This window comes from Erinaceus europaeus, chromosome 4 (genome assembly GCF_950295315.1).
Source record: "Erinaceus europaeus chromosome 4, mEriEur2.1, whole genome shotgun sequence".
Classification (NCBI taxonomy): Eukaryota; Metazoa; Chordata; class Mammalia; order Eulipotyphla; family Erinaceidae; genus Erinaceus; species Erinaceus europaeus.
Window position 1 is genome coordinate 99642367 of NC_080165.1, and position 144179 is coordinate 99786545.

A 144179-nucleotide genomic window follows, 5' to 3' on the forward strand; every position below is an offset into this window, starting at 1 on the left:
ATCTGTTGATGGACATTTAGGCTGCTTCTACTCTTTGGTTATTGTGAATAATGCAGCTATTAACATTGGGTTGCATGTGACCCTTCTAAATAGTTCTTGAGTGTCCACCAGATAAATGCCTAAGAGTGGTATTGCTGGCTCATAAGGCAATTCAATTTTTATTTGTTTAAAGAATTTCCATACAGTCTTCCAAAGGGGCTGTACCAGGCTGCATCCCCACCAGCAATTTAGCAAAGTTCACTTTTCTCCACAATCTCTCCAATATCTGTCATTTCCTGGTTTGTTGATGTAAGCCATTCTCTCAGGTGTAAGGTATAATAACCCTCCTAAACTGCTGGTGGGAATGTAAACTGATTCAATCCCTATGGAGATCAGTCTGGAAAACTCTCAGAAGGCTAGAAATAAACCTATCCTGTGACCCACACTTCCTCTCCTGGAGATATATCCTAAGGAACCAAACACACCCATCCAAAATGTGTGTGTATATACCTATGTTGATAGCACAATTTGTAGTAGCTAAAACTTAGAAACAACTTAGGTGCCCAGCAACAGATGGGCTGAGGAAGTTGTGGTCTGTATACACAGTGGAATTCTACTTAGCTTTAAGAATTATGAATTCTGGGACTATGGTGCCAGAGTTGAGAATAGGACTATAAAGCTGGATCAAGGCAGAGAGTAGTTCCCAAATGTGGGAAAAGTATATAAATATTGTTAACTGTAAACCCCACTGATCTGACCTAGGGCCCATGTCTATTCATGCTTAGTACACGAGCCTGTGTGACACTTGTATCACTGTCAGTCTGAACTCAGAGTCCATGGTCATAGCTAGGAACACTCTAGGCTACACTCATTTCAAGACCAGTCTTCCAAGAGTGGCAGTGTATACTGACTCAGCCTCCCTTCAGAGAGTAGAACTTCTACCATTGTTCTACATTGAAGGCAAGGTCCTATTCCCAATTCTGACACCATTTTCCCAGACAATACTTTCAGCCTACCTGCATGTTAATTGTCAGGCTCAGGCAAAAATTAGTAAAGCCATGGGCCCCTTGGGATATGCCTAAAATAGGCTTCTGAGCTTCTTCCAATATGAAGACCCCAAATCTCATCTCTTAACTTTGGGTTCCTGATTATTAACAATTTATTCTTCTTTATATCTTCATGCTTTTCAGCCACTAAGTTGCAGATGCTAGCCTGACGCAAAGCTGACTTCCCTGGGCAGACAACCTCACCAATGTGCCCTGGAACCCCATCTTCCCAGAGCCGTGTCCCATTAAGGAAAGACAGAAACAGACTGGGCATAAGGATCAACCTTCCAACATTCATGTCCAGCAGAGAAGCAATTAGAGAAGCCATACTTTCTACCTTCTATACCCCATAGAGATCTTTGGTCCATACTTCCAGAGGAATAAAAAATAGGGAACCTTCTAATGGAGGAGATGGGATATAGAACTTTGTTGGTGGGAATTGTATAGAATTGTACCCCTCTTATCCCACAATCTTGTTGATCATTATTAAATCATTAATTTTTTTAAAAAAGAAAAAGATGATATATTTACCTTCTTTGCCTCAACATAGGCAGAGTTTGAAGGAATCATGTTAAGTAAGATAAGCCAAAAAGATTAAGATGGGAGTATATCACTCATGGGCAGAAGTTGAGAAAGAAGAAAAAAATTAGTAAAGCCATGGGCCCCCTTGGGATATGCCTAAAATAGGCTTCTGAGCTTCTTCCAATATGAAGACCCCAAATCTTATCTCTTAACTTTGGGTTCCTGATTATTAACAATTAATTCTTCTTTATATCTTCAGAAGTTGGGAAAGAAGAAACACAAAGAAGTTGAGAAAGAAGAAACACAAAGCAGAACTTGGACTAGGTTTGGTGTACTGAACCAAAGTAAAGGACACTGGGGGGTGGTGACAGTGTTCATGTCCTGGTGCACTTTGACGGACCACTACAGCAGAAGAGCATCAGGAAGGATCAGGGAACTCTGAGGCGACCACCTGGTGGGTCAGGAATTGGCGCAAGGGAGAACAGAATACACCACACTCTGTTGGAGGGTGAATCTGAACTCTTTAAAAGAACTAATTAAAGTTTTACAAGTAGAATCTATTCTCTCAAAAGCCAATTATTTGATAACAATTTTTGTAGTCTTTCTAAATAGGGGAGTTATCTCAACTATATCAGAAGTAACAAGTCACTGTGAAAGCGAAAGTAACTCATGAGTAAGATCTAAAGAATCTCTTAACAAGTTTCAAAGTGAAAAGGTTTTAACCAGAACATTTTTTGGTGCATTCAGACATAAAACTCTCTTAAAAACTTAACTCAATTTTGTGGTTTTGCCTAGACTCATAGCTCCTGCTCTGTACCGTACATGTAGCACTTTTTTCTTTTAGTTAATTTGTTTTTCCCTTGACATTTGTATTATCAGCTGGCTTATCAGTGACTTTATTGTTTGTCCTGCAAATTCTTTTGGCTCAGATTTTTGGAGCATGAGTCTTATGAGTGCACACCTATGTTTTTGTGGGGGGTGCCATCTTCCAGTCTTAGGGGATTTATCATGCATAGGGGCTGCTTCTGGAAAGTTACCAGGTTCCCAAGCTAGCTCAATCATCAGCCCTTTGCGGCGTCCTAGCCCATTCCCAGGAATGCAGCTTCCTTGAAGTCTGTCATCCTCATGGCCGTGGCAGTTGACCTTGTCAAGCTCCACAGGGGATCAAGGAATGGGGCGCCGCAGTGCACAATGGTGGAGAAGGACCTAGGCTTCAGGGTAAGATGGTTTTGAAGAAAACTGAGAAATTTTATGCATATGCCAACAACTGTATTTACTCTAAACCATAAAAACCACACGTACCAGTAATTTTAATTACTATAAACCATTAATTCCCCCCCCCAATAAAATAAAATGGAAAAATAAGAAAAAAAGGAAAAGAAACATGGCACTCTTTCACAGAGTAGACATTTCAATTCAGTGTAAAGGAAACCTGCTGAGTGTCTACAGCGCAGTTACCTGACATTGGATGGGAGGAGGATATGGAGGACACAAAGGCCCCAAGAACCTGTGTGGTCTCCCCTGTGATGTCATGCGGACATACAGTCATAACAGCTCACAGAATGAAAGAACTGGCCTGTCCTGGACAGTTTTCTCACATATAATGCATGGAGTTATGAACAACAAATGGTCAGAATGATCCCCAGGAACCTGGACTTTAAATTTTTTTCTGAAAGTCTACTGAGTAGATAGTGTCATAACTCCTATTTCCAAAATCAGATCATAGCCACTGCCTCAATAAGATTCAGAGTCACCCTCCCCTCTACAGCCAATCTTGTAATATAGAAGTTCCACCATAAGGGTTAGCTGACAGGTACTTTTAATAGAAAACATCACTGAAATAAACAATATGGAAAATTTTCCCAGGTGGAAATTCATGAGACTGTAGAACAAAAATTCAGCTTGAAAAATGTTCTCCCAAGGGGCTGGGCAGTGGTGCACCTGCTTGAGTATACACATTACCATGCATAAGGACTTGGGTTCAAGCCCCAGCTCCCCACCTGCAGGGGGGACACTTCACAAGTGGTAAAGCAGGTCTCTCTCTCGTTCTCTTTCTCTCTCTCTCTCTTTATTTCTCTCAATCTCTCCTCCTATATTAAGTTCTCTCTCCTATGAAACAAAAGGAGGGAAAAATGAAAGAGAAAGAGAAAGAGTGAGAGGTAAAGTAGCCACTAGGAGCAGTGGATTTGCTGGCACTGAGCCCCAGTAATAACCCTGGTGACAATAAAAAAAATGGAAAAAAGAAGAAATAAAGAATGAGAGGAAGAAAGGGAAGAAATAAGAGAAAGGAAATGAAAGAAAAGAAAAATATTCTCCCCAGAGGGGGAAATCACAAGTGGTAGAGCATTACTGCAGGTATTTCTCTCTTTCTATCTTCACCCCCCCAAAAAAAAAAAAAAAAAAAACTAGCCTTCAGGTATCGTAGAACTTTACAGGCACCAAGTCACAGTGATAATCCTGGGGACAGATGGCAAATAAAAAAAGTCTTCCCAGAGAGAAGGGCCAGAGGTCTCAGCTGAGAGAAGGTGACAATCCTGGGCAAAGCAAGTGGGAGCTGAGTTAGTGGAACCAGGTTTATGTTTGATACCTCAGACCTGGGTCATGAAATGGACTAGAACTGCCAGCAGTTTATTTTCTGGAATAAACATGATGTCTCTTGAGTTAAACAGACTACTAGGCAATGGGATTGCTCTAAAAATCACCAGAATATTTTCTCTTTGTTCAATTCATCAGCTTTAGAAAACACTAGGAGAGTGTTGAACATTAGGCTCTAACATGACCCAGAAAAAGAACACATGGTTTAATGTCATTTTCCTTTAAAAATAATAAGTAATAAATAGTAAAAATAATAAGATAAAATAAACTTCTTATTCCTACTTCACTACATAAACTCATCTGACATTTTGGAAAGAACTCACCACATCAACAAGCTTCCCCCTATTAAAAAGAGCACTTGAGAAGAGAAGCTGTCCTGCATTTCACACCAGTTTACCACACACACAAACACAGGAAGCACTCTGCACCAGAACCACCCCCAGTGCACGCAGAGATCTCATTTCCTGGCCTGACCTCCATCTTCTCTATGATGACTCCAGGGCAAGGCACTCAGGAGCCTCCACTGTCTTTGTTGGTTTCCAAGACTTGGTTCCCATCACCTCCAGAAACCTTGACTAGTCTCTGACCATAAACATTTCCTCTCAAGAACCACAAATCCCCTGATTATAACCCAAAGCTACAAAGAGAAATCACAGAGGGCACCACACCGCCTAAGGACAAAGAGTGAACCCAGTAGACAAGACTGGGCAAGAAATACAAGGTCTCAACACTACCCTGTGGGAGCCTCTCATCCAACAGAGGAAATTGGTTCCCATTAGAAAAGAGAGGAGTCAGTATGGACTGTGGTAATTGAAACATTCTTACTGATACATTAAAGAAGAAAAGTAGTAATTACTTCAGTGGGGTAAGAAATGATCCCGAGAGTCACAGTGACTTCCCAAAGAGACTCCAGGTGCCCATGGTCCCTTCATAATTAGCTTTATTTTCAAGACACTCTCAGAAAACAAAACTAAGTCCTACTAAATTTTAAAAACATTGTGAAATGAAGCCTTTTTGGTAAGAAAAATACATTTTATTTATTCAATCCATCTGAGAAGTTAAATCAATACTCAGAACAGGGACTTAGTCATTGGAAATGGGTGAAGAATTAATTTTCAGAGCTTGGACATAAGGGTTCAAGGTGGCATTAGGTTGACCCAAAGACAATAGAATAGAACTTATTAGGGAGTCGGGCGGTAGCGCGGTGGGTTAAGCGCAGGTGATGCAAAGTGCAAGGACTGACATAAGGATCCCAGTTCAAGCCCCCAGCTCCCCACCTGCAGAGGAGTCACTTCACAGGCAGTGAAGCAGGTCTGCAGGTGTCTATCTTTCTCTCCCACTCTCTGTCTTCCCCTCCTCTCTCCATTTCTCTCTGTCATATCCAACAATGACAACAATAATAATGACTACAACAAGAATACAACTAGGGCAGCAAAAGGGAATAAATAAATAAATATTTTTTTTAAAAAAAGAACTTATTATAGTCTACTGTGGCCAGAATTCTCCTAAAGAGTGGCAGTGGGTGCAAAGACCCACGCAAGGATTCTGGTTTGAGCCACTGGTTCTCAACCTACAGGGGGATTGGTCTGTGTCTATCTTTCTCTTCCCCTCTAAATCTCCCCCTCCCCTCTCAATTCCTCTCTGTCCTATCCAATAAAATGGGGAAAATGTGGCCACCAGGGGCACTGGATTCATAGTGCAGGCACCGAGCCTTGGCAATAACCCTGGAAACAAACAAACAGACAAACAAACAAAAGAGTGGTAGTGGTAGTGGTTGGTAGTGGTAATGGTAGTGGAAGGGCTGGGTGGTGGAGCACCTGATGGAACACACGTTACCATACACAAAGGCCTGGGTTCAATCCCCTCATCCTTAACGACAGGGGGGAAGCTTCACAAGTGGTGAAGCAGTGCTGCCAGTGTGTGTGTCTTTCTCCCTCTATCTCTCTTTTTACTCTCAATTTCTCTTTGTCTCTATACAAAATCAATTAATCAATATTATTTTTAAAAGAGTGGTAGTAGAAGTACAGGTGAAGCTGAGGAGGTCTCAAGTAGAATGGAAAATAGGTTGCAGAAATTAGGTGTCAGCCAGATTCTGATAAACATGAACAGAAGCTGTGTACAGAAGGTGAAAAGTGTTGCTATTTACCACTAATAGTCACAAAAAAAAAAATAATACCAATTGTGTTTCACTTTGAATAGCCCTCCACTGAAAGACTCTGATGGTTTATAGGCAAATAATTTTTCCTGCTGTTGTTGTTGTTGCTGTTCTTTACTTGCGTCTTTGTTTTTTACCACTAGGGATATCACTGAGGTTCAGTTTCTGCACAATGACTCCACTGTTCCCAGTATCCATTCTTTTCTTCTTTCCTATTTTTCATTGAGGTAAGAGACAGAGACAAAGTGATAAGAGAGGGAAGAGGAGGAGAGAGAGAGAGAGACAGACAGACAGACAGAGAGACTGGGGCAGAGAGAAGAGACACTGTTCCACCTCTCATGAAGTTTTCTCCTTGCAGGTGAAGGCCGGGAGTCTGAACCTGGGTCCTTGATCATGGTAATGTGTGTGCTCTACTGGGTGAGCTCCTGGGAAGTATTTTAAACCTAAAGATACTCACTAACACTAGTGAGTATCTTTAGGTTTAAAATATCTTTAGGTTTAAAATATCTTTTTCCTATAAAAATCTTTTTCCTCCTTACAGACAAGCATCAGGAATCAGTATCACTTGAATAATCATGAAGGAGATATTTGAAAATAGAAGTATTTGGGTTTACTTAAAAATGTTAGTAGAATCACACAAAATATTGCTGCAATTAAAGGAGAGAATGAGAGCTGTTGACATTTCAGTGTATTTTTTTCAAAACTTTCTAGATTTTATTTTGTGAATACACCATTGAGCTATAGACTAGAGATTTCTTTAACAACGTTGTGGTAATAGTGGTTCATAAGTTTAAGTTTCAGGTTTACAGTGCTATAGCTCAACATCTGTATATACTTTATAATGATCACCACCAAAAGTCTAGGTTACATAGACCACAGCAGAACTCACAATGTTTTCTCACTTCACTCAGCACTCAGCGTCCTTCCAAGCTCTGGTAACCACCAATCAGTTCTTTGCATCTAAGAGTTTGTTTTCACAGAACTGTTTCTTTCAATTTTACAAATTATTTTGTTAAGGGAATACCAGTTGAGAAATTTCTAAAGACTTTAGTTCAGGATATCATTCATAATATATAAATCCTTTTTACTTTGGAAATGAACTGTGGGGAATTGCTTGATTATGCAAATAGATAAAAAATAATCACCTACTATCTATAAAGAAAACAACTGGGATGGCTTGAATTGACTTGAACAAGTAGGTTCCAATGACTGAACATCAATGTATATTTTTAAATAAGTCTATCTATGTCAGAGATCTTTGAGGAATGGTGATTCCTGAGAAGAAACTTAGAACTAGAATGTGGTTCAGGAGATGGTGTAGCAGGTAGAATATCTGGCTTGTGAGCACTACATCCCAAGTTCTACTCCCAGCATACCATGTGGCAGAGTGAAGTTCTGGTTCATTCTCTCTCTTCCTCTCCCCCTTCCTCTCTTTCTCCCCCTCCTGCTTTCTTTCCCTTTCCCTTTCCCTCTTCTTTCCCTCTCTCTCTCCCCCTGTCTTTCTCCTCCTCTTCTTCACCCACTCCTTCTCCCTCTCATTCTCTCTCTTTTCTCTCTCAATAAGAAAAGTTTTTTCTTGGGTAGCATGCAAAGGCCAGGATTAAAGCTTCCAGTCCCCACCTGCAGGGAGGAAGCTTCACAGGTGGTGAAGCTGGGCTGCAGGTATCTCCTCTTTCTCTCCCCCTCTGCCTCTCCCTCCTGTCTCAACTCTTTGCCCTATCAAAAAGAAAATAAGTAAGAAAGAAATAGAGAGGAAGAGAGAGAGAAAAGAAGAAAATTCCTTACAAGCTTCCCCATACATGAAAATATACATATAAACACACACAAACTAACGTATAGGTTTAAATAACAAAGATCTGGGAAAAAACAAATGTAAATCTATCACTATTGTAGTGTGATTTTAGAAATGAAAGAAAGTAAAAGAGAAAAAATAGAGATGATAGTTTTTGTGCTTCAATCTAACTCATAAAAAAATATGAGTTCTCAGTACATTGTGTGACTATGTTAAGGCCTTCCAACTGAGCACCCTGAAGAGTTTCTGTGAAGAACAATAAAGAAGTAACTATAAGTTTTGTAGTGTGAACACTTGTTTTTTTCTGAAGGTAGGCAGAGAGCTCTCCTTTGGCCAGAATAGGCAACTAAATTGCATTACCTCTCATCAGTCTCTCATCATTCCTGCCTCCTTCACTGCTCTCAAGGGCTGGGGATGAGAAACTGAGATCCCCATTCCCACAATCCCTCACTGGCATCTGGACTAGGTAGCACCTGTGACAACTGCTCCTATAAGTAGGAGATACCATTTTGCAGGGGCCTTTGCAATAATGCTGAAAATTACAAGTATTGGCTATAGCATCGTGACATTTAGTGGTGGCTTCTTGGGTTTCTTGAAACTTCCTGATGACAATTTTTTAAGCACATAATTTCCTGCAGTAAACCGCTTCCTTCATTAAATACCTAGAGGTTTTCTACTGGTGTCTGATTTTAGTGCTCCAGACCACCTTCAACTCATTTAACCCTGGGATATTTGGAAGAGTAATAGGGCTTAGAGTTTCATTCTCTCATTGCAGATAGTGGAATATGAAGAATGAAATGCTGCAAAACATTTTTTGGACAATGTAATGGAATGAAATATTGAAGGACATTTGTTGGACAAGTAGAAGAAAAGAGAAACAAGAAATTACACTTATATATCACTTAGATAATCAAAAACTTAAAATTTTTTTTGCTAGAAGCAGAGAAAGAAAGAAAAAGACCACAGCCCCCCACATCTATGGACATCTAATTTTTTATAAAAGGGCACAAATTATTAAATAGAAGGAGGCTCTCTTCAATAAATGGTGATAGGAAAACTGGGTTGAAACATGCAGAAGAATAAAACTGAACCACCTCATCTTACCAGAAACAAAATTCAACTCCAAATAGGTCAAAGATCTGGATGTTAGAAGAGAAACTATCAAATATTTAGAGAAAACATTGGTGGAACACTTTACCACCTAAACATCAAAGACATCATTGATGATACAAATCTAATTGCAAGAAAGACTAAAACAAAAACAAATCAATGGGACTACATCAAATTGAAGAACTTCTGCACAGCAAAAGAAACCATCACTCTAACAAAGAGACCCCTCACAGAATGGGAGAAAAACTTCACTTCACATGCTGTGCATCAAACAAGAGACTAATCACCAAAATATACAAAGAGCTCAGCAAACTTAGCACCAAAAAAAGCAAATGACCCCATCCAAAAATGGGCAGAGGATATGAAAAGAATATTCCCTACAGAAGAGATCCAAAAGGCTAACAAATACATGAAAATTTTTTCCAGGTCACTGATTGTCAGAAAAAATGCAAATAAAGACAACACTGAGATACCACCTCACCCCTGTGAGAATGGCATGCATCAAAAATGACAGCAGCAAAAAATTCTGGAGAGGTTGTGAGGACAAAGGAACCCTTCTGCACTGCTGGTGGGAATGTAAATTGGTCCAGTCTCTGTGGAGAGCAGTCTGGAGAACTCTCACGAGGGTAGACATAGACCTTCCATATGACCCAGTAATTCCTCTCCTAGAGATATTCCCCAAGGACTCCATAACATCCAACCAAAAAGGTATGTGCACACCTATGTTCATAGCAGCACAATTCATAAAAGCTAAAACCTGAAAGCAGCCCAGGTACCCAACAATGGATGAGTGGCTGAGAAAACTGTTGTATATATACACAATGGAATACTACGTACGCAGCTATTAAGAACAATGAACCCACCTTCTCTGACCCATGTTGGATGGAGATAGAAGGAATTATGTAAGTGAGCTAAGTCAGAAAGACAAAGACAAGTATGGGATGATCCCACTCATAAACAGAAGTTGAGAGAGAAGAACAGAAATGGAAACTCAAAGCAGGATCTGACTGAGTTTGGAGTAGGGCACCAAAGTAAAAATGTCTGGGCAGAGAATGAGGGTGGATGCTCAGATTTACTGGGGGGGGGGGGCAGGCAATGGGATGGGACACAGTCTTTTGGTGGTGGGAATTTTGTTGATGTACACTCCCATTAACTTTTAGTCATATAAATCTCTAATTAAAATGAGAGGGGAAAATTGAATGTCTCAAACTTTTTAATGCACAGACCATAGGCTGAGTCTTTGAAATGTTGACTCTCTTAAAAAGTTTAGACCAGGAAAGCAGAAGCAACCGAAGGCTTTACTTTAATATATATTAATATATATATTTAAATATATATTATATACATTTATATATATATATAACATTAAAGGGCAAATTATGGTCAGATCGTGTATTACACAGCAAATACTAACAATGGGATTTTCAAAGTCAACCCAATTGTCAAATAATATGACTATAGCAATAACTATCTATTGCCTTGTTAAGCTCTAAGACAGCAGGAACTTACCACTTCCTCTATAGAGCCTATATTTCCCCCAGTCCTGTAACCCCTAGGGTGGGGCTCACTTTTCAGCATGCTTCCATCAATTCATACCAACTGATATTGCATCTTCTGATTCCAACCTATTCAATGCAATGAGTACCACCTCAGCATGCTTCACTTCAGACTGTGTCCAGAGACGTCAGGCATGGAATGTCAGCCCTTCAGCCTCATTATTTGGGTGAGACCTTTCCTTTCTCATAGGAATTTGTAATTCCATTTTGGGTGGTCCACTTCCTAACAAAACCTCAAAACCTAGATATAGACCAGTTCCCATAAGATAGGGCAGCTGAACACATGTATCTGAAAATTAGGGCAAAATATATACCTTAAAGCAATAGTGCACAATAGTTTGAAGTGAGTCAATAAATGAAGCAAGCAATAGAAAGACCTAAAAAGACACCATAAGGATCCTAATGAAATAGTTTGTACTTAGACCTAGATACCCTCCTCACTTACTTCCTATTACACTTCCCTCAGTCACTCCAAGGCTAACCTTCTCAAAGTAAGTACTGTGAAAGCTGAATAAGGGCAAGAGACTGGCATACTTTAATGATGACTCTTAAGTCACTATCAGGCCACCCCATCAGCTGGGACCCTAGTTGGGGAGTCCTGGGATTCCCACACAGACATAATGAGCCTAGACCTCTAATAGATCCCTCTCCCCATTGTCACTGGTCATCTCCATCAGAAACAACATAATGGACCCCTTTAGGGCCCCCCATCGGACCTTGCCCTCAATGTGGATCAACAATGGTAGAGAATGTTCCATCCTCAGAAGGGGGGTTGGATAACATACTCTATCTACCACCTGAAGAAGATGAGTCCTGAAGTTGGTGCAACTTGAAATGTTCCTACTCATGACCACAGAATCCAAGTTCAGACCTATAGAGATGTAGAGGTTACATAGGCTCATATGCCAAATATGGGCCCCAGATCAAATCAGTGGGGCTTACAGACAACACCTTTCTCATATTTGGGAGCTACTCTCTTCCCTAATCCAGATTTCTGGTCCTTTTTCCAGCCATGACATCAACTCCTCAGACAATAACTTGGGTCCACCTGCTACCAGATGTCAGGCTCAGGTAAAAACTAATATTAAAGTCATGGACCCTGTGGAATATTCCTAAAATATACCTACAGGCTACTTCCAAAACAGAGACCCCAACTATTCATCTGCATATTCCAGCCTTTAGGTTCATGATTAATCAACAGTTAGTATGGCTTTATATGGTAACTCTTTTTCAGTCACCAGGTTCCAGATGCTACTATGATGCCAACCTGACTTCCCTGGGTAGACAAACCCACCAATGTGTCCTAGAGCCCCACCTCCCCAGAGCCCTGCCCCACTAAGGAAAGAAAGAGACAGGCTGTGCATATGGATTGACCTGTCAATGCCCATGTTCAGCAGGGAAGCAATAATAGAAGCCAGACCTTCTACCTTCTGCACCCCACAATGACCCTGGGTCCATACTCCCACAGGGTTAAAGAATAGGAAAGCTATTAGGGGAGGGGAGGGTATACGGAGTTTTGTTGGTGGCAATTATACCCCTCTTATCTTATCAGTGTTTCCATTTTATTAATAAATAATTTTTTAAAAAAAGAAAGAAAAGAAAAAGGCCACAACACCAAAGCTTCCTCCAGTGAAACGGAGGCCAGATTTGAACCTGGGCTGCACACATGCCAAAGCAGTATCCAAATGAGCTATTTTACTGACCCTATAATCAGAAATAGGAAGGGCAGGCACAATCCAAAAGCTGAAGAAAACAACAATTAAAAAAAAAAACTTATACAACCATAATATTTTTAAAAATCAACTAAATTAAATGAATAACACATAAAGTAAAATAAAATGGGAAATAGAAAAATGAGGGGTCCAGACAGCAGCACACCCAGTTGAGCACACACATGCAGAAGAAGCTCATTTCAAGACCCCAGTCCCCATTTGAAGGGGAGAAGCTTCACAAATAGTGAAGCAGGTCTGCGGGTGTCTCTCTTTCTCTCTCTCCCTACCAAGTAAAATAGAAAGAAAATGGGTGAAGGGGATGATAAAACGTCCTCCAGGAGCATCAGCACTGAGCCCCAGGAACCCACCAAATCACTGGTGAGTGCAAAGTGAGGCTTATGGACAGAGATGAGTCTGGGGAGGGATTAAGTGGCTGGTAACAGTGTGACAGTTTACCAGTTGAGGAACCACCTCCAGTCTGATTCACCAACAAAAAGACTGCTGAAGGGAAGAGAGGACTCCCCTAAGATTCACCAAATGCGAATGTGAGTCTCAACTGCTACTGTCCTCAGAGGCTGGATCAGCAGGGGGGAGGCCTGTACTAACACCAGGGAACAGAGAACTAAAAAGTAAACTCAGAAGATCTACACCTTGGTGGCCTATCGGTGAGGCTGTGTGGTAGGAGCCTTTCCATGTTGTTCTCCTGATGAGAACATAGTGAATAGTTGCCTCAGAACCTGCAGGCTATAAACAGGACTTGTTTAGAAACTCACAAGGACCAGCATTGCTGCCCAGTTTGGCAGAGAAGCTGAATTGAGCTGGGAGCTTTGGATCCTTGGGGTGTGAGAGTCTTTTTTGGATAACCATTGTATTATCTCTACCCACCCTGCTTTATCTCCTGGTCAGGAGTGAAGGATTAAGCTAATAAGCCTACTTATAGTTTAAAAGCCCTCAGGTTACCATAGCCTAAAGGGAAGAAAAAGAACTAAAGAGGCTTTTAAAGCCACTGTGCTCCAAGTCAGGGATTAATATAATATTGAAACAATGGCCAGTTTCCACAACTGTCAAATCTTTAAGTACCTTACTTAGACACAAGTCAATCCAGGCAAGAGTGATCAGCAACTTGAAAAGTACTGATAGAGGGATCTTATAACATACTATATAGAATGGTTAAACCAACAAGAAGAAATATAAAGAAAAGAACCAAGAGTCCAGCTAAAAGCCCAGCAAATATTGAAAAACAAAATAGTGAGGTAAACATCCAAACACTAGTTAAGGAAACAATCACAGGAGTGAGTAAAGAGTTTGAAATGATTGTCATCAGAAATACAGAAACAACAAATCAGAACCTGGAAGAAAACACTAATTATCTCAAGGTTATTAGAGAGCTGAAAGATGAAATAGCTGAGTGAAGCACACAACTAAATGAACAAGCTAAAACAGTATCAGAAAAAAGTAAACAACTAGATAACCTCCAGAAAACAGTAGAGGGGAGAGAGAATAGAATAAATGAGGCAGAAGACAGAATTAGCAAGATCGAGTACAAATTAGAGACAACTAAAAAAAAAGTAAGAGATCTCAAAAAGAGAATAAGAGATACTGAAAACAACAACAGAGACCTATGGGATGACTTTAAAAGAAATAATATACACATTATTGGCTTACCAGAGGAAGAAAGAGAGGGAGGGGAAGAAAGCATTCTTCAGGACATAATAGCTGAGAACTTCTCTAGTCTAGACAACATAAAAGACATAAAGATTCAAGAAGCCAAGAGGGTATCAAACAGAATTAACCAAGACTTAAAGACACAAAGACAGATCATATTAAGAACAGAAAGTAATAAGGATAAAGAAAGCATACTGAAGGCTGCAAGAGAAAAACAAAGAGTCACCTACAGAGGAAAACCAATAAGATTAGCAGCAGATTTCTCGACACAAACACTACAGGCCAGAAGAGAATGGCAAGATATATATATTGAGTGCTCAGTGGGAAAGGCTTTCCACCAAGACTACTGTATCCTGCTAGGCTTTCATTCAGACAAGAGGAAGACATAAAAACCTTCTCAGACAAGCAACAGTTGAAAGAATCAACTATCACCAAGCATGCTCTGAAAGAAGCTCTGAAAGGTCTCCTATAAACAGACCACCATAAACATTCCATGTATCAGAACACTCTAAAATTCTACAAGAATGGTGTTAAAATATCTTCAATCTTTGATATCAATAAATGTCAATGTCCTAAATTCACCTATTAAAAGACACAGAGTAGGAGGATGGATCAGAAAACACAGCCATCAAAAGAAGTAACATTCGTATAACTGGCCTCCTGGAGAAAGAAAGATAGGAAGGGGAAGTAAATATTCTAGAGGAAATTGTAGAAGAACTCTTCCCAGACCTGAACAACAGAAAGGACATTAAGATTCAAGAGGCCCAGAGAGTCCCAAACAGAATCAACCCAGACCTGAAGACACCAAGACACATCATAGTTACAGTGAAAAGAAGTAAGGATAAAGAAAGGATCCTAAAGGCTGCAAAAGGAAAACAAAAAGTCGCATACAGGGGAAAACCCAGAAACTATCATCAGATTTCTCCACTCAAACTCTAAAAGCCAGAAGAGAATGGCAAGATATCTATTGAGCTCTGAATGAAAAATGGCTTCAACCAAGGATAATATATCCTGCTAAACTTTCATTCAAACTAGATGGAGGGATCAAAACCTTATCAATCAGACAACAGTTAAAGGAGGCAGCCATCACCAAGTCTGCCCTGAAAGACGTTCTAAAAGACCTCTTATAAACAAGAACATCACTATCACACTTACAATATATAGGAGCAAATAAAAAAATTGTTGAATAATGGCACTACAACACATTAAATTCATAATATCAATAATAGTCAATAGCTTAAACTCACCTATCAAAAGGCACAGAATAGGAGGATGGATCAGAAAACATAACCCAACCATATGCTGTGTGCAAAAATCCCATCTGACCCAACAAGATAAACACAGACATAAAGTGAAAGGATAAAAAACTATCATACAGGCAAATGGACCACACAAAAAAGCAGTAACAGCCATTCTCATCTCTGACATAATAAACTTTAATTAAAGTAATAAAAGATAGGCAAGGCCATTGCATAATGATTACAGGATCAATGAGCCAAGAAGACTTAACAATTATTACCATCTATGCATCCAATGAGGGACCATCTAAATACATCAAACACCTACTCAAAGAACTTCAAAAATACATCAATAGTAATACAATAATAGTGGGAGAATTTAATACCGCACTCTCACAATTAGACAGATCAACAAAGCAGAGAATCAACAAAGAAACAAGAGAATTAAATGAAGAGATGGACAGACTAGACCTCCTGGACATTCTCAGAGTTCTTCACCCCCAAAAACTGGAATACACATTCTTTTGAAATCCACACAGCACATCCTGAAGAATAGACCAAATGTTAGGCCACAAAGACAGCATCAACAAATTCAAGAGCATTGAAATCATCCCAAATATCTTGTCAGACCATAGTGGAATAAAGCTAACATTTAAAAACAAACAGAAAATTACTCAAAGACACAGAATTTGGAAACTAAACAACATAATGCTTAAGAACCACTGGGTCATAGAGACACTCAAGCAAGAAATTCAAATGTTCTGGAAACAATGAAAATGAAGACACAAGCTATCAAAATATATGGGACACAGCTAGAGCAGAATTGATAGGGAAACTCATGGCCATACAATTACATATTAAAGAAGAAGAAAAAGCTCAAATAAACTATCTTACTACACAACTTAAGAACTTAGAGGAAGAGGAACAAAGGAACCAGAAGAGGAACTAGAGCAACCAGAAGGACAGAAATCACTAAAATTAGAGCAGAAATAAACAACATCGAAAATAAGAGAAACATACAAAAGATAACTGAAGCCAAATGTTGGTTCTTTGAAAAATTAAACAAGATTGACAAACCCCTAGTCAGGCTCACTAAAAAAAAAGGGAGAAAACTCAAATTAATAGAATTGTAAACAATAGAGGAGATAGCACAACTGACACCACAGAAATCCAGAAAAATCATGTGAAACTTCTATGAAGAACTATATGCCACCAAGCTAGAGAATCTGAAGAAATGGAAGAATTCCTAGAAACATATGCCCTTCCAAAACCAAGAAGAACTACAAAACCTAAATACACCAATCACAGACAAAGAAATAGAAACAGTTATTAATAATCTCCCCAACAACAAAAGTCTGGGAGCAGATGGCTTCACAAATGAATTCTACAAAACCTTCAGGAAACAGTTAATACCCATAGTTCTAAAGCTTTTCCACAAGATCAAAGAAACAGGAACACACCCTTCCACCTTCTATGAAGCCAACATCACCCTAATACCAAAAGCAGAAAGAGACACCAAAAACTACAAACCAATATCTCTAATGAACATAGAAGCCAAAATTATGAACAAGATCCTGGCCAACCAGATACAGCAGTATATCAAAAATATTGTTCATCATGACCAAGTGGGATTTGTACCAGGAATGCAAGGCTAGTTCAACATAACTAAGTCAATCAATGTCATTCACCAAATCAATAAAAGGAAAACCAAACACCACAAGATTATCTCAATAGATGCAGAGAAAGCCTTTGACAAAATCCATCACCCATTCATGCTCAAAACACTACAAAAAATGGGAGTAGATGAGAAATTCCTCAAGATAGTGGAGTCCATATACAGCAAACCTACAACCAACATCATACTCAATGGACAGAAGCTGAAAGCATTCCCCCTCAGATCGGGGACTAGACAGAGATGTCCACTATCATCATTACTCTTCAACATAATATTGGAAACTCTTGCCATAGAAATCAGGCAAGAGAAAGAAATCAAAGGAATACATATTGGAAGGGAAGAAAGAAGTCAAGCTCTCACTATTTGCAGATGATATGATAGTAGACATAGAATAACCTAAAGAATCCAGCAGAAAACTACTGTAAGTTAGTAGGCAATATAGCAAGGTGTCAGGCTACCAAATCAATGTACAAAAATCAGTGCCATTTCTTTATGCAAACACTAAATCTGCAGAAGAAGACATCCATAAATCACTCCCATTCACTCAGCAAAATCAATAAAATACCTAGGAATAAAGCTGACCAAAGAAGTGAAAGACCTGTATACTGAAAACTATGAGTCACTATTCAAGGAAATAGGAACTGATTCCAAGAAATGGAAAGACATCCCATGCTCATGGATTGGAAGAATAAATATCATCAAAATGAATATTCTCCCCAGAGACATATACAAATTTAATGCAGTACCCATGAAAGTTCCATGAAGCTTCTTTAAGAGAATAGAACAAAAATTACAGTCGTTTATCTGGAACCAGAAAACACCTAGAACTACCAAAATCATATTGAGGAAAAGAAACAGAAATGGAGCCACCACACTCCCAGATCTCAAACTATATTATAAGGCCATCATCATCATCATCATCAAAACAGCCTGGTACTGGAACAAAAATATGCACACAGACCAGTGGAACAGAATCGAAAGCCCAGAACTAAACCCCCACATCTATAGACATCCAATCTCAGATTAGGGGGCCGAAGTATTAAATGGAGTAAGGAAGCTCTCTTCAATAAATAGTGCTGGGAAAGCTGGGTTGAAACATGCAGAAGAATGTAATTGAACCATCTTATCTTACCAGAAACAAACATCACTCCAAATGGATCAAGGACATGGATGTTAGACCAGAAACTATCAAATATTTAGAGGAAAACATTGGTGGAACACTTTCCCACCTAAAATTCAAGGACATATTTGATGAAACAAACCCAATTGCAAGGAAGACTAAAGCAGAAACAATCCAATGGAACTATATCAAATTGAAAAGCTTCTGCACAGCCAAAGAAACTATCACACAAACAAAGAGACCCCTCACAGAACTGAAGAAGATCTTCACATGCCATACATCAGACAAGAGACTAATCACTAAAATATACAAAGAGCTCAGCAAACTTAGCAACAAAAAAGCAAATGACCCCATCCAAAATGGGTAGAGGATATGAACAAGACATTCACTACAGAAGAGATCCAAAAGGCTAACAAACATATGAAAAACTGAGGTCTCTGATTGTCAGAGAAATGCAAGTAAAGACAGCATTGAGATACCATTTCACTCCTGTGAGGATGGCATACATCAAAAAGGACAGCAGCAACAAATGCTGGAGAGCCGGTGGGGACAGAGAAACCCTTCTGCACTCCTGGTGGGAATATAAATTGGTCCAGCCTCTCTGGAGAGCAGTATGGAGAACTCTCACAAGGGTAGACATGGACCTTCCATATGACCCAGTAATTCTTCTCCTGGGGATATACCCCAAGGACTCCATAACACCCAACCAAAAGATGTGTTTACTCCTATGTTCATAGCAACACAATTCATAATAGCTAAAACCTGGAAGCAATCATGGTGCTCAAAAACAGATAAGTAGCTGAGAAAGCTGTGGTATATATACACAATGGAATACTATGCAGCTATTAAGAACAATGAACCCACCTTCTCTAACCCATCTTGGACAGAGCTAGAAGGAATTCTGTTAAGTGAACTAAGTCAGAAAGAAAAAGATGAGTATGGGATGATCCCACCCATCAACAGAAGTTGGATGCATTGAATCGACCTTCTCGTGGTGCATCTCGTGAGTACCCATTCATTGGGGAAACTGACGATCCTTCCTAGCCGACTGAATCCACATGGATCCCAATCACTATCAAAGCCAGCAACAAGCAGCTCCTGACAGCTTTCAAGCTGTTGGTCCTGCTCTTCGAGTCCTCCAACTTAATGTTGAGGGGCTGTCCTTTGCCAAACGCGTTCTTATTGGTCAATTGGCGATACAGCATCAGGCAGATGTTATCTGCCTACAAGAAACACATACAGCAGTCGATGAAGCTGCTCGATTCACCATCAGTGGATTTGATTTAATATGCTATAATCTCCATCCTAAACACGACCGAGCCATCTACACCAAATCGTGTCTTGTGGATGTTTACCATACGGCCTCTTCGACCTTCTACAACTCCATTACTATTGGAACTATCCAGCTCGTCAACGTATATAAGCCTCCCAGTGCCTCATGGGATAATGAGGTCCTGCCTAGCCCGAATCACCCAGCCGTTTACGTTGGAGACTTTAATAGTCATCACCAAGACTAGGGATATTCCTCCACTCGTGCTGATGGCTCTATCTTAGCCGACTGGGCTTCAGCGAATGACCTCTCCCTATTATACGATCCCAAACAGCCAGGCTCTTTTCACAGTGCTAGATGGAATAAAGGCTCTTCATCCGACCTGTGCTGGATTAGCACAGTCAACAGCAAAGCCTTTCCCGCTAAGAGACAAGTTCTCAAGATCTTCCCGCACAGTCATCACCTCCCAGCTATCATCCACATTGGTCTCCAACTCCCACTGATTCTGTGCTCGGAGAAACTAAGATGGAACTTTCGGAAAGCAAACTGGCGTCTGTTCAGTGATCTTACCAACAAATCTATTCCTGCAATTCCAATTAACTCTATCCCCTCTGAAGATTCCTACAGGCACTTCTGCCAAGCCATCTTCAAAGCAGCTTCCCAAGCCATTCCTCGTGGGAGACGTGCTAACTATACGCCTTGTCTTGATGCTGAATGCCAGCAACTACTAAAGCAGTATGATGAGTCGGGCGACCCAGATGTGGCTGACCATCTCATTGCCTCCCTGGATGCAGCACGCCAAGCCCGCTGGCAACAACTCATGGAAAGTCTGAACTTCACCCACTCAAGTAGGAAGGCCTGGAAGCTTCTTCACAGTCTGGGTTCCGGTAGCCAACCCCCTCCCGTCTCCCATCCTCCCGTATCTCCAAACTCAGTGGCCAGTCACCTAACTCAAGTTGGACATGCTAAGATCGACCCAGTCTGGAAAAGAGAAATTTCCCATGAGTGGTCATCCCACTTCCGGTTATCTTGTCCATCTCCAAAACTCTCTCCCTTTACACTGTCTGAACTGGAAGACTCTTTGAAGAGGGTTAAACCGGAAACAGCTGCTGACTATGATAACATCACCCCAGAACTCATTCTTAACCTGGGCCTCGCGGCAAAGAAGTGGCTCGCTTCATTCCTGTCCCACATCTTGGAATCTGAGTCTATGCCCAAAGTTTGGCGTTGTGCGAAGGTAATAGCGGTTTTGAAACCAAAGAAAGACCCAACACTGGCCGCCAGCTATAGACCAATTTCTCTCCTCTCCGTGTGTTACAGACTCCTTGAGAGGCTGCTTCTGTCACGTATTTCTCCTCTTACAGAGAAATTCCTATCACCCGCCCAAGCTGGTTTCCGCCCAGGAAGATCTACCTGCGAACAAGCCCTGGCCCTCTCAACTTACATTGAAAATGGATTCCAGAAGAATTTAAAGACGGGTGCTGTCTTTGTTGATCTCACAGCAGCCTATGACACGGTCTGGCACCGTGGTCTTCTAGTCAAGATCTCAAGATGCCTGCCTCCATGGGTGGCCAACACTATATCATTTCTTCTCCAAAACAGAAGATTCCAGGTGCATCTGGGTGACAAGTCTAGCAGATGGATGGAGACTTGTCTCAAGTGGTCTCCCCCAGGGCTCTGTTCTGGCTCCTACGCTATTTAATATTTACATCAATGACCTCCCAGAAACTTCTTCAAGGAAGTTCATCTATGCCGATGACATCTGCTGTGCAACCCAGGCATCCAAGTTCGACATCCTCGAGCAAACACTCACGAAAGACATGTCTCTGATATCTGATTACTGTAAAAAATGGCGACTAATCCCTAGCACTGCAAAAACGGTATCATCTGTTTTCCATCTACACCATGCCTAGGCCTCGCGTGAGTTTAATGTGCAGCTTGGCAATACGAGAATCCAGCATGAAGCCCAGCCAGTCTATCTTGGCGTTACTCTCGATCGCACTCTGTCATTTCACGAACATCTCATAAATACTGCAGCAAAGGTGGGTGCGAGGAATAACATCATTGCAAGTCTGGCCAGCTCCTCATGGGGCGCGAGCGCTTCCACACTACGATCATCATCTCTGGCATTATGCTATTCCACTGCAGAATACTGTGCCCCAGTATGGTTCTGTAGCCCCCATGTCCACCTGGTCGATTCCAAATTATATTCCTCCATGAGGATCATTTCTGGAACCATCCGTTCCACCCCGGTTCCATGGCTGCCAGTTCTTAGCAACATCGCCCCGCCAGATATTCGTCAGGATGTGGCATCATCTAAGTTCATTTCCCACGTCTATGCTTGACCGGACCTGCCAATATACGCGGATATCTTCGCCCACCCTGTCCAATGCTTGACGTCTCGTCACCCAATCTGGTCCCCTATGCCTACACTGAACTTCTCTGTTCCAGACTCTTGGAAACAGAGTTGGCAGTCAGCTGAGGTAAAGAACAAACACCTCATCACAGACCCCTGCAAGCGTCAACCCGGCTTTGACCTAGCACGTTATGATTGGGCCCTCCTCAATTGCTATCGAACAGGCCATGGCCGGTGCGCCGCTATGTTCCATCGCTGGGGAGCCAGAGATGACCCAAACTGCCCCTGCAGCTACAGACAGACTATGACCCACATAGTCAACGACTGCCACCTCTCCAGATTCAAAGGAGGTCTCGAAACTTTACATCAGGCTCAACCTGATGCTGTTGACTGGCTACGAAAGAAAGGCAAATGCTAGAAGAAGAAGAAGAACAGAAGTTGAGAAAAAACAACAGAAAAAGAAACTAAAAGAGGATCTGACTCAATGTAGAGTAGGGCACCTGTGGTGAGGGGGAGGATGGACATTCAGGTTCCCAGGGGGATGGGTGGTTGGGAGGAGACACAGTGTTTTGGTGGTGGGAATGGTGTCTATGTACACTCCCATTAATTTGTAGTCATATAAATCACTACTCAATTAATATGAGAGGGGAAAATTGATTGTATGTCTTGAACTTTTTGAATCACAGACTGAGTCTTTTTAATACATTGGCTGAGTCTCTGATTTATTGACTCTCTCAAAAGCCTAGACCAGGAAGAACTAAAGCCACCAGTGGCACAGCTATATACAAGATGTTGGGTATTGTACAGCAAATCCTAACAAAGGGACTTTTCAAAGTTAACCCAATTACCAATTAATGTGATGATAACAATAACTATCCATTGTCTTCTTGAACCCTAAGACAGCAGAAACCTCACATTTCCACTATAGAGCCTATATTTCTCCCAGTCCTGGAACCTTATGGTGGGGCACACTTTCATGCCTGCTTCTCTCAATTCATACCAAGTAATATTGCATCTGCCAAGTCCAACCTAATCAACGCAAGGAGTGCCACCTCAGCATGCTTCACTTCAGACTGTGTCCGGAGACTTCAGGTGTGGAACAACAACCCTTCAGCTTCATTACTTGGGTGAGACCTTTCCTTTAATAGTATTCTCTGATTCCATTCCAGGTGGTTCACTTCCTAAGAAATTCCCAACACCTAGATATAGACTAGGTCCCATGAGATAGAGCATATGTTCACATGTATCCATAAACTAGGGCAAAATATATATCTGAAAGCAAAAGTACACAATAGTCTGCAGTGAGTATCCCCCCCAACACTTCATCTGCACTATTTCAGCCTTTAGGTCCATAATTGTTCAACAATTTGTTTGGCTTTGTATGTTAACTCTCTTTTCAGTCACCAGGTTCCAGATGCAAGCATGATGCTGACCAGACTTCCCTGGACAGACAACCCCACCAGTGTGTCCTGGAGCTCCACTTCCCCAGAGACCCACCCTACTAGGGAAAGAGAGAGGCAGGCTGGGAGTATGGACTGACCAGTCAATGCCCATGTTCATCAGGGAAGCAATTACAGAATCCAGACCATCCACCTTCTGCAACCCACAATGACCTTGGGTCCATACTCCCAGAGGGATAAAGAATAGATAAGCTATCTGGGGGAGGGGATGGGATATAGAGATCTAGTGATGGTCATTGTGTGGAGTTGTACCCCTCCTATCCTACAGTTTTGTTAATGTCTCCTTTTTAAAAGAAAGAAAGAAAGAAAACACAACCCAACAATATGCTGTCAACAGGAAACCCACCTAACTCAACAAGACAAACACAGACTCAAAAAAGGATGGAAAACTATCATACAAACCAATGGCCCACAAAAAAGGGTAGGAACAGCCATTCTCATATCTGACACTATAGACTTTAAAATCAATAAAACTAAAAAAGGTAGGGAGGCACACTACTTAATGATCAGTGGATGAGCCAATCAAGAGGAGTTAACAATTATTAACATTTATGTACCTAATGAGAAGCCATCTAAATATATCAAACATCTATGGAAACAGTGACAACCATATATTAACAGTAACACAGTCACAGTAGGGGACTTCAACACCCCTCTCTCTTACCTTGACAGATTATCCAGACAGAAAAATCAATAAAAGACATGAGGGACCTAAATGAGGAGATAGATAAACTAGAACTACTGGACATTTTCAGAGCTTTCACCCCAAGAAACTGAAATACACATTTTACTCAAGCCCACATAGGTCATTCTCAAGAAGAGACCAAATGTTAGGCCACAAAGACAGCATCAGCCAATTCAAGAGCATTGAAATCATCCCAAGCATCTTCTCAGACCACAGTGGAATTAAATTAACATTAACAATCAGCATAACATTAGTAATAGTCTCCAAATCTGGAAATGCACAGTAAACTACTTAACAACTACTGGGTCAAAGAGGAAATAAAAGAAGAAAGCAAAATGTTTTGAAAGTTCATTGAAAGTGAAGACACAAGATATGAAAAATATTTGGGACACAGCTAAGGCAGTACTGAGAGGGAAGTTCATAGCCATATAAGCACACATTAGGAAACAAGAAAGAGCACAAATAAACAACCAGATTGTACATTTTAAAGACCTAGAAGAAGAAGAAAAAAGGAACCCTAAAGCAACCAGAAGGACAGAAATTACTAAAGTTAGGGCAGAAATAAATAACATTGAAAATAAGAAGACCATACAAAAGATCAACAAAAGTAAAGGTTGGTTCTTCAAAAGAGTGAACAAAATCAACAAACCTTTAGCCAGACTCACAAAACAAAAAAGCGAGAACTCAAATCGATCATAAATGAAAGAGGAGATATCAATCACAACAGACACCAGAGAAATTCAACATATTATGTGAGGCTTTTATGAACAACTCTATGCCACCAAGCTAGAGAACCTGGAAGAAATGGACAATTTCCTAGATGCCTACTAACTTCCAAAATTAAATAAAGAATAACTAGATAATATAAACAGGCTCATCACAGGTAATGAAATTGAAACAGTTATTAAAAACCTTCCCAAGAATAAAAGTCCCGGGCCAGATGGTTTTACAAATGTATTCTACAAAACCTTCAAAGAAGAGCTAATACCTCTACTTTTAAAGGTCTTCCAGAAGATGGAAGACACTGGAATACTCCCTTCCAGCTTCTATGAAGCCAACATCACTTTGATGCCAAAAGCAGACAAGACACAACAAAAAAAGAAAACTACAGACCAATATCTCTGATGAACATAGATGCCAAAATATTGAACAAAATTCTAGCCAACCAGATATAGCAGTACATTAAGAAATCTGTTCATCATGACCAAGTGGGGTTTGTCCCAAGGATGCAAGGTTGGTTTAATATATGTAAATCAATCCACATGATCCATGACATCAACAAAAGCAAGACCAAAAACCACATGGTCATATCAATAAATGCAGAGAAAGCCATTGACAAAATAGAACATCACTTCATGATCAAAACACTACAAAAAAAAATGGGAATAGATGGAAAATTCCTGAAGATAGTGGAGTCTATTTACAGGAAACCTACAGCCAACATCATACACAATCATGAAAAACTGGAAGTATTTCCCTTCAGATCAGGTACTATAAAGGGCTGCCCACTATCACCATTAGTATTCAACATGGTGTTGAAAGTTCTTGCCATAGCAATCAGGAAGGAACAAGGAATTAAATGGATACATATTGGGAGAGAAGAAGTCAAACTCTCCATATTTATAGATGACATAATAGTATACATTTAAAAAAAACTAAGGAATCCAGCAAGAAGCTTTTGGAAATCATCAGGCAATACAGTAAGGTGTCAGGCTACAAAATTAACAATCAAAAGTCAGTGGCATTCCTCTATGCAAACACTAAGTTAGAAGAAGATTAAATCCAGAAATCAAATAAATCTAGTAATAAACTTAACCAAAGAAGAGAAAGACTTGTATACTGAAAATTATGAGTCACACCTCAAGGAAATTTAAAAAGACACAAAGAAGTGGAAAGATATCCCATGTTCATGGGTTGGAAGAATTAACACCATTAAAATGAATATACTACCCAGAGCTATATGCAAAATAATTGCTATCCCCATCAAAATCCCAAACAGAATTTTTAGGAGAATAGCACAAATGCTACAAATGCTACCAGAAGAGACCTAGAATTGCCAAAACAACTTGAGAAGAAAGAACAGAACTGGAGGCATCACACTCCCAGATCTCAAATTGTATTATAGGGCCATTGTCATCAAAACTGCTTGGTCCCGGAACATGAATAGACATACTGACTAGTGGAATAGAACTGAGAGCCCAGAAGTAAGCCCCCACACCTATGGACATCTAATCTTTGACAAAGGTGCCCAGACTATTAAATGGGGGAAAGCAGAGTCTCTTCAACAAATGGTTTTGGGAAAAATGGGTTGAAACACTCAAAAGAATGAAACTGAGCCACTAAATTCCACCAAATAAAAAAGTAAATTCCAAGTGGATCAAAGACTTGGATGTTTGACCAGAAACTATCAGATACGTAGAGGAAAATATTGGCAGAACTCTTTTCCACATAAGTTTTAAACACATCTTCAATAAAACAAATCCAATTACAGAGAAGACTAAGGCAAGTATAAACCTATAGGACTACATCAAATTTAAAAGCTTCTGCATAGCAAAAGAAACCACTACCCACACCAAGAGACCCCTCACAGAATGGGAGAAGATCTTTACATGCCATACATCAGACAAGAGGCTAATAACCAGAATATATAAAGAGCTTGCCAAACTCAACAACAAGAAAATAAATAACCCCACCCAAAACTGGGGAGAGGACATGGACAGAATATTCACCACAGAAGAGATCCAAAAGGCCCAGAAACACATGAAAAATGCTCCAAGTCTTTGATTGTCAGAGAAATGCAAATAAAGACAACAATGAGATACCACTTCACTCCTGTGAGAATGTCATACATCAGAAAAGGTAACAGCAGTAAATGCTGGAGAGGGTGTGGAGTCAAAGGAACCCTCCTGCACTACTGGTGGGAATGTCAATTGGTCCAACCTCTTTGGAGAACAGTCTGGAAAATGCTCAGAAGGCTAGAAGTGGACCAACCCCATGATCCTGCAATTCCTCTCCTGGGGATATATCCTAAGGAACCCAACACACCCATCCAAAAAGATCTGTGTACACATATGTTCTTAGCAGCACAATTTGTAATAGCCAAAACCTGGAAGCAACCCAGGTGTCCAACAACAGATGAGTGACTGAGCAAGTTGTGGTATATACACAATTGAATACTACTCACCATTTTCAGCCTATCTTGATGGAACTTGAAAAAGTCAAGTTAAGTGAAATAAGTCAGAAACAGAAGGATGAATATGGGATGATCTCACTCTCAGGCAGAAGTTGAAAAACAAGATCAGAAGAGAAAACACAAGTAGAACCTGAACTGGAATTGGTGTATTGCACCAAAGTAAAAGACCCTGGGGTGGGTGGGGGCGAAGAATACAGGTTCAAGAAGGATGATAGAGGACTTAGTGGGGGTTGTATTATATATGGCAAACTGAGAAATGTTATGCATGTACAAACTTATGTATTTACTGTTAAATGTAAAACATTAATTCCCCCAAGAAATTTTTTTTAAGTAAAAATGATTTCAACAGTTTATTATCACAATTTTTAATTATTTCACATGGAAAGAAACTTTTCCGGACTGTTTTAATTTCCTAGTCAATGCAACCCAGCCCAGACAGCTCTCCTATCTTTTCTCTTCCCTTTCTTCCCTTATTATTCTTCCTTTTCCTCTTCTTCCCTTTTCTCATTCTCTTCCTTTTCCTTCTCCTCCTTCTGTTTTTCTCTCCCCCCTGTTCCTTATATACATCTCTAACTTATCAGGACAAAATATCACACTTGTCGAAGCGGGAACCAAGATGACAGCTTGGAGGCAGATGCTGGCATGAGCTGAATAGAGTAGGATACTGGGCCGTCAGCAGGACGTGAATAAGGGCTCATAAGTGTGACACCAAGGAGGTGACTATAGCTTGACTTGGGTTAGAAAACAGAGAAAAAAGAAAGGAAATTTCTGAAGTGCACCCCTTCCCCCACCCCATAACCAGACCCCAGAGGCTGGAGAGCTGCTACTAGCAGGCTCCTTGCTGAGCTTTTTTCTGTACCAAGATTCCTGGTTCACCAGGGGTGTGATTCCAATCCTTTTCTTTCTGACTCCTTCCTCTCTTTTTTTTTTTCTTTCTAAGTAGCTCAAGCTCAATTTGAGCGACAAAATATCTGACCAATCAGAGACTCACCTCTGCCTGGGAAAGACTACTTGGAGGTATTTTTTGTTTGCTTGCTTGTTTGCTTGCTTGCTTTTTTTTTTAACAATTGGCTGTCTTTGCTCAGGCTGCCTGAGAAAATCAGGAGATGTCCAAGCTTCAAACTGACTGTTAGGGGTTTTCACTCTGTTCTATTTTATTATTACTATTATATATGTGTGTGACCCTTCCCCCCCCCTTCAGGTTGACCACAATTAAATGTTAGTGCATTTTCCATTGCTAGGTGACTGGGTGTCATATCCATTCTGAGAGGAATTTGTTTGAATCTACCTTCTCTATCCACTCTCTCCTTCTCCTTCCTCCTAGCTAATTAAAAAAAAAAACAAAACTCTTTCCTTTCACTGCTCTTTTTTTTCTTTTTTTCTCATTCTTGTCTTCTTTTTTTCCTTCCTCCTTCTTCTGCTTTCTGAATTCACTGATACTCCATTGTGAATTATTTTGGGGAAGAAATCTGACACAGAGTGGACTCTGTGTGTGTGTGTGTGTGTGTGTCTCTTCTCTACTTCCATTTCTTCTCTTGCTACCACTAGATTTAAACTGAACAGTAGATTTGCATAATTGTCTATTCTTGCTTTCCATTTTTTCCTTTCTCTTTCTTTTTCATCTGGATTTTGTTGTTATTTTTTCTTGTACTGGAGGTGTTGTTTCGCTAACTGATATTGGGTTAAACTGCATCAATCCTTGCTTCAATTACTATTGTAATTTCCAAGGCTGGTGACTGCATTTGTCATAGAGGTAATTATTATAGGTGTAGCCTGTACTCAAAAAACAACAACTGAAAAACAACAGATCATAAAATTTTTTAAAAATCAGTAAGAGTGGTTAAACCAAGAGCAAAAAAAAACTGCTACTACAATGAATGAAGACAGGAGCCCAGAAGAAACTACAAATCAGTCAGAAATAACCATAGATAAGAAAATTTTACAAGCAATAGTAAGCCTAATAATCACAGAAATGAAAACAACTATGGAGGAAAGGGATAGCTGAATTAGGGAAACAACAGATGAGACCCTCAAGGAAAATACTAGCTGCCTTGAGGTAACTAGAGAACTGAAAGTTGAAATAGCTGAACTAAAGGGTCAGTAAGCAGAGCAAGCTAATACTATAACTGAACTGAAGAAAGAAGCTGAGGGAAGGGAAAGCCGACTAATAGAAGCAGAAAACAGAATTCGCCAGACAGAAGATGAGCTACAGAAAACTAAGAAAGAGGTAAAAGAGCTCAAAAAGAGATTGAAAGATACTGAAAACAACAACAGAGACATATGGGATGATCACAAAAGAACTAACATTCGTATAATTGGTCTGCCAGAAGAAGAAAGAGAGGAAGGGGAAAACCCAGAAACTATCAGCAGACTTCTCCACTCAAACTCTAAAAGCCAGAAGAGAATGGCAAGATATCTATTGAGCCCTGAATGAAAAATGGTTTCAACCAAGGATAATATATCCTGCTAGACTTTCATTTAAATTAGATGGAGGGATCAAAGCCTTCTTAGACAGACAACAGTTAAAAGAGGCAGCCATCATCAAGTCTGCCCTGAAAGAGGTTCTAAAAGACCTCTTATAAACAGGAACATCACTATTATACTTGCCATATATCAGAGCAAATTAAAAAAATGTTGAATAATGGCATTATAATACATTAAATCCATAATATCAATAAATGTCAATGGCTTAAACTCACCCATCAAAAGGCACAAAGTGGGAGGATAGAATTGACAACATAACCCAACCATATGCTACTTGCAAGAATCCCATCTGACCCAACGAGATAAACACAAACTTAAAGTGAAAGGATGAAAAACTATTATACAGGCTAATGGACCACAAAAAAGGGCAGGAACAGCCATTCTCATCTCTGACACAATAGACTTTAAATTGAATAAAGTAATAAAAGATAGGCAAGTTCATGACATAATGATTAGATGATCATATATAATAGAGCAATATACAAATTTAACACAGTACCCATGAAAGTTTCACCAAGCTTCTATAAGAAAATATAACAAAAACTACAGTCATTTATCTGGAACCAGAAAACACCTAGAATTGGCAAAAACATCTAGAGGAAAAGAAACAGAAATGAAGACATCACACTCCCAGACCTCAAACTATATTATAAGGCCATCACCATCAAAACAGCCTGGTACTGGAACAAAAATAGGCAAACAGATCAGTGGAACAGAATTGAAAGCCCAGAACTAAACCCCCACACCTATGAACATCTAATATTTGATAAGGGGCCAGAGTATTAAATGGAGGAAGGAGGGTCTCTTCAATAAATGGTGCAGATAAAAGTGGGTTGAAATATGCAGAAGAATAAAATTGAACCACTTTATCTCACCAGAAACAAACATCACTCCAAATGGATCAAGGACATGGATGTTAGACCAGAAACTATCAAATATTTAGAGGAAAACATTGGTGGAACACTTTCCCACCTAAACCTCAAGGATATCTTTGATGAAACAAACCCAATTGCAAGGAAGACTAAAGCAGAAACAAACCAATGGGACTACATCAAATTGAAAAGCTTCTGCACAGCCATAGAAATTATCACACAAACAAAGAGACCCCTCACAGAATGGAAGAAGGTCTTCACATGCCAAACATCAGACAAGAGACTAATCACTAAAATATACAAAGAGCTCAGCAAACATAGCAACAAAAAGCAAATGACCCCATCCAAAAATTGGCAGAGGATATGAACAAGACATTCACTTCAGAGGAGATCCAAAAAGCTAACAAATATATGAAAAATTGCTCCAGGTCGCTGATTGTCAGAGAAATGCAAATAAAGACATCGCTGAGATACCACCTCACTCCTCTGAGAATGGCATACATCAAAAAAGACAGCAACAACAAATGCTGGAGAGCCTCTGGGAACAGAGGAACACTTCTGCACTCCTGTTGGGAATGTATATTGCTCCAGCCAATTTGGAAAGCAGTCTAGAGAACTCTCACAAAGCTAGACATGGACCTTCCATATGGCCCAGTAATTCCTCTCCTGGGGATATACCCCAAGGATTTCATAATGCCCAAACAAAAAAATATGTGTACACCTACATTCATAGCAGCACAATCATAATAGCTAAAACCTGGAAGCAATCCTGGTGCTCAACAACAGATAAGTAGCTGAGAAATCTGTGGTATATATACACAGTGGAATACTATGCAGCTATTAAGAACAATGAACCCACCTTCTCTGACCCATCTTGGATGAAGCTAGAAGGAATTATGTTAAAAGCAAGATAAGTCAGAAAGCTAAAGATGAATATGCAATGATCTCACTCATCAACAGAAGTTGAGAAAGAAGAACAGGAAGGGAAATGAAAAGCAGGATTTGACTAAATTTGGAGTAGGGCAACAAAATAAGAACACTGGCGTGAGGGTGAGGGAGGACATTAAGCTTCCTGGGGGGACAGGTGGGTGGGAGTTGTTGGGTGGGATGGGACACAGTCTTTTGGTGGTGGGGATGGTGTTTATGTACACTCCTATTAATTTGTAGTCATGTAAATCACTAATTAATATGAGAGGGGGGAAATTGATTGTATGTCTCGAACTTTTTGAATCACAGACTGAGTCTTTTTAATACATTGGATAAGACTTTGATATGTTGACTCTCTCAAAAGCCTAGACCAGGAAGAACAGAAGCAACCGGTGGCATAGCTATATACAAGATGTTGGGCATTATACAGCAAATCCTAACAAAGGGACTTTTCAAAGTTAACCCAATTACCAATTAATGTAATGATAACAATAACTATCCATTGTCTTCTTGAACCCTAAGACAGTAGGAACCTCACATTTCCACTATAGAGCCTATATTTCTCCCAGTCCTGGAACCTTAGGGAGGGTTGCACTTTCCTGCATGCTTCTCTCAATTCATACCAAATAATATTGCATCTGCCAAGTCCAACCTAATCAACGCAAGGAGTGCCACCTCAGCATGCTTCACTTCAGACTGTGTCCGGAGACTTCAGGTGTGGAACAACAACCCTTCAGCTTCATTACTTGAGTGAGACCTTTCCTTTAATAGTATTCTCTGATTCCATTCCAGGTGGTTCACTTCCTAAGAAAGTCCCATGAGATAGAGCACATGTTCACACATATCCATAAACTAGGGCAAATATATATACCTGAAACCAAAAGTACACAATTGTCTGCAGTGAGTACCTGCTGGCACTCAAGTGGAGAGGATCCAGCCAGGGATCCACTTCTCCCTCATCGGCTCTCTGGGACCACGTGATACAGAAAGGAGGATTCAGGGAGTACTCTGGTACAAATACTCATTTATTTGGAGATGGGCACAGGTTTATATAGAGAGTTAAACAAAGAACATTTTTCAAATATGTCAGAAATTACAGGTTTCTTAAAGGTCAGCTTGCCCCTATGGTAGGGGGCTGGAATAACAAGAATTATTGAGATACATAAAGGTCAAGACAATTAGTCTCCATGATGCAGGCAGTTTAATTATTCAAAGGCATTTGAGAGAAGCATAGGGGTTAAACCAGTAAGGTGAGGTAGAGAAAAGAAAAACAAAAATTGATGTAAATCATTGATATCAAAGGGCACAAGGAAATAGAATTTGGGGGCTTTTCACTGTCTGATGTTAGGGGTGTATGATAGAGTGTGTTCTCCTTTATGATCAAAAGGTAAAGTGGATGTGTGAACTTTGAGTGAACCCTAAAGCAGGCAACCATTTGGCCTGCTGCTAGCAGGGAGAAACTAAGTGTGAGAGGCCTGGAGGCTTTCTGTGAGGTTGGGATACTAACAAGTAAAAACTCAGTCTGGGAGACTTTTCCCTCTTGGCTCATCTCTAAGGAGAGAGGCTAACAAGTGGGGTGTCTTTCCAGACCTCCATCCAAGGATATGATAGCTTCCCTAAGCTCTACCAAGTTTTCACAACAACCCTCCAACACTTCATCTGCACTATTCCAGCCTTTAGGTTCATGATTGGTCAACAATTTGTTTGGCTTTGTATGTTAACTCTCTTTTTAGTCACCAGGTTCCAGATGCCAGCATGATGCCAACCAGACTTCCCTGGACAGACAACCCCACCAATGTGTCCTGGTGCTCCGCTTCCCCAGAGACCCACCCTACTAGGGAAAGAGAGAGCAGGCTGGGAGTATGGACTGACCAGTCAATGCCCATGTTCAGCAGGGAAGCAATTACAGAAGCCACACCTTCCACCTTCTGCAACCCACAATGATCTTGGGTCTACAGTGCCAGACAGACAAGGAATGGGAAAGCTATCAGGGAAAGGGATGGGATATGGAGATCTGGTGGTGGGAATTGTATGGAGTTGTACCCTTCCTATCTTATGGTTTTGTTAATGTCTCCTTTTTTAAATAAATAAATTTTAAAAATATCACACTTGCTTGAGAGATGGAAATAGAAGAGAGTGAACAGAATGGTATAATGAGAATTGTATGTGAGAACAATATAGAAAAAAAAAACCTTGCCTATGGGTAAAAAATAAAAAATTAGTTTCACTTCATACTTAGGTTGAAAAATAACATCTCCTTTTATATCTAGATCCATAAAATCACATTAAGATGGGAGAAACCACTTTAAGGTAGGAAAGGATGTTTGTGACACGTAAATAAGGAAGCAGTATGATCTAAACAGAAAGTTTTGATTATGCAGATGAGTTTGCAGTGTGATCATCTTGAGCGGAGAGAGGAAGCACTCAGTCAAGGTCCACGTAGTTTTATCTGGACCCTATGGTTTAGTCAATGCTTTCTTTTTATAAATAAAAAATTAAATTAAAAAAAAAGAATCACTTCCTGTGTTTCCTTAGGAGAATAGAGTAACTCAAGTAATTTTCCTAAAGTTTCACTGAAGTTGGAAATTCATGTGAAGTGTGTATTGACTAAATCAACTGAATGTAAGTTGTACATTGAATTTATAAATCTTGGCAACAGAAGAGTACACTCAACCATGGTGGTTGCATATGTGGTTGAGTACATGTTCCAATGTATAAAGGTCCAAGTTCAAGTCCCTGCTCCCTACCTGCATGGGGGAAGATTCACAATGATGAGCAGTGCTGCCAGTATCTCTCTCCCTATCTTCTTCCCTCTCAGTTTCTGTCTCTGTACAATTAAAATAATAACTAAAATATCTTTTAAATGCTGGTGGCATGGAATTTTTGAGTCTCAAAATATTTATTCTTTCTTATTCCAGTGCAAACACAGATAGCAGTGGTCCAGAAGCCCTCTCCTCCTGTCTGAGATACAATGTCACAGGGATATCTTATAGATCATCCACCTTCACATTGATGGTCCAGCAGTGCAGATCCCAACCTTGAGGTCGCTGGGCTTTCTTGCCACACTCAAAAAGAATGAGGGAGTCTTTCCTCATTCCTTATTCCTTCCTTCCTAAAACTTCTCTCCCTGGTGACTCAGGACACAGCCTGAAACAAGATCAATTATACTTGTGACCCCAAAACAGCACCAATCACTTTACAGAATAGGAACAATTACAGAGTTGCAAGATATACATGTTTCTATGCAAGAAAACTGAGTGGGTACACACATTACCATGCCCAAGCGCCCTAGTTCAAGCCTCTGTCCCTACTTGCAGGAGGGACATTTCTCTAGTGGTAGAATAGCACTCCAATTATCTCCTTTTCTTTCTTTCTTTCTTTCTTTCTTTCTTTCTTTCTTTCTTTCTTTCTTTCTCTCTTCCTTCCTTTCTTTCTCTCTCCCTCTCACTCTCCCTTTCTTTTTAAAATTTTTTTTATCTTTATTTATTTATTGGATAGAGATCATCAGAAATGGAGATGGAAAGGGTAGATATAGAGGAAGAGAGACAGAGAGACACCTGCAGCCCTGCTTCACCACCCGTTAAGCTTTCCCCCTGCAGGTGAGGACCAGGGGCTCAAACCCTGGTCCTTGTGCATTGTAACAAGTGCACACAACTAGGTGTACCACCACCCAACCCCCCCTTCCTTTATACCTCTTTCTATCAAAAAGAAAAAAGGCCAACAAAAGCAGTGGGGTGGATCAGACACCAAACCTCATCGACAACCCTGGTAGCAAAACAAAAAAGCTTCTATGCACCAAATGCATCATTTAAATACTGAAAAGAGCCCTGTCAGGACAAGAGTGACTTATTTAGCTCTAGATACATAGGCTGAGATGAACTTGTCCTGAGAGATTATTTCTCAAGATGAGTATACTAGAAATGCAAGGGAGTAGAGCACTGTTCCAAAATGTTCATTCTTCAGGGACAGACCAACATTTGCTTTGGAAGTTTACTCTGATTACCAAAAATACATACTCAGATGACCTCAACCTCTGTAATCATTTTTATCAAATAGGAGAGTTCTCCTATGAGTCACAAAGGTCAAGGAACCTACAACTTTCACCTTACACAACAAAAAGCATGAAATATTGTGATTAATCTTTTTTCTCATTCAACTCTAATGCTTTAATTTATTTTTTTAACTTTTATGTATAAAAAGGAAACACTGAAAAAAAAAACATAGGATAAGAGGGGTACAACTCCACATAATTGTCACCATGCTTTAATTTCTAATGGTTGGTTCTATGCATCTAGAGGTAAATCTGGAATAATTCTCTCTCCATCTAATTAAAGAAGTTATTTGTCTGCATGGAAAGTTAACCCAGTAGACCAGGGACAACTGTCACAATAAAACAGGAAATGCACCAAAATGTTTATTTTTCATCATCTCACCATACTCTCCACATACAGAAATGTACAGAAAACACTTGATAAAGTAACTTATACTCAATTTGAAAAATATAGAAAATGACCCAACACTGTACTTCATGTACATGACTGAGAATTAAAGGAGGAGGAGGAGAAACACAGAAGCCAAGATCTACCTCATCTCTGGGAAGATACAAAAAAAAAAAAAAGTGACAAATGCTTTGGCATAGACAACTCTGTATGAGAAAGATAGAAGCCCACTCAGATCCTGAGTCTTCTGAAAGGATCAGCTTTCTTGACCATTTACAGAAGGTCCTAGATAACACAGCCATGACTCTACTGCTCTCAGTGGTGGCTGTAAAAGGAAATATTTCAGATGAAGTGACTGTTTGGCCCTTTGAAACTATCACTTAGGTTATTGTTATTCTGACCTTGAATCCTAAGAACAAACAAGAGTCTCAATAACAGTAGTAGAACAGGGACGTGAATCATGACATGGGGAAGCAGAGATATTTGTACTAGTAGTGAGTGTTATAGTAACTTCATGTGAAATTTGGGGTGATTCACTTAACTTTTCTAACTATGATAATTATATATTCTCATTATAAATTATATATTTTAATTCATATAATCACAGTGTTGGAAATATTATTGTTTGTATAATTAAAATCACCATATATTTTAATTTATCTAACTCAGCAGCACAATACTCTTTCAGGACCAGGCATTTCAATTCTGTGTAAAGGGAAATCTGGGGAGTCAGGTGGTAGCGCAGCGGGTTAAATGCAGGTGGTGCAAAATGCAAGGACTGGCGTTAAGTATCCTGGTTGAAGCCCCCGGCTCCCCACCTTCAGGGGAGTCCCTTCATGGGTGGTGAGGCAGGTCTGGAGGTGTCTCTCTCTCTCTCCCCCTCTCTGTCTTCCTCTCCTCTCTCCATTTCTCTCTGTCCTATCCAACAACAATGACATCACTAACAATAATAATAGCTACAATAATAAAACAACAAAGGCAACAAAAGGGAATAAATAAATAAATATTTTTAAAAAAGGGAAATCTGGTCAGAAGATCTGGAGCATATATTCATGAAAAGGAAGTGATGTTTTAGATACAGAGAACCCATGAATCCAATGTCTTCCCTTCCTATGATGTCACAAGGGAGTGACAGAACAGTCCAAAGAGAGTAGGGAATGACTGTACCTGAAGGGATAAGTCACTTCACATACACAATCTTCAGGAGTTATGACTTAACAGATGATCATAATTCTCCCCAAATACATGAATTTTTCATTCCCTTAGATATTTATATTATGGCTTCAACTCTACCAAGTCCTTTGGGCTAATAATCAAAATATACAACGATCTCACAAAACTTAAGAAAAAAAATCTCTTAAAAAATAAGGAAAGATGGGGTCAAGTGGTGACACACCTGGAGTGAATATGGAGGATACCTGTTACAATGCACAAATACTTGGGTTCAAGCCCTCAGTCAGTGCACCCCCACACACAAACATACACACCACCACATCTGCAGGGAAAGAAACTTCATGAATGGTGAAGCAGTGTGGAAGATCCCTTTCTCTCTCTCTCTCTCTCTCTCCCTCTCCCTCTCTCTTTCCCTATATCCTCTTCTTTATCAATTTCACTCTATCTCTGTCCAATAAACAAAAGAACAAATCTCATTCATGAAAAAATTAGAAAAGGATCGTAGGACTTTCACCAAAGAGGATATTCAGAGGGCCAACAAGCATATTAAGGGAAAAAAAAAAAAAAAAAAAAAACCTCAAAGTCTTATCAGAGAAATGCAAATCAAGAGAACAATGAGATAATACCTCATATATGTGAAAATACCATACATTAATAGGGACAGAAGCAGTAGTTCTGGTAAAGGGAGGATTTCCATATTGTTGGTGGGAATATAAATTGGTCTATTTTCTATATAAAACAGTCTGGAGATTCCTTAAATATGGACCTACCATAAAATCTGGAAATTCCTTTCCTAGGGATCTACCCAAAGCACACAAAAACACATACTTGAAGATAAGCACGCTGATGTTCATAGCAGCATTATTTATAAAAGCTATATTTTTGAAATTAATCAAATGTCCAACAGATGAGAGGCTAAGGAAATTGTGGTATAGTACACCATGGGACACTAGTTGGCTGATAAATCTTTTGCAACTAGAAGGAATGATGTTAAGTGAAATAAATAAGCTAGAAGGAGAAAGATGAATATTGGATAATATCACTCATGAATGAAACTTTGCAAATGGAAAACACAGGTGAAAGTTTAATAAAAGGTATTCTACTGCAAGGACTCTACAAGAAGGAGGTGAATGGCAAGAGGCACCTAGAAAGGAGTTGAGAAGCCAGTGTCCTACAGTAGATGGCACGTTGGTAGAGGGTGTGATGTGCTGACAACTGACACAAGGTGCTAAGAAACTATACCCCTTAGAGTTGAGCAGTAGTGCAGTAGGTTAAGTGCACATGGCGCAAAGAGCAAGGATTGTCTATCCTGGTTCCAGCCCCTGCAAGGCAGTCGTTTCACAAGCGGTGAAGCAGGTCTACAGGTGTGCATCTTTCTTTCCCCCTCTCTGTCTTCCCCTCCTCTCTCCATTTCTCTCTGTCCTATCCAACAACAATGACATCAATAACAACAACAATAATAACTACAACAACAATGAAAAAAACAAGGGCAACAAAAGGGAAAATAAATAAATATAAAAATTTTAAAAAGAAACTATACACGTGTAGTCATTTCCACCAATAATGTGATTTTTCCTTTTTAATAGTAACTTAATATTGACTTACATAATTATTATGTAATAAGGGTATAGCTCCATTCCATTACTGTGATTTTTTAAAAAGCCCTTTGCACTTGTCCTTGTCACAAAGACAACTTTTTAACAAGTGCCTGGAGAAGAGTCACCTTGTTTTTCATTGTCTAGTATAAAAACTGAGTCACTTGAGAGAGAAGAGAACCCTGACAGGACAAGAAGTATCCCAAGCACACATGAGAAAAGAGAAATTATTCCACCTACAGAAGGTCTGCATAATAAACTTGTGTTAATTATGAAGCTTAAAAGTTAATGGCCAAATTTCTGCTTGAGAAAGTTAATTCCTAAAGACTATCAGGTCTGACACCAGTCATGACTAAGGGGACTGTTTTACTGATATTAGAATCGAGTATATCAGTCTCAGCTATCTAGCAAAAAGACAACGGAAGTGACTAACCTGCCAGTTCATGTCAGTGTGAACCCAGATGTGAGGGGCAAGAAATACTTACCAGGCATTACCAGATGGTTCATCTTTACCTCGTTGCTTCCTTTATCCTTGTGCACAGCATTACGTAGTGAATACCTGCATCTGAGTAAGACTAAAACAAAACAAACTGGATGAGAGAGAAACATCTAGAAACCCCCTCAGACATCCTCAGTGTTCACCAGAACTACCTCAAACCTTAGACCTTAACCCTATCCCTACCCCTACTCCTACCCCTACCCTTATCCCTGTCCCTATCCTTATCCTTAGACATCATGTCTAAGCTTAGATGCAGTGCCACCTGCCTCATACAATCACTATAAGTATACAAGGGGAGACATCTTAGTATAGTCCTGCCTCTGTCCCCCACCTACTTCTATCACATATAGTTAGGTGATGATTTGAAAGTTCTCATATTCTTGGGTCAATGAAACCTTGGGGAAAAGACACTATTTTCATATTCCCCACATTAGATACCTTCTCCTCCCTCTCTACACACATCACCTCGTTATATTCCCCCAGTGCCCTAGGGCTCACCATGGCACTTACATTTCTTTATATGTTGGTCTAGCTCAAGTAAAAGGGGAGAGAACATGACAAAAAGGAAAAATACAAAAAGCATCACAAGCACTGCATAGAGCCAAGGTACTCCATGTGGGAATAAAGTGATTCCTGATTTAACCTGCGCCATTGAGATACTAGAGAAGACATGGAATTCTATGCCACAACATTCTCATCTCCTAGGTAACCAGGGTGATGAAGTCACCACCTGAGTAACAATAAGGATGAAGACCTGAGTGGTGATTGGTTGAGCATCCTCCAATAGATAGTGACCAGTAATGTCAAGACTCTCACCTCTACCATAGCTCCACTGAGCCAAAAATGTCAAATTTCCAGACTAGACCAGCAAGAAGGTAGTAGTTCAAAGCACAGATACGCAGAATAGAAATTTTGCTACATAGAAGACATATCTGATCACAAAGGTAAGAAACTCCCTAAAACTTCATGGATCTGAAGTTAGCCTTATTTATCAGTGATATCCAGGGTTGAAGACCCAACAAAGGCTAGATTTTCCCTAAGTTGAAAGCTTCCACTCTTTCTCTGGAAGCTATGGAATACCCTTTCTATGTTTATTGATGTCAAGTATGTGTGCTACATGCTTACAGTGGGGAGAGTTTTATTTTCCAAGATAGGTATTAAATTGTCTTCTAAACCAAATATAGCATCAGGTAGCAGAACTACTCTGAATAGCTATTATTATTGTTGCTGTCATTATTTTATTATTTTACTGGGAGGTTAATGGTTTACTTTACAGTTGTTGGGACATGAATACAATTTTTTTTTACTTTTACATTATCTTACTTATTGAGCAGAGACAGCAGAAATCAAGAGGGGGGAGGTGGAAAGGAAGAGAGACAGAGAGACTCCTACAGCCCTGCTTCACCACTAGCAAAGCTTTCCCTCTACAGGTGGGGGCCAAGGGCTCAAACCCAGATCCTTACATATTGTAGCACGTGTACTCAACCAGATGCACCACCGCCTGGTCCCACAGTTTTCTACCTTTCCATGATAGGTATCTGCAAAACACTCTCACCCCCAACTTAAGTCCTTTTCAATCATCATGCACCAGGACCTCAAAGCTCCTATCCCAAGTCCCCCATAGTTCTTCTTATCCTACTACACAAAGCCATTTAACATTTTTCTAAGAACTTAGGTCAGCCAGCTCCCCCACCAGACTCCCCCACTGGCCCCAGTCAAAAGCAGGGCTGAGGAGATAATGGTTATGCAAACGAACCTTCATGCCTCAGGTTCAATCCCCAGCCAAAGATGAGCAGTGCTTTGGTAAATAAATAAATAAATAGGAATTATGTTAAGTGAGCTAAGTCAGAAAGACAAAGACAAGTATGGGATGATCCCACTCATAGACAGAAGTTGATAAAGAAGAACAGAAAAAGAAACTCAAAGCAGGATCTGACTGAGTTTGGAGTAGGGCACCAAAGTAAAAATGTCTGGGTGGAGGGTGAGGGTGGATGCTCAGCTTTACTGGGAGGGGGGGTTGGGGGGGGATGGGACACAGTCTTTTGGTGATGGGAATGGCATTGATGTACAATCCTATTAACTTGTAGTTATATAAATCACTATTTAATTAAAATGAGAGGGGAAAATTGATTGAATGTCGCAAACTTTTTAATGCACAGACCAAAGGCTGAGTCTTTGAAATGTTGACTCTCTTAAAAGCTTAGACCAGGAAAGCAGAAGCAACCAGTGGCACAGCTATATATCAGTAATGTCAAAGGACATAAATTATGGTGATGTTTTGTATGCTACAAAAATCCTAAAAAAGGAATATTTCAAAGTTAACGCAATTGCCAAATAATGTGATTATAGCAATAACTATCTATTGCCTTCTTAAACCCTAAGACAGCAGGAACCTCCCACTTCCTCTATAGAGTCTATATTTCCCCCAATCCTGAAAACTCTAGCATGGGGCTCACTTTCCTGCATGCTTCTCTCAATTCATACCAAATGATATTGCATCCAGATCCCAACCTAATCAACGCAATGAGTACCAGCTCAGCATGCTTCATTTCAGACTGTCCAGAGACATCAGGTGTGGAATGTCAACCCTTCAGCTTCATTACTCCAGTGAGACCTTTCCTTTCATAGGAATTTCTAATTCCATTTCAGGTGGTCCACTTCCTAACAAAGTCTTAAAACCTAGATATATACCAGGTCCCATGAGATAGAGCATATGTTCACATGTATCCATAAATTAGAGCAAAATATATACCTGAAAGCAAAAGTGCACAATAGTCTGTAATTAGTGAGTATAAACTTCAAAATGAAATAGTTTCTACTTAGACTTAGATACCCTCCTCACCTACTTCCTATTACAGTTCTTTCACTCACTCCAAAGCTAACCTTATCAAAGTAAGGACTACAAAAGCTGAATAAGGGCAAGAGACTGGCATACTTTAATGATGACTCTTTAGTCACTATCAGGCTACCCCATCAGCTGGGGCTCTAGTTGGGGAGTTCTGAGATTTCCAAACAGACTTCATGGGCCTAGATCTCAAATAAGTCCCTCTCTCCATGGTTACTGGTCATCTCTATCAGGAAAACACAATAGACCCCTTTGTGGGCCCCCATAGGACTTTACCCTCAATGTGGATCAACAACAGAAGAGAATGTTCCATCCTCTGAAGGGAGGCTGAACAACATACTTTATGCTACTCCTGAGGAAGATGGGTCCTGATATTGGGGCAGCTTGGAATATTCCTACTCATGACCACAGAATGTGAACTCAGATCTACAGGGATGCAGAGGTCACATAGGCTCCTAAGCTGAATATGGGCCCCAGATCAGATCAAATTGATGGGGTTTACAGTCAACAATATTTATATACCTTTCCCATATTTGGGAGATACTCTCTTCCCTGGTCCAGCTTTCTGGTCCTTTTTCCAGCATGACATCATCTCCCCAGACTATAACTTGGATCCACCTGCATATCAAGTTTCAGGCTCAGGGTGGGGGGGAGAGGAAAAAAAAAACTAGTATAGCCACAGACCCTTTGGATTTTTTTTTTTATTTAAGAAAGGAGACATTAACAAAACCATAGAATAAGAGGGGTACAATTCTGCACAATTCCCATAACCCGATCTCCACATCCCACCCCCTCCCCTCATAGCCTTCCCATTCTCTATCTCTCTGGGAGTATGGATCCAGAGACCCTTTGGATTTTAATTAAAATAGGCCTACTAGCTATCTACAAAACAGATACACAACCCCCCCCCCCAACTCTTCATCTGCACTATTCTATCCTTTAGGTTCATGATTAGTCAACAATTTGTTTGGCTTTATATGTTAACTCTCTTTTCAGCCATCAGGCTCCAGATGCTAATATGATACCAACCTGACTTCCCTGAACAGACAACCCCACTAATGTGTCCTGGAGCCCAGCTTCCCCAGAACCCAGCCCCACTAGGGAAAGAGGTAGGCAGGCTGGGAGTATGTATTGATCTGCCAGTGCCCATGTTCAGCAGGGAAGCAGTTACAGAAGCCAGACCTTCCACCTTCTGCACCCCATAATGAGACTGAGTTCATACTCCCAGAGGGTTAAAGAATGGAAAAGCTATCATTGGAGGGGATGGGATACAGAGTTCTGGTGGTGGGAATTGTGTGGAATTTTACCCCTCTTATCCTATGGTTTTGTCAGTGTTTCCTCTTTATTTAATTTTTGGAAGTTCGTAGGTATCTAGGAAATCATCCATTTCTTCCAGGTTCTCTAGCTTGGTGACATAGAGTTGTTCATAGAAGCCTCACATGATATGTTGAATTTCTGTGGTGTATATTGTGATATCTCCTCTTTCATTTACAATCTGATTTATTTGAGTCTTCTCCCTTTTTTGTTTTGTGAGTCTCTCCCTTTTTTTGTTTTGTGAATCTGGCTAAAGGTTTGTTGATTTTGTTCACTCTTTCAAAGAACCAACATTTATTTTCATTGATCTTTTGTATGCTTTTCTTATTTTAAATGTTATTTATTTCTGCCCTAACTTTAGTTATTTCTGTCCTTCTGCTTGCTTTAGGATTCCTTTGTTCTTCTTCCAGGTCTGTAAGATGTGCAATCAAGTAGTACTTCCTTTTTATAAATAAAATAATAAATAAAATAAGCTGGATTGAGCTGCCAATGCCCATGTTCAGCAGGGAAGCAATTACAGAAGCCAGACCTCCCACCTTCTGCACGCTACAATGATCCTGGGTCCATACTCCTAGAAGGATAAAGAATATGGAAGCAATCAAGGGAGGGGATTGGATATGGGGTTCTGGATGTGGGAATTGTGTGGAAAGGTACCCCTCTTATTCTATAGTCTTGTAAACATTCCCTTCTTATAAATAAAATTTTTTTAAAAGAACTGTTTCACTGACTCAATTTGAATCATAGACTCAATGAACAACTTAAACTACCACCACAGAATGTCGTGCTGATAAACCATGTAGTGAAGTGAACTGGGGGAGATGCAGCATCGAAACTTCCTTTCAAAATGAGAGTCCACACATTCATCTTCCTTTTTGCTGCTCTTGGCCTCTGCCCAGCTCTTGGCCTTTTTGCTGCTCTTGGCAACTGCCCAGCTCACTGCTTCCCACTCACCAGTTGATCCCAAGCTGCAGTCTACCCCAGACCTGGTCTTGCTCTGATGCAGGCAATCCTCGGATACTTATTTCCTTTTTACTTCTATTGTCTCTCCAGAATTGACTTGAGGAACTTGTCCCTCCTAAGTAAAATTTGGTTGGAATTGAGTACCATGACACAAACAAGAACAAATTTCCCCATGACAGAGAAAGTAGTGCAACTATTTGCCATATATAAGACACTATCAACTAATACAACAAATTCAAGTTGCTAATAATAATTATCCCCTTTATCTCTATGGCTGATCAATGGTGAAGCTAGAGGTTTAGGAAATTCTATAGATCCTGCAGATCTTCCAGAACTATCTGGAATATATAGCACGTACCACAATTTTCTGATAAGTATAAATCAGCAAAACCTCTTACATTTCAGTTAATCAGATATGAACTACTAAAGGAGCAGAATTTTTCTGTTCATCTAGCTCACTTGTAGTCATAACTATGGTGGTAAATAACAGGAAGGAAGTTTTCTACATCAAAGAAATGAGCAGTTGCCCTTGCGCTAAGGAACAGGAGGAGGGCTATGGGTAATAGTGAAAGTTAGCTCTCTATGTGTATCTTTTAATATTGGAAGCTAGTCAGAACTCAAATATTACCATCAGTAAGTCTGCTAGGTAGATAGTTGTGGTGTGAGTGCCTACCACCAGGCTGTTCTGTGGATGTGCTAAAACTCCAGTCATTTTTCTGTACGGAAGTTCCAGTACACCACAGCAGAGTAAAGCACAAGGTTTAACGAAGCTCATAAAAAGCAAAGGTGGGAACAGTACAATGGACTCCAGTGGAAGGAAGAGGCATTTTGGTGGAGGGGGCACACATTAACACATATTTGGGGGAGATATAAAATTATACCCCGAGAATATACAGCCTTGTAAAATGGCATTTATTTTTCTTTTTTCTCTTAATTTTTAAAAGATTTTTGTTTTTTAATTATTTTTTCTTTATTGGGGGATTGATGGTTTACAGTCAACAGTAAAATATAGTAGTTTGTACATGTATAACATTTCTCAGTTTTCCACATAACAGTTCAACCCACTCTAGGTACTCCTCTACTATTATGTTCCAGGACCTGAACCCTCCCCACCCACCCCCCAGTCTTTTACTTTTATTTTTTATTTGTTATTAGTAGTTTGTTACAAGATTGTAAAATTATAATTTATACTTACATACCACACCCACCACCAAAGTTATGTGTCCCCATCCCCACACCTCCCAAAGATAATCACCATAGTTTTCATAAGTCTTATAGTTTACTTTTTTTGTCTGAATTTCTTTTGGAAAGTTCATGTAAATTATATCTCTATATTCTACAAAAAAAACTATTGAATAATGGCTTTGCAATACCTTAAATCCATAATGTCAATGGCTTAAACTCACCCACTAAAATACAGAGTAGGAGGATGGATTAGAAAACACAACCTAACCATACGCTGACTGCAGGAATCCCACCTGACCCAACAAGACAAACACAGACTTAAAGTGAAAGGATGGAAAACTATCATAAAAGCTAATGGACCACAAAAAAGGGCAGAAACAGCTACTCTCATCTCTGGTACAATAGACTTTAAAATAAATAAAATAATAAAAGATAGGCATGGACAGTACATATTGCTCAGAGGGTAAATTAACCAATAAGATTTAACAATTATTGACATATATTAACCTAATGAGGGCCCAACTAAATCAGAAACTTACTGAAAGTGCTACAAAAATACATCAATAGTAACACAGTAATAGTAGGAGACTTCAACACCCCACTCTCACACTTAGATTAGTTAAGCAGAGAATCAACAAAGAAACAAAAGAATTAATTGAAGAAATGGATAGACTAGACCTCCTGGACACTTTCAGAGTTCACCCCCAAGAAACTGGAATACACATTCTTTTGGAATGCACACAACATGTCCTCAAGGATAGACCACATGTTAGGCGAAAAAGTATCAACAAATACAAGAGCATTGAAATCATTCCAAGCATCTTCTTCCCCTTTTTAAAAACATTTTATTTGTATATTTTGGATATAGACAGAGGGAAGTTGAGAGAGGAAAGGGAGATAGAAAGAAAGACAACTGCAGCCCTGCTTCACCACTCATGAAGATTCCCACCTGCAGGTGGGAATTGGAGGCTTAAACTTGGGTCCTTGTTCACTGTAATATGTGCACTCAACCGCATGTGACACCACCAGGCCCCCACAATTTTATCTTTTCCAAGGACAACCTCCTTTTCTATTGAGTTTTGAACTATAGTTTCTCTATTTTGTCATCAACTCAGCATTTAAGCTGAGTCCAAGGTGAGGCCCTTTGGGATTTAACTAAAATATGCCTACTAGCTATCTACAAAATGGAGGGCCCCCCAACTCTTCATCTGCACTATTCCAGCATTTAGGTCCATGATTGGTCAACAATTTGTTTGGCATTGTATGTTAACTTTCTTTTCAACCATCAGGTTCCAGATGCTAGCATGATGCCAACCAGACTTCCCTGGACAGACAACCCCACCAATGTGTCCTGGAGCTCTGCTTCCCCAGAGCTCTGCCCCACTAGGGAAAGACAAAGACAGGCTGGAAGTATGGATCAACCTGTCAACACCCATGTTCAGCAGGGATGCAATTACAGAAGCCAGACCTTCCACCTTCTGTATCCCACAATGACCTTGGGTCCATACTCCCAGAGGGTTAAAGAATAGGAAAGCCATCAGGGGAGGGGATGGAATACAGAGTTCTGGTGGCAGGAATTGTGTGAAGTTGTACCCCTCTTATCCTATCGTTTAGTCAGTGTTTCCTTTTTATAAATAAAAAATTAAATAAAAAATATTTATCATGTGACTTTTCTGTACTCTTGGCCTCAATCTAGAGGGTTAGTCATGTCTTCAAAATAAATGCTGAAAAAGAGTAGTCTTACAGACAGAGTATAACTCCTCAGAACAGAATTATTTTCCCACATGCCCTGTAACAATACTTCTGGGATGCCAGTTGAAAAGGCTGTTTCCATCCACCATGGTTACAATACTGAGGGTGCTAGAATGTCCCAACTCCTAATGAACCATCATTATCCTTGACCTTGTTCCAAAAACCAATACCACTCTACCCCACTAAGAGAAGATTAGTTTCTGATCTCTCTCTATAACCAGAGGAAGTAAGAACAGGGAAGTGAAAATTGATTTTACCAACTAAAATTTTACCAGACTCTGGAATAAGTTGAATTGATTTATGTTTGAAAAGACCACTGAAGCATAAACTATAGGAAAGCACCTTCATTTTATTTAGCCATGTAGCACACTTTGTGGACCTCAGCCATCAATTCAACCATGAAAAGACAGAACTAAGTTTGGAAATAAATTGAGGTTATAGAATGTTCACTCGATTACGAAGTAAACACAAAAACATTGTTTCCAGTGACCTTTGTAATTTTCTATTCCAAGTGTGCAACTGGTAAGCTTTTAGGCTTATTTATTTATTTATGTAGAGGAGTGAGAGACAGATAGAAACTATAGCACCAAAACTCCCTTCAATGCAGTGCTGTAGGGGGTTGAACCTGGGACATGCACAAGGCAAAGTGCACTATCCAAGTGAGCTACTTCACCCTTAGATTTTTTTTTGTAAGAGTTCTGGGACCTGCTGGAGAGCTTGTGGGGTCAAAGGAACCCTCCTGCACTGCTGGTGGGAATGTCAATTGGTCCAACCTCTGTGGAGAACAGTCTGGAGAATGCTCAGAAGGCTAGCAGTGGACCTATCCTATAATCTTGGAATTCCTCTCCTGGGGATATATGCTAAGGAACCCAACACACCCATCCATAAATATTTGTGTACACATATGTTCTTAGCAGCACAATTTGTAATGGCCAAAACCTGGAAGCAACCCAGGTGTCCAACAACAGATGAGTGGCTGAGTAGGTTATGGTATATATACACAATGGAATACTACTCAGCTGTAAAAAATGGTGGCTTCACCATTTTCAGCCAATCTTGGATGGAACTTGAAAAATTCATGATAAGTGAAATAAGTCAGAAACAGAAGGATGAATATGGGATGGTCTCACTTTCAGGCAGAAGATGAAAAACAAGATCAGAAAAGAAAACACAAGTAGAACCTGAACTGGAATTGGCATATTGCACCAAAATAAAAGCCTCTGGGGTGGGTGGGTGGGGAGAATACAGATCCAAGAAGTATGACAGAGGATCTAGTGGGGGTTGTATTGTTATATGGAAAACTGGGAAATGTTATGCATGTACAAACTACTGAATTTACTGTTGAATGTAAAACATTAATTCTCCAATAAAGAAATTTAAAAAAAGAAAGTTCTGGGATCTAGAAGTAATGCAACTAGTAAAGCATACATGTTATAATGTACAAAGACTCAGGTTCAAGCCCCTAAATCCAGCCTGCAAGGAGGAAGCTTCACGAGTGGCACCACAGGTATCTCTCTATCTCTCTCCCCCTCTCCTCTCAACTTCTCTGTCTCTATCCAGTAAATAAATAAGTTCTACCACACCAGCATCTGCATGCCCGAGATCAAAAATCAAATCTACAGGGAGTAGGATCAAAACTATATGAGGATGTCATTAATATATTCAAATGTCTTACTGAAATGTCATCTGAGGAGGAGAGAAACCTCAGCTTGGGAGTTGGATTCAGTATCCCTCTGTGTAATAACCAGAGATCACTGAACACTCCCACAGGATTTCACCCAGGAGAGGGAAAAAAAGTATATATATATATATATATATATATATATATATATATATATATATTTGGATCGACGGTGGCCAGGGTATAAATACTATAAATAAAGTTTAAATTTTGTGTTTAAGTATCTAGCTATTTATAAGGATACATAGGCCATCAGAACACAAAGCTGGTCTCAAAGGATCAATGTATTACAGGACACATTCTAGAAAAATATGAAGTTGTAAAAACAGCATTTCCTCAATAGAAATCAACTTAAATATTAAAAGAGGGTGAGTCGGGCTATAGTGCAGCGGATTAAGCACACATGGTGCAAAGCACAAGGACCAGCGTAAGTATCAGAGTTCGAGCCCCCAGCTCCCCACCTGCAGGGGAGTCGCTTCACAAGCAGTGAAGCAGGTTTCCAGGTGTCTTTCTTTCTCTCCCCTCTCTGTCTTCCCCTCCTCTCTGTTTCTCCCTATCCTATCCAAAAAAAATGACAGCAATAACAACAATAATAACAACAACAATGACGATAAACAAGGGCAACAAAAGGAAAAAAAAAAGAAGAAAGTGAGAAAGACACCTGCAGACCTCCTTTCCCCCTGAAAATAGAACTTTAAGCAAAATTGTATAATTAAAAATGACCAGGTATTTATTTCTGGATCATCCACATAAAAATGGAATGTTAAGACAGCATTATTTTATCTGGATGTAGACAGTACTGTTTTCTCAGCCTCTAATCTGGACCAAAATGTGGGAAATTTTTGAATACAGACATCTATTTCTTCTTCAAATCACATTCCACTTTCTCCAAATTCAGCATCCTCACTTCCCAGCTCATCTTCTTCACTCAGGAGTTTCTTCTTTCCTGGATCTTTGCTTGAAGAATGTGAGAACCAACCTGCAAGAGCAAATTCAGGCCCTGGTTACAATTAGGACCCAGAGACTTAGCAAAGTGCTGGATAGGCATCAATTTCATAAGAAATGTGGTAGCATTTCTTGGGGGTCCAAGGTTGAAAATTTCTAAGCAATATAAGACAGATCAAAAAGGGTAGTGTGTGGAGCTAGCTGAGCACACAAGTTACCATATGTCATGTTCAAGCACCCACTCCTCACCTGCAGAGGTGGGAGCTTCACATGCAGTGAAGCAAGTGCTGATGTCTCTCTGTGTCTCTCCTCTGTCTTCTTCTCCCCTGCCAATTTATCTCTGTCCTATCAGATAAAAAAGAAAAAATGGCCTCTGGGAGTGGTGGATTCATTGTTCAGGTACCAAGAGCAGCAATAATATTGGTAACTATAAAATAAGTAATTAAATAAATAAGTACTTGAGATGACCATCATAGATAGACTATTGACATCAGATCATTGTCTAGGATTTATATGTAATAAGACTGTTAGCAGGCTAAACAACTCCATGAAGTGCTATTTCTCAGTCTATTCAAACACCAGGGCCATAAAATGGAGAAATAAATTATAACCACCCAACTCATCCCAATAAGACAGGGTGCAATCACAAGAATGTGGTGACTGGAAGATAACTCCACTAATTCCCATCTGTTGCACAAAGTCACTTAGGACCAAGTCCTGACTTGACACATTTCCATAAGGATAACCTCAACCTTTTCTAAGCACCCACAAATGGTTTTTTTTGGATAATAATTCAACAGGTTTTTTTTAACTTTTAATTTATAAAAAGGAAACATTGACAAAAACCATAGGATAAGAGGGGTACAGCTTCACACAATTCCCACCACCAGACCTCCGTATACCAACCCCTTCCCTGATAGCTTTCCTATTCTTTAACCCTCTGGGAGTATGGACCCAAGATCATTGTGGTATGCAGAAGGTGGAAGGTCTGGCTTCTGTAATTGCTTCCCCGCTGAACATGGGCGTTGACAGGTCGATCCATATTCCCAGCCTGACTCTCTCTTTCCTTAGTGGGGCAGAGCTCTGGGGAAGCAGAACTCCAGGACACATTGGTGGGGTTGTCTGTCCAGGGAAGTCTGGTCACATCCTCCTAGCATCTGGAACCTGGTGGCTGAAAAAGAGAGTTAATATACAAAGGCTAACAAATTGGTGGACAATCATGGACCTAAAGGTTGGAATAGTGCAGATGAAGCATTGGGGGGGCCCTCCATTTTGTAGATAGCTAGTAGGCATATTTTAGTTATATTTCAAAGGGCCTGTAACTATACTAGTGTTTTATTGGGAAGGGGGTTGTTTGTTTGCCTGAGCCTGAAATCTGATATGCAGGTGGATCCTAATTATTGTCTGGGGAGATGATGCCATGGCTGGGAAAATGACCAGAAAGCTGGATCAGAGAAAAGAGTAGCTCTCTAATATGGGAAAGAAGTATAAATATTACTGTAAACCCCAACAATTTGATGTGATCTGGGGCCCATAATTAGCTTAGGAGCCTGTGTGACCTCTACATCCCTCTAGATCTGAGCTCATATTCTGTGATCATGAGTAGGAACATTCCATGCTGCCCCAGTATCAACCCATCTTCCTCAGGTGTAGCATAGAATATGTTGTCCATCCTCCCTTCGGAGGATGGAACATTCTCTACCATTGTTGATCCAGGTTGAGGGCAAGGTCCTATGGGAGCCCACAAAGGGGTCTACTTTGTTGTTCCTGATAGAAATGACCGGTAACAATGGAGAGAGGGATTTATTTGAGTTCTAGGCCCATCACATCTGTTTGGGAGACTCAGGACTCCCCGATTAGGGCCCCAGCTGGTGGAATGGTCTGATAGTGACTAAAGAGTCATTGTTAAAGTATGCCAGTCTCTTGCCCTTATTCATCTTTTTCGGTCCTTGCTTTGCTAAGGTTAGCTTTGGAGTGAGTGAGAGAATTATAATAGGAAATAGGTGAGGAAGGTATCTAAGTCTAAGTGGACACTATTTCATTATGAACTTGATACTGACTCACTAAATACTATTGTGTATTTTTGCTTTCAGGTATATATTTTGTCCTAATTTATAGATACATGTGAACATATGCTCTATCTTACGGGACCTGGTTTATATCTAAGTTTTGGGACTTTGTTAGGAAGTGAACCTCCTGGACTGGAATTAAAGACTACCATGAAAGGAAAGGTTTCACCAGAGTTATGAGGGTGAAGGGTTGGCAAGCCATGCCTGATGTCTCCGTACACAGTCTGAGGTGAAGCATGCTGAGATTGTACTTGTTACTGATTAGGTTGGAATCAGGGATGGAGCTCACTTCCCTGCATGCTTCTCTCAATTGAATTTAATTGCTTCATTTCCTACAGTTTTTATTCTCCTCAGGGACCATCTTCACACAGGCTGTGATAACAGCTTGTTTATTGACTTTCCAGCTCTGAAAAATGTGTTGATCTGAGTTGGTTCATGGATATACATCAAACACCAAGCTCAAAAGGGTATTGTGCTTGGTATACTGTTCAGCTGTCACCATCTTCAAAGTCTTAGTAATTTTGAAGGAATATCACGTTTTCATTTTGCATTAGGTCCTGGAAATTATAAATCAGTTCTGCTATCAGTCATAAGGAAATATGGAGTAATTCTCATTTTTCTCCCTGAACCAGCCCTGATGAAAACATACTTTTTGTTTCCTTTATTGGGGGATTAATGTTTTACATTTGACAGTAAATACACTAGTTTGTATGTGCATAACATTTCTGTGTTTCACAGAATACAGCCCCCACTAGGTCTTCTGCCATCCTTTTCCAGAACCTGTACTCTCCCCCCTGCCCACCCCAGATTCTTTTACTTTGGTGCAATACACCAACGCCAATCCAGGTTCTGCTTAATAGAAAACATACTTTTTGAGTAATCTTAACATATCAGTAAATATAGAGTATCGAAGTATAGCCTGATAGCAATGTTTTACCATTTAAACTGATTCTTCATTTTGTTGCATTGTGAACTAACCAAACAAAATTTTGACAGACCATATAATAGTTGTTGTTGAGGAAATTTGGTCACAGTACCAAAAGACACACCTACATCTGTAACTACAACAGATTATCTATCACAAAAATCTCATTTATTCCCACATCTAGAAATAATTAAAATTAGTTGCTTCTGGCTATATTTTTTTCTTTATTGGGGGATCAATGTTATAGAGTTGACAGTAAATACAATAGTTTGTACATGCATAACATTTCTCAGTTTTCCACAAAACAATACAACCCCTCCTTACTAAGTCCTCTGCCATCCTGTTCCAGAACCTGAACTCACCCCACATACACACATAACCCACCCCAGAGTCTTTTACTTTGATGCATGGTTGTAATTTTAAAATATGGACTCACTCTAATTTCTGCAGTAATGACCAAAAATTAAAGACTCAAATGTGTCTACCCAAGAAACAAGAATAAAACTGTAACAAGTGCCTTTTTACCTATCTGTGAGAAACTATCTTCAACACTAAATAATTGGTAGTGTTACAGTGCAGATAAAATGCTGAGCATGTTTTGCAAAAACTACAAGCAAATTTAAGGTGACAGTAGGACAAAAAAGAGGTCCTTTGCAATGCTCAGGTCATATACTCATATACTCATGATAGGAACCCTCAGCATGTCCAATTCAACCATTTCAAATAAAGAAATAAAATAGACTTCCTGCCTTCTTCCAACATGAAGACCCCAAATCTCATCTGCTGTATTCTTACCTTTAGGTTTCTGATTACTAAATACTTTGTTCAACTGTATATCGTAGTGCTTTTCAGTCACCAAATTGCAGATGCTACCATGATGCCAACCTGACTTACCTGGGCAGACGAACTCACCAATGTGTCCTGGAACACCACCTCTCCAAAGCCCTGCTCCACTAGGGAAAGATAAAAACAAGCTGGGGGTGTGACTAAACCTGCCAATGCCCTTGTCTAGCAGAGAAGCAATTATAGAAGCCAGACCTTCCACCTTTTGCACCCCATAAAGATCTTTGCTCCAAACTCCCAGAGGGATAATTAATAGGGAAGCTTCTAATAAAAGGGGATGGGATATAGAAATCTGGGTTGGAATCATATGGAATTGTACCCCTTTTATCCCATAATCTTTACAGTCATTATTAAATCACTAATAAAAACGTCTTGGGAAGAATTATTGGCACAAATAGGCTCATTCTTTGTGATTGTGCTCTAGCACACCTGTCACTTATTCTCTAAGAGGAGGCAAGGATCTCTGGAGGAAACCTTGCAGGTGGAATGGACCTAAACTTAGGAAACATGACCAAGTTGTCCAGGATATAACAGGGATTTCTTTTGTTCCTTGAGAAAGCCACGATAACACATTCAGTTACTTTACATAGCATTATTTGCCTATACAATCCAATATAATCCCTTTGATACCGATCATCTCTGAGTCTATAGTTACATTCTGAACTACAAGCCTCATGTTTTGGTAGCACTGCCCCCTCCCTCAGCAAAATGCACCAAAATGTTCACCACATCCACATATACTCTGGGAGAATGACTTTTCTCAGTTGATTAACTCCCTAAAGTTTTATAGCTTTTATTTTTCCTTTGACAATCAAGATACTTTAGTTTGAGGAACTACATGAGATCTAATTTTGTCTGAAACTATTTGAACAACTGTAGGCACAAATCTATTTCTTCCTTTCTGGGGTCACGAGTGGTCACTGAGGTATGTGGGGAGGGGGGATAAATAAAAATCAAAGCTTAAGTCAGCTAGAAAAAATGTCTTTCACTTTCTGAAGACATAATCCTCAGAAAACTAGGTCATCCCTCCCAGAGTACTAAATTTTCATTCTCTCAAAGCTCTAAAGCTCCATTTGTGTCAGTCTCTCTCCTACACAGGTCTTCCTATTCTCATCCCATCCCCAAGAGCTGAATGACTTGCCTTACCTAGGGCAGGTCCCAAACCAACTTTGCCTGGACATTCCTTGGAACACAATGATGGCTTGACCACTGACTCACCTGGCAAGTCAGAGTGGTCCAAGAAAAGATTTGGAAAGTGGAATTTACACATGTGAAAATTAAAAATAAGAGCTCAGAACAGAGCACTAGACTTGAAATATCTTCCTTTCAGGGAGAAAGCTGAGAATCAAAGCATCTGTCATTCTCTCAGAGTGTGAAGATGATAGCTCTGAGATTGGACACAGAAATGTCATGAGCAGCTACTGTACTAACAGATGTTGGAAATCACCCTGGAGGGTGGTTTATGACTAGAAGGACATGCTAGGTAGGATGAAGGACACCCACCTAATTGCCAGTCTTCCTCTCATGACTATATCTTCCAATACAGAATAATATTCATGTGGGGAGATAATAATATAAATGTTCTTACTTAAAAGCTTACATCTACCTGGAAGCAACCTAGGTGTCCAACAACAGATGACTGGCTGAGAAAGTTGTGGTCTATATACACAATGGACTACTGCTTAGCTATTAAGAATGATAAAGTCACTTTCTTCACCTCATATTGGATAGAGCTTGAAGAAATCATGTTAAGTAAGATGAATCTGAAAAAAAAGAAGGATGAATATATGATGACCTCACTCACAGAAGTTGAAAATAAGAACAGAAGGAGAAACATAAAGCAGAACTTGGACTGGGTTTAGTGTATTACACTGAAGTAAAGGAATCTGAGGGGAGTGGGACTTTCAGGTCCTGGAGCATGATTGTGGAGGAGGACCTAGACTGAGGGTGAAAGTGTTTTGCAGGAAACTGGGAAATTTTACACACGTACCAACAACTGTATTTACTGTAAACCATTAATCCCCCCTTTAAAAAACAAAAAAAAGGCTTACATCCTGAAACAGCTTTGCAAAGAACTACCTTGTTGTGTCTCTGGAACTGTTCTCTGCCCATCCAAGTCCTTGCTTTTTCACTCCTTATAATCACACTCAAAATTTCTGACTCAGACCTAGCCTGTGACCTTATTCTTGGTGCTGAAATGACTGTGGTCATACATGATATCAAATTTTACTGCTACTTCCACTCCAGAGACCCTGAGATTTAGAGCCCGGAGGAGTACATGCATCGTTGCCCAGAAAAATATAATAAAGATACACCACAGTGAGTCCCTTCTTATCCACTGTCCACACACTCACTTCTTCCTCATATCTTACCTTTGCACTTTTCTTTCTTTCTGCAGTGACGGATCACCAGGGAAATAAGGAAAATAAATGTGCAGGGTCCTAAAATGAAGCCAAGGACACCTGTCACAAAGAAGATGCCAGAACCAGGATTTGAACCTGAATGGATCCCTAAAGAAAACATCCCCAGGATGAGAACAGAAATAGGGACAAGCTGGCCCTTCCTGCCATGTGCTGGGACTCAGGATGGTGAAGTCATAGCTTCAGACACAATGGGAGATTATGAGAGCCTAGCAGGCTTGAGCCTGTCTCCAGCCTGTGGAGACCTCAACCCCAATCCTGCATCATATGAGAAGTTGTATAAGAGGAGGCTAAGGAACACCCAGAAATCTCACAACTGCCAGAGATTCAGAAGTTTTTCTAAGGATGAGACTCACCCATATCAGAGCAGGGAAAAAGAAAACTCAGCACTCTTGTTCAGGATGAGAAGATGTCCAGAGGGAACAATCTTGTTTACGGGGGGGGGGGGGGGGGGGGTGGATGGGCTGGTGAGCTGCTTCCCCATTTGTTCTGTTCTAACTTAACCCAAGAAAGAAAGCATTCCTGAGACGGACCTCAGATCTTTTCTTGACAGACCAATGATCCCTCAGAACATAATCAACAGCAGCTGAAATGTGTGCACCAGAGTGAATCCTAGACTCCCACCCATCAGTGTACTTGTTAATTACGGGGAAGTCTAGTGTTGTCCAACCATCAGTAGAACCTCCATTCTGACTCCTTCACCCTAGGACCCCACCTCCTCCAAAAGTATTTGGAGAAATCACAATGCAGGCTATAGCCTTACCCAGTGTAAGAACACTCCCAGGGACTCGGGTGGCAGCACAGCAGGTTAAGTGCAGGTGGCTCCCACCTGCAGGGGAGTTGCTTAACAAGTGGTGAAGCAGGTCTGCAGGTGTCTGTCTTTCTCTCCCCCTTTCTGCCTTCCCCTCCTCTCTCCATTTACCTGTGTCCTATCCAACAATAAAACAAGGGCAACAAAAGGGAATAAATAAATATTTTTAAAAAGAACACTCCAAGTCCACAAACATTCTGAAAGAATAATTTTACATTATTGGTAGCCTATTTCTTAAGGCTACCAATAATAAAATACCACAATCTAGTTGGCTTGAGTTTATATGGAACCACAAAGCCCCAAAGAGCAAAGCAATCTGGAGAAATAAAGACAAACTTAGAAGGATCATACCTCTTGCGTTCAAACTATATTATATAACCATACTAATTTTTTAAATGATAGTATCAACATAAAATTAACATATACAGGTGGGGGTAGATAGCATAATGGTTATACAAACAAATATTCATGCCTGAGGCTCTGAATTCTCAGGTTCCATCTCCTGTACTACCATAAGTCAGGGCTGATCAGTGCTCTGATTAAAAAAAGAAAAATTAACACATACATCAATGGACCTGAGTAGAAATCCCAGAAATAAGTCTCTATATGCTGTCAATTGATATCTAGAAAAGATTCCAGAATGCAAAGTGGACAGAGGATAGGCTCTTCTGCAACTACTGTAGGGAAAGATGGAGATTCACATATAGAAGACCAAAAGTGAGCTCTTACCTTAAATCACATAGACACAAAAAAGCGGCTCAAAGTGGATTGAAAACATAAGCACAATACCTAAAATGAAAAATTTCTAGAGAAACTACAGGTTTTTTTAATAGGGTTTGGAAGATCCTTTTTCTTTGTTTGTTTGGTGTTTGGTGTTTTAATTTTTTTTTATTTAAAAAAGGAGACATTAACAAAACCTTAGGATAAGAGGGGTACAACTCCACACAATTCCCACCAACAAAACTCCTTATCCCATCCCCTCCCCTGACAGCTTTCCCATTCTTTATCCCTTTGGGACTATGGACCAAGGTCATTGTGGGTTATAGAAGGTGGAAGGTCTGGTTTCTGTAATTGCTTCCCCGCTGAACATGGGTATTAACAGGTCGATGCATACTCCCAGTCTGCCTCTCTCTTTCCCTAGTAGGGTGGGTCTCTGGGGAAGCAGAGCTCCAGGACACATTGGTGGGGTCATCTGTCCAGGGAACTCTGGTTGGCATCATGCTGGCATCTGGAACCTACAAAGCCAAACAAATTGTTGAACAATTATGGACCTAAAGGCTGGAATAATGAAGATGAAGTATTGGGGGGGGGTACTCACTGCAGACTAGTGTACTTTTGCTTTCAGGTATATATTTCACCCTAATTTATGGATACGTGTGAACATATGCTCTATCTCATGGGACCTGGTCTATATCTAGGTGTCAGGACTTTCTTAGGAAGTGAATCATCTGGAATGGAATTAGAGAATACTATGAAAGAAAAGGTCTCACCCGAGTAATGAAGCTGAAGGGTTGTCATTCCACACCTGAAGTCTCCAGACACAATCTGAAGTGAAGCATGCTGAGGTGGCATTCCTTGCGTTGATTAGATTGGGATTGACAGATGTAATATTATTTGGTATAAATTGAGAGAAGTATGCAGGAAAGTGCACCCCACCCTAAGGTTCCAGGACTGGGGGAAATGTAGGCTCTATAGTGGAAATGTGAGGTTCCTACTGTCTTAGGGTTCAAGAAGACAATGGATAGTTATTGTTATCATCACATTAATTGGTAATTGGGTTAACTTTGAAAAGTCCATTTGTTAGGATTTGCTGTATAATGTTTTCCTCTAAATATCTGATAGTTTCTGGTATAACATCCAGGTCCTTGATCCACTTGGAGTTAATTTTTGTTTATGGTAAGATATGGTGGTTCAGTTTCATTCTTCTGCATGTTTCAACCCAGTTTTCCCAGGACCATTTATTGAAGAGAGCCTGCTTCCTCTATTTAATACTTTGGGCCTCCTTATCAAAGATTAGATGTCCATAGGTGTGGGGATTTAGTTCTGGGCTTTCAATTCTGTTCCACTGGTCTGTTTGCCTATTTTTGTTCCAGTACCATGCTGTTTTGATGATGATGGCCTTATAATATAGTTTGAGGTCCAGGAGTGTGGCGCCTCCATTCTATTTCTTTTCCTCAAGATTGTTTTGGCAGTTCTAGGTGTTTTCTGGTTCCCAATAAATGATTGCCATTTTTGTTCTATTTTCTTATAGAAGCTTGGTGGAACTTTGATGGGTATTGTGTTAAATTTGTATATGGATCTGGGGAGAACATTCATTTTGATGATATTAATACTTCCAATCCATGAGCATGGGATGTCTTTTTTTTTATTCCCTTTTGTTGCCCTTGTTGTTTTATTGTTCTAGTTATTGTTGTTATTGATGTCGTCATTGTTGGATAGGACAGAGAGAAATGGAGAGAGGAGGGGAAGACAAAGAGGGGGAAAGAAAGATACACACCTGCAGACCTGCTTCACTGCCTGTGAAGAGATTCCCCTGCAGTCAGGGTGCTGGGGGCTTGAACCTGGATCCTTCTGCCGGTCCTTGTGCTTTGAGCCACTTGCACTTAATGTGCTGCACTACTGCCTGGCTCCCGAGTATGGGATGTCTTTCCATTTGTTGGTATCAGTTTCTATTTCCTTGAATAGTGACTCATAGTTTTCAGTATACAAGTCTTTCACTTCTTTGGTCAGCTTTATTCCTAGGTATTTTATTGATTTTGCTGCAACAGTGAATGGGAGTGATTTCTGGATGTCTTCTTCTTAAGATTTAGCATTTGCATAAAGAAATGCTACTGATTTTTATACATTGATTTTGTAGCCTGACACCTTGCTATATTGCCTAATAACTTCCAGTAGTTTTCTGCTGGATTCCGTAGGTTTTTCTATGTATACTATCATATCATCTGTAAATAGTGAGAGCTTGACTTCTTCCCTTCCAATCTGTATTCCTTTGATTTCTTTCTCTTGCCTGATTTCTATGGCAAGAGTTTCCAATACTATGTTGAAGAGTAATGATGATAGTGGACAGCCCTGTCTCTTCCCTGATCTGAAGGGGAATGCTTTAAGCTTCTGAGTATGATATTGGCTGTAGGTTTGCTATATATGGACTCCACTATCTTGAGGAATTTCACATCTACTCCCATTTTTTGTAGTGTTTTGAGCATGAATGGGTGTTGTATTTTGTCAAAGGCTTTCTCTGAATCTATTGAGATAATCATGTGGTGTTTGGTTTTCCTTTTATTGATGTGGTGAATGACATTGATTGACTTAGGTATGTTGAACCAGCCTTGAATTCCTGGGATAAATCCCATTTGGTCGTAATGAACAATCTTTTTGATATACTGTTGTATCTGGTTGGCCAGGATCTTGTTTAATATTTTGACATCTATGTTCATCAGAGATATTGGTCTGTAGTTTTCCCTTTTTGTTGTGTTCCTATCAGCTTTTGGTATCAGAGTGATGTTGGCTTCATAGAAGATATAAGGGAATATTCCTGTTTCTTCTATCTTGTGGAAGAGCTTTAGAAGTATAGGTATTAAATGTTTCCTGAAGGTTTTGTAGAATTCATTTGTGAAGCCATCTGGTCCAGGACTTTTTTTGTTGGGAAGATTCTTAATAACAGTTTCAATTTCTTTGTCTCTGATTGGTGCATTTAGGTTTTGGAGTTCTTCTTAGTTCAGTTTTGGAAGGGTATATGTTTCCAGGAATTCTTCCATTTCTTCCAGATTCTCTAGCTTGGTGGAGTATAGTTCTTCATAGAAGTCTCACATGATTTTCTGGATTTCTGTGGTGTCAGTTGTGATAATTCCTCTATCATTCACAGTTCTCTTTATTTGAGTCTTCTCCCCCTTTTTTTTTCTACTGAGTGTGGCTAGGGTATTGTCAATCTTGTTTAATTTCTCAAAGAACCAACATTTGGCTTCATTGAACTTTTTGTATGGTTCTCTTATTTTTTATGTTGTTCATTTCTGCTCTAATTTTAGTGATTTCCATCCTTCTGGTAGCTTTAAGGTCCCTTTGTTCTTATTCCTCGAAGATCTTAAGGTGTGTAGAGAGATCATTTATTTGAGCTTTTTCTTGTTCTCTAATATGTGATTGTATGAGTATGAGTTTCCCTCTCAATACTGCTTTAGCTGTGTCCCAAATATTTTGATAGCTTGTGTTTTCATTTGCGTTTGTTTCCAGGAACATTTGAACTTCTTGCTTGAGTGCCTCTCTGACCCAGTGGTTCTTAAGCAGAATGTTGTTGAGTTTCCAAATTCTGTGACTTTTAGTAATTTTCTGTTTGTTGTTGAATGTTAGCTTTACTCTACTGTGGTCTGAGAAGATACTTGGGATGATTTCAATGCTTTTGAATTTGTTGATGCTGTCTTTGTGGCCTAACATGTGGTCTATCCTTGAATATGTGTTGTGTGGATTTGAAAAGAATGTGTATTCCAGTTTTGGGGGGTGAAAGACTCTGAAAATGTCCAGGAGGTCTAGTCTGTCCATCTCTTCATTTAATTCTCTTGTTTCTTTGTTGATTCTCTGCTTCACTGATCTACGTGTGAGAGTTGGTGTTGAAGTCTCCCACTATTATTGTATTACTACTGATGTATTTTTATAGTTTTTTCAGTAGCTATTTGATGTATTTAGATGGTCTGTCATTGGGTGTATAGATATTAATAATTGTTAAATATTCTTGGTTGACTGATCCTCTAATCATTATGTAATGGCCTTGCCTATCTTTTATTACTTTATTTAATTTAAAATCTATTGTGTCAGAGATGAGAATGGCTGTTCCTGCCCTTTTTTGTGGTCCATTAGCCTGTATGATAGTTTTCCATCCTTTCACTTTGAGTCTGTGTTTGTCTTGTTGGGTCAGATGGGATTCTTCCAAGCAGCATATGGTTGGGTGGTTTTTCTCATACATCCTCCCAGTATGTGCCTTTTAATGGGTACATTTAATCCATTGACATTTATTGATATTATGGCTTGAATGTATTGTAGTGTCATTATTCAATAATTATTTATTTGCTCTGATATATGGCAAGTATTATAGTGATGTTCTTGTTTATAAGAGGTCTTTTAGTTCCTCTTTCAGGGCAGGCTTGGTGATGGTTGCTTCCTTTAACTGTTGTCTGTCTGAGAAGGTTTTGATTCTTCCATCTAGTTTGAATGGAAGCCTAGCAGGATATATTATCTTTGGTTGAAACCTTTTTCATTCAGGGATTGATAGATATCTTGCCATTCTTTTCTGGCTTTTAGAGTTTGAGTGGAGAAGTCTGATGATAGTCTTTTGGGTTTTCCCCTGTATGTGACTTTTTGTTTTTCTCTTGCAGCCTTTAGGATCCTTTCTTTATCCTTGCTTCTTTTCATTGTAACTATGATGTGTCTTGGTGTCTTCAGGTCTGGGTTGATTCTGTTTGAGACTCTCTGGACCTCTTGAATCTTAATGTCCTTTCTGTTGTTTAGGTCTGGGAAGTTTTCTTCCATTATTTCCTCTAGAATATTTACTTCCCCTTCCTCTCTTTCTTCCTCTGGTAGGCCAATTATATGAATGCTACTTCTTTTGAGATCATCCCATATGTCTCTGTTCTTGTTTTCCATGTCTCTCAGTCTTTTTTGAGCTCTTTTACCTCTTTCCTTCTTTTCTCTAGCTCATCCTCTGTCAGGCTAATTCAGTTTTCTGCTTCTGTTAATCTGCTTTCCCTTCCCTCAGCTTCTTTCTTCAGTTCAGTTGTATTATTAGCTTGTTCTGCTAGTTGGCATTTTAGCTCAGCTATTTCAGTTTTCATTTCTCTAATAACCTCAAGGTAGCTTGTATTTTTTTTTAGGTTATCCTCTGTTGTTTCCCTAATTCTGCTAGCCCTTTTCTCCATAGTTGTCTTCATTTCTGTGATCATTAGGTTTACTATTGTTTGCACACTTTTCTTATCTATGGTTACCTCTGACTGATTTGGAGTTTCTCTGGGGTCCTGTCCTGATTCATTGTGGTAGCAGTTTTATTTGCTCTTGATTTAACCATTTTTTTATTGATGTGTTTTTTATTTTTCTGTTCTGTTGTTTTTTAGTTGTTGTGTTTTGAGTACAAGCCACGCTATACTAAAGACCTTTATGACAAGTGCAGTTACCCCCCCTCAGAAATTACAACAATAGTAACTGAGGCAAGAATTGATGCAGTTCAACCAATACTGTTTAGCCAAACAGCACATCCAGTCCAAAGAAAAATAGCAACCAAATCCAAAATAAAAAGAAAGAGATAGGAGTAAAGGGATAGCAAGAATAGACAATTATGCAAACCTACTGTCCACTGTAAAGTCTAGGGATAGAAAGGGGAGAAAGGGAAGTAGAGAAGAAACACACACATAGATTCCACTCCAAGTCAGATATCTTCCCCCAAAGAATTCACAAGTGAGTATCAGTGAATTCAGAAAACAAATGAAGGAGGAAGGAAGAAAATAATAAAAAAGGAAGAAAGAAAGAAAGAAAGAAGAAAAAAGGAAGAGCAGTGAAAGGAAGTTTTTTTTTTTTTTAATTAGCTAGGAGAGAGACTAAAGAAGAGTGGAGAGAAAAGGTAGAGAGAAACAAGTTCCTCTCACAATGGATAGGACACCCAGTCACCTAGCAATGGAAAAAACAACAACGGTTAATTTTGGTCAACCTGAAGAAGGTGGATGGGAAAGGCATAATAGTAGTAATAAAATAAAATAGAGTAGAAAACCCCTAACAGTCAGCCTGCAGCTTGGACCGCTTGATTAGCTGCAGGCAGCCTGAGCAAAAACAGCCAATTTTAAGAAGTATCCAAAAAAAAAAAAAAAAAAAAAAGCCTCCAGGTAGTCTTTCCCAAGCAGGGATGATGCTCTGGTTGGTCAGGTATTTTGTCACTCAAATAGAACTCCAGCCACTTAAAAAAGAAAATAAGTTAAAGGAAAAGGCTTAGAATGGCAACCCTGGTGAGCCAGGAATTTTGTTAAAGAAAATAGCTCAGTGGGGAGCCTGCTAGGGGTGGCTGAATTGCCCCAGTGGGCCAGTACTGAGGGGGGGGGGGCGGGGTTTAGGAATAATCAAAGAATTCTCCTTTGTTCCCCTGACTTCTGTTTGTCAGTCCAAGAGAGAGTTATGGGACTGTATTTTGGTTTCACTCTGACCAACCCTCCTACCAGGGGATTCCAGGTTGCAAGCTGCTGCCTCTTGGAGCTCATGGCAGCTGTGGCTCCAAAGTCTTCATCTTGGCTCTGCCCCCGGTTTGGAAGATCTTATGTGACCTGAATTTATATATATTCTACTCTAATGCTTCCTTCTGTTCTCTTTGTTCCTCATGCTTCTCAGAGTCTTTGGTTTTCTTAAAATAAAAACTCTTAGAATGCTTTACATCCATTAAAAGACATAAAGTGGGAATCAGACAGTACTGTACCTGGTAGAGCACACACATTTATGAGTAAGGACAGGAGTTTAAGTACCCAGTAACAGGGACAATTAAAAAGATATTGTGACCTTTGAGACAAAGTGAATGGAACTGGAAGTGATTATGCCTAGTGAAATAAGTAAAGAGATAAAATATAACTACCAGATGGTTTTACTCATATGTGGATCCTAGAGGTCTTATTTACATGAACTTGCCAAAAAAAAAAAAATCCAAACAAAACATAAACAAGAAAAGTATAAGACTATAAGAAAACTGTTTGTAAGATGGGAGGGTGAGGATACAGAAATTTGGTGGTGGGTGTGGTATGGATCTATACATTGTAATTTTAGTCTTGTGACAAACTATTAATAGCAAATACATTAAAAATAAAAAGCAAAGAAAGTGACTTCTAGCATGAGTGGATTCATTCTATCTGCACCAAGCCCCAACAATAACTCTGATGACAATACATTAAAAAAAAAAAGTGTAAGGTGGGGGGAAAAAGCGCCACTTACTTCAGAATATTTCATGTATGTTAATTCTTTGGAACTTACTTCTACTTCCCAAGACTGCCTGACAAGTTCTTCCAAATCTCAATTTAACACAGCATTTAAAGTAATAATCTTTTTAGTCACCTCTCCAGTTTTGTTTTTGTTTGTTTTTTTATTTTTATTTATAAAAAGGAAACACTGAAAAAAAAAACTAGTATAGCTACAGACCCTATGAAATATAACTAAAACATGCCTACTAGCTCTCTACAAAATGGAAGACTCCCCCCAACACTTCTTCTGCACTATTCCAGCCTTTAGGTTAACAATTTGTTTGGCTTGGTTAACAATTTGTTTGGCTTTGTATGTTAACTCTCTTTTTCAGCCACCAGGTTCCAGATGCTAGCATTATGCTGACCAGACTTCCCTGGACAGATGACCCCACCAATGTGTCCTGGAGCTCTGCTTCCCCACAGCCCCACCCCACTAGTGAAAGAGAGAGGCAGGCTTGGAGTATGGATCGACCTGTCAACATCCATGTTCAGTGGGAAAGCAATTACAGAAGTCAGACCTTCCACCTTCTGCATCCCACAATGATCATGGGTCCATACTCCCAGAGGGATAAAGAATGGGGAAGCTATCAGGGGAGGGGATAGGATACAGAGTTCTGTTGGTGAAAATTGTGTGGAGTTTTACCCCTCTTATCCTATGGTTTTTGACAGTGTTTCCTTATTTTTAATTTTTTTATTTAAAAAAGGAGACATTAACAAAACCATAGGATAAGAGGGATACAACTCCATACAATTCCCACTGCCAGATCTCTGTACCCCATCCCCTCCCCTGATAGCTTTCCTATTCTTTGTTTCCTTGGAAGCATGGACCCAGGGTCATTATGGGGTGCAGAAGGTGGAAGGTCTGACTTCTGTAATTGCTTCCCCGCTGAACATGGCATTGGCAGGTCGTTCCATACTCCCAGCCTGTCTCTCTCTTTCCCTAGTGGGGCAGGGCTCTGGGGAAGCAGGGCTCCCACTTATACATCACTTATAGTAATATATACACTTAACTGGGTGTGCCACCACTCAGCCCCTGGAATATCATCACTTAGGAGTTTTATTGTGTTAAAGGAAAGAGAGGTGAGGGGTCCAGGAGGTAGTACAGCATATTAAGCATACGTGGTAAGAATGCAGGGACTTGCGCTAGGATCCAGGTTTGAGCCCTTGGCTCCCCACTTACAAGGGGGTTGCTTCACAAGCAGGTCTGCAGGTGTCTATCATTCTCTTCCCCCTCTGTCTTCCCCTCCCCTCTCTATTTCTCTGTGTCCTATCCAACAACAACAACAATAATGGCAACAATAACAACAACAACAATAACAAAGAGGGCAATAAAATGGAGAAAATGGTCTCCAGGACAGTGGATTCCTAGTGCAAGCACTGAGCCCAAGACATAACTCTGGAGACAGAAGATAAAAAATAAAAAAAAATACCTCTCCCCATTGTTACTGGTCATCTCTATCAGAAACAACATAATAGCCCCTTTGTGGGCCCTCATAGGACCTTGCACTCAATGTGGATCAACAACGGTAGAGGATGTTCCATCCTCCGAAGGGAGGCTGGACAACATACTCTATGCTACACCTGAGGAAGATGAATCCTGATATTGGGGCTGCTTGGAACGTTCCTTCTCATGACCACAGAATGTGAGCTTAGATCTACAGGGATGCAGAAGTCACATAGGCTCCTAAGCTGAATATGAGCCCCAGATCACATCAAATCAATGAGGTTTACAGTCAACAATATTTATACACCTTTCCCATATTTGGGAGCCACTTTCTTCCTTGATCCAGCTTTCTGTTCCTTTTTCCAGCCATGACACCATCTCCCCAGACAATAACTTGGATCCACCTGCATATCAGTTGTCAGGCTCAGGAAAAAAAATAATAAAACTAGTACAGCCATGGGCTCTTTGGAATATAACTAAAATAGAACTATTAACTATCTACAAAACAGAGGAAACCCCCCCTCCCCCAGCTCTTTATCTGAACTATTCCAGCCTTTAGGATCATGATTAGTCAACCAATTTGTTTGGTTCTATATGTTAACTCTTTTTTCAGCCACCAGGTTCCAGATGCTAACATGATGCAACCGGGTTGACTTCTCTCGGCAGAGGACCCCACCAGTTACTTTCTACTGTAACCTCTTGTGGATCCCTGTTTTTCCTCACTATTTCCTCAATTATCTATAGTTAACATGTTTTCAGTCACTACACCTTAACTTTAGGTCAGATTTATATTTTATCCCCCAGCAACTAGCAATCTAGCACCTGATCAATAACTATTAATATGCAGCAGATATGCAATTGATATTTGCTGAATGTAAGGATTTACACTGGTTGGAATTGACCAGCTGAGTTTGTTTCCCCAACATTTAAAAGCTCATCATACATAATCTCACAAAGAATTGAGGATAGAGCATGATTTTCAGGAATTTTGAATTTTATTAAAGAAAATTGAGAACATTCACATGTTAAGCCAAGAGAGAGAGGAAAAGAAAGGGGTCAGGTGGTGGCACACCTGGTCGAGTGCACATGCTACAATGCACAAAGACCCAGATTCCAGCCCCCAATCCTCACCTGCAGGAGGAAAGCTTTGCTGGTGGCAAAGCGGTGCTGCAGGTGTCTCTCTCCCTCTCCATCTCTTCCTACCCTCTTGATTTCTAACTGTCTCTATCCAACAAATAAAGAGAATTTTTTATAAAATGTTTTTAAAGAGAGAGAGAAACCCTAAGAGCTCTTATTCACATCTCAATGGGGTGCTCAGCTGGGAAGAGAGAGCAAAGCCACCCCCACAGTTCTAGTTTATAACTACGAAGCTCCACTTTCACCTTTCCAAGCCACATCTGTCACCACTCCCATTTCCTGAACAGCAGTTTCCTTCCCTCAGATACTTACTTACTGTTCCCTAACAGATTCATTTAATACAGTACTTACCATGTGCCTCACATGGTGCTAGTAAGTCTTTATGTAGTTTACCCTAGCTGATCCTCACAACCTATGATATGATTTTTGTAACCCTTCAGTTGTGTTTCCATAGAGGAAATAGCTACTAAACTTAAAAATGGTAAAGAGGTGGCATCAGCATTATGGGAGCCTCTCTTCTTTTTTTTTTTATTATTTATTTTCCCTTTTGTTGCCCTTGTTGTTTTATTTTTGTTGGATAGGACAGAGAGAAATGGAGAGAGGAGGGGAAGACAGAGAGGTGAGAGAAAGATAAACACCTGCAGACTTGCTTCACCACGTGTGAAGCAACTCCCCTACAGGTGGGGAGTCAGGCACTCGAACCTGGATCCTTATGCCGGTCCTTGTGCTTAAACCACTGCACTACCACCTGACTCCTGGGAGCCTCTCTTCTTAAACAATCAAATACTCATCTGCAAAAAAAAAAAAAAAAAAAAAAAAAAACCTTTGCTGGTTTTTATGTTATCAACATACTCTAAAGCCCCAAGAGGATCCTAATACTCTGCGCACCCAGCAGAGCAGAGCAGCAGACATCACGTGGGGTGCATAACCAGTAGACAGTGAGCCTACTATAACCTCTTTTTTCTTTAAATATTTATTCAATATTTTTATTAGTGCTTTAATAATGCTTGACAAGATTATGGGATAAGAGGGGTACAATTCCATATAATTCCATCACCTGAGTTGCATATTCCATTGGAAGTTTCACTATTTTTTAGTCCTATTCCCAACTCTGACACCATCTCCCCAAACAATATTTTTAACACATCTGCATATTAGCTGTTGGGCTCAGGCAAAAATTGGTAAAGTCATGGGACTCTTGGAATATACCTAAAATAGGCTTCCGATATTCTTCCAACATGAAGACCCCAAATTTCATCTGATATAGTCTTACCTTTGAGGTCTTGATTATTAAACAATTTGTTCTGCTTTATATCTTAATGCTTTTCAGTCACCACGTGGCAGATACTACCATGATGCCAACCTGACTTCCCTGGGCAAACAACCTCACCAATGTGTCCTGAAACCCCACCTCCCCAGAGCCCTACCCCACTAGGGAAAGACAGAAATAGGCTGGGGGTATGGATTGATCTGCCAATGACCAGGTCCAGCAGAGAAGTAATTACAGAAGCCAGACCTTCCACCTTCTGCTCCCCATAAAGATCTCCGACCACAGTTGAGAAAAGACTTTAAGGTCCGCACCTGAGCTGATAACCAAGGATAAAGACAATTTATAGAAATCAAGCCTTCTCAAGGTGATATTCCAACACACACACACACGTGCACGCATGCACGCACACACACATGTGCACGCATGCACGCGCACACACACAGACACATTTGCCTTTGGATACAGTGAAGTTGATAAGAAGAGCTTTGCTCCCACTGACCCTCTCCCCCAAACAACCTTGCCTGAGTCTGAAGTACATCTGGCTGCCACCTCTTGTAAGGGGAAATAAAGGAGCAGTGAGTGAGTGTCTAAATATCCCTGCTGTATGGCTGAAGAAACTCATTTCTTTTCCTTTTCTTAAATTTTTATTTATAAAAAGGAAACATTGACTAAACCATAGGATAAGAGAGGTACAACTCCATACAATTCCCACCATCAGAACTCCGTATCGCATCCCCTCCCCTGATAGTTTTCCTATTCTTTATTCCTCTGGGAGTATGGACCCAGGGTCGCTATGGGGTGCAGAAGGTAATTGTGTCCCCGCTAACATGGGCATTGGCAGGTTGATCCATACTCCCAGCCTGCTTCTCTCTTTCCCTAGTGGGGCGGGGCTCTGAGGAAGCAGGGCTCCAGGACACATTGATCGGGTCATCTGCCCAGGAAAGTCCAGCTGGCTTCATGGTAGCATCTGGAACCTGGTGACTGAAAAAGAGAGTTAACATATAAAGCCAAACAAATTGTTGACTAATCATGAACTAATGGCAAGAATATTGTAGATGAATATTTGGGGTCTCCATTTTGAAGATAGCTAGTAGGCCTATTTTAGTTATATTCCAAAGGGTCCATGACTACACTAGTTTTTTCCTGAGCCTGACCTCTGATATGCAGGTGGAGCCAAGTTATTATCTGGGGAGATGATGTCATGGCTGGAAAAAGGACCAGAAAGCTGGATCAGGGAAGAGAGTAGCTCCCTAATACGGGAAAGGTGTATAAATATTGTTGACTGTAGACCCCATCGATTTGATCCAGGGCCCATATTCAGCTTAGGAGGCTTTGTAACCTCTGCATCCCTGTAGATCTGAGCTCACATTCGGTGGTCATAAGTAGAAACATTCCAAGCTGCCCCAATTTCAGGACCCATCTTCTTCAGGTGGAACATAGAATATGTTGTCCAGCCTCCCTTCAGAGGATGGAACATTGTCTACTGTTGTAGATCCACATTGAGGGCAGGGTCTTATGGAGGCCACAAAGGGGTCTATTGTGTTGTTCCTGATAGAGATGACCAGTGACAATTTAAAGAGGGATCTATTCAAGGTCTAGGTTCATCACGTCTGTGTGGGAATCTCAGGACTCTCCAACTTGGGCCCCAGATGATGGGGTGACCTGATAGTGACTAAAGAGTCGTCATTAAAGTATGCCAGTCTCTTCCCCCTTTTCAGCTTTTGTAGTCCTTACTTTGATAAAGTTAGCTTTGGAGTGACTGAGGGAAGTGTAATGGGAAGTAGGTGATGAGGGTATCTAAATCTAAATAGAAACTACTTTATTAGGATCTTTATGGTGTCTTTTTAGGTCTTTCTACTTGCTTGCTGCATATATTGACTCAATGCAGAGTGGTTTCATGTGCACTTTTGCTTTCAGGTATATATTTTGCTCTAATTTATGGATACATGTGTACATATGCTCTATCTCATGGGACCTGGTCTATACCTAGGTTTTGGGACTTTATTAGGAAGTGAACCACTCAAAATGGAATTAGAGATTCCTATGATAAAGGAAAGCTCTCATGTGAGTAATGAGGCTGAAGAGTTGCCATTCCATGCCTGACATCTCTGGACACAGACCAAAGTGAAGCATGCTGAGGTGGTATTCGCTGCATTGATTAGGTAGGGATCAGCTGATGCAATATCATTTGGTATGAACTGAGAGAAGCTTGCAAGAAAGTGAGCCCCACCCTAGAGGTTCCAGGACTGGGGGAGACTTTATAGAGGAAGCGGGAGGTTCCTGATGTCTTAGGGTTGAAGAAGTCAATAAATAGGTATTGCTATAATCAAATTATTTAGCAGTTAGGTTAACTTTGAAAATCTTATTATTAGGATTTGCTGTATCACACACAGTATCACAATTATTTATGTCTTTTGACATTATTTACATATAACTGTGTCTTAAAAACTAACACTACCGATTTCTTCTGTTTTCCCTTGTCTAAGCTTTTAGGAGAGTCAACATTTCAAAGAACAAGTCATTATTAAGAATGTACTAACAGGGAATCAGGTGGTAGCGTAGCGGGTTAAGCTCAAGTGGCACAAAGCGCAAGGACCAGTTAGGATCCCAGTCAATCCCCGGGCTCCCCACCTGCAGGGGAGTCACTTCACAGGCTGTGAAGCAGGTCTGCAGGTTTCTCTCTGTCTCTCTTCCTCCCTATCTCCCCTTTCTCTCTCAATTTCTCTCTGTCTCTATCCAATAACAAATAATTTTAAAAAAGAAATGTATTAACAATTTGAGAACACTGTTAAAATTCAGTCTGATTACAAGTTTGAAGTCTTAAGTGCTTAAATTGAAGGAACATATACTAAGTCTATGGTCTGTGTATTAAAAGATTTGAGACATTCAATCAGTTTTCCCCCTCTCATATTAATTAAAGAGTGACTTACGAGACTACAAGTTAATAGGAGTGTACATTAACACAACCCCCACAACTAAAGGACTGTGTCCTGATCCCCCAACTCAGCCAGTGAAGCTAAACATCTATTCTCACCCTCCACTGAGAGATTTTTACTTTGATGCCCTACTCCAAACTGTCAGATCTTGTTTTGGGTTTCCCTTTCTGTTTTTCTTTTCAATTTCTGTTTATGAGTGGGACTATTTCTTTTTATATCGTCTTTTTTAAAATTTGTATTAATAATTGTTCACAAGATTTTAAAATTATGTGGTATAGTTCCACACTGCACCTACCACCATTCTATGCCCTCACCCTCCCAACAATAACCACCATAGTTCCCACAAAGTCCTTGCGACAGTTTGCTTACTTCTGGGGTTTTTGTGGCAAGTTCATGTGTTTCAGTTCTCTAGATTCCACATCTGAGTTAAACTATTTTTTACTTATTTTGTCAAGTTCGATCACCTCCAGTTCCATCTATACTGTCCCAAAGAACACGATATCATCTTCTTTTATTGTAGAGTAGTATTCCATGGATTGTATATCCCACAATTTCTTTATCCAGTCATTTGTCGATGGGCATCTAGGCTGTCCATACTCCTTAGCTATTGTAAATAATGCAGCTATGAACATAGGGGTGTATGTGTCCCTGAAAATTAGCGTTTTCATGTATGTTAGATAAATGCCTAAGAGTGGTATTGCTGGATCATAAGGCAATCCCATTTCTGTTGGTTTGAAGACTCTTCATACAAATAGATAAACTCATCTCTGGCCAACAGCAACCAGGAAATCAGGGACTGGTGGGAAGTAGAGAAAAGGCAGGCAGTATCAGAGGCCACTAAAAGGACACAGACACAGCTGACCAAACTCAGAACTTCAATGGGGTCCACTTCTCTCTTCAATTTGAACAGAAGAGACCCTACCTTCCATCTTCTAAAATAATCACATTAAAATATCTTAAATCTATAATATTAGAACTTCAGAGGGAAGTTCACCCATGAGGCAGAGAATGCCCAAGCCAAGGATCTTCAGGCCATATTTCCCTCCCCCAGTGCTCTGTGGTAAACCCACACCTCCCCCAACTCCACAGTTTCCTCCTTGTGTAGGTGCCCCAGTGCAGAGGTGAGAGTGAATCCAGTAAATGAAAAGTATCAGGAAAAACCCAAACTCTGACTAAAACCAAAATGAGTAAGAAGACTGAATCAGTGACTAAAAATATCATTTAAAAAAATCCCAAAACCAAATGTTTCACTGGTGAATCTACTGAAAATGTGAATATCCTTCTCAAACTCTTCCCAAAAAATTGAAAATAATTAGTATTTCCCAACTCATTTTATGAGGACAGCATTATCCTGATACCGAAGCCAGATCAACATACAAAATAACAAACAAACAAAAACTATAGGCCAAATAAATTACATTCTCCTCTGTGAGAGGATAGACAATAGATGAGTTACAAAACTAACCCCCGGTTTGCAATGTGGCAAATACACATTTAACACCCAAGTCTTCAGTTAGAGAGTGCCTTTCTTCCTCTAGGATATTCTTTTCATCATTTTTGTCCCCAAATTTTCTGTCCTTTTCCCTTTCATTTTCATAAATCAATAATCTATTTTTGAGAAGCATCCAATAGCACAGCTATATACAAGATACTGGGTACTGTACAGTAAACCATAACAAAAGGACTTTTCAAAGTTAACCCAATTACCAAATAATGTGATGATAACATTAACTATCGATTGTCTTTTTGAACCCTAAGACAGCAGGAACCTCACATCTCCACTATAGAGCCCCTACTTCCCCCAGTCCTGGAACCCTTGGATAGGGCCCACTTTCCCGTATACCTCTCCCAATCCATATCAAATAATATTGCATCCGCCGATCGCAACCTAACCAACGCAACGATTGCCACCTCAACATACTTCATTTCAGACTGTGTCCAGAGACTTCACATGTGGAATGACAACCCTTCAGCTTCATTACTCGGATGAGACCTTTCCTTTCATAGTATACTTTAATTTCATCTCAGGTGGTTCACTTTCTAACAAAGTCCCAAAACCTAGATATACACCAGTTTCTGTGAGAGAGAGCATATGTTCACACGTATCCGTAAACTACTGCAAAATATATACCTGAAAGCAGAAGTACACTAGAGTTTGCAGTGAGTACCCCCCTAACACTTCCTCTCCACTATTCCAAGCTTTGGGTCCATGATTGCTCAACAATTTGTTTGGCTTCGCATGTTAACTCTCTTTTCAGTCACCAGGTTCCAGATGCCATCAGGATGCTGGCCAGGCTTCCCTGGATTGAAGACCCCATCAATGTGTCCTGGAGCTCAGCTTCCCCAGAGACACACCCTACTAGGGAAAGAGAGAGGCAGACTGGGGGTATGGACCGACCAGTCAACGCCCATGTTCAGCGGGGAAGCAATTACAGAAGCCAGACCTTCTACCTTCTGCAACCCTCAACGACCCTGGGTCCATGCTCCCAGAGGGATAGAGAGTGGGAAAGCTATCAGGGGCGGGGGTGGGATATGGAGATTGGGTGTTGGGAATTGTGTGGAGTTGTACCCCTCCTACCCTATGTTTTTGTTAATTAATCCTTTCTTAAATAAAAAAATAAATAAATAAAAATAATCTATTTTTGGATTATTTTCTGACTTCCTGGAGTAAATAAATAAGATGGTTGTTTTTTGCAGAATTTAGAAATGAAATCAATTATGCTCAAATTTCTTAGCTGCCCTTGCTATCAACAAAACAAGTAGTCACAGTTTTAATTTAAAAATATCATTAAAATGACACTAACTTGGGAGTCGGGTGGTAGCACAGCAGGTTAAGCCACATAGCACAAAGCACAAGGACCGGAGTAAGGGTCCCAGTTCAAGCCCCCAGCTCCCCACCTGCAGGGGAGTCGCTTCACAAGCAGTGAAGCAGGTCTGAAAGTGTCTGTCTTTCTCTCCTTCTCTCTGTTTTCCCCTCCTCTTTCCATTTCTCTCTGTCCTATCCAACAACGATGTCAATAACAACAACAATAACTACAAAAATAAAACAACAAGGGCTACAAAAGGGAATAAATAAATTTTTAAAAATCTTTTAAAAAGTGAAACTAACTTATAATATAATTTTTAAATTCATTTGTTATTTGATAAAGGCAGAGAAATTGAGAAGGGAGGGAGATAACAAGGGAGAGAGAGACAGAGAGACGTGTACAACACTGCTTCACCACTTGTGAAGCTTTCCCCCTGCAGGTGGGGACCAGGGGCTTGAACCTTCATCCTTTTGCATTGTAATGTGTACAATTGACCAGGTGCACCACCACCTGGCCCTATAACATAATTTTTTATTACCACTAAGGTAGTCGCTGCAGTTCAGTGCCTGCACTACAAATCCACTGCTCATCATAGCCATTTTTTTTCCTTTTCCTTTTTATTTTGATAGGACAGATATAAACTGAAAGGGGAAGGAGGGCAGAAAGGGAGAGAGGAGACGACTGAAGACCTGCTTCAACACTCATGAAGCTTCCCCCTTGTAGGTGGGGAGCAGGGCTTCTAACCCAGGACCTCATACATGCAAATGCATGATCTCAAGCAGGTGTGCCACTATCAGGTCCCCCATGTAACATAAATTTAAAGTGTACATACTGATGCTTTTATATATTGTGTCATACTGTTAGTTCAAGCCTTTATCCATGTCACATAATTATCATTTATTTTTGTGATGAGAAAATTAAGGTCTAGTTTCTTAGCTAGTCAGTTAATCAATTTGTTTGTTTTCCTGCACTGAGGTGTTGAACATTTATGACTCCACTATTCCTGAGCTGGCTTTTCCTTCTTTTTATTTGGGGTGGCTGGAGGGAGAAACAGAGACAGAAAGAAACATAGAGAGCTCGCAGATGGAAATGTAGCAATACTACAGCACACCTCTATTGTTGAAGAGTCAAATGCTTTATCCACTGTGCCACCTCTCTGCTCACCTGCACTTTTGCTCTTTCCAGCAGTACTTCTTGCTTCTTTGCAGACATAACATCTTAGCCTGTTCAGCACAGAAACCTTGGCCTCATTCAAAAAAATCCATATTTACTTAGGGCAATGGAATGGTAGAACCCATGCAGAAGCAGGCTTCTGACTGGCCCTACCAGCGGGGGTGAACCAAATCCCTGGGGTAAAGAGAAAACTATGTACTTCTTCCTTTAATGTAGCTTTTGTGTATTAGTTAAAGAGACAGAATATATGACACTAGAAAGGCTCGTAAATCATATAAGGAAATTTTTGAAGGTACAGCATCTAATTGGTGTTTGAGCTTCAGAAAACTTTGTCTTCATTTTCTCTGCAAGCATAGGAGGTGTTAAACAGTGTTTCAATTGGTTCCTGGGAGATGGTGATATTGGGGTGGGACTGTATATAAACCCCTTCCTGCTGCAGAAGCCCCCATAAAGAACCAGAAGATTTCCTCATAAAGTTTGGGGAAGGTAGGATTTTGCTTCAAGACTTAAGGGTTGTAACAGCCATGACTAGACATCGCCTTCTCCACGGACTTGCTCTCCTCCTCTCCAGTGTCCTTGCAGGTGCTGAAGGTGAGTGGGACCTCACTCCTTAAGATCAGCAAGTGCTGATTCATTCTAAGGTTCTGGGAAAAGATGGCTGCGAGTGTAAAAACAGCATCTCTCTGGTGCACGTTTGGTTTTGACCAAATAGTGATCTTTAGTGACACTGAATATGGACACTTTTCCCTTCCGGGAACTCTGTTTCTCAAGTGCAGCATGAAAATGTTGCAGGAATACAAAGTCTATTCTCACATTGACCTGTATCTGGTTTCATCCCTCCTCATCAAAGCCTAAAACTCAACAAATGTCTGGTTATTTCTTGGTTTCTCCATAATGGATAGAATGTTCAAAAAACTAGCTCAACCTTGGCCTCTTATCTGTCCTTTCTGAGCTCTTCCCAACAGTCCTTTGGGATTTCTGCTTTGTGTCTGTCAGACAGAGAAAGGAGAGAGAGAGAGAGAAAGAGAGAGAGAGAGGCAGAGAGAGAGAGAGAGAACTACAAGCAGAGTAGAGAAAGGGGAGTGGGTGAATAGGAAATGTGAAGAGTCCATGAAGTCTAATATCTGAACAGGAATATGTCTGCCAAGCAGAAGTCAATTTTTGAAGAGTCCATAGACTCACCTTCTGTAAGTCAGACTGCTGGATCTGGAGGTGGAAGTGGTAGTGATATGTGTATATATCAATATATGATGAAAGACGATATGGAGACCTTCCTACCTCATACTATGAGCTATAATTACACCCCCAGATGGCTGTGCACCTGCAATTTTTGCCTGGCTTTGAGTCTTTTCTTTCCCACAAACCCAAGGCTCAGGTGTTTTTTGGTTTTATTCTGGTCTTTTTGTTCATTAACTTTAAAAATTTCTTCAATAGTTCCAAGGTTCCTGTTCCTTTAGCAGTTACTTGCTTATCTTCTAGATCTTAACCAGAAGCATACATTCTTTCTCATTTTCATTCTTTCATCTTTTTCAAATATAAAATATGAAGTTCTCTTATAAACTACTTAGCAGGTGTATTTCAGCAAAACAACTCTGGACTAGGAGGGAGATGAGGGGAAAGCAACAAGTATCCAATATATGATGGTGAAGAAAAACTTGGGTTGGTGATGTGGTAGGAGTTTTTTGCAAAGACTAATCACAGAGATAAGAAACTACACCCATGTGTCAATAACTGTCCTGTAAATCATTATTTCCCACCCCCAATAAAAAAACTTCCTTAGGGATCAGGAGGTAGCACACCTGGTAGAGCACACACATTACCATGAGTGAGCAACTGGGTTCAGCCCCCCAGTCCCTATTCTTCTTCTAGCGTTTGCCCTTCTTCCTTACATAGCCAGTCAACAGCGTCAGGTTGAAAGCTGTCAGGAGCTGCTTGTTGCTGGCTTTGAAAGTGACTGGGATCCATGTGGATTCAGTCGGCAAGGAAGGATTGTCAGTTTCCCCAATGAATGGGTACTCACGGGATGCACCACGAGAAGGTCGATCCAATGCAACCCCCCAGTCCCTATCAAGAAGGAGGAAGTTTCTTTTTTTTTAATTTTTTTTATTTGTTTGTTGCCCTTGTTTTTTTTTTTAATTGTTATAGTTATTATTGATGTCGTTGTTATTGGATAGGTCAGAAAGAAATGGAGAGAGGAAGGGAAGACAGAGAAGAGGAAAGAAAGATAGACACCTGCAGACCTGCCTCACACTTGTGAAGCAACTCCCCTACAGGTGGGGTGCTGGGGCTAGAACCGGGGTCCTTACGCCCCTTGTGCTTTGCACCATGTGCACTTAACCCACTGCGCCACGCACGGCCTGACACCCAGGAGGAAGTTTCATAAGCAGTGAAGCCATTCTGCAGGTGACTCTTCTCGATTTCACTCTCTCTTCTTGTGACCAAAAAGAAAGAACTATTTTAGCTACAGTGAAGGGATTTAGTTAAAATATATCTTTAAGATTTTAGTATCATTCTTTCACAATATTTTCTAATTTATTCCTGGACCCAAGTGTCTTTGTGGGGAGATGGGTAGGGGAAGTGTTACTTAGTCTTCCAAAATTTAGGGATTTCTAGTTATATTTTTAGTGTGTATGATATTCATATATATATATATATATATTTGATATTTACTCCCTTTTGTTACCCTCATTTTATTGTTGTAGCTATTATTGTTGTTGCTGTTATTGATGCTATTGCTGTTGATAGGACAGAAAGAAATGGAGAGAGGAGGGTAAGACAGAGAGGGGGAGAGAAAGACACCTACAGACCCGCTCCACCACTGGTGCAGCGACTCCCCTGCAGGTGGGGAGCCGGGGGCTGGAACCTGCATCCTTACGCCAGTGCTTTGCTGCCATGTGCGCCTAACCCACTGTGCTACCGCCGGACTCCCAGTGTGTATGATATTCTGTGTGAGTTTAATTATCTGCAAGTTTCAGTCAGGTAATATAGTCATATCTATAAATGTCATTTACAACTAGGTGAAGTCTTTGTTGGGTACAATGTTTTAAATCTTTCATTTGGTTAAATGCGTTGATCATGTTGTTTTACATGTACTGTAGTCTACTCTTTTTTGTCCACTTGGTCTACATGGTAGAGAGAAAATCACGTTGAATGCCCTCCTCTTTGATTGCAAATTCTTCTGCTTCCTTTTTTATTTATTATGTCAAAACTTGCTGAATTTTTTATGTCTATAATTTCTTTGTTAAGGGATAACCCTAATGCAATTCTGAAAAATCCCCTTTTAAAGTCAATTGCTGTACATTACCTTAAAGTCTGCTTTTTCTCCCAAGGAAATTTAACTTCCAGGGGCCAGAAGGTGGTGTGCCTGATTGAGTGTACATGTTACAATGCACAAAGAACCAGGTTTGAGCCCCCTAGTCAGCACCTATAAGGAGAAAGCTTTGCAAGTAGTGAAGCAGGGCTGCAGGTGTCTCTCTGTCTTTCTCACTATCTCCCCCTTCCTTCTCAATTTCTAGTTGTCTCTATCAGATAAATAAAGATAAAAAGTTTAAAAAATAAATCTAATTTCCACATGAAGTTCTTGTCAAGACCTGAGATTTCTTAACTATTAGACACTTTAATTTTTTCATTTTTTATTTGTGATTAATAGTTACAAGATTGTAACAGTACAGTGTATAGTTCCACTCCACTTACCCAACAATGAGTAGTTTGTTTACTTTTCTTTTTTTTTTTTTTTTTTTGCTCTTAGGGTTGGGGAACATCAGATTTTTTTTTTTTGAGGCAAAAGACTGTATTATTCATTGCACAATAAATAACAGGAGTATCATTATTTTATTTTATCTCATTTCTCTCCCCCACCCCCGCCCTTAATTCCCAGAAAGTGACAGAATGGACCCAAAGGTATGCTGTAGACATAATAGGTTTGAATCACAGTAGAGATACCCAAAACTTAAACACTCTTGGAGCTGCTAATTACCCATATCCGATTCACCCGGAGAATGAACAGTTACACCAAAGTCCTGCGGTCACCTTGAACTACCTAGTCACTTGTGGAAATTGCTCCAGATATTGCCCAACAGTTGGATGTGTGTTATAGTCTGGCACACAGATACAAAGAATCAATTGTTTCTCCGTCTGGCTATATTAACTTCAACTGAGTGAAGAAAAAAAAAAGCATTTCGTAACTGTACATCAGATATTTCTAACTCCACTATTAAGCAGAATAAATTGTATTTAGTCCATGTCCTGTGATACTGATATAGTTATTTCACTTTCCTTTCTTTTCTTTAGTCACCACTGTTATCACTGAGGCTCAGTGCCAATAAATTTCTATCACTCTCCCCCACCCCCGCCCTTAATTCCCAGAAAGTGACAGAATGGACCCAAAGGTATGCTGTAGACATAATAGGTTTGAATCACAGTAGAGATACCCAAAACTTAAACACTCTTGGAGCTGCTAATTACCCATATCCGATTCACCCGGAGAATGAACAGTTACACCAAAGTCCTGCGGTCACCTTGAACTACCTAGTCACTTGTGGAAATTGCTCCAGATATTGCCCAACAGTTGGATGTGTGTTATAGTCTGGCACACAGATACAAAGAATCAATTGTTTCTCCGTCTGGCTATATTAACTTCAACTGAGTGAAGAAAAAAAAAAGCATTTCGTAACTGTACATCAGATATTTCTAACTCCACTATTAAGCAGAATAAATTGTATTTAGTCCATGTCCTGTGATACTGATATAGTTATTTCACTTTCCTTTCTTTTCTTTAGTCACCACTGTTATCACTGAGGCTCAGTGCCAATAAATTTCTATCACTCTTAGAAGCCATTTTCCGTGTTTGTTTTTTATAGAAAGGAAACACTGACAAAAAACAAGATAGGAGGGGTACAACTCCACACAATTGCCACCACCAGAACTCTATATCCCATCCCCACCCCAGATACCTTTCCTATTCTTTGTCCCTCTGGGAGTATGGACCCAGGGTAATTATGGCATGCAGAAGGTGGAAGGTCTGGCTTCTGTAATTGCATCTTCACTGAACATGGGCATTGGCAGATCGATCCATACTCCCAGCCTGTCTCTTTCTTTCCCTAGTGGGGCAGGGCTCTGGGGAAGTGGGGCTCCAGGACACATTGGTGGGGTCATCTGCCCAGAGAAGTCCGGTTGGCATCATGTTAGCATCTGGAACCTAGCCGAAAAAAGAAATAACATATAAAGCCAAACAAATTGTTGACTAATCATGAACCTAAAGGCAAGAATATTGCAGATGAAGATTGGGGGTCTCTGTTTTGTAGATAGTTAGTAGGCCTATTTTAATTATATTCCAAAGGGCCCATGACTATACTAGTTTTTGTTTGTTTGTTTGTTTGTTTGTTTCCTGAGCCTGACATCTGATATGCAGGTGGAGCCAAGTTATTGTCTGGGGAGATGATGTCATGGCTGGTAAAAGGACCAGAAAGCTGGATCAGTGAAGAGAGTAGCTCCAAAATATGGAAAAGGTGTATAAATATTGTTAACTGTAGACCTCATTGATTTGATCCGGGGCCCATATTCAGCTTAGGAGTCTATGTAACCTCTGCATCCCTGTAGGTCTGATCTCACATTCTGTGGTCATGAGTAGGAACGTTCCAAGCTGCCCCAATTTCAGGACCCATCTTCCTCAGGTGGTATATAGAGTATGTTGTCCAGCCTCCCTTCAGAGGATGGAACATTGTCTACCATTGTTGATCCACATTGAAGGCAAGGTCCCACAAAAGGGTCCATTATGTTTTTCCTGATGGAGATGAACAGTAACAACAGAGAGAGGGATCTACTTGAAGTCTAGGCCCATCATGACTGTTTAGGAATCTCAGGAATCTCCGACTAAAGCCCCAGATGATGGGGTGGCCTGATAGTGACTAAAGAGTCATTGTTAAAGTATGCCAGTCTCTGGCCCTTATTCAGCTTTTGTAGTCCTTACTTTGATAAGGTTAGCTTTGGAGTGACTGAGGGAAGTATAATGGGAAATAGGTGATGAGGGTATTTAGGTGGAAACTTTTTCATTGGGCACTTTATGGTGTCTTTTTAGGTCTTTCTACTTGCTTGCTGCACATATTGATTCACTGTAGACTATTGTGTACTTTTGTTTTCAGGTATATATTTTGCTCTAATTTATGGATACATGTGTACATATGCCCTATCTCAAGGGACCTGGTCTATACCTAGGTTTTGGGACTTTGTTAGGAAGTGAATCACTTCCTAACAAATGAAATTAGAGATTCCTGTGAGAAAGGAAAGGTCTCACCTGAGTAATGAGGCTGAAGAGCTGACATTCCACACCTAATGTCTTTGGACACAGTCTGAAGTGAATCATGCTGAGGTGGTACTCACTGCATTGATTAGGTTGGGATCAGCTGATGCAATATCATTTGGTATGAATTGAGAGAAGCATACAGCAAAGTGAGCCCCACCCTAGAGGTTACAGGACTGGAGGAGATAGGGGCTTTATAGAGGAAGTGGGAGGTTCCTGCTGTCTTAGGGTTGAAGAAGGCAATAGATAGTTATTGCTGCAATCAAATTATTTGGCAATTGGGTCAACTTTGAAAAATCCCTTTGTTAGGATTTGCTGTATCATACATAACATCACCATAATTTATGTCCTTTGACATTATTTATATATAACTGTGTCTTATAAAGTAACACCACCGATTGCTTCTGTTTTCCCTGGCCTAAACTTTCAGAAGAGTCAACATTTCAAAGAACAAGTCATTATTAGAAAGGTACTGAAAATTTGAGACCACTATTAAAATTCAGTCTGATTACAAGTTTGAAGTCTTATGTGCTTAGACTGAAGGAACATATACTCAGCCTATAGTCTGTGCATTAAAAGATTTGAGACATTTAGTTTTTCCCCGCTCATTTTAATTAAATAGCATTTTATGAGACTACAAGTTAATAGGAGTGTACAACAATACCATTCCCACCACCAAAGGGCTGTTTTGGTCCCCCTTCCCCCATCCCTCAGTGAAGCTGAACATCTACTCTCACCCTAAAGCCAGAGATTTTTACTTTGTTGACCTACTACAAACTCAGTCAGATCTTGCTTTGAGTTTCCGTTTCTATTCTTCTTTCTCAACTTCTGTTTATGAGTGGGATCATCCTATACTCGTATTTGTCTTGCTGACTTAGCTCACTTAACATAATTTTTTCTGACTCTATCCAAGATGGGTCAGAGAAGGTGGATTCATTGTTCTTCATAGTTGTGTAGTATTCCATTATGTAAATATACCACAACTTTCTCAGCCACTCATCTGTTGTTGGGCACCTGGGTTGCTTCCAGGTTTAAGCTATTACAAATTGTGCTGCTATGAAGATAGGTGTACAGATATCTTTTTGGTTGGGCATTATGGAGTCCTTGGGGTATATCCCCAGGAGAGGAATTACTGGGTCATATGGAAGGTCCATGTCTAACCTTGTGAGAGTTCTCCAGACTGCTCTCCAGAGAGGTTGGACCAATTTACATTCTTTATTGGCATTTCTCTGACAGTCAGTGACCTGGAGCAATTTTTCATGTGTTTGTTAACCTTTTGGATCTGGAAGTCATTTTTATACAGAATGAGATTAAGAAGAGGGAGGGAAAAGAGAGAGGGAAGGGGCACCTGCAGCACTGCTCCACCACTAGTGAAGCATCACTCCTACAGTTGGAGATGTGGGTTTGAACCTGGGTCCTCCTGTATGGTAATAAGTGTGCTCTACCAGTTGAACTGCCACTCATCCCCTTATTCTAGCTTTCTTATGGTCAATATTTACACAGTATATGAATTTTCCATCATCTTGCTTCCAACTGTTCTTTGTCTTTGTGTACTAGGTGAGTATCTGAATACAAACATTTACTTGATTTTTCCAATTTTATCTAAATGTGCTCTTATTCCAAGTATTTAATTCTTTTGCTTTAAATTTAATTGATTGGGCTATTGGGATAGCATCTACATTAATTATATTATTTTTATAGTTCTTTTTATCCAAGTTTTTTCTTTTTTATATTTATTTGTATATTTATTATTGGATAGAGCAGGGAGAAATTAGTAGGGAAGAGGGACACAGAGAGGGAGAGAGACAGAGAGCTACTTGCAGCCCTGCTTCACCACTTGTGAAGCTTCCCCCTGCAGGTGGGGACGGGGTGTTGCTTGAATCCACATCCTAGTTCACTGTAATGTGAGTGCTTAGCCAGGTGTATTTGATGTCAGTCTGAAGCCTAGAATCATAAGTGAAATATTCTATATGAATCACAGCCTGCCTTTGGCTTTCTTATTTATAAATTGTGATTAACTATCCTAAGAATAACTATTCTGGTTGGAATAATATTTAAGGGTGCTACCTGAAGCATCTGATGGGGTCACTCAATTCTTCATTCAATGCCCTTTATACTAATCCTGTTAACGCAATGGCACTGATGTGTGTGGTTATAAGAAAATGCATTCAGTTGCTCTTTCATTACAGCAGCTCTGACTTCATTTCACTGTACAGGGTAAGAATTATAGCATTCTGCATATTTTTCTCAGATGTCTAGGCAAGAACTCTACACATCAACATTAACTTAGAGAAAGCCTGTTTAGTAACTGTTATCTTAGACAACTCACCAGGTCTCTCTCTCACTATGATGATGAAAATTCTCTCTCTAGCTCAATCCACTTATCTTGCCTTAAAATCTACCTCTTGTTATGTAGACATAATTTTGTGGAGTTTTTTTCTGTTATGTTTTATTTTTTGTGTTCTGTTTTGTGTTATTAGCAGGTTTATCACAGAGTTTCAGTGCCTCCACAATCCTTGGTGCCCATTTCTTACCTCTTTTTCTCTTTTTGCTAGATGTTGAGAAATAGAGTAAGAGAGTGAAACAGAAAAAAAAAAAAAAAAAGACATTTGCAGCATTGGTCCACTGCTTATGAAGCTTACCCCTTGAAGCTGGAAAATCCTCCTCTTCCCTGTGAAATACCACGCTAAACTGACTCTCTCTCCACAGACAGCCTACAGCTCCGCCTGGGGGACGGAGGCCATCGCTGTGAGGGCAGAGTGGAGATCCTTTACCAGGGCTCCTGGGGCACCATCTGTGATGACTACTGGGACCTGAATGATGCTCAGGTGGTGTGCAGGCAGATGGGTTGTGGAGAAGCCATAGAAGCCTTGAGTTTGGCATTCTTTGGGTCTGGCACAGGGCTCATCTTGCTGGATGAAGTGGAGTGTACAGGAAAGGAAACCCATGTGTGGCAGTGCCCCTCCAAGGGCTGGAAGAAGCACGACTGCGTTCACAGGGAGGATGCCGGAGTAAGTTGCTCAGGTATGGTTAGTACCCTGTCCAGAGGCTGAAACTATGGGAAATTCCAAAGATCTGATCCCTAAGGTAACAAAGAAGGGGTGACTAAGAGATCTGAGACACCTCCCCATTGTCCTTGAGGGCACATAGTATCTATGAATGATGAACTTGGTTTGCTTTCCACTTAAAAGTTTTAATGCCAGGGCCAGATGATAGCACACCCAGTTGAGAGCAACATTACCGTGCACAAGGACTCAAGTTCAAGCACCCACTCCCCACCTGCAGCAGGAGAAGCTTCAGGTGTGGTGAAGAGTGCTGCAAGTGTTTCTCTTTTTCTCTCTTTCTATATCCCCTCCACTTCGAATTTCTCTCTGCCCTATGAAATAAAATAATATTAATAATAGTTTAAGTTAAATATTTTAGTTTCAATTGCCAGTGGTCTTGCCTGACTAAATTATTTAGTCCATCATCATTCCAAGTAAAATCAAACTTCATGATTCTTTATCATTTATTTTTATGAGACTGAAATATTTGTAAGTTGTCTAAGAAAAAAGGCTTTCCACAGAGTTTGTCAGTAAGAGGGACTAAGTGAGGATGTACTTCCCCTGGTAAATTTCCCCATTTTTATTGTGATCATTTTCTTTTTTTTTTTTTTGTCTTCTTTTTACCAGAGCACCACTCCATTCTGGATTATATTGGGTAATGAATCTGGGAATTCCAATGTCTCAGGCATGAAAGTCAGCTACGTATACCACTGTTATATTTCCCCAGGCCTCTCTGTCAACTGTATTCAATTCAGAGATATTTTTTGACATCTTTGTTAGGTTGTTTATACCTGCAATTTTTTTTATTGAGGAATGATTTACAGGGCAGTCTATTTTTAACCACTCCTGTCACCAAAGCTCTCTATCCGAATCCCCACCCCCATAGATAATCACTATAGTTTTCCCACAGTCTTAGATATAGGTTGGCATTTTTTCCCACATTCATATTTTCCATTCTCTATATTACTCATATGAGTGAAACCATTCTGTAGTTGTCCTTCACCTCCTTACTTGATTTACTAAGCATAATCTTCTCCAATTCCATCCGCTTTACTCAAAGGACACAATATCATCTTTCTTACTGCTGAATAATACTCTTGAATATATGTTCCATAACTTTTTTATCCAGTCATCTGTTAAAGGGCATTTTGGTTGTTTTTGCTATTGTGAATAAAACTGCTATGAAGATGGGTATGCATATATCCTTTCAAATTAGTGTCATTATATCTTTTGAGATATATAACTAGTAGTGGAATTGCTGTGTTGTAAATTAACTTATAAAGAGGTTTGGTGGTTGGAGGCTGCTTGTGGTGGTGTGAAAGGACTCACAGCGGGAGCTGGGAACTGGTTTAAACAATACAAGGTTTATTAGGGTGAAACAGGTAAAAGGCAAAATAAGCACTTATCATCAAGGGTTAAGAGTACGCTAGGTCCATAAGGTCTGAATATAGTTATCAAAGGTTTAGTCCCATAAGATAAACAATTACTAGTTCTGGTAAAGTTTGTTCATGGCTGTAGAGGGATCTAAAAGTTTACCGGCTAGCAGAGTCACATGTGTTCAGTTCTCAGGAGAAGTAGACATGGCGGATGGATGCTTGGAGCACCTCTGCCAAGATGCATCTGACCAGGAGAAGAAGCCAGAAGCCACAGCCAAAGAGGCTCATGTGCTCAAAGTCCCGTGCTTTTATACATTCCCTTCTTTGAGGCACCTCCTCAGGGTGAGGTCATTTGTATGCTAATAGTCCCAAATTCCTGCTGGGGCCACCACATGCTGGCTCATAAAATATTTCCATTTGTATTTGTTTAAGGATTCTCCATAAAGGCTGCACCAATTTGCACTACCACCAGCAATGAAGGAGAGTTTCTCTCTCCACATCCTCTCCCACACATCTCTTATTTTATTAATAAAGCTCATTCTCACAGATGTGAAGTGGAATATCAATGTGGTTTAAATTTGCCTTTATCTAATGAGGAGTGAATTGGAATATTTCTGGATATGTCTGTAGGCCATGTATACCTCTTCTTTAGAGAATAGTCTATTCAAATCTTCTGCCTACTTTTTTATTGGGCTGTAATTTTTCTTTTCATTGAGCTATATTAGTTCTGTTTTTCTTTTTTTAATTATCCTTATTTATTTACTGGATAGTGACATCCAGAAATCAAGAGGGATGGGAGGGGTAGAGAAGGGAAAGAGACAGAGAGAGACTCCTGCAACAGTGCTTCACTACTCATAAAGCTTTCCCCTTATAGGTGGGGACTGGGGGCTCAAACCCGAGTCCATTACCATTGCAACATGTGCACCCAGCCAGGTGTGCCACCACCCAGTCCCCTGAATTAGTTCTTTATAAATGGTTGATATCAACTACTTGTCTGATGTTCAGTATGCATATATCTTATTCCATTTCCTGGGTATCCTGTTTATCCTTACAGGATTTTCTTTTGATGTATTGAAGCTTTTTAATCTAATATAGTACAGTTTGTTCTTGTTTTACATGCCCTTAGGGCGGAGTCTCTAAATATGTCATTAATTTTTGGTCCTTAAATATTTCACTGATGTATTTTTCTATGTATTTCATAGTGTCAGGTCTAATATCTAAATCTTTGACCCATTTTGAGTTAATTTTGGTGCATGGTGTTAGATGGTGGTCTAGTTTCATTTTTCTGCATGTGGTTGTCCAGTTCCCCTACCAACATTTGCTAAAGAGACTTTCTTTTCCCCATTGGCCCCTTTATTGTATATAATGTGTCTATATAGGTGTAGATTAAGTTCTGGGTTCTCTATCCTGTCCCATTTGTCAGTATGTCCGTTTTTGTTCTAATACCACAGTGTTTTAAATACTGATGCTTTGTAATATAAACTGAAATAAACAACAAATGCTGAAGAGGTTGTGGTGAAAAAAGAACCCTTCTGCACTGCTTATGGGAATGTAAATTAGTCAAATGGAGTTAGTGTATTGCACTAAAGTAAAAGACTCTGGGGTGGGGGGGGGAGGGTTCAGGTCCTGGAACATGATGGCAGAGGACCTAGTGAGGTCTGTATTATTATATGAAAAACTGGGAAATGTTATGCATGTACAAACTATTATATTCACTGTGGACTGTAAAACAATAATCCCCCAATAAAAAAAGAGTAAAAACGAAAAAAAAATTCAAATTTCAATAACTTTCTACTGCAATCATGAAATTTTCATCTTTGACTCAATTAGTGTATCTTGCCTTAAAATTTACTTCTTATGATGTTAGCATAGTTCTTATGGCTTTCTTATGGATGCTATTTACATAGGGTATGCATTTTCTCATCATTTTACCTTCTTCTGTTCTTTTCCCTAGTATCTCAGATGCCATGCAAATAACTTTAATTTGAATTTGGTTTAATTCTATTTTTTTAATTTATTTTATTTTTTACCTATAAAAAGGAAACACTGACAAAAACAATAGGATAAGAAGGGAATCTAAACGATTCCCATCACAGGAACACCATATCCTATCTCCTCCCAGATAGCTTTCCTAATCTTTTATTTTATTTTATTTTTTAATTCTTATTTTTTTATAAAAAGGAAACACTAACAAAAACCATAGGATAAGAGGGGTATAACTCCACACAATTCCCACCACCAGAACTCTATATCTCATCCCCTCCCCAGATAGCTTTCCTATTATTTATCCCTCTGGGAGTATAGACCCAGGGTCATTATGGTGTGCAGAAGGTGGAAGGTCCGACTTACGTAATTCATCTTTAAAGTATGCCAGTCTCTTGCCCTTATTCAGCTTTTGAAGTCCTTACTTTGATAAGGTTAGCTTTGGAGTAATTGAGGTAAATGCAATAGGAAGTAGGTGATGAGGGTATCTAAGTTTAAGTAGACACTATTTTATTAAGAACTTTATAGTGTCTTTTTAGGTCTTTCTACTTGCTTGCTGCATATACTGACTCACTGCAGACTATTTTGCACTTTTGCTTTTGTGTATGATACAGCAAATTCTAACAAAGGGATTTTTCAAAGTTAACCCAATTGCCAAATGATTTGATTACAGCAATAACTGTCTATTGCCTTCTTAAACCCTAAGATAGCAGGAACCTCCTGCTTCCTCTCTAAAGCCTATATTTCCCACAGTCCTGGAACCTCTAGGGTAGAGCTCACTTTACTACCTGCTTCTCTCAATTCATACCAAATGATATTACATCTGCTGATCCCAACCTAATCAGTGCAATCCATACCACCTTGGCATGCTTCACTTTGGACTGTGTCCAGAAACATCAGGCATGGAATGCCAACCCTTCATCCTCATTACTCTGGTGAGACCTTTCCTTTTATAGGATTCTCTAATTCCATTCTAGGTGGTTAACTTCCTAACAAAGTTCCAAAATCTAGATATAGACCAGGTCCCATGAGATAGGGCATAGGTTCACATGTATACATAAATTAGCTTTAATATTCTTTATCCCTTTGGGAGTATGGACCCAAGGTCAATATGGGGTGCAAAGGTAGATAGTCTAGGATCAGTAACTGCTTCTTTGCTGAACATGGACGTTGACAGGTCAGTCCATACCCCCAGGCTGTGTATATCTTTCCCTAGTGGGGCAAAGCTCTGGGAAAGCCGGACTCCAGGACACACTGGTGTTGTTGTCTGCCTAGGGAAGTCTGTTTGGCATCATGTTAGTGTCTGGAACCTGGTGACTGAAAAAAGAGTTAACATATAAAGCCAAACAAATTATTGACTAACCATGAAGCTAAAGGCTGGAATAGTTCAGATGAAGAATTGGGGCGTTTCCATTTTATAGACAGCCAGTAGGCCTATTTAGTTATATTCCAAAGGGCCTGTGGCTTATTACCTGAGCCTGACATCTGATATGCAGGTGGATCCAAGTTATTGTCTGGGGAGATAGTGTCATGGCTAGAAAAAGGACCAGAAAGCTAGATCAGGGAAGAGAGTAGCTCCCAAATATGGGAAAGGGGTATAAATATTGTTGAGTGTAATCCCCATCTATTTGATCTGATCTGGGGCCCATAGTCAGCTTAGGAGCCTATGTGACCTCTGCATCCCTGTATATCTGAGCTCACATTCTCTGGTCATAAGTAGGAACGTTCCAAGCAGCCCCAATTTCAGGACCCATATTCCTCAATTGGAGCATAGAGAATGTTGTCCAGTCTTTCTTCAGAATATGAAACATGCTCTTCCATTGTGGGTCCACACTGAGGGCAAGGTCCTATGGAGGTCCACAAAGGTGTCTGTTGTGTTGTTCCTAATAGAGAGGACCTATGAGGTCTATGCTCATCATGTCTGTTTGGGAATCTCAGGACTCCCTAATAGGGCCCCAGATGATGGGGTGGTCTGATAGTGACTAAACAATCATCGTTAATGTATGCCAGCCTCTTGCCCTTACTCAGCTTTTGTAGTCCTTACTCTGATAAGGTTACCTTTGGAGTGACTGAGGGAAGTGTACTAGGAAATAGGTGAGGAGGGTATCTAAGTCTAAGTAGACACTATTTCATTATGAACTTTGTACTGACTCACTGCAGACTATTGTGTACTTTTGTTTTCAGGTATATATTTTGCCCTAATTCATGGATACATGTGAACATATGCCCTATCTCATGGGACCTGGTCTATATCTAGGTTTTAGGACTTTGTTAGGAAGTCAACCACTCAAAATGGAATTAGAGAATCCTATGGAAGGAAATGTCTCACCTGAGTAATGAGGCTGAAGGGTTGATGTCTCTGGACACAGTGTGAAGTGTAGCATGCTGAGGTGGTACTTGTTGCATTGATTAGGTTGGGATCAGGAGATGCAATATCCTTTGGTATGAATTGAGATAAGCATGCAGGAAAGTGAGCCCCACCCTAGAGGTTCCAGGACTGAGGAAAATATAGGCTCTTTAGAGGAAGTGGGAGGTTCCTGCTGTCTTAGGATTTAAGAAGGCATACAGAGTTATTGCTGTAATCAAATTATTTGGCAATTGGGTTAACTCTGAAATATCCCTTTGTATATTTGTTGCGTATATTGAGATAATCATGTGGTTTTTGGTTTTGCTTTTATTGATGTGGTGAATGACATTGATTGACTTACATATGTTGAACCAACCTTATTCTTGGGATAAATCCCACTTGGTTGTGATGAACAATCAAGTATCCAGCTGGCCAGGATCTTGCTCAATGTTTTGGCATCTATGTTCATCAGAGATATTGGTCTGTAGTTTTCCTTTGTTGTTGTGTCCCTCTCTGCTTTTGGTATCAGGGTGATGTTGGCTTCATAAAAGATGGAAGGGAGTGCTCCTGTTTCTTTCATTGTGTGGAAGAGTTTTAGAAGTATAGGCATTAACCGTTTCCTGAAGGTTTTGTAGAATTCATTTGTAAAGCCATCTAGTCCAGGACTTTTGTTGTTGGGAAGATTCTTAATAACTGTTTTGATTTCTTTGTCTGTGATTGGTGCATTTAGGTGTTGTAGTTCTTCTTGGTTCAGTTTTGGAAGGGTATATGTTTCTAGTAATTGTTCTATTTCCTCCAGATTCTCTAGCTTGGTGGTGTATAGTTCTTCATAAAAGTTTCACATGATTTTCTGGATTTCTGTAGTGTCAGTTGTGATATCTCCTCTATCATTTACAATTCTATTTATTTGACTCTTCTCCCTTTTTTTTTTTTTTTTTTAGTGAGTGTGACTAGGGTTTTGTCAATCTTGTTTAATTTTTCAAAGAACCAACATTTGGCTTCCTTGATATTTTGTATGGCTGTCTTATTTTTGGTGTTGTTTATTTCTGCTCTAATTTTAGTGATTTCTGTCCTTCTGGTAGCTTTAGGGTTCCTTTTTTCCTCTTCCTCTAAGTCCTTAAGGAGTGCAGTAAGGTTGTTTATTTGAGATTTTTCTTGTTCTCTAATGTGTGATTGTCTGGCTATGAGTTTCCCTCTCAGTACTACTTTAGCTGTGTCTCAAATATTTGGATAGCTGTGTCTTCAATTTTTTTTAAATTTTTTATTATTATTTATTTTCCCTTTTGTTACCATTGTTTTTGTTGTGGTAGTTATTGTTGTTGTTGATGTCATCATTGTTGGATAGGACAGAGAGAAATGGAGAGAGGAGGGGAAGACAGAGAGGGAGAGAGAAAGATAGACACCTGCAGACCTGCTTCGCTGCCTGCAAAGCAACTTCCCCTGCATGTGGGGAGCCAGGGGCTTGAACAGGGATCCTTATGCCGGTCCTTGCACTTTGTGCCATGTGCGCTTAACCCGCTGTGCTACTGCCCAACTCCCATCTTCTTTTGAGAACATCCCACATACATCTGTTGTTGTTTTCAATGTTTCTCAATCTCTTTTTTAGCTCTTTTACTTCTTTCTTTGTTTTATCTAGCTCATCCCCTGTCTGGCTAATTCTGTTTTCTGCTTCTGTTAATCTGCTTTTCCTTCCCTCAGCTTCTTTCTTCAGTTCAATTATAGTATTAGCTTGTTCTGCTAATTGGCCTTTTAGCTCAGCTATTTCAGCTTTCAGTTCTCTAATTACCTTGAGATAACTAGTATTTTCCTTGAAGTTTTCATCTATTGTTTTCCCTAATTCTAATAGCCCTTTCCTCCATAGTTGTCTTCATTTCTGTGATTATTAGGTTTACTATTGCTTGCATACTTTTCTTATCTATGGTTACTTCTAACTGATTTGGAGTTTCTCCTGAGTTCCTGTCCTGATTCATTGTGGTGGCAGTTTTATTTGCTCTTAATTTAAACATTTTTTTATTGATGTGGTTTGTATTTTTCTGTTCTGTTGTTCTTCAGTTGTTGTGCTTTGAATACAAACCATGCTATACTAAAATCTTCACAAATGCATTCACAAACCTCAGAAATTACAACAATAGCAACTGAAGCAAAGATGTATACAGTTCAACCAATACCAGTTAGTCAAACAACACCTCCAGTTCAATAAAAAAAAGAAACTAAACAAAACCAAAAGAAAAAAGAAGAGAAAGGAAAAAAAGGCAAGAATAGACAGTTATGCAAATCGACTGTCCACTATAAATTCTAGGGATAGCAACAGGAGAAAGGAAAGTAGAAAAGAGATAACAGAAAGAGAGAATGACCATTCCGAGTCATATTACTTCCACAAAATAATTCACAAATGAGTGTCAGTGAATTCAGAAAGCAAAAGAAGGATAAAGAAAAAAAAAAAAAAAAGAGCAGTGAAAGGAAAGAGTTTTTTTTTTTTTTTTTAATTAGGTGGAGAGATAAAGGAGGGTGGAAAGAAGAGGGAGAGAAAAAGAAGTTCCTCCCACAATGGATAGGACACCCAGTCACCTATCAATGGAAAAAGCAACAACATTTAATTTTGGTCAACCTGAAGAGGAGGGAAAAAGTACATGTGTATATGATAATAGTAATAAAAAATAAAATAGAGTCAAGAACCCTAACAGCCCGTCTGTAGCTTGGACTTTTTTTTTTTGGCTGAGGTCCTGATTGGTCAGGTATTCTGTCACTCAGAGCTCCAGTCCACTTCAAAATGAGAAGGAAAAGAAAAAGGAAAAGGCTTGGAATGACACCCCTGCTGAGCCAGGAATCTTGGTAAAGAAAATAGCTCTGCAGGAAGCCTACTAGGGGCTGTTTCTGTGTTGGGGGGCTGGGTGAAGGGTGAGTTCAGAAATAGTCAAGCCAAAGATTTTCCTTTCTTTGTCCTTTTGGCTTCTGTTTGCCAGCCCAAGAGTGGGTTATAGGACTCTTTTTTTGGTGTCACCCTGACCACCCCTTGTTCATCCTTCCCACTGATGACCCAGTATCCTACCCTCTCCAGAGAACCCCAGGTTGTAAGCTGATTCTTTTGGGAGCTCACACCACGTGTTGTTTCCAAGTCACCATCTTGACTCTACCTGAATTTGGTTTTTATCTAGATTGACTTTCACTCAATGCATCTAACTGATTTACTTCATATACAATATTTTATGTTCATAGCATAGTATCCACCATTCATTTTTAATTACTAACTCACTTTATGTTACTTTTTATCTTGTACTTTTGTTTTGTTTTATACTATACAAATTTATTACTACAAATTACCCTTTTTTCTTTAATTGTCATATTTCTACTTTCTGGATTTTGATCTTTCTTGTGTGTTCTTTGAATATTTGAAAGCTATACTTTTTGTTCATTGCTTATTTTTGTAGTGAATATAGTTTACAATCTATCATTGATTTAAAAGTATAATTTTGTGTCCTCTTCAGATGCTGTACTCCATAACTACTCCCATCAAAACACCATTATCTCTCCTCTACAGTCTATTAACCATCATCCCCTCCTGAAAACCCCATCCACCCCCTTGTAACCTGGTTCTACAGTCTAAGTTCATCGTCTTCCTTAGGGTTTGCTTTTTTCCCTGCTGTGTTTGTATACCCTCTATGTATGAGGTCTTTCTAAATTTTCATCGTAAGTATATCTTCTTAATATCTCTTGTGAAAGGAACTCATAGTCTTCTGATGCAGCAACAATGAATGATTGCTAAAAAAAAAATAGTATAATCATAAGAGGCCTGCAGTGGCTAACACCAACCTACAGCCTGAGAAAGAACTGTCGTGCTACAATAGTGACCACTGAAATCTTTTGTCTTTTATTAGTTAGCTTCAAGATATATCAAAGGGATTCTAAAAGCACTTAAATTAGCAAAAAAAAAAAAAAAAGTGCATGGTTTATTTAAGATAAGCAGTAGTATTTAAAGGGTAACAAGAGCAAAACCTACATAAGGCAGTGCCATTAACTCTGTACTGACTCATATTCTTTTGTTTAAGCTCTCTTAGCATGCCTAAGGGAAGCTCAGAAGATACGGCTGCGATGACAGCAGGTTATGTAACTCCTCACTCACATCAGGCATCACACTGGCTGTTTCCTAGAGCTCTGGCTCCATGGACACCTATTTGTGTTTGAAAGACGTTATATGTCTCTGCCAGCCATGCAGAATAATTAGGTCATGGGTTGCATAGGTCATACTGATAATACTAGCCTGGAACAGAGATATCCTTACTAGCCCATCCCTCAACTATTTCTCATATATCTTGTTTAGTGAGAATGAATTTCTTTAGCTGTTGCTTCTCTGATAAGTTGTCATTTCCTCTCAAACATGATTGGCTGTCTAGCAAGATAAAATATTCAGAAACTAGTCTGTGAAAACACAGCTCTGACACCATCAAAAACTTTCTTCATGCCCCATCTCTGAAAAAGAAAGTTTTCCACACCATAGCCTTGATGTGTTGTTTCCAAATGTCAAAGCACAGTCATGGGCACTCATTGGTTTCTGTTTCTCTTAGGATCTGTACGTCTGAATGGAGGGAATGCCCCCTGCTCAGGCCAAGTGGAAATGTATTCTGGAGGAGTCTGGCTGCCAGTGTCTGGTGGGAACTTCACCTTCCCCACAGCCCAGGTCATCTGTGCAGAACTGGGATGTGGCAAGGCTGCATCTGTCCTGGGGAACGTGCCCTTCAAAAAAGCCAATGGGCAGGTCTGGGCTGAAGAGTTCAGGTGTGAGGGGCAGGAGCCTGGGCTCCAGTTCTGCCCCAGAGTGCCCTGTCTGGGGAACAAGTGCCACCACAAGGGGGCTGTTCAAGTTGTCTGTTCAGGTGAGAGAAGGAGCAGAAAGTCACCCTGTCTGTAGGCTCTTTTGGGTAGAAAATACATAAGATTTGGCTGAAATCTGTCTTCTCCAACTAGCATACTCAGAAGTCCGTCTCATGAAAAATGGCATCTCTCAGTGTGAAGGCCAAGTGGAGGTACGTGTTTCTGGACTCTGGAGAACACTCTGTGCCTCTCACTGGACTATGGCCAATGCCAACGTTGTCTGCCATCAGCTTGGCTGTGGAGCTGCCATCTCTGCCCCAAAGGGTGCTTACTTTGTGGAAGGTGGTGATCAGATGTGGAAAGCCTGGTTTCACTGTTCGGGGGTCGAGTCCCTCCTGGGGAATTGCCCTGTGACTGCCCTGGGCATTCCTGACTGTAGATCTGAAAACACAGCCTTTGTGGTCTGCTCAGGTAAGAGGCTGGAGGGAAAATGGGTGGTCTTTGTGTTTTTTCTTGTGTGTTTTTTTAAAATATTTTATGTGATTATTGATGAATGGAGAAAGAGAAATAGAATATTATCTAGTAATGCAGTACTGAGGATTGAACTAGGACCTTGTGATTCCAAGTTCAAGAGCAAGAAATGTTAAGAAAATAAAAAGTATTATTAAATTAATATTAGTATTATTTATTTGTTATTATTAAAATAATAATAAGCATTATCATTTCAATATAATGAGAGTAGGGTCCAGACATGGCACACCCAATTGAGCATGCACATGACTATGATTGGGAACATGCGTTCAATACCTGGGTCCCCACATGCAGGGTCGGGGAGCTTTATGTGCAGTAAAGCAATGCTGCAGGTATCTCTCTTTCCTTCTCTTTCTCTACCTTCCCTCTCAATTTCTGTATGTCCTATCAAATGAAAGAAAAAGATGGCTACCAGGAATAACTGTTCAATTTAAGGCATATTGTATTATATTTCAAATATAAAACTTCAAATTACGATGGCATTTATTTCGTAAAAAACAACTATTAACTACTTTGTACATTTGGAAACTTTTCTATTATTTCTTTGAACATGGTTTCTACTCCTTTCTTTGGCTCCTCTTCTTCTGAGACCTCTATATTTCTAATGTTTGCTTTTCTGATGAAATATTCAATCTCTTAAATAGTTATTTTATTTTTCCTAAATTTTTTCCTCCTTCTACTTTGATATCAAAGAATATGGCCAGTTTATCCTCTATTTCAGATGTTCTCTCTTCTACGTGGGCAACTTTAATTTCTTGGCTTGTTATTTGAGAGTGAAAAGCATTCAAAGTGCCCTTCATACCATATAACTCTGTTTTCAAGTTTCCCATTTTCCTATCAAGTGAATCTTTGAAGTCATGGATTTCTTTTCTATTGCTATTTATTTCTTTATATTAGTGATTAAATAATGATTAACAAGATTGTAGGATAAGAATGGTATAATTCCACACAATTCCCACCGGAGAGAGTTCTATATCCCATCCCCTCCATTAGAAGTTCCCCTATTTTTTATCCCTCTGGGAATATGGACCAAAGTTCTCTATGGGGTGCAGAAGGTGGAAGGTCTGGCTTCTGTAATTGCTTCTCTGCTGGACATGGACATTGACAAGCCTGTTTCTATCTTTCCCTTGTAGGGTAGGGCTCTGGGTAAGTGGGGTTCCAGGACCATTGGTGAGGTCATCTGCCAAGGGAAGTTAGGTTAGCATTATTGTAGCATCTGCAACTTGGTGGCTGAAAAGCATTAAGATATAAAGCAGAACAATTTGTTTAATAATCAGGAACTCAAAGGTAAGAATATAGCAGATGCAGTTCTACAGGTTTCCTGATAATACAGTCCCTGTAGAGCTAATAGCTCTACTGGATTTGCATCACTGAGTTTCCGGCCTTCCTTTTGGTTTTGCAAAACAAGTGTTTTTCTAGTTTTACCCACCAGTTTTGGTTTCTTTTGTTTCCCACAGGTAGTACTGGTTTCTACTTAGTAGGTGAACTGCAGAGGGAGGGGAGAAGATTTGAAGTGAAGTAGTTGTATGGCACCTTAAACAGAGGCCCAGTCTGGGGGGCTACAGACTATCCCATACCTAGACCTCCTTCTCTTCCCAGAATGATTTCTGAAAATAGAAACTCTGCTGTGAGATTATGTGAGGTTAAAGTCACTTTTCCTGCCTGAAAGGCAGCCTGATCCCAATCACCAGCTTTCTCTGCTAGCTGTGACACCTTAAATTTTGATAGGCTTCCCTGATACCACAATGGTACAGTGTTCTTCTGATTTATTTCTTGGAGATTCTCAGGAAACTATTTCTATAGCTCTAAACAATAGTCCAGAGTTCCCTTTTTATAAGCTACTCCTTTCTGGATGGTTCCACAGAGGCCCTTTAAATTTGTCACATTGATGTTGGTGACTGGAAATATGGCTCCTGGTGGCAATGTTGTGCTGTGTCTATTTAAGTCCTCCTCTCCATACCCTCCTGCTCATGAGGTATTGTTCTATGTTTTTTCTATGCAAAACTAGGTCATGACTTTTCTGCAAACTCAATATAATCAATCCAAAAGTTCTTACTTCTTCAATATTTTAGTAGTTGCATTTAAAAGTGATGTTAGATGATTCTTATAGTCAGGGCATATGTGTTCATTTTCTGCCCTTCTCTGACTTACCAGGTTGAGTTCATCCACATTTCGGGGGTGGGGGTGGGGGAACTACATCAACATCTTCCAAACACTTTATTTACAGGTAGATCCCACCAGTGAAATTCTAAAGTGATTAGGCATTCACCCATGTGAGAAGTAAACTGTTTTCAGTTTACTTTCCCTGTTTGGTGAGCCCTGAATTATGCCTCAGATTCCATGAGCTCTGAATATAGCAGAGCATATGCTGGGATTTTTTGGAGTCTCAGTTGTTACCTCTGAATTGATAAAATAAAAATAAATTAAATAAACCTCAAGGGGAAAGTGATTCATGGTGCCTCTTTCTCTGAAAGCCCAGTTCCAAGGGATCACACCACCTCAGTAATTCTGCAAAACTTTCAATCTCTTTTTCCTATTTTTTTTAAACACATTCTTGCTGGTTGACTTGTAATGATACAATGGCACTAAAAAAAAGCAGGACTCTCCATAAAGAAGGTGAACTTGATGGGTATGGTAACACTGCTATATAACAGCTTTCATCTCAGATTCCATCATCAGATTATTATCTTATATATCAATTTCTCTTCCCCACTGTTTTCTGATGCTCCTGCAGGAAACCAGACTCAGGTGCTGACCCCGTGTAATGACTCTGTATCTGAACCACTGATTTCTGCAGTCTCCATAGAGGGCACTGTCAATTGTTCAGGTGAGAAGTTCACAGGACCAGAATGGCCTCTTGCCCTATTAAATGTCCCACTAACCTGGCTCTCTCTCTCTCTCTCTCTCTCTCTCTCTCTCTCTCTCTCTCTCTCTCTCTCTCTCTCCAGAAAACCTACAACTCCGCCTGGTAGGTGGAGGCCATCCCTGTGCAGGTAGAGTGGAGATCCTTTACCAAGGAACCTGGGGCACCATCTGTGATGACAGCTGGGACCTGAGTGATGCCTATGTGGTGTGCAGACAGCTGGGCTGTGGAGAAGCCCTCACCGCCACCACATCTGCTCACTTTGGAGTGGGGTCAGGGCCTATCTGGCTGGACAACCTGAATTGCACAGGAAATGAGTCCCACATATGGAGGTGCCCTTCCTGGGGCTGGATGAAGCATGACTGCAGGCACAAGGAGGATGCAGGGGTCATCTGCTCAGGTCTGTGCTGTCTGTGTGAAGACCCAGGGAAGGGCTGGGTCTCTGGAAGGTGCTGGGGTGGTAGAGTTGGGTCTGAGTTCTCAATATTTTTTTTTCATTTAATAAAGGAGACATTAACAAAACCATAGGATAAGAGGGGTACAGTTCCACACAATTCCCACTACCCGATCTCCATATCCCATCCCCTCCCCTGATAGCTTTCCCATTCTCTGTCCCTCTGGGAGCATGGACCCAGGGCCGTTGTAGGTTGCAGAAGGTGGAAGGTCTGACTTCTGTAATTGCTTCCCCACTGAACATGGGTGTTAACTGGTCAATCCATACTCCCAGCCTGCCTCTCTCTTTCCCTAAGATTCTTATCTTAATCAAGTCTCTTTTGCCACAACAAACAATATGTTCACTGGGCCTGGGGTTAGAATGCAGACAACTTTGGGGGCCATTATCCTATATGTCACCCCATTCTTCATACTCCCTTGAACATACCAGTCATGAAGAGGGATTCAGTCTTCTTTCACTGCAGAAAGCCCAATCCAGTGTTCATCTCTATTTATATTTCATCACATTTAGTTATAGAAATAAGAAGATAAGCACAAGTAGGCAAATTCAGGTAAAGGGGAGAAATATTTTAGTCCAGTCACCTAGCCCTCAGTAGGTCTGCAATGCATGTCCACAGTCTCTGGGAGAAAGAAAGTGCAGGTCTTGGAGTGGAGTGCTCACTATGTGCTGTTACTTTTTTTCAATTTCAGAGTTCCTAGCCCTTAGGATGGTCAGTGATGACGAGGAGTGTGCTGGGTGGCTGGAAGTTTTCTACAATGGCACTTGGGGCAGTGTCTGCAACACCATAGATGATATGACCTTGTCCAGGATCTGCACACATCTTGACTGTGGGGATTTTGGATTCCTTAACTCTTCCATTGCTTATAGGGAAGGTTCTAGACTCAAGTGGGTAGATGGTATCCAGTGTCGGAAAACTGATACTTCTTTCTGGCAATGCCCTTCTGATCCTTGGAAATACAATTCATGCTATTCAAGAGAGGAAGCTTACATCACTTGTGCAGGTAACTTTTTGCCCCTTTCTCTGTGTCTACCTCAACCCTACAGGATGCTGTTAGTGGGATTTTTTTCTCAAATATAAATAGCAAACTTAAAGTAAGTCTTTAAAAATGATGTTTGGAGGAGCTAATTTTTTACTGATTTAATAATGATCAACAAGATTGTGGGATAAGAGGGGTACAATTCCACACAATTTCCACCACCAGAGTTTCATATCTCATAGATTCAATTGGAAGGAGCATGGACCCAGGATCACTGACTTGGAGATTTTTTTTTCATATGTTTATTGGCTTTTTGGATACCTTCTTTGTTGAATATTCTGTTTATAAACCCTCCCATTATTAGATGGGATCATCTGGGGGGGGGCTTGTTTGGTTGTTTGTTTTGTTGCTGAGTTTGGTGAGTTCTTTATATATTTTGGTTACTAGTCTCTTATCTGATGTATAGATCTTCTGTTCTGCAATGGGTCTCTTTGGGTGGTGGTTTATTTTGCTACATGGACGCTTTTCAATTTTATGTAGTCCCATTGGTTCATTTTTGTCTTAATCTTCCTTGCAATTGGATTTGTATCATTAAATTTAGATGAAAAAGAGTTCTGCCAATATCTTCCTCTAAGTATTTGATAGTTTTTAGTCTAACACCCAAATCCTTGACCTGTTGGGCTGTGCCGCGGAGAAGAGAGAGAGGAGATCTGGAGCAAATGGGGTACACAAATCTTTATTACGGATCAAACAGGGTGGCTCAGGCCACATGGAGTCAGCCGAAAAAATGGCTGTCCCCCATAACCTCACCACCGGGGGGGGGGGGGGGGGAGAGTGCGGAAGTGGGAGGGCTTTATTGGGCAACAACAAGGAGTGACGTGTCGGGACAGGATTGGTTGGAAATGGCACTGCAAGGATATCGCAGGAAGTGGCAAAACGTGAGGGCAAAGACTGCATCTGTATAATTTCCCAACATCTCCTCCTTTACCTTTATATCTAATGGACACAGTAAGGAAATATAGAATGGAGCAGGCTTAAATGTTTTTAAGGAATTCCGTGCTCAGGTGGGAAGATGTAGGACGTTACTGTGGGGGAGGGAAGGCTTAAATGGCCGCCAACCTTGTGAGATTTATGTGTCTCCCCTGTGCTCAACCCCTCTTTAGAGAGAGAGACTTACCTGGAGGGACTCATCTCATAGGTTTAACTCTGCCTGCTCAACCATCTCCTCACAATATCTCTACATCTTTTTCTATCTTTCTATCTAGTCATTGTATAAGATGGTTCAATGTCTGTAAAAGACTCTATCTATGACAGAGGAATAGTAGTGTAGGGGTGAGCATAAACCTTTTGGGCATAAACCTAAATGATATAACAAAGCAGGAAGGGACAAGTAGGGGAGTAGTAAAAGCCAGTGTGATGCCAAGGGGAGGCTTGGGCCGCAAAGGGGTATTTTCTGTCTTTGGGGGTGACTACTGCCTCTGGGGGTGTTATCTAGTAAAGGGGGGGTTTTCTGACTCTGGGGGCAGGGCTTGCAGGTGGGAGGGCATGCCTGCCAAGCGAAGGGGCTGTTCAGCACTGTACAGTCCCCAAGGCTGTGCCACAGAGAAGAGAGAGAGGAGATCCGGAACAAATGGCGTACACAAATCTTTATTACAGATCAAACAGGGTGGCTCAGGCCACATGGAGTCAGCCGAAAAAATGGCCATCCCCCACTACCTCACCACCGGGGGGGGGGGGGGGGAAGGGAGAGAGAGAGTACGGAAGTGGGAGGGCTTTATTGGGTAACAACAAGGAGTGACGTGTCGGGACAGGATTGGTTGGAAATGGCACTGCGAGGATATCGCAGGGAGTGGCAAAACCTGAGGGCAAAGACTACATCTGTATATATCTTCCTCTAAGTATTTGATAGTTTCTAGTCTAACACCCAAATCCTTGACCCATTTGAAAAAAAAATTTTTTTGGTCTGGTGAAATGTAAATTATTCAGTTTCATTCTTCTACATGTTTCAATCTGATTATTTCCAGCATTTGTTGAAGAGACTCTCTTTTACCATTTAATAGGCCAGGAACCTTTGTCAAAGATTGATATTCATAGATGTGGGGGCTTAGTGCTGGGCTCTCAGTTCTGTTCCTCTAGTCAGTGTGTCTACTTTTGTTCCAATACCAGGCAGTTTTTATTACAATGGCCCTATAATACAATTTGATATCTGGCAGTGTGGTGTCTCCATTTCTTTTCTTCTCAGCATTGTTTTGGCAATTCTAGGTCTTTTCTGGTTCCAAGTAAACATTTGTAGCTTTTGCTCTATTCTAAAAAATAATGGGTGGGACCTTAATGGGGATTTCATTAAATTTCTATATGGCACTGGGAAGGATATTCATTTTGATGATGTTAATTCTTCCAGCCCATGAACATGGAACATCTTTCCACTTCTTTGTGTCTTTTTCTATTTCCTTGAGTAGCAACTAATAGTTTTCAGTATATAATATTTCCACTTCTTTTGTTAAGTTTATTCATAGATATGTTATTGTTTCTGTTGCTATAGTAAGAGACACTGATATCTGGGTTTCTTCTTCTGACTTTGTTTTCATAAAGGAATGCCAATGACTTTTGTATGTTAATTTTATAGCCTGACACCTTACTATATTGCCTGATAGTTGCCAGGAGCTTCCTACTGAATTATCTAGGTTTTTATATGTATACTATCAAGTCATCTGCAAATAGAGTTTGACTTCTTCTCTTCCAATCTGTATTCCTTTAATTCCTGGTTCTTGCCTTATTGCCTTGGTGATTCCAACACTATATCAAATAGTGGTAGTGATAGTGGACAGCCCTGTCTAGTACCTGATTTAATGGGGAATGCTTCCACTTTTTCACCACTGAGTATGATGTTGGCTGTAGGTTTACTATACATGGACTCCACTGTGTTTAGGAATTTTCCATCTATTCCCTTTTTTTGTAGTGTTTTAATGATGAAGAGATGTTGGATTTTGTCAAAGACTTTCTCTACATCTATTGAGGTAATCATTTGGTTTTTGCTTTTTCTTGCTTGTATTGATGTGCTGGGTCACATTGATTGATTTACCTATAATGAACCAAACTTGCAGTCCTGGGATAAATCCCACTTGGCCATGATGTACAATCTTTTTTAACATACTTCTGTATCCATTTGGCTAGAATTTTGTTCAGTATTTTAGCATCTATGTTCATCAGATATATTAGTCTGCCGTTTTCTTTTTTATTGTTATTTATAAAAAGGAAACACAGATAAAAACCATAGGTTAAGAGGGGTACAACGCCACACAATTCCCACCACTGGAACTCTGTATCCCATCCCATCCCATCCCTGATAGCTTTCCTATTCTTCGTCCCTCTGGGAGTATGGACCAAGGGACATTATGGGGTGCAGAAAGTGGAAGGTCTGGCTTCTGTAATTTCTTCCCCGCTGAACATGGGCATTGACAGCTCAATCCTTACTCCCAGCCTGCCTCTCTCTTTCCCTAGTGAGGTAGGGCTCTGGGGAAGCGGGGCTCCAGGACAAACTGGTAGGGTCATCTGCCCGAGGAAGTCCAGCTGGTATCGTGTTAGCTACTGGAACCTGGTGGCTGAAAGAAGAGTTAACATATAAAGCCAAACAAATTGTTGACTAATCATGAACCTAAAGGCAAGAATATTGCAGATGAAGAGTTGGGGGGGTCCTCCATTTTGTAGATAGCTAGTAGGCATATTTTAATTATATTCCAAAGGGCCTGTGGCTATACTAGTTTTTTTTCCCTGAGCCTGATATCTGATATGCAGGTGAATCCAAGTTATTGTCTGAGGAGATGATGTCATGGCTGGGAAAAGGACCAGAAAGCTGGATCAGAGAAGAGAGTAGCTCCCTAATATGGGAAATGTGTATAAATATTGTTTACTGTAAACCCCATTGATTTGATGTGATCTGATCTGGGGCCCATATTCAGCTTAGGAGCCTGTGTGACCTCTGCATCCCTGTAGATCTGAGTGAACATTCTGTGGTCATGAGTAGGAACATTCCAAGCAGCCCCAATTTCAGAACCCATCTTCCTCAAGTGGAACATAGTATATGTTGTCCAGCCTTCCTTTGAAGGATGGAACATTCTCTGCCTTCATTGATCCACATTGAAGGCAAGGTCCTATGGGGGCCCACAAAGGGGTCTATTGTGTTGTTCCTGATAAAGACACCAATAACAGTGGAGAGAGGGATTTATTTGAGGTCTAGGCCCATCATGTCTGTTTGGGAATCTCAGAACTCCCCAAATAGGGTCCCAGATGATGGGGTGGCCTGATAGTGACTAAAGATGCAGTTTTCTTTTTTGTTGTTTTGTTTTGTTTCTCTGTTTTTGATATCAGTGTGATGTTGGCTTCATAGAAGGTTGGAGTATTTCTTTTGTTTTCAATATTAGAAGATCTTTAAAAATAGAGGTATCTTTTAAAATATTTTTTAATTTTTCAATATTTTTATTCAATATTTTTCAATATTTTCAAAGATCTCTAAAATTAGACGTATCCTTGAAGATTTGTAGAATTAATTTGTAAAACCATCTAGTCCAGTATTTTTATTGTTGAGAAGGTTTTTGATAACTGTTTCAATTTCTTTGGCTTTGATTGGCCATTCATATTTTCTAGCTCCTCTTTATTTAATTTTGGAATTGTGTATGTATCTAAGAACTTGTCCATTTCTTCCAGGTTCTCTAGCAAGGTGGCATAAAACCCTCACATGATACTTTGTATTTCTGTGTTGTCTATTGTGATATCTCTTCTTTCATTTACAATCCTGTTAGTTTGAGTTATCTCTATATTTTTAGTGAATCTGGTCAAGGGCTTGTCAAATTTTTTTTTATCCTTTTGAAGAACCAACATTTAGCTTCACTGGTCTTTTGTATGGTTCTCTTATTTTCAATGTTATTTATTTCTGCCTAATATTTCAGTCCTATTGCTTGCTTTAAGGTTACTTTGTTCTTTTTCTTCAAAGACCTTAAGGTGTGTAACCAGGTTGTTTGATTGAGCTTTTACTTGTTTCTTTTTTTTTTTTTAATTTTTATTCATAAAATGGAAACACTGACAAGACCATAGGATAAGAGGGGTACAATTCCCACCACCAAAACTCCATATCCCATCCCCTCCCGATAGCTTTCCTATTCTTTAACCGTCTGGGAATATGGGCCCAGGGTCATTATGGGGTGCAGAAGGTGGAAGATCTGGCTTCTGTAATTGCTTCCCCGCTGAACATGGGCGTTGACAGGTTGATCCATACTCCGAGCTTGTCTCTCTCTTTCCCCAGTGGGTTAGAGCTCTGGGGAAGTGGGGCTCCAGGACACATTGGTGGGGTCAGCTGCTGCCCAGAGAATTCTGGTTGACATCATGTTAGCATCTGGAACCCGGTGGCTGAAATATAAAGCCATACAAATTGTTGACTAATCATGAACCTAAAGGCTAGAATATTGCAGATGAAGATTTGGTATCTCCATTTTGGAAATAGCTAGCAGGTCTATTTCAGGTATATCTCAGGACTTTATTAGTTTTGCCTGAGTCTGACAGCTGATATGAAGGTAGACCCAAGTTATTGTCTGGGGAGATGATGTCATGACTGGAAAAAGTGCTAGAAAGCCAGATCTGGGAAGAGAGTAGCTCACAAATATGGGGAAAGTGTATAAATGTTTCTTAATGTGTGCCTGTCTGTCTATGAACTTCCTGCTCAGCACTGCCTTAGCTGTGTTCCAAATATTTTGATTGTGTCTTCATTTTCACTTGATTCTCAAAACATTTTAATTACTTCCTTAATTTTCTCTTTGACCCAGTAGTTGTTTAGCAGTATACTGTTGAGTCTATATTTTGGGACTTTTACTAGTTTTTTGTTTGTTGTTCAGTGTTAATTTAATTCCACTGTAGTCTGATAAGATGCTTGGGATGATTTCAATGCTCTTGAATTTTTTAACATTATCTTTGTGATGTAACATATAGTTTTAACTTGAGAATGTCCCATGTTTACTCAATAGAAAACATACTATCAGGTTCAAATCCCCAGCAGCATGTGGGGAGCAACATGGAAGGCAGTTTCATGAAGAGTAGAGTGGTGATACAGTTCCTTCTATCTCTCCCTCTATCAATATCGAGGAGCTGCACTGGATCAGGGACAGCTATATATGGAATTAAAAGGTTCCCCAGAATCAGTGGCATCATGAATGCACAAGTTCCCCAAAATCAGAATATAAGTGGAATACTGAATAAACATAACTACTCTTACTATTTATTTCCACAGACTACCATATAGATGTTTCCATTGTTATATAAACTTAAAAATAATTTATAGAATAAAGAATTTAAAAGATTATGTTTCACTGAATTATTTCATCTGTTCATTCACTTAATATTTATCAGGCACTTATACACAGTATTTGTAGAAGGGTTTGCTTAAATGTTTGATGAGTAAACAAATACAGTATGCCTAGTACCAAACCGTGAGCAGAAACTCAGATGTGAATAAGATATGCACGGCTGTTTCTGAAGCAGAACGTGTGTGTGTGTGTGTGTGTGTGTGTGTGTGTGTGTGTGTGTGTGTGTGTGTGTGTGTAGAAAGTGATAAACAAATAAACATATAAAACAGACATATGAAAGTGGTGGTCTTATCCAGCCCATTGGATTGACTGTGACTCCTATGTATATTCACTTGTAATTGGGACTGAGCCAGGACCTTAGATAATCTTGTTTGGGGCAACACCACTTCTCTGTACCTGATCCTGTGCATCTCTTCTGTAGCTGCAGGAAAGAAACCCAAGAGCTGTCCAACTGCTGCCCCTTGCACAGGTATGCAAGCCTCCCGCTCCCCTTGGGATCCCAGGGTGCTGCCCCCTATTCCTACTTCCTCCAGGCGGTAACAGGAGGTGCTGCTGGCTTTTCAGACAGGGAGAAGCTCCGGCTCCGAGGAGGTGACACCCAGTGCTCAGGAAGAGTGGAAGTCTGGCACAATGGCTCCTGGGGCACCGTGTGTGATGACTCCTGGAGCCTGGCAGAGGCCGAGGTGGTGTGTCAGCAGCTGGGCTGTGGCTCAGCACTCGAGGCCCTGGAGGCCGGGGCATTTGGCCCTGGAACTGGGAGCATCTGGCTGGACCAGGTGCAGTGCAGGGGCAGGGAGTCCTCCCTGTGGGCCTGTGCTGCCAAGCCCTGGGGGCAACACGATTGCAAGCATGAGGAGGATGCTGGGGTGAGGTGCTCAGGTGAGCAGGATCCATGCTTGCTGGGACTGAGATAAAAGATGGTGTGAGACTGGGTCCAGGAGCATTTCCAGGGCTAATTGCTAAATTCTTTTTCTCATGGGGAGGTGGGTGGCTGTTGCCTGACCTCCTCTACTGGGAGACAGTATGCCCCTTGGAGGGGGTTGTAACCCTGAGCTTTCTTAGACTAGTTCAGCAGACTGACTCATCCTCTTTCTCTTCTCTCCAGGTGAGAGGTCAACAGCTGCCCCCAAGCAAAGAAGTAAGTGATCCTTCTGCTCTGAGCCATGGGGTAGCGGAAATTCTCATATTTTCAGAGACCTGAACAGTGCACTCTACATATTTCTAACAAAACTGCCACGTCAGTACAGAAAAGGCCTCATGATCTGATTTATTATTAGTGATTTATTAATGATTTACAAAATTAAAATAATAAAAAAATAATCCCACACCATTCCCACCGCCAGAGTTCTGTGCCCCACTGCCACCACCCACCCCCACACCCAACCAAAGGAAATTCCATACTTCTTCCAAGGTTATAGATAGAGGTTGAATATATATTCTATTTTTTAAATATATATTAACATATATTCCATCTTTATTCACTTCCACAACCCTGCCTTCACTTTCTTTCTTTCTTTTTTTAATCTTTATTTATAAAAAGGAAACACTGACAAAAAACATAGGATAAGAGGGGTACAACTCCACATATTTCCCACCACCAGAACTCTATATCCCATCCCCTCCCTTGATAGCTTTCCTATTCTTTATCCCTCTATTATAAGCCACAAAGTGTCCTTCCTTTCTCCTCTTCCCTCTCAGATAAGAGAAACAGTGCCTTTCTCTAGTGTTTTCCAGATTCTCTTTGCTCTCAGTGAAGGTATAAAAAAAGATTCCTGGTGACAAACATTCTAGGTTCAAGTTAAATTGGGGTTCAGAGCCCTCTAGTCATCCTCCCCTATTATTTACCCCCTTCCACCCCCTGGGTAAATTATACAGAAGACAGTTGATAAAACTCAGGATAAGACCCAGGTCAATCACATCATCAGTTTCACATAGGCCTCTTGAATCTGAGCTGCGGCTTCATGGCCTTGAGGACTTACAATGTGACTGGGACACCGGGAGTTCTCCCTCAACCCTCATGGCCCTCTTCTTTCCTCAGGCACCAGTTTGGGGTCAGCCCCTGGCCCTGGCTTCTTCTCCCTGCCTTGGATCATCTGCATCATCCTAGGTGCCCTTCTTTTCCTGGTCCTTGTCATTCTGGGGGGTCAGCTGCACAGATGGAGAGCACAGCACCAAGGTCAGTCTTAAGGGTGCTACATGGAAAATACCAAAAAGGCTCTTGAGGGCCAGGAGAATAGCTCACTAGGACAGTGTTCACTTTACCCTTTGTATGACCCAGTTTCAAACCCTGCCCCCCCACCTCACTAAAGGAAGAGATGCTTCTGTGATCTCTTTCCCCCTTCTCACTACTTTGCTGTTTCTGTATAAAAATAGATAAAATAAAAATTGAGCCAGATGGTGGTGCACCTGGTTGAGTGCACACATTACAGTGCACAAGGACCCAGGTTCAAGCCCCTGGTCCCCACCTGCAGGGAGAAAGCTTCACAAGTGGTGAAGCAGGGCTGCAGGTGTGTCTCACTGTCTCTCGCCCTGTCTCCCCCTCCACTCTCAATTTCTCTATGTCACTATACAGTAAATCAATAAAATTAAAAATAAATAAATAAATATTGCAGCCTCAGGAGTACAATGGACTAAGTATTGGAGCCTAAAGTATAAAGTCTTTAGTTTGATTCCCAGCATCCTGTGTGCCAGAGGAATTCTGGTTCTACCTTTTCTTTCTTCTCACAAATATTAGGTGGTCAGAAATGTCATGATGCATGTTTGCATAGAAAAACAGAAACATATGCCATGACTTTTGAAACATCCCAATTAATCTTAATAAAATAAAATAGGGGCTGGGCAGTGGGGCACCCAGTGAAGAGCACAAAGACTATGCATAGATTAGGGTTCGAGTCCCCAGCACCCCCACTATATGTGAAGTGGTGAAGCAGGTCTGCAGGCGTCTCTTTTTCTCTCTCCCTCTCCCTCACCCCTTTCCCTATCCACTCTCAATTTCTATCTTATCCAATAAAATGGAAAGAATGGCTGCCAGGAGCAGTAGATTCATAGCGCTGGCACCAAGCCCCAGCAATATCCCTGGAGGCATAATTAATTAATTAACTAATTAATTAACTAATTAATTTAGGCTGTTGGGCCAGTTGTGAGATGAAGAAAGGCATACAAATATTGATCTCCATCCTAACAATCTTGGCAAAACTCTACTTCCTCTTTAATAGGCTTCAAGATTGAAATGCTGGATCTTGGTCCAGGATTGAGTGTAAAATTCCTCTGTAATGAAAACTGTGGTAGCTCCCCTGGTTAAACCCACACATCACAGTGCACAAGGGCCCAGGTTCAAGCTCCTGGTGCCCACCTGCAGGAAGGAAGCTTCACAAGTGGTGAAGCAGGGCCGCAAGTATCTTTCTGTCTCTCTCCCTCTCTATCTCCCCCTTCCCTCTCAATTTCTGGCTATCTCTATCCAATAATACATTTTTAAAATGAAAACTGACTGTGTAGAAATTGAGCAGAGATTCACAATTAGGGTCAGAAAATCTAGTTTTCACTCCAAAGGCACAAGGCTAAAGGGGCGGTATCACAGTGGGATTTCTCCAGGGTGAACCATGCAGAACATAAAAGACTTTGCCCAGGGGTCAAAGGACTAGCTCCAAGAATAGCTTCTGAACTCACGTCACTTTTCCCAGACTTGTCTGACTTTGAAGACACTGTTCCTGAAGCCTTGTACCAGGAGATTGATGACTTCATAAAACCAAAAGCAGAGGACCTGTGTGACAGTCTAGGTGAGTTCCATGCCCTCCCTTCTGCTCATGAGCTGGCTCCGTGGCATCTGAGGCCAGCACAGACCAACCACTTGCCCATCCTGAATCATCAGCCTCCTCCAAGCTCCCTCCCTAAATCTGTCATCAATATTTCTTCTGAAACATGATGTGGGTCTTCTGCTTTGGGAAAGCCTTTCCTTCTTGGCTGTGATACTGCTCTCCCTCTCAGGACACCCATCTGATGGCTCAGTAGTTGAACTACCCTATTACACAGGGGACAATGGAGAAGACAGGTACCCTGAAGCTGCCCCAGGTAGTAGGGAGATGCCCTCCCTAGATGGTAGGGATGAAAAGGAGGACTCTCCTCTGGGAGTTTATGTTTAGAATGGGGAAGATATCAGCTCTCAGCTTTCTTTACCTACTCTATAACTCAGAAAGGAAAAGAACAGACTCACTACTCCTTTTTATTATCTTTATTTATTTATTGGGTAGAGACAGCCAAAAAATAGAGGAGAGGGAGATAAAGAGAGACACCTTCAGCCCTGCTTCACCACTTGTGAAGCCTTCCACCTGCAGGTAGGGACTGGGGTTTTGAACTAGGGTCCTTGCACATGGTAACATGTGCGCTCAACCAGGTGCACCATCACTTGGCCCCTCAGACTCTTTTCTATATCCACAATTACTCCTAATTCAGCTACAGACATGCCTTTATTGTGCTGCCATTAATTCATGGGGAATCCAGTGATTTTTAATAACATCTGAAATTGATAATCTCAAAAATCCCATGTCTTTAGTATACTGCACCAAAGTGAAGGACTCTGGGCAGGGGAGGGTTCAGGTCTTGATGCTAGATGGTGAAGGAGGACCTAGGCTGGGGGCGAAATACTTTTTAAAAAATATTATTTTTTGATTTTAGCGAGATGGGAATGATATTTGGATCAATGGTAGATTATGTATATATTAAGAAACAAAATTGTGTTTCTTTGCTAAATCCTGCAATATACAAATTTGTTTCTGCCTATACTTAGCTCTTACTAGAAGCCTCGATATAAAAGGGAACTAAAGAGGAGAATCCACTACCACCACCACCACCCCCCGCCCAAATTAAAGATGGACTGCTCTTGGAATGAAGCATGTCCAGGTCTCCTGAAAATTGGATCCTGAGGTCAACAGAGTTCCAGAGGACATCAGCCCTAGGCCTGCTATAATGAACACTGGGTCTCCTGTCCCTGTAACAGATGTCCACACTGCCTTCTGCTGCCAGCTCTGTGTTTCCCACACTCCACTGGGCAGGTGGACAGCCTGGGTTCTCTTTGTCCAGCTTCATCTTTCCTCAGTCATTGCTGGGAATAGAGTAGGGTTAAAATTCTATGCAATAGCCATGAAAATAATACCTGAAACCTCGAGCAGAAAACTTTTGCTGAGGCCATGTTAGAAAAATATTATAGGTCTAGGTAGCCCTAGAATATGGTGCCAGTGTTTATAAGCTACAAGGATTTCTGCATTAGAAGGAACTGGGCAGCTTGACCCACAGCTTGCAAGCCCACCTAAGTCCCTGTCCATGTCCAGAGCCTCCAGGAGACTATGTCACTGACACAGAGAACAGTTATGATGATGCACAGGAGTTGTCTGTTCCTCAAGTTCCTTCTCCCTCTTGGATGAAGCATGAAGATTATTATTTCTCAGCGGTGGGAGGTGGAATCAGACGTTTCCAGGAAGGTGAGTGTTCAGGTCTGTCTCCAGTAGCCTTACTTCCAGGCCATTTTCCCTTTTGCTACCCTGGTTGTTTTATTGTAGTGGTGGTTATTATTGTTGATGTCGTCACTGAATAGGACAGAGAGAAATGGAGAGAGGAGGGGAAGGCAGAGAGGGGGAGAGAAAGAGAGACACCTGCAGACCTGCTTCACCACCTGTGAAGTGACTGCCCTACAGATGGGGAGCCAGGGCTCGAACCGAGATCCTTACACTGGTCCTTGCAGTTTGTACCACGTGCACTTAATCTGCTGCGCTATAGCCCAATCGCAGGAAAAGGTGAGTTTATACCCAACAGCAATTGGTTTTTCTTCACTGTAAGACTCTCCCTTGCCTGGAGAATATCAGATCTTCTCTGTCTCTGATATATGCAGCTATGAGAGATATGTTCTCTGTGTCCATGCCCTCCACACACACACACACACACACACACACACACACACACACACACACATCATTGGGTGTAGACATGTCTGTACACATTGCAGAGTTTCCATTCCCATTTTTTAACACCCCAAATTGAGATAAAAGTTTCAACAATAAATTTAAGCAGCCTTTCAGAATGAAATGTAATCCAGAAAGTTTTTTCTAATAGCAATGTGACTGGATGTGTAAATTATTATAATTTGTCTGGGGATAACTGTGTAACAAAATAGTAAAGTTAAGATGAGGTCAGGGAAATAGTTCAGTGGTTGTGGGCCATTCTTTCATGCCTGAGGCCCTCAGGCCCCAGACTGAATCCTCAAAACAACTTAAAGCAAAGCTCAGTAGTGTTCTGATCTCAATCTCTCTCTCTCTCTCTCTCTCTCTCTCTCTCTCTCTCTATTTTTCACACACACACACACGTTCTCTTTTTCACTCTCTCTCATAAAAACAAATTAAGTAATCAATTTTAAAGACATTATAAAGTTGACTCTGAATACACTGTTAATACAGAATGTGCAATGGCCTTGATTAGAAAGTCTTAACGCCTCAGCACTAGAAGCAAAGAGACAATGTTCTCTCATTGCTTCAACCAACAGATGAAAACCTTCATTTTTTTATTTTTTTATTGATTTAATTCTAAACAACAAGTCCATTAGATAAGAAGGGTGCAATTCCACACAATTCCCACCATCAGAGTTCTGCATCCTATCCCCTCCATTTGAAGATTTCCTATGCTTTATCCCTCTGGGAGTATGGGGTGCAGAAAGTGAGAGGTCTGACTTCTATAGCTGCTTCTCCTCTGGACATGGGCATTGGCAGGTCAACCCATACTCCCAGCCTTTTTCTGCAAGACCTTCATTTCTTGGGGCTAGACGTTCTGCTTGTGTGTGAGCCTATGGTTCCCAGGGAACAGGAGGTGGTGGCATTTAGTCAAACTGGCCCCTTTGGCATTTAAAAAAAGATTCATAAAGTGCTATTATGAAGGGCAAGTTTGGTTTGTGGCCAACATTCTGAGCAATCTTGAGCGGTCATGTCTTTCCTCCATTTCTCATGAAGTCAGACCAGACTGGTGTGGGAGAGAGCATTCCTTTCCTAGTCCTCATGATTATTGGCCCATCTCCTTTCCAAATGCGGAGGTAAAGGCATAACGTTGCAGAGTAGCTGAGTTAGTAGGCAGTGTCTCAGAGAAGTCCTAGATCCACAGCTATTTTATGGTCATCTGTAAGAGTTGCTTTCCACCAGAGGACTCTGTTCACTTTGTCATGATGGAAACCAGGATTCTCCTTATTGTTTCAAGCATCTTTCTGCAATATCCTAGAGAAACTATAAACTCCAGCCTGGAAGAAAAAGAAGTCTCGCTGGTCCTAAGACAGGAAGACCTGGGATACGACAATATTGAACTTAACACCATTTAGTGCCATTTTTTGGAGCAAGAAACTCCTCAAAGAAGCCTCTGTGAAAACTGCTTACCAAACAGAAAGGATTGTGTGTACTTTAATACTGCAAAGTTATTGAATATTACTATGATAAAAGGGAATTGTTTATAATAAATACCCAAAATTTCACAAACAAGTAGTACTCTCTTAATAATCTATGTACATTCACCAAAACTGACTTTGAAATCTCAGTCTTCAATCATAATAAGCTCCTTTCCCCAAATGAAGTCTTACTTAGACATCATTACCATATTCCTAAATACTATAAACTTGCCTTCTTTTAGGTAAGATGAAATTCACACTTTAATTGAATTTGTATAAAATGCTAAGATCTGACCTGAACTAAGAACTTACTCTTAGGAAATTAAACTTATAAACACATGAATTAACATTCTAAAATATACTTCACTCCAATCTTCCCCAAGTCTTACCTTTATCTTTCATCTCTCCTAATTTTATGTTTTTATCATGTTAAATCAAGTTTGCACTCATCACACACTTGATGAGTCCTATTACAGAGTACATATATTTAACTATAAATATTTGCTGGGGTTCAGTGCCTGCATGATCCTACCACCATTCTTGAAAGTGATTCTTTTTCCTCCTTCTGTCTCTCTTTAGTATAAAAGGTAAGAGATATGTGTTATGGACAGCATACTCTATGCTACACCTGAGGAAGATGGGTCGATATTGGGGGAATATGGAATGTTCCTACTCATGACCACAGAATGTGAGCTCAGATCTACAGGGATGCAGAGGTCACACAGACTCCTAAGCTAATTATGGGACCCAGATCACATCAAATCGATGGGGTTCACAGTCAAGAATATTTGTACACCTTTCCCATATTAGGGAGCTACTCTCTTCCCTGATCCAGCTTTCTGGCCCTTTTTCCAGCTATGACATCATCTCCCCAAATAATAACTTGGATCCACTGGCATATCAGATTTCAAGCTCAGGGGCAAAAAGAAAAAAGAGAAAAAAAAAAAAACTAGTATAGCCACCGGCCCTTTGGAATTTAACTAAAATATGCCTATTAGCTATCTACAAATGGAGATCCCCACCACCACCCAACTCTTCATCTGCACTATTCCAGCCCTTAGGTCCATGACTGGTCAACAGTTTGTTTGGCTTTGTATGTTAACTTTCTTGTCAGCCACCAGGTTCCAGATGCTAGCATGATGCCGACCAGACTTCCCTGGACAACCCCACCAATGTGTCCTGGAGCTCCGATTCCCCAAAGCCCTTCCCCACTAGGGAAAGACAGAGACAGGCTGGGAGTATGGATAGACCTGGTAATGCCCATGTTCAGCGAGGAAGCAGTTACAGAAGCCAGACCTTCCACATTCTGCAACCCACAACGACTTTGGGTGCATACTCCCAAAGGGTTAAAGAATAGGAAAGCTATCAGAGGAGGGGATGGGATATGGAGTTCTGGTGGTGGGAACTGTATGAAGTTGTATCCCTCTTATCCTATGGTTTTGTCAATGTTTCCTTTTTATAAATAAAAAAATCTAAAAAAAGAGATATGTGTTAAATATATAATTTAGAATGCTGAGTTTATAATAGACATAAGTTTTAAAAATAAGAATTTTTAATTTAAAATTGGGAGAGATGAGAAAGATAAAAATTGAGCCGCTAGGACTTTTTTTTTTTTTTTGCACCGGTATGACTGCACCACTCCCAGTGATTTTTTTTTTTTCTTTTTCCTTTCAATTTCAGATAAAAACAGAGGAGAGATACCACAGCACTGTGGACGTGGTGCTCCCATGTAGTGCCAGGGGCTCACATGGAAAATCATGCACTCTATTGGGCAAGCAAGCTATCTCCAGACTCCAGATGTTGGAATCTTATAATATGCTCATTTATTGACTTGCCAATTTTATTTCATGAACTCTAGTGTTCTTGGTGAAAGGCAGGTATCTCATTTATCTCTACATCCACAAAGCTTCTGCTAAAAATTCCCAAGTTGGTCCTGAAATTAGTGCAGCCTAGAATGTTCCTAGCTATGACCACATAATGTGAGCTCAGACCTACAGGGATGCAGAGGTTACATAGGCTCCTGTGCTGAATATGGGCCCCAGATCAAATTCATGGGGTTTGCAGTTAACAATATTTATATACCTTCCTCATATTTGGGAGCTACTCTCTTCCCTGATCCAGCTTTCCAGCCCTTTTTCCATCTATGACACTATCTCCCCCAGACAATAACCTGGATCCACCTGCATGTTAGCTGTCAAGCGCAGGCAAAAACTAGTGAAGTCATGGGTCCTTTAAAATATACCTAAAATATGGACCCACTAGCTTTTTCCAAAACAAGACCCCAAATATTCATCTTCAATATTCTTGCCTTTAGGTTCATGATTAGTCAACAATTTGTTCTACTTTATATCTTGACTCTATTTTAGCCACCAGGTTCCAGATGCTAACATGATGCCAATTGGACTTCCCTGGGCAGATGACCCCACCATGTGTCCTGGAGCCCCACTTCCCCAGAGCCCTGCCCCACTAAGGAAAGAGTGAGACAGGCTGGGAGTATGGATCGACCTGCCAATGCCCATGTTCAGTGGAAAAACAGTTACAGAAGCCAGACCTTCCACCTTCTGCACCCCACAATGATCTTGGGTCCATACTCCCAGAGGGATAAAGAATAGGAAAACTATCAAGGGAGGGGATTGGATGTGGAGCTCCAAGGGTGGGCACTGTGTGGAATTGTACCCCTTTTATCCTACGGTCTTGTCAGTATTTCCATTTTATAAATAACAATTTAAAAATTCTCAAGTTATGTCTAATGAATGGTAGTCTACTGGGCTGTTTTATACAAATCATCTCCATTTAAAGGCACTGTGTTGAAAACATTATTCAGCTGGGTGTTGTGAAGATTTAGTATAATGATGCAAGTTATAGTATCTGAATATGCAAATAAGACTTGTAATTTGGGACAAATCCAAAGCTCCCCTCTGATATTTTAGTGATACAATCTGTGACTGTGCTCATACCAGCCCAGCACAGACTGTGTCTCACACTGAACAGTGAGAAGCAGTGTGACCAGAGCAAGATCATCTTCACTTATTGAGATGAGTTAAACAACATCTATCAGTGTTGCACTCAAATGATAGAGAATGAGACTTGAAGTCTTCCATGGAGAATCAAAAATTCACAGCATATTGTCAACTGTAAACCATTATTCCTCCAATAAAAAATTTTTTTTAAAAAAACCCTCACAGCATACTCATGATCCTACTGAACACAACTAAAAACAGTGGGAAAAGTAAAAAAAAAAAAAAAAAATCAGTACAGATATAGCTTTATGGCTACATCATGTACTAAGATAAAAGCTAAAGTGAAGATCACTTCAGTAAGATCCAAGACTCTATGTCTTCTTTTTCTATAAGGGATTTTCCCAAATAAGAGCATGGCTAAGAGTCTGGGTTTGAGCTAGACAGATGCCTGCTATTGCCATCGAGGAAATCAGAATGATTTCAAGTGTTCTTGGTCCTGAACTGACAAAAATGCACCCTCACATGACAGATTTTCTCCTCCAATATTTAAAACTGTCAAGGCAGGAAGTCAAGGAACGATGTTCATTGTCTTGGATGCTAAGCTACAAAAAATATCCAGGCTTTCCATTGAAATTCCAGAAACTTCACATCATAAGAATAGAGACAAATGAAAAACAGACTGAGTGGTGCAAGAACTTCAAAGCAGACTTATTCCAGCTCAGTTTCTGGGTTATAATGAAACAGCTGAATTATGAGGACCCTTTCCACGCCTCCCTAGAAGAACAACAATGAATCACTATAGATAGATGACAGAAAAATATAACCTTGATATCTTATTTTTCATATACGATTTACAGCATTAAACACAAAATCATGACATGTAGAGATACAATCACATAAATTTAACTGAAAGAAGATTTGACTGAAGCAAACATTATAGAGATGTTAAAGGTGGCAGATAATGGTCTTAATTAAGATCATCTTATTTAAAATGAGAAAAAGAATAGACCGGTCCCATGAGATAGAACATATGTTCACATGTATCCATAAACTAGGGCAAAATATATACCTGAAAGCAAAAGTACACAAGAGTCTGCAGTGAGTACCCCACAACACTTCATCTGCACTATTCCAGCCTTTAGGTCCATTATTGGTCAACAATTTGGCTTTGTATGTTAACTCTCTTTTCAGTCACCAGGTTCCAGACGCCAGCATGATGCGGACCAGATTTCCCTGGACAGACGACCCCATCAGTGTGTCCTAGAGCCCCACTTCCCCAGAGCCCCACTCTACTAGGGAAAGAGAGAGGCAGGCTGGGAATATGGATCAATCAGTCAATGCCCATGTTCAGCAGGGAAGCAATTACAGAAGCCAGACCCTCCACCTTCTGCAACCCACAATGACCTTGGGTCCATACTCCCAGAGGGATAAAGAATAGGAAAGCTATCAGGGGAGAGGATGACATAAAGAGATCTGGTAGTGGAAACTGTGTGGAGTTGTACCTCTCGTTTCCTATGGTTTTGTTAATGTCTCCTTTTTTAAACAAATAAATAAGTGAGGAAAAGAGATAAAAACCATTGAAAAAGTAAAAATTATAAATATATAAAAACCACATAAAATACATTTTAAAAAATCAAATGGACAGCTGTCAGCTTAAACTAGAATAACTTTTGTTAAAAAAAAAAAAGTAAATAAATAGGCTAGAAAGAATTTAGATGTGACTCAAGACAGAATTAGTGATCTAGAAGAGTCCTAGATAGGAGAGGAGAAAATAGAGATGAAGAAGATATTGTGGGGCCAGGTGGTGGCGCACCTGGTTGAGCACACATGTTACTATGCTCAAGGACCTGGGTTTGAGCCCCCAGCCCCCACCTGTAGGGGGAAAGCTTTGCAAGTGGTGAAGCAGTGCTGCAGGTATCTCTGTCTCTCTCCCACTCTATCTCCCCCTACCCTCTCAATTTCTGGCCATCTCTATTTGGTAAATAAATAAAGGTAATACATTTAAAAAGAAGAAGAAGATGTTGCTGGTGGAGTAGCAGGAGACAGATAGCAGCAGATGCAATCTTCGAAGAGAGGATGGCTGGGAATTTTGATAATGGACAGAAGGTATAGCTCCCTTATTCAAAAACGAGAATCCCTGAAAAATATGTAAAAAATATTCACACCTAAAATTGCTGAAAATTAAAGCAACTGAGGAAACCTGGAGCAATAAATTTGTCTCACACAAAGAAGACAAAAAAAAAAAGGAGAGAGAGAGAGGACTTGTGATTGTAACGAGTGAGTTGATTAAAAGCAATTGATAGATATTAACCCAAATGGTCAACAACTGCACTTGAAGAATCAAATACCAAAGTAAAGACAAGTCTAGATAAAAACAGAAAAATTCAAGTAAACCTATTTGGTATTCACCTAGCACAGACAAAGAACTTTGTTGAATGTAAAATGATGAAGAAAATGTGCACATTATGTCAGGAGTAGCCAAAGAGGCTGGCATAATGACAACCTGCATTTCTCTAAAACACAGCTACAAGATGGTTTTATTCAGATGAGAAATATAAAAAATGGAAAAACATGAATAGAGAATGACAGTGGTGGGCGAGATGTGGAACTATACTCCTGTAATCTTATGATCGTGTAAACCATTAGTAAATCATTAATAGAAAATAAAATTTTTTAAATGCCTTGAGTTTTGTAGATACATGGTGCTCTCTTTTTCTTTCTTTCATACATTGTTGTTTTTCTTTTTAGATAGAGACTGAAAAGGCAGCAAAGGAGAGACAGAGAGAGTAAAAGAGACCACAGCACCACAGCTCCCTTCACTGCTGTGGGCACCTGGCTTAAACCTGGGTTATGCATATGGCAAAGCAGCGCCCTATCCAAGTGAGCTATTTTGTTGCCCTAAGTGGTGTTCTCCTAAGAATCTAGATGCAGCTGCCCAGGAGAAGGCACAGTGTTAAACTCACAAATGTGGGGCTCTGAGTTTGATCTCTGACATCACATGTGCTAGCATGATGCTCTGTTTCTGTCTCCTCTCCCACTCTCTCATTAAAAAATAAACATTTTAAAGGAATTTAGATGCATTATCATCTCCCTCTGGCTTTGAAAAACTCAGTTTCAATCATAAGAAGTTTCTTTACTCAAATGAAATCTTTCTTTATTGATTTATTTATTTATTTTCACCAGAGCACTGCTCAGCTGTCTTATGGTGGTGTGGGGGATTGAACCTGGAATTTTGGAGCCTCAAGCATGAGAGTCTCTTTGCATAACCATTATGCTATCTACCCTCAACCCCCTCAAGTGAATTTTTTTAACTTTTTATTTATTCATTTATTCCCTTTTGTTGCCCTTTGTTATTTTGTTGTTGTAGTTATTATTGTTGTTGTCATTGTTGGATAGGACAGAGAGAAATGGAGAGAGGAGGACAAAGAGAGGGAAAGAAAGATAGACACCTACAGATCTGCTTCACCACTTGAGAAACCACTCCCTTGCAGGTGGGGAGTGGTTTCAAACCAGGATCCTCACACTGATCCTTCCGCTTTGCATGTGCTTAACCCACTGCGCTACCGCCTGACTCCCAAGTGAAATCTTAATTGAATAAACAGCATTACTCTTTCCTCACCAACACTTACCTTTTAGGTACCATGAAGTTCACAGCTTTCTTTTTTTAAAAAAAATATATATTTTTTTTAATTTACTTATTTTTAATGGAGAGATACAGAGAGTAGGGAGAGAGGGAAAGAGCATGGACAGAGCCCTGCTCAGCTCTGACTGATGGTGGTGCTAGGAATTGACTCTGGGACCTTAGAGCCTCCGGCATAAGTGTTTCTGCATAATCATTATGCTGTCTCTCCAGCCCCAGTTTTAATAGTATAAATGCTAAAAGTCTTACTTGAACTGAATATTTACCGCTAGAAAGATAACTCAGAAATACATAATACATGAAATACAATACAAAATAGCATGAAATACATAATAACCAAAAGTTCCAAAATAGAGCTTCCCCCATCCTACCCTGCTCCATCTTCTACTAACCCTAGAAGTGAGGCTCATTCAAGGTGAATGCTGTTGCTCAGGTGGAGGAAATAACTGCAGCTCTTCTAATTTTGCCTACATTTGTAAGAACTATCGATAATAAAACTCTACCACTAGCAAGGTCGTAAGTTAGTTCATTCATTAATTAATTTATTTTTATTGAAGTAAAGAAAGCTAAACTGAAGGAGGAGATAAACAGAGAGAGAAAGAGAGAGAGACTAACACTGCTTCACCACTCATGTAGCTTCCCCGCTGTAGGTGGGGACCAGGGCTCTAGCCTGGGTCCTTGTACATAGTATTGCATGTGCTCCTCTGGGTGTGCCATCACCCAGACCTGATGTCTTAAGTTCTAACAGGCTTTTCTCTTTTCTAGTGGCCCCTAACATATTACATCGCCCTTCTCTGTTAAGTTGTACCTTCCACTACTCATGAAGCCTACTATTCCCCACTCTTTTTCATTACTAAGTCTTTTCTATTCCTTTCTCTGACTGTGTTTAGACACTCAACAACTCTAACCCTTCCAATTGCAAAGATTTCTAAAGTAACTATATTTCCTTCGAAATGTTCCCATTCCAGAACTTTCTCATACATTTACTGGTATTGTATCAAAAAAAAAAAAAAAGTTAGAGCCAGAGGAAAACAGACCAGCAAGTCCAGCAATTATTCTGACAAAAGAAAAAGAAAAAGAAAGAAAGAAAGAAAGAAAGAAAGAAAGAAAGAAAGAAAGAAATACTACATTATAAACTATAACAGTTTCAAAATTCAGTTACTTACATGCCAGCATAATGAATGTTTCTATATTTGCAATCTAAATGTATAAATCATTTAACCCATAATTTACTACATATTTGACTTAGTTTTATATAAACTTTACCCAAGAAATAATGAAAAAACATCCATAGTATTTTTATATACCAAATAATATAAATATTACAAAAAATATGCCAAAGTATAAAAATGACATTTTTTTCCTTTCTTTTTTGTTGTCACCAGAGCTACTACTGGAGCTTGGTGTCAACATGACTTCACCACCATTCTCAGTAACAGCCATTTTGCATTTTTTTTTGCTTTTTTTTCATAAAATATGAGAGACAGAAAGATGAGGACATAGAGGATGCTGGAGAGAGAGAGGAGGGAGGACTGAAGAAGGGAGAGATACTTGCAGCATCTCTCCACAGCTCATGAAACTTCCTTTCTGCAGACAGGGCCCCCAAAAAATGGAGTTCAGATCCTCATGATGTGTTTTACTAGGTGAACTACCATCTAGTCCCTCTGTATGTTATTTATTATATGACTAGTTTTTACAAATGAACAAATTTCTCATTCCCAAGACTTTATTCACTTTTATTTCCTAGGAAGCAGTCTGTGGCCACACCCACAGAGTCCCCACTGGAGCTCAGAGACGGCTTGATGGCCCCTATGCAAAGATCTCAGTGCCACAAATACTGAGACAACTGAGAGACAGCCCCCACCTGTCCACAGACATAGGTTCTCTGCCAGGCCCACACTCTCTCCTTGAGAAGTAGGTCAGTTAGAAGGGAGAAAAGGTCACCAAACTCATGTATTTCTCCCCTAAATGTTCAAATATTTACCTACGAGTTCCCTAAGAATCACCTATTTATCATATGTTTCTCCCACTTCTAAGGCCCAAGCTATACACAAGCCCTGTCTCCTTTTATGCTGTAATCAGAATTGATTACAATACAAATGATAACTGATTATAAATATCAGAAGTAGCTAACAAACTCAGGTGCCAGCACTCAGGATCTGCTCAGTCACTTAGGGCTGGGGCTCTCTTCCTTCTGGGGTCAGGATACACCTTTTTTAATACAGTATTGAACTCATCACCAGAAACTATTCATCCAGGTGCCCAGATCAGACTATGGTCGCTGGGGCCCACCTGTAACCAATTTCATTATCTTCTCATGAACATTGACTTGATAGCTCAGAAAAAGGCATTTTATGGGACCTGTATGCATGGGGTGAAGTGTCCCAAGCAGTGAAGCAGGGCTATATGTCTGTCTGTCTATCTATCTATCTATCTATCTATCTATCATCTATCTATCTATCTATCTATCTATCATCTATCATCTAGTATCTATAATCTAAATACCTATCTATTACCTGTCTATATATTTCTATCTCTATTTCCCCTTCCCTGTAAATTTCTGTTTCCATCCAAATAAGAAAGAAAAAGAGGAGAGGAGAGGAGAGGAGAAGGCACTTCAAATAAAAATAAAAGAAGGGCAGAATTAGAGGCTGGGTAGTGGTAAGCACATGTTACTATGCATCAGGACCTAAATTCAACCCCTCGGTCCCCACCTGCAGGGGGAAAGCTTCATGAGTGAAGCAGGGCTGTAGGTGTCTCTCTTTATCCCACCTTTTCTATCTCCAACCTCCCTCTCGATTTCTTTCAGTCCTATAGAAGGGGGGAGGGAGGGAGGTAGAGGGAAGAAGGAGGGAGAGAATGGGGGAGAGCAAAAGGACCTCCATGAGCAATGGATTTGTATGTAGTCACCAAGCCCCAGTGGTCAGCAAATGTACTGTAAATTATTTATACCCCAATAAAGTGGAAAAAATGAAGAGCAGGTTGGGAGTCAGGTGGTAGCGCAGCAGGTTAAGCGCATGTAGCACAAAGTGCAAGAACCAACGTAAAGATGCCGGTTCGAGCCCGGCTCCCCAGCTGCAGGGGGAGTCATTTCACAGGCAGTGAAGCAGGTTTGCAGGTGTCTTTCCTTCCTTCCCCCTCTCTGTCTCCCCTCCTCTCTCCATTTCTCTCTGTCCTATCCAATAGCAACAACATTAATAACTACAACAATAAAATAACAAGGGCAATAAAAGGGAATTTTTTTTTAATTTTTTTAATGAAGAGCAGGGTTTAGGCAACCGATCCAAGAATGCATGTAGAGCTGACACTTGGATTCCCAAGCCAGATGTTCCAATATTGACTCTTAGTTGCACATGAGCTTTGATACAGCTTGAATTCATGCCTACAGACCTCAAAAACACTGATAACAGAACAGAATGTGTCCTTCATTTCAACATTTAAAAAGTCTGCAAATAGATTCTCTTTTCCCCCTGAATGAATTCTCCCCCAGCTAGGCAGCCATGCTATGGGCATCTGATGTCAGTCTACCCCTAAATCCCTCCGTTATGCCATTTTATTGTATTAGGATACAAGCACAGTGCCTGAAAATTCTAATTCATTCAAGTGCCACTTCATCTCCTAAGTTCAATTTTAAGGGAAACAGCTGTGCTTTTTAATGACTGCAACTCAAGAGGCTCATGACTGATTTTTAGAATTTATAAGTAACTTAATAATGATCAGCAAGATTGTGGGATAAGAGGGGTACAACTCCACACAGTTCCACCACCAGAGTTCCATATCCCATCCCCTCCATTGGGAGCTTTCCTATTCTTTACCTCTCTGGGAGTATGAAACAAAGATATTCATGGGATGCAGAAGGTGGGAGGTCTGGCTTCTGTAACTGCTTTTCTGGTGGACATGTTAAATGGTTGATCCATTCCCCCACCCTGTATCTATCTTTCCCTAGTGGGGTAGGGTTCTGGGGAGGTGGGGGGTTCCAGGACACAATGGTGAGGTCAGGGAAGTCAGGCTGGTGTCATGGTAGCACCTGCAACTTGGTGGCTGAAAAATATTAAGATATAAAGCAGGAAAAATCTTTTAATAATCAGGGACCGAAAGGCAAGAATATAGCAGATGAGATTTGGGATCTTCATGATGGAAGAAGCTCGGAATCTGCTTTGGCTATATTCTGATGGGCCTATGATTTTACTAAATTTTTCCTGAGCTTTTTATAGAATTATGAATGCTAGACCTTTTTTAGTTTCTTATATAATAATGTTTTAATTATCTTGTTTAAGTATTTTAATATTACTATTAGGTTTTTTTTACTTAGATTTTTTAGATGCATATTTAAATATTTTTATTTCAAAGATAATCCATGAAGCAAATTTCAGTTTTCAAAAAGAGAAGCAACTTATCATGAACAAGTGCATAACAGCACATGCTGCATATCTCTGTGTATTTCCCAAGACACATGAGGCAGACTATAACAGATAAGCAGGCAGAGACCACGAGGCCTACTACTGGGACATGGAGGAGACAAGATATTTATATAAGTGTTTTTCATTTGACTGTCTCTCAAGTAGAACCACACAAAAATATATCAGGAGGGATAAAACTGCTATTTATAAAATACTACAGCACTGTCTTATAACATCATCATGAAAATGAGCTTGCTTATGAAGACAATTTTTAATATTGTGAATGGAGAGTCCTCCTGAGCTGACACTGAAAGATGCTGTAGGGACTGAAACAATTAACTGTCCTTATAATTAAAAAATGCATGTTACAAAGACTGGCAGGTGGCATACCCAGTTAAATGTACATGTTACTATGACCAAGGATCAGGGTTCAAGCTTCTACTCCCAATCTGCAGGGGAGATGCTTCACAAATGAAGCAGGTCTGCAGGTGTCTTTCCCTCTGTCTCCCCCTTCCCTCTCAATCCCTTTCTGCCCTAGCATATAAAATAGAGAGGAAATAAAAGGGGGGCCCAGTGGTGGAGCACCTCATTAAGCACACATATTACCAAGAGCAAGGATTGGGTTTTGAGTGGTCCAGGAGATAGTGCAGTGGATAAAGCACTGGACTCTCAAGCATGAGGTCCTGAGTTCATTCCCTGGCAGCAAATGTACCAGAATGATGTCTGGGTTTTTCTCACTAATAAATAAACAAAATCTTAGGGACAAAGCCAAGATGGCGAATTGGAAGCAGCAACTGGCGTGAGCTCCAAAAAGCAGCAGCTTATGATCTGGGATTCTCTGGATAGGGTAGGATACTGGGCCTTCAGTAGGAGGGTGAACAAAGGGTGGTCAGGATGACACCAAGGAGGAGTCCTATAACCCACTCTGGGGCTGGCAAACTGAGGCCAGGGGGACAAAGAAAGGAAATCTTTTGATTATTTCTGAAGCTAACCCCTCCTCACCACCCCAGAAACAGCCCCCAGGGGCTGGACAGACTTCCTGCTGAGCTATTTTCTTTACCAAGATTCCTGGCTCACTAGGGGTGTCATTCCAAGCTTTCTCTTTTTTGTTTAACTTCTTTTTTTTTAAGTGGCTGGAGCTCTATTTGAGTGACAAAATACCTGACCAACCAGAGGCTCATCCCAGCCTGGAAAAGACAAACTGGAGAACTGGAGGTGTTTTTTTTTTTTTTTTTTTTTTTTGGCTGTCTTTGCTCAGGCTGCCTGCAGCCAATCCAGAGTGGTCCAAGCTTCAGGCTGTTACGGGTTTTTATTATATTTCATTGTATTATTACTATTATTATATATATGTGTTCCTTTTCCCTCCTCCTTCTTCAGGATTAACTGTTAATCTTTTTTTCCATTGCTAGGTGTCCTATCCATTGTGAGAGGAACCTGTTTCTCTCTACCTCTTCCCTCCACTCTCCTTTTTCCCTCCTGCTAGCTAATTAAAAAGAAAACTCTTTCCCTTCACTGATCTTTTTTTTTTTCTTCCTTCCTCCTTCTTTTGCTTTCTGAATTCACTGATACCCGTTTGTGAATTATTTGGGGGAAGAAATCTGATTCAGAATGGATTCTCTGTGTGTGTTGCTCTTCTCTACTTCCCTTTCTCCTCTTCCTATCCCTAGAATTTACAGTGGACAGTAGATTTGCATAATGGTTTATTCTTGCTTTCCCTTTACTCCTTTCTCTTTCTTTTTCTTTTTCTTTTGGATTTGGTTATTATTTTTTCTTGGACTGGAGGTATTGTCTGGCTAACCGGTATTGGTTGAACTGCATCAATCCTTGCTTCAGTTACTACTGTTGTAATTTCTGAGGTTGGTGATTGCATTTGTCATAAAGGTCTTTAGTATAGTGTAGCTTGTACTCAAAACACAACAACTGAAGAATGACAGAACAGAAAAATAAAAAACATATCAATAGGAGATGACAACTTGGAGGCAGCTGCTGGTGTGAGCTCCAACAAGCAGCAGCCTGTGACCTAGGATTCACTGGATAGGGTAGGATACTGGGCAGTCAGAAGGAGGGTGAATAAGGAGTCCTAAGTGTGACACCAAGGAGGGGTCCTATAGCTCACTCTTGGGTTAGAAAATGAAAAGAGAAAAAAAAGAAAGGAAAAAAAGAAAATATTTTCATTATTTCTGAAGCTCACCCCTCCCTACCACCACAGAACCAGACACCAGGCACCGGACAGCCTCTCCTAGCATGCTTCCCGCTGAGCTATTTCCTTTACCAAGATTCCTGGCTCACCAGGGGTGTCATTCCAATCCTTTTCCCTTTTTGATTTCCTTCTCTTTTTTTTTCTAAGTGGCTGGAGTTCTATTTGAGTGACAAAATATCTGACCAATCAGATCCTCACCCTTGCCTGGGAAAGACTAGCTGGAGGTTTTTTGTTTGTTTGGTTGGTTTTGTAGATACTTCAAACAATCAGCTGTCTTTGCTCAGGCTGCCTGAGCCAAGCCAGAGCCATCAAAGTTTCAGACTGACTGTTAGGGGGTTTTACTCTATTTTATTTTATTAGTAGTAGTATATATAGAAGTGTCCCTTTCCCCCCCCTCATTCTTCAGGTTGACCAAAATTAACTGTTATTGTTTTTTCCATTGCTAGGTGACTGGGTGTCCTATCCATTGTGAGAGGAACTTGTGTCAATCTACCTCTTCGCTCAACTCTTCCCCTTCTCCATCCTCCTAGCTAATTAAAAAAAAAAAAAAACTCCTTTCACTGCTCTTTTTTTTTTCTTGTCCTTGTCTTCTTTTCTTGCTTCCTCCTTCTTTTGCTTTCTGAATTCAATGATACTCGTATGTGAATTATTTGAGGAAGAAATCTGACTCAGAGTGGATACTCTGTGTGTGTCTATCTTCTCTAAAACCCTTTCTACTCTTCCTATCCCTAGAATTTACAGTGGACAGTAGATTTGCATAATTGTCTACACTTGATTTCCCTTTACTCCTTTCTCTTTCTTTTGGATTTGGTAGCTTTTTCAATCCTTGCCTCAGTTACTATTGTTGTAATTTATGAGGTTGGTGACAGCATTTGTCATAAAAGTATTTAGTATAGCGTGGCTTGTACTCAAAACACAACAACTGAAGAACGACAAAACAGAAAAATAAAAAAACACATCAATAAAAAAGGGTTAAATAAAGAGCAAATAAAACTGCTGCCACAATGAATCAAGACAGGAGCCCAGAAGAAACTCTAATCAGTCAGAAGTAACCATAGATAAGAAAAGTATGCAAGAAATAATAAACTTAATAATCACAGAAATGAAGACAATTATGGAGAAAAGGGCTATCAGAATTAGGGAAAAAACAGAGCAGAACCTCAAAGAAAATACAAGCTACCTCGAGGTTATTAGAGAAATGAAAGCTGAAATAGCTGAGCTAAAAGGCCAACTAGCAGAACAAGCTAATACTATAACTGAACTGAAGAAAGAAGCTGAGGGAAGGGAAAGCAGATTAGCCAGACAGAGGATGAGCTACAGAAAACTAAGAAAGAGGTAAAAGAGCTCAAAAAGAGATTGAGAGACACTGAAAACAACAACAGAGACATATGGGATGATCTCAAAAGAAGTAACATTCATATAATGGGCCTACCAGAGGGAGAGACAAAGAGGAAGTAAATATACTAGAGGAAGTAATGGAGGAAAACTTCCCAGCCCTAAACAACAGAAAGGACATTAAGATTCAAGAAGTCCATAGAGTCCCAAATAGAATCAACCCAGAGCTGAAGACACCAAAACACATCATAGTTATAATGAAATGAAGCAAGAATAAGGAAAGGATGCTAAAAGCTGCAAGAGAAAAACAAAAAGTCACATACAGGGGAAAACCCAAAAGACTGTCAGCAGACTTTTCCACTCAAACTCTAAAAGCCAGAAGAGAAAGGCAAGATATCTATGGAGCCCTCAATGAAAAAGGGTTTCAGCCAAGGATAATATATCCTGCTAGACTTTCATTCAAACTAGATGGAAGGATCAAAACCTTCTCAGACAGACAACACTTAAAGGAGGTAACCATCAATCCTGCCCTGAAAGAGGTACTAAAAGACCTCTTATAAACAAGAACATCACTATAATACTTGCCATATATCAGAGCAAATAAAGAATTGTTGATTAATGACACTACAATACATTCAAGCCATAATATCAATAAATGCCAATGGATTAAATGCACTCAGTAAAAGACACAGAGTGGAAGGATGGATCAGAAAACACAACCCAACCATATGTTGCTTGCAAGAATCCCACCTGACCCAACAAGACAAACACAGGCTTAAAGTGAAAGGATAAAAACTATCATACGGGCTAATGGAACACAAAAAAAAGGCAGGAACAACCATTCTCATCTCTGACACCACAGATTTTAAATTAAATAAAATAATAAAATATAGGCAAGGCCATTACATAATGATGAGAGGATCAGTCAACCAAGTATATTTAACAATTATTAACATCTATGTACCCAATAAGGGACCTTCTAAATACATCAAACACTTACTGAAAAAAACACAAAAATACATCAATAGTAATACACTAATAGTGGGAGACTTCAACACCCCACTCTCACACTTACACAGATCAATGAAGCAGAGAATCAACAAAGAAACAAGAGAATTAAATGAATAGATGGACATATTAGACCTCCTGGATATTTTCAGAGACCTTCACCCCAAAAAACTGGAATACACATTCTCTGAAATCCACACAGCACATCCTGAAGAATAGACCACATGTTAGGCCACAGAGACAGCATCAACAAATTCAAGAGCATTGAAATCATCCCAAGTATCTTCTCAGACCACAGTGGAGTAAAGCTAACATTTAACAACAAGCAGAAAATTACTAAAAGTCACAGAATTTGGAAACTAAACAACATACTGCTTAAGAACCGTTGGGTCAGAGAGACATTCAAGCAAATAATTCAAATGTTCCTGGAAACAAATGAAAATGAAGACACAAGCTATCAAAATATTTGAGACACAGCTAAAATAGTACAAAGAGGGAAACTAATAGCCAGACAATCACATATAAAAGAACAAGAAAAAGCTCAAATAAACTACTTTACTTCATGCCTTAAGGATTTAGAGGAAGAGGAACAAAGCAACCCTAAAGCAACCAGAAGGACAGAAATCACTAAAGTTAGAGCAGAAATAAACAACATCGAAAATAAGACAACCATAGAAAAGATCAATGAAGGCAAATGTTGGTTCTTTGAAAAATTAAACAAGATTGACAAAACCCTAGCCACACTCCCTTAAAAAAGGGGGTGTGCCCTTATTATTTACATATCAATCTCCTGCCTTGTCTTACAAATGACTAAAGGTCTCCTTCCTAAGTCCCAGCTGGTATTGCTAACTCCCACCAGTTGAATCCCTAGCAATGGTTGCTATGGAGGATCTACCTTTCCAGCCCCTCCCATTTTTCTCCACCCCTCTTCTAACTATGTATGGGTTGTGAAGCCACTTCTGGGGAAGGGTTGGATCTCCTGGGTCCCAGGGGAGGAGTAAGGAGAGGAGAGCAGGGGGAGGTGGATGCTAGCCACTGCAGCTTTTGGATCCACGTGGTTTTAACCAGGTGCCTACATGCCCGACTCTGGGGCACTCACATGAATAGAGATTTGTATTGCTACCACTACGAACTTGGTTCCTTGGTTATCTCTCCCTCCTGTGATGCTAGCCCAACATCTGGCGCAACAACATGGGACCTACCCCCCTCGGCTTCACACACAGCAGACGTACAGAGACGCCCAGATAAGTATATGGCCACTTGGCTCTCTGCAGACTTGCATTTACGAAGGCACTGCGGTTCTTTTTCTCCCTCTTCTCATTTTCCTGAGATCCCTCTGTCATGGGTGACCTTCCTCCTTATCAACAGGATTCCCAAATCCCCTACTCTTTTTTTGCTAGACAGTTTCTCTGTCTCTGGGACATTTTGCTCTGGGCCACACCTTGGTTCCTCTTGATCGCAATTGTGGCTCTCAGGAGATACGCAGGGACCCCTCCTAAAAGGACCCAGGAATCTCCCCCTAAAACTCCCCCCGCTCCTCCCATGTTTCCTACCAAGAGTGCCAATGCTAACTCGGGAAACAGTCCTAGTCTAAGGGACCTTAAGGCTGTGATCTAAGAATTAAAGGAGATGGTCATTCTGCTTGCCCAGCGCCATACATGCTTTCTAGAGAAAGCAAAGCCTGTCCCGATCCTGACCCACCCTAAGGCCTCTGCATTTCACCCAGAGGCTCCCTTTTTAGCAGACTGCCGCAGCCACTTCTGCGGCTCTTCCTACCTTGGCTCCACCCCCCACTGCTACGCCGCTATCAGACACAGAATACCTTTGCCGGCTTCATGATGGAGCTTTTCCTCTGGAGCAACTCCACATATTCCTGGTAAACATTGCCCCCAATAGACAGAGGCCTCAGGCTTGGCACCCGTATTCCTTCACAGATCTTAAGGAACTTCGTCAGGCTATTAAAGAAGATTGAGTCCATGTTCCGTGGACCAGATCTATCTTACAAGGTCTTCTCCAGAACCTTAATACTCCCCAAGACTGGAGGGATGTAGCTCGCGCTATGCTTCCAGGCCCACTCTTCCTTCAATGAGAAGCATTTTTTAGAGATGAATGTTTACAGCAATCCCAGAATAATAGCCAGAATCACCCTGAGTGGGATTTTGAGGCTCTGTTCGGAACAGGTCATTTGGGAACCAGAATTCAACAGGCGGAGGCAAGGTTTCCACCGTTACTTTCACCAGGTGCACCTCTGTGCCTTGCAGGCTTGGGACAGGCTAATGCCACCTATGGGGAAAGTCCCACCCCTATTCTCTCCCTCCACCAGGAACCAGATGAGTTACTAGCTAAGTTCATAACTGGAGTGCAATCAGGTTTAGAAAGAAAAAATTCTGACCCAGACGCCCACCAAATTTTATTAAAATCCATAATATGGGACGGAATACTACCAGATTTCCGTCGGGCATGCCTTGCATTAAAAAATGAACATCCAGACCACTGGATTATAGCGACTCAGGAGATCAGATCAAGCTCTCATGGCAACCATTATGGCACAGGCCGTTGCAGCCACCCTAGATAAGCAAAAGGGTGCTTGCTTTCAGAGCGGTCCCCAAGGATATTGGCGTAACCAATGTTCAGAAAATAAACTGCGACCCTGCTGCCAGTCAGGGAGCCAGAGGACCTGGACACTTTGTCCCAGGTGCCAGAGACGCTATCATCTCAAAAGGGACTGCCGTTCTAAAGCTCACAGGAATAGCATGCCTGTGCAGAATTTAAATCTAAACAGGGATTTAAACTAGGCATCTCAGCCTAGTTTAAACCTCAGCCCATCTTTCAAGAGGGAGTCAAGCGGATTGCCGGCTCAGTACTGCACCTCTGTTCTGTAAACAAGAGCCCAGCCTGGGACCCAACCTGTCACTCCGCCCACCATACCATGTAACAATAGCAGAGGGTGAGCCGAAGGGGCTCAGAGTGCATGGCATGTGGGAGCTCCCAGCGTAAAAAAAAACCGGCTGGAACAAGAGAATGGCATGGATTCAGAGCCTGAGATTTTGTGGACCACCCGTATTTTAGAAAGGGGACACCCTACTATGACTGTAAAGATTGATAAAATTCCTTTCAAATGCTTGATAGATACAGGGGCAGACAAGACAATTTTAAGGCAAGCAGAGGTTCCTCTGAGTTGGGAACTTCTTCCAGGAACATGCCTATGTGGTGTAGGAGGATTAACACAAGCTTTCCTAACAGGAGATTTGCTTCTGTGGGAAGACCCTGTTGGCACTACCTGACGTTTTCGTCCTTTAATAGCTGACATTAGCACCAACTTATTAGGCAGAGATTTGCTGGAATCTCTTGAGGTGGTATTGTTCTCAGGCACTGTCTGGGTTCTCCCCGACAGGTAGTCGTGAGGAGGGGAGATCTGGACCAGCCGGACCCCCTTCTGGAAATGAGCAGGAGGGAGAGTGTCAACGACTTGAGAAAAAGACACCACACCAAGTCGGGAGTTCTGTCAAGGCAGTGACTCGCTTTATTGAGGAAAAGGCCATTTTTTAATAGGCAGGGGGTAGAGGCAGGGATGGAAAGGTAGGGTGAGATGACGTTAGAGGTGGTGTGAGGTGGCGTCACCGTCGGTGGGGCCTATGCTCTTTATGCATCATCAGCTGGAAGGCAGAGGTGAATTCAGGCATGGCCTACAGGAAATGCTGTGTCACTCTGAGGAAGTTAGTGACCATCAGCAAAACTCGAGCCAGGCTTACGGAATGTCTGCTGGGCCTAGATCGAGGCCAAGCAGACCCCAACAAGGCACCACTTCTTCAGGGTGTCGCTTTCACCTCCGTGAGACTTCTAGACTTGACCAGCACCCCCAATACTAACTGCCACTGTTCGTTACAGAACTCCTTGCTTAGATTGGCTTTCTAACAAGCCTGTCTGGGTGGAGCAGTGGCCTTTACCTAGGGAGAAATTAGAAATCTTAAAAGGAACTTTTCCAAGAGCAGTTGTCCTTGGGACATATTCAACATTCCCAGAGCCCGTGGAACATCCCTGTTTTTGTGATTAAAAAATGCTCAGGAAAATGGTGCCTTCTCCAAGACCTCCATGTGGTTAATAAAACCATGCTATGACTGCCCAGTTGTGTTTTATGAGTGAGTGAGTTGAATGACTGAATTTTTTGTATGACCCATTTTACTCAGAGTACTCTGAAACTTAATTGACTTTATATAGAAATGCTGGACACAGCCATGGTTTATGGAGACGTCCATAAACAATCATTTAAAAAAAATTCTCCTCTTTTGATATTTTTTAAGTCTTGGTATACATGTGAAACGTTTAGTCTTAAATGGTGTGAATGGAAATGGTTCATTAAGACAGTACAGATCTAAATTCGTGTTTGAAATGATATGTCTTCATAACAAAAGTTTTTCTCCTCTTGTGTGTTAGACTACATGTTAATGTGTGTGTTTGAAGTTTGGTAAACATTACCTTTAAAAGTGTAACTGTGAAGCTACATTCTTACCAGGCAGTGTTAAATGAAGGAGTTTCCAACACGATTCTCATAAAGGCAAAATTAATTTGCTAAAGTAACTGAGAACTTAAGGTATAAGTCTAAACATTTAACATGACAATTCATCATCTCTAAAATTAAAATACAAATTCTCTATACAGGACATTTTTGAAGGGCCCCCCAAAAATGCCCTGTGAACTAATCTTGTGGAAATTAATCCACAACAAATATGGCATCAATCTGGCATTGTAAATGTTCTAAGAAACACTGTCACTAACGTGTTAACTCTGAGTTTGTTTAAAGTCTATGGTAAAAAATTAGTTAAAAAATCAATATATTTTAACTAAATTTGGTCTGAAGATCCTGCTGTACAGAGACTGCTATACGAGGTCATATAAGATGACCTTAAAACAAATTATAAAGATACTTAAACCAATTCTAATCATCGAGTTATCAATTATAGTAAACTTCTAACTTGTTACAAGATTTTTTCTTCATAAGTGAATGATTACAGCTCTGTCCAGCCTTCATATGAAAAAGCATCTGCTCATACAATAACCTATTAAACTATATAAGAAGTTCCTCCATATACAACTTATGTAAATTAAAAACAACATTAACATATTTTTCTACACTTAACTGGTATATCTCATTTTGCCACTATAGGCCTGCCTTTGCCAGCCAACAATTTAAAGACTTTTTCCTTTATAACATCACCCATACTACAGACATTTCTTACAACCCCCAAAGATAAACTGTTTTAAAGAAGGTCCACCAAACACCTAGGCCCAATTAAATAAAGAAAAAAGGGGGGATACATCCCCCAATATCCAGTTGGCTAAGGCACTAACTACATTAAACCTGTTTTAATATCTATAAAAATTCGAACCAGACACTTTGCTAACCATTGGAAGCAGATTTGTATGTGTTTATTTCACAGGAATCCCTGGAAACCATCTGGACCCCTGCCTTATGACATCTCCCACAAAATGGCATGATGACAATGCCCCCTGAAACCCATGATGTGACCTGGCACAATCTGAAGAACCTAATTCACAGAGTTCGAGGACAAAACTTTCCTACTGCCTGCCCTTCTCTTGCCCATTACTATCTGCCCTTCCTGTTTCTGCTTCACCTGAAACCTGTTGGTGGTTTCAGCTCACTCTTTACAGAAAAGCGGGTCCCAGCACCTCCAAGTGCGGCAGGGCCCCCCGGCCACCCACCCGCCATGGGGCTGCTGGAGCTGTGCAAGCGTTTGGCACCGCCGGCCTGTACCAGGTGCTCGGCATGCGGTGCGAGGCCTCGAACGACGAGGTGTGGCGCTGCTACCACAAGGTGTCCCTATAGGTGCACCCAAATTTGGTGGGCGAGGGAGACAAGGAGGATGCAACCCGCCACTTCCAGATTCTCAGAAAAGTCTACTCAGTCCTCAGTGACCGGGAGCAGAGGGCTGTGTACGATGAGCAGGGGCTGGTGGACGAGGAGTCTGATGTGCTCAACCAAGATCGGGACTGGGAGACCTACTGGAGGTTACTTTTCAAAAAGACAACACTAGAAGATATTCAGGCTTTTGAAAAGACATATAAAGGTTCTGAAGAAGAGCTGGCCGATATTAAACAGGCTTATCTGGACTTTGAGGGTGATATAGATTAGATCATGGTGTCTGTGCTATGGGTGGAATATAATGATGAACCCAGGGTAAGGAACATTATCCAGCAAGCTATTGATGATGGCCAAGTTCCATCCTACAAAGCCTTTGTCAAAGAATCAAAGCAAAAGATAAATGCAAGGAAAAGAAGGGCTCCGTAATAAGCTAAAGAAGCAGAAATTAGCAGGAAGAAGTTGGGACATGGTGATGGACTAGATAACTTGGAAGCACTCATTCAGAACAAGCAAAAGGATCAATGAAAGGATAAAAACAAAGGGGAGATGTTGGGAAATTGTGAGCATGTGGTTGAGCTTGGCAGGGCTTGACTTGAGGGGACATCCATCTTCTCCCGGACCCCCAAAGCACCCTACATTCCATACTACTAATGGCCTGTCCCTTTATTATTTACATAACAATCTCTTGCCCTGTCTTACAAATGATTAAAGGTCTCCTTTCTAAGTTTCCGCAGGGTATTGCTAATTCCCACCAGTTGAATCCCTAGCAATGGTTGCTATGGAGGTTCTACCTTTCCAGCCCCTCCCATTTTTCTCTACCCCTCTCCTAACTCTGTATGGGCTGTGAAGCCAATTCCAGGTCATGCTTCGCTCTCCTGGGTCCTAGGGAAAGGGGGGGGGCATGCAGGGGGAGGCAGATGCCAGCCATTGTGGTTTTTGGCTCCACGTGGTTTTAACCAGGTGCCTACACACCCAACTCTGGGGCACCCACGTGAATAAAGATTTGTATCGCTACCACCACAAACTTGGTTCCTGGGTTATCTCCCCCTCCCTCAATACTAGCCCGACACATAAATGCACCAATCACAGACAAAGAAATCAAACAGTTATTAAGAATCTTCCCAACAACAAAAGTCCTGGACCAGATGACTTTACAAAAAAAAATTCTACAAAGCCTTCAGGAAACAGTTAATACCAGTACTTCTAAAGTTCTTCCACAACAACTTTATATAGAACAAAAATAGATCAAAGAAACAGGAACACTCCCTTCCATCTTTTATGAAGCCAAAATCACCCTGACACCAAAAGTAGATAGGGACACAACAAAAAAAAAAAAAAAAAAAGAAGAAGAAGAAGGAAAAGAACAAGAAGAAGAAGGAGAAGAAAAGGAGAAGGAGAAGGAGAAGGAGAAGAAGAAGGAGAAGAAGAAAAACTACAGACCAATATCTCTGATGAGCATAGATGCCAAAATATTAAACAAGATCTTGGCCAACCAGACACAGCAGTATATCAAAAAGATTATACATCACGACCAAGTGGGATTTATCTCAGGAATGCAAGGCTGGTTCAACATACCTAAGTCAATCAATGTCATTCACCACATCAATAAAAGCAAAACCAAAAACCACCTGACTATCTCAATAGATGCAGAGAAAGCCTTTGACAAAATACAACACCAATTCATGTTCAAAACACTACAAAAAATGGGAATACACGGGACATTCCTCAACATAGTGGAGTCCATATATAGAAAATTTACAGCCAACATCATATTCAATGGACAGAAGCTGAAAGCATTCCCCCTCAGATCAGGGAAGACACAGGGCTGACCATTATCACCATTACTGTTCTATAGTGTATTGTATAGTGTATTCTTGCCATGGCAATCAGGCAAGAGAAAGAAATCAAAGGAATACAGATCAGAAGGGAAGAAGTCAAGCTCTCACTATTTATAGATGATATGATAGTATACATAGAAAAACTTAAAGATACCAGCAGAAAACTACTGAAAATTATTAGGCAATATACCAAGGTGTCAGGCTACAAAATTAATGTACAAAAATCAGTGGCATTTCTATATGCAAACACTAAATCTGAAGAAGAGGATATCCAGAAATCACTCCCATTCACTGTTGCGGTAAAATCAATAAAATACCTAGCAATAAACCTAACCAAAGAAGTGAAAGACTTGTATACTGAAAACTATGAGTCACTACTCAAGGAAATAGAAAATGACACCAAGAAAAGGAAAGACATCCCATGCTCATGAATTGGAAGATTTAATATCATCAAAATGAATATTCTTCCCAGACCCATATAAAAATCTAATGTGATACCAATCAAAGTTCCACCAAGCTTCTTTAAGAGAATAGAACAAAAACTACAATCATTTATCTGGAAGCTGAAAACACCCAGAATCGCCAAATCAATCTTAAGGAAAAGAAACAGAAATGGAGGCATCACACTCCCAGATCTCAAACTATATTATAAGGCCATCATGATCAAAATAGCCTGGTACTAGAACAAAAATAGTCACACAGACCAGTGGAACAGAATTGCAAGCCTAGAAGTAAACCCCCACACCTATGGATATCTATCTTTGAGAAGGGGGCCCAATGTGTTAAATGGAGAAAGGAGGCTCACTTCAATAAATGGTGCTAGGAAAACTGGGTTAAAACATGCAAAAGAATAAAACTGAACCACTTTATCTCACCAGAAACAAAAACCAACTCCAAATAATGGATCAAGGACCTGGATGTTAGACCAGAAACTATCAAATACTTGAGGAAAACATTGGTGGAACACTTTACCACCTAAACCTCAAGGACATCTTTGATGATACAAACCCAATTGCAAGAAAGACTAAAGAAAAAACAAACCAATAGGACTATATCAAATTGAAAAGCTTCTGCACAGCCAAAGAAACTATCACTCAAACACAGAGACCCCTCACAGAATGTAACAAGATCTTCACATGCCATACATCAGACAAGAGACTAATAACCAAAATATACAAAGAGCTCAGCAAATTTAGCAAAAAAAAAAAAAGCAAATGACCCCATCCAAAAATGGGCAGAGGATATGAACAGAACATTCACTACAGAGGAGATTTAAAAAGCTAACAAACATATGAAAAACTGCTCCAGGTCACTGATTGTCAGAGAAATGCAAATAAAAACAACATTCAGATACCACCTCACTCCTGTGAGAATGGCATACATCAAAAAGGACAGCAGCAACAAATGCTAGAGAGGCTGTGGGGACAGAGGAACACTTTTGCATTGCTGGTGGGAATGTAAATTGGTCCAGCCTCTGTGGAGAGCAGTCTGAAACTCTCACAAGGCTAGACATGGACCTTCCATATGACCCAGTAATTCCTCTCCTAGGAATATACCCCAAGGACTCCGTAACTCTCAGCCAAAAAGATATGTGTATGCCTATGTTCATAGCAGCACAGTGCGTAATAGCTAAAACCTGGAAGCAACCCAGGTGCCCAACAACAGATGAGTGGCTGAGAAAGCTGTGGTGTATATACACAATGGAATACTATGCAGCTATTAAGAACAATGAACCCACCTTCTCTGACCCATCTTGGATGGAGCTAGAAGGAATTATGGTAAGTGAGCTAAGTCAGAAAGATAAAAATGAGTATGGGATGATCCCACTCAACAACAGAAGTTGAGAAAGAAGAACAGAAAGGGAAACTAAAAGCAGGATTTGACTAAATTCGGAGTAGGGCACCAAAGTAAAAAACCTGGGGTGAAGGTGAGGGTGGATGTTTGCCTTCATGGGGTGGGGGTTGGAGGTGGGATGGGTCACAGTCTTTTGGTGGTGGGAATGGTGTTTAGGTACACTCCTATTAACTTGTAGTCATATAAATCACCATGTAATATGAGGGGAAAAACTGATTGAATGTCTCAATGTTTTTAAAGCACAGACTGAGTGTTTTCAATACATAGGCTGAGTCTTTGATATGTTGACTCTCTTAAAAGCCTACTCCAGAGAGAACAGAAGCAGCCAGTGGCACAGCTATATACAAATAATGTCAAAGGACATAAATTATAGTGATGTTGTGTTTGACACAGCAAATCCTAAAAAAGGAATATTTCAATGTTAACCCAATTGCCAAATAATGTGATTATAGCAATAACTATCTATTGTCTTCTTAAACCCTAAGACAGCAGGAACCTCCCGCTTCCTCTATAGAGCCTGTATTTCCACCAGCCCTGGAATCTCTAGGGTGGGGCTCACTTTCCTGCATGCTTCTCTCAATTCATACCAAATGATATTGCATCCGACAATTCCAACCTAATCAACACAACAAGTACCACCTCAGCATGCTTCACTTCAGACTGTATCCAGAGATATCAGGTGTGGAATGTCAACCCTTCAGCCTCATTACTTAGGTGAGAGCTTCCCTTTCATAGTATTCTCTAATTCCATTCCAGGTGGTTCACTTCCTAACAAAGTCCCAAAACCTAGATATAGACCAGGTCCCGTGAGATAGAGCATATGTTCACATGTATCCATAAATTAGGGCAAAATATTATACCTGAAAGCAAAAGTACACAATAGTCTGTAGTTAGTGAGTATAAACTTCAAAATAAAATAGTGTCTACTTAGACTTAGATATACCCTCCTCACCTACTTCCTATTACAGTTCTCTCACTCACTCCAAAGCTAACCTTAGCAAAGCAAGGACTGCAAATGCTAAATAAGGGTAAGAGACTGGCAAACTTTAAGGATGACTCTTAGTCACTATCAGGCCATTCCATCAGCTGAGGTCCTAATCGGGGAGTCCTGAGATTCCTAAAGAGACTTGATGGGCCAAGACCTCGAATAAATCCCACTTTCCATTGTTACCGGCCATCTCTATCAGGAACAACAAAATAGACCCCTTTGTGGCCCCCCATAGGACTTTGCCCTCAACTTGGATCAACAATGGTAGATAATGTTTCATCCTCCAAAGGGAGGATGAACAACATGCTCTATGCTACACCTGAGGAAGATGGGTATCCTGGAATGTTCCTACTCATGACCATAGTTATGTGAGCTCAGATCTACAGGGATGTAGAGGTCACATAGGCTCCGAAGCTAATTATGGACCCCAGATCACATCAAATCAATGGGGTTTACAGTCAACAATATTTATTATACACTTTTCCCATATTTTGGAGCTACTCTCTTCCCTGATCCAGCTTTCTGGTCCTTTTTCCAGCCATGACATCATCTCCCCAGACAATAACTTAGATCCACCTGCATATCAGATGTCAAGCTCAGGGGGAAAAAAAAAAAAAAAAACTAGTATAGCCATAGGCCCTTTGGAATATAACTACAATATGCCTACTAGCTATCTACAAAATGGAGGACCCTCCAACTCTTCATCTGCACTATTCCAGCCTTTACGTTGATGGTTGGTCAGCAATTTGTTTGGCTTTGTATGTTAACTCTCTTGTCAGCCACCAGGTTTCAGATGCTAGCTTGATGCCGACCAGACTTCCCTGGACAGACAACCCCACCAATGTGTCCTGGAGCTCCGATTCCCCAGAGCCCCACCCTACTAGGGAAAGAGAGATACAGGCTGGGAATATGGATCAACCTGTCAACACCCATGTTCAGAGGGGAAGCAATTACAGAAGCCAGACCTTCCACTTTCTGCAACCCACAATGACCTTGGGTCCATACTCCCAGAGAGTTAAAGAATAGGAAAGCTATCAGGGAAGGGGGTGGGATACGGAGTTCTGGTGGTGGGAATTGTGTGAAGCTGTACCCCTCTTATCCTATGCTTTTGTCAATGTTTCCTTTTTATAAATAAAAATAAATAAATAATACAAAATCTTAAAAAGAAAAAACCACTGGCAGGGGAAATGTTTCATGAGTGGTGATGCAGGACTGCAGGTGTCTATCTCCCCCTCCCCCTTCAATTTCTCTCTGTCTTTCTCCCAATAATAAATAAATAAAATAAAAATATTTTTTAAAAATAAAGGATTGGGGTTCAAGCCCTGGCTCCCCAACTACAGTGAGGAAGCTTTATAAGCAGTGAAGCAGGTCTGCAGATATCAATCTTTCTCTTCCCCATCTCCCTGTCCTCTCTCAATTTCTCTCTAGCCTATCTAATAAAAAATTAGAAATAAGAAAAGGAAAAAATGGCAGCTGAAAGCAGAGAATTTGTAACCCTGGTGGAAAAAAAATTTACAAGTGGGGGGGGAGTGGAGTAGTAGCTCTCCAGGTAGCTCTCCTGCCTTGTTATGTCCAAGACCCAGGTTCAAATCTTGATAACACATGGGGATTGCTACATGGACACTGGGAAAAGGTCTATTGCTGTGGTTTCTCTGAAGAAAATAAAATGAGTAAAAAACATTGACCCCAGGAGTGGTGAAATCAAGATCCCAGCATAACAGAAAGAAAGAGGGGAAGAAAAGAAAAAAAAAAGAACCTGGAAATGATGGCAGAAAAGGAGCTAGAGGGAGTTAGATTTTTATTTGGAAAACTGAGAAATGTTATACATGTACAAATTACTGTTTTTTAATTTTGTTACTGTATTTTATTTTTTACTATAAACCATTAATCCCCCCAATTAAAAAAAAAGGAACCTACTTCTAGAGGTCAGAAGTCTAAAATGATACTACACCTGTGAGAATATCATACTGTAGAAAAGATAAAAGCATCAAACTGTTGGAGAAGCTGTGATGAGAAAGGGACTCTCCTGTGTCACTGGGGAGAATGTAAACTGGTCCAACACCCATGGAAAATAGTTGAGACTCCTCTCCTGGAGATACCCATGGAAAAATGAAAACACCTATCTTAAAAGACCTGTGCACACCTATGTTCCTCACAGCAGTTTGTAATAGCTCAAAACTTGCAACCACCCCAGATGCCCAATGGTAGATGAATGGTAAAGAAAGTTCTGGTACATATATACAATGGAGTACTGTGCAGCTATTAAAATGATTAAGTCATCTCGTCTACAATATCCTGCTTAGAACTTAAAGGTATTTTGTTGTGTGAGACAAACCAGAAAGAGAAAGACCAATATTACATGATTTCACTCATAGGTGCTACTTAAGAATAAAGGACAGTGAGGAAAACATAAGGTGAGACTTGAACTAGGTGTGGTATAGCAAAGGACTCCGGGGAAGGAGGGAAAGGGACAGGATGAAAGGCATTGGGGTCCTGGTGTACTATGGAGAAGGGGGCCCTAGGTGAGGGAAGCAAATGCCTCCTAGAAATCTTATCAAGGGGAGATGAGAGGTTGTGTCTATGTGTTAAAGTCTATACTGTAAACCATTAACCCCAAAGAGAGAAGAGACAAGACGAGATGAGAAGAGATTAGAAAAGAAAAAGTCTAAAATGAATCTCACAGAGCAAAAACCACCATGTCACTATGGCCTTCTCAAAGCTCTAGGAGAGAATTTACCTCATCACCCCTCCAGATATTCGTCAGGATGCGGCATCATCTAAGTTCATTTCCCACATCTACGCTCGACCGGACCTGCCAATATACGCGGATATCTTCGCCCACCCTGCCCAACGCTTGACGTCCCATCATCCAATCTGGTCTCCTACGCCTACACTGAACTTCTCTGTTCCAGACTCTTGGAAACAGAGTTGGCAGTCAGCTGAGGTAAAGAACAAACACCTCATCACAGACCCCTGCACCTAGCACGTTATGATTGGGCCCTCCTCAATCGCTATCGCCATGGCCGGTGCGCCGCTCTGTTCCACTGCTGGGGAGCCAGAGACGACCCCGACTGCCCCTGCAGCTACAGACAGACTATGACCCACATAGTCAACGACTGCCACCTCTCCAGATTCAAAGGAGGTCTCGAAACTTTACATCAGGCTCAACCTGACGCTGTTAACTGGCTACGGAAGAAGGGCAAACGCTAGAAGAAGAATTGCCTTTTCCTTGCCAAGACCTTATCTGCCTTCCTGGGTCATGCCCCATGCCACCCAACCTCCCAATCTAATTCTATCACTGTCACCTCTAAAGCCCATGTTCACATGTCCTTCTCTGAGTCTTCATTCTCTTCAGTTACAAGGACTCTTATTGTAGGGAAATTGTGAGGATGTGGTAGAGCCTGGCAGTGTTTGATCTGAGGGGATCTGAGAGGTGTGTCCGTCCTGTCAGTCTCTCTCTACCAAGAGGTTGAGCAAGGGGGGGACACAGGAACCCCAAGGGATTACCATGTCATATCAGACTCCCTACTTCACAAAGCACCCTGCATTTTTCTGCCTCTAGGAGCCCGGCATTCCTTAAAACATTAAGCTAGCTCCCCCTGCTCCACCCTGCATTCTTTGATACTACGGCCCATCCTTTTATTATCTACATATCAATCTTCTGTTCTAACAAATGATTTAAGGCCTCCACCCTATTCCCCCACCCATTCTGCTCATTTAACATATTCCTTTTCTACCGTCAAGACCACAGAGTATTATTAATCCTACCAATTAAACCCTTAGCAACAGTTGCCAAGGAAGCCCCTACCATTCTCAGCCCCTTCCACCTTTCTCCACCCCTTTCCTAACCATGTATGGTATTGTCAAGTCACTTCAGTTTCCGACTTGTTTCTGCCCTTTTCCGGATGGAGAGGCCGGCAGGCAGACCAGGAGGCTGATGCTGGCCATTGCGTTTTGTGCCGTGTGGCTTAACCAGGTGTGTGCTACCTCCTGACTCTGGGGCACTCAAATGAATAAAGATTTGAAT

At 40.5% G+C, this 144179-nt stretch overlaps 1 protein-coding gene, 1 long non-coding RNA gene and 1 pseudogene across 2 annotated transcripts; 2 read left to right on the forward strand and 1 right to left on the reverse strand.

The window, feature by feature from the left end:
- Window positions 1-49559: 49559 nt before the first annotated feature.
- Window positions 49560-56143, reverse strand: LOC132538123 (uncharacterized). The gene is made up of 2 exons (XR_009549535.1): window positions 56010-56143; window positions 49560-49834 (listed from the first exon to the last, which is right to left on the reverse strand). It is a non-coding gene; the product is annotated as an uncharacterized LOC132538123 (long non-coding RNA).
- A 105-nt stretch (window positions 56144-56248) lies between these two features.
- On the forward strand, window positions 56249-114220 carry LOC103125091 (antigen WC1.1-like). The gene is made up of 15 exons (XM_060190766.1): window positions 56249-56451; window positions 83378-83457; window positions 84610-84924; window positions 95213-95521; window positions 95613-95930; window positions 98725-98817; window positions 98939-99253; window positions 99997-100308; window positions 107065-107106; window positions 107202-107516; window positions 108694-108813; window positions 110318-110413; window positions 110622-110705; window positions 111962-112111; window positions 113813-114220. Exons 1-15 carry the CDS (start codon window positions 56249-56251, stop codon window positions 113983-113985), a joined length of 2925 nt encoding a protein of 974 aa, XP_060046749.1. The 3' UTR covers window positions 113986-114220.
- Window positions 114221-135317: 21097 nt separating this feature from the next.
- On the forward strand, window positions 135318-136121 carry LOC103125092 (dnaJ homolog subfamily C member 9-like; annotated as a pseudogene).
- Window positions 136122-144179: the final 8058 nt, after the last annotated feature.

Bases quoted from the DNA above. Each gene is read 5' to 3' on its own strand.
- LOC103125091 (XM_060190766.1), top strand. From the start codon at position 56,249: ATGGGAGATTATGAGAGCCTAGCAGGCTTGAGCCTGTCTCCAGCCTGT. The intron at 84,925-95,212 runs GTATGGTTAGTA...TGTTTCTCTTAG, and splicing joins TGCCGGAGTAAGTTGCTCAG to GATCTGTACGTCTGAATGGA. The intron at 95,931-98,724 runs GTAAGAGGCTGG...ATGCTCCTGCAG, and splicing joins AGCCTTTGTGGTCTGCTCAG to GAAACCAGACTCAGGTGCTG.